The sequence below is a fragment of the Oncorhynchus kisutch genome, unplaced genomic scaffold (genome assembly GCF_002021735.2).
Source record: "Oncorhynchus kisutch isolate 150728-3 unplaced genomic scaffold, Okis_V2 Okis01b-Okis20b_hom, whole genome shotgun sequence".
Lineage (NCBI taxonomy): Eukaryota > Metazoa > Chordata > Actinopteri > Salmoniformes > Salmonidae > Oncorhynchus > Oncorhynchus kisutch.
This window is the reverse complement of record NW_022261978.1, coordinates 11,378,666-11,486,665: the sequence shown is the minus strand read 5'-3', so window position 1 is coordinate 11,486,665 and position 108,000 is coordinate 11,378,666. Positions and strand designations below refer to the sequence as shown.

The window sequence follows — 108,000 nt, the reverse complement described above, 5'->3', positions numbered from 1 at the left end:
CACATTGGCTAACCGTGCTATCTGCATTGTGTCCACCACCCGCCAACCCCTCTTTTTACGCTTCTGCTACTCTCTGTTCATCATATATGCATAGTCACTTTAACCATACCTACATGTACATACTACCTCAATCAGCCTGACTAACCGGTGTCTGTGTATAGCCTTGCTACTCTTATTTTCAAATATCTTTCTACTGTTGTTTTTATTTCTTTACTTACCTACACACACACACACACACACATTTATTTTTTCGCACTATTGGTTAGAGTCTGTAAGTAAGCATTTCACTGTAAGGTCTACTAAACCTGTTGTATTCAGCATTTCACTGTAAGGTCTACTACACCTGTTGTATTCGGCATTTCACTGTAAGGTCTACTACACCTGTTGTATTCAGCATTTCACTGTAAGGTCTACTACACCTGTTGTATTCAGCATTTCACTGTAAGGTCTACTACACCTGTTGTATTCATCATTTCACTGTAAGGTCTACTACACCTGTTGTATTCAGCATTTCACTGTAAGGTCTACTACACCTGTTGTATTCAGCATTTCACTGTAAGGTCTACTACACCTGTTGTATTCAGCATTTCACTGTAAGGTCTAATACACCTGTTGTATTCAGCATTTCACTGTAAGGTCTACTACACCTGTTGTATTCGGCATTTCACTGTAAGGTCTACTACACCTGTTGTATTCGGCATTTCACTGTAAGGTCTACTACACCTGTTGTATTCGGCATTTCACTGTAAGGTCTACTACACCTGTTGTATTCGGCATTTCACTGTAAGGTCTACTACACCTGTTGTATTCGGCATTTCACTGTAAGGTCTACTACACCTGTTGTATTCGGCATTTCACTGTAAGGTCTACTACACCTGTTGTATTCGGCATTTCACTGTAAGGTCTACTACACCTGTTGTATTCGGCATTTCACTGTAAGGTCTACTACACCTGTTGTATTCGGCATTTCACTGTAAGGTCTACTACACCTGTTGTATTCGGCATTTCACTGTAAGGTCTACTACACCTGTTGTATTCGGCATTTCACTGTAAGGTCTACTACACCTGTTGTATTCGGCATTTCACTGTAAGGTCTACTACACCTGTTGTATTCGGCATTTCACTGTAAGGTCTACTACACCTGTTGTATTCGGCATTTCACTGTAAGGTCTACTACACCTGTTGTATTCGGCATTTCACTGTAAGGTCTACTACACCTGTTGTATTCGGCATTTCACTGTAAGGTCCTACTATTCGGCATTTCACTGTTGTATCCTATTCGGCATTTCACTGTAAGGTCTACTACACCTGTTGTATTCGGCATTTCACTGTAAGGTCTACTACACCTGTTGTATTCGGCATTTCACTGTAAGGTCTACTACACCTGTTGTATTCGGCATTTCACTGTAAGGTCTACTACACCTGTTGTATTCGGCATTCACTGTAAGGTACTACACCTGTTGTATTCGGCATTTCACTGTAAGGTCTACTACACCTGTTGTATTCGGCATTTCACTGTAAGGTCTACTACACCTGTTGTATTCGGCATTTCACTGTAAGGTCTACTACACCTGTTGTATTCGGCATTTCACTGTAAGGTCTACTACACCTGTTGTATTCGGCATTTCACTGTAAGGTCTACTACACCTGTTGTATTCGGCATTTCACTGTAAGGTCTACTACACCTGTTGTATTCGGCATTTCACTGTAAGGTCTACTACACCTGTTGTATTCGGCATTTCACTGTAAGGTCTACTACACCTGTTGTATTCGGCATTTCACTGTAAGGTCTACTACACCTGTTGTATTCGGCATTTCACTGTAAGGTCTACTACACCTGTTGTATTCGGCATTTCACTGTAAGGTCTACTACACCTGTTGTATTCGGCATTTCACTGTAAGGTCTACTACACCTGTTGTATTCGGCATTTCACTGTAAGGTCTACTACACCTGTTGTATTCGGCATTTCATTTCACTGTAAGGTCTACTACACCTGTTGTATTCGGCATTTCACTGTAAGGTCTACTACACCTGTTGTATTCGGCATTTCACTGTAAGGTCTACTACACCTGTTGTATTCGGCATTTCACTGTAAGGTCTACTACACCTGTTGTATTCGGCATTTCACTGTAAGGTCTACTACACCTGTTGTATTCGGCATTTCACTGTAAGGTCTACTACACCTGTTGTATTCGGCATTTCACTGTAAGGTCTACTACACCTGTTGTATTCGGCATTTCACTGTAAGGTCTACTACACCTGTTGTATTCGGCATTTCACTAAGGTCTACTACACCTGTTGTATTCGGCATTTCACTGTAAGGTCTACTACACCTGTTGTATTCGGCATTTCACTGTGAGGTCTACTACACCTGTTGTATTCGGCATTTCACTGTGAGGTCTACTACACCTGTTGTATTCGGCATTTCACTGTGAGGTCTACTACACCTGTTGTATTCGGCATTTCACTGTAAGGTCTACTACACCTGTTGTATTCGGCATTTCACTGTAAGGTCTACTACACCTGTTGTATTCGGCATTTCACTGTAAGGTCTACTACACCTGTTGTATTCGGCATTTCACTGTAAGGTCTACTACACCTGTTGTATTCGGCATTTCACTGTAAGGTCTACTACACCTGTTGTATTCGGCATTTCACTGTAAGGTCTACTACACCTGTTGTATTCGGCATTTCACTGTAAGGTCTACTACACCTGTTGTATTCGGCATTTCACTGTAAGGTCTACTACACCTGTTGTATTCGGCATTTCACTGTAAGGTCTACTACACCTGTTGTATTCGGCATTTCACTGTAAGGTCTACTACACCTGTTGTATTCGGCATTTCACTGTAAGGTCTACAACACCTGTTGTATTCAGCATTTCACTGTAAGGTCTACTACACCTGTTGTATTCAGCATTTCACTGTAAGGTCTACTACACCTGTTGTAGTCAGCATTTCACTGTAAGGTCTACTACACCTGTTGTATTCAGCATTTCACTGTAAGGTCTACTACACCTGTTGTATTCAGCATTTCACTGTAAGGTTGGCACACGTGACAAATAAACTTTGATTTGATTTGAGTCATGTGAAATCCATAGATTTGGGCCTAATGCATTTATTTCTATTGACTGATTTCCTTGTATGAACTGAAACTCAGTAAAATCGTTGCATGTTGCATTTATATTTTAGTTCAATGTAGTATCAGGGTGACGGTCCGAGACACTCCATTTAGTATGATATGTTACGTTTAGTATGGTATATATTCATTTGTGGATGTCCATCATAACTAATATGTTACAAATTCCACATTTCTTGTGGCTAATGTTAGCTAGGTGGCAAAACGTTAGTTAGACGTTGGGGTTAAGGTTGGTTAGAAGTTAGGTCAGGGGAAAGGTTAGCTAACATGCTAAGTAGTTACAAAGTAGACAAACTGTAAGTAGCTGCAAAGTTTCTGATTAGCTAAAATGCTAACGTTGTCCAGGATGAGACTTGGACATGCAACCTCTGGGTGGCTAGATGTTCACAACCAACCTCCTTTCGTTTCTGCCTTAAGTAACCTTCTGTCTTATCTAACCATATCATACTTACCCTATCAATCTATCCTGGATTTACATTTACTATGTTACCATATCAATCTATCCTGGATTTACATTTACTATGTTCCCATATCATTCTATCCTGGATTTACGTTTACTATGTTACATCTAGTCTATGAGAACAGTCTGACAGTAACCATCACCCAGTACTTCTAATAAAACATAAACAATCCGTTTTATAACTGCACATTTATAATACTTTGTGTAAAACAGTGAAATAAGATGCACACTCATCCTCTGGCTTCAGAACAGAAGTCCAAACTCTCGCCGTATGGAAGCTCAATGCATGGAAGCTGCGTGGTAAGAAACGGAAGAAAAAAAACACAGCGCTCAATCAAAACCATGTAACCTATAGCAGAAAGCTCTCCTTTCCACACGCCCACCACTTTCCTTTCGACACACCCATTCGCCCACACTCCGGTCGCCATAAGGAGGGTATGACTAGATGGGATCCAGCTTTCGTCAAATTGGCCGGGGTAGGCCGTCATTGTAAATAAGAATTTGTTCTAAACGGACTTGCCTAGTTTAAATAAATGTTAAATAAAATATAATACATCAAATACCCATATTGAGCTGCAGCTACCTTCCCGGTTCTACAATCTATAGACTGCCGAGGTGATAGACGAGATCACAAGAAGTCTCGCGATTGTCTTTGCAGTGCTCGGTCCTCGGGTCCCGTCCCGTTGCTTTGTGTGCTCTACTATGTGCTGCTCTCTCTCGCTCATCTACAGACCAGACTTCACACCCTGTACCACGTCGAGGGGCCGGTGCGCGAACATGGAAGCGAACAAAGAGGTAAACGAAAAAACCGTTAGTTAAGAAAAATAAAAAATTAACATTTAAAACCGTCCGGATGTTATTGTGAATAGAACAGTTTGTACTTTCAGCGGAGGGGCTTCCTCTTTCTTCTTTCCGGTAACAAATCGACTAAAACAGCTGGTATGTTAGTTAACCGATGTCATTTTACTGTTATAGCCTGCTGTGTGGCCGTTATTTGAGATGAATCGGGATTTATCAAATGTGTCTGCGGAGATTGGGGAAATGGGGAATACACAGTGATCTCAACATAGACGTTAAGAGGAAGGGGAGAGAGAAAAGAGAATACGTGTACAGTTGGAAGCGGGAGTTACTGGCTATATCTTGGCAGGACAGGCCCTGGATGATTGCAGGAAACCGCAGTGGAAGGAAGGAGAGAGAGAGGGGTAGCCTAAAGAGAGGGGAAAGAGAGAGTGATTGTGTTTGAGAGAGAGAGAGAGAGAGACAGCCTAAAGAGAGCGGAAGAGAGAGTGATTGTGTTTGAGAGAGAGAGAGAGCCTAAAGAGAGGGGAAAGAGAGAGTGATTGTGTTTGAGAGAGAGAGAGACAGCCTAAAGAGAGGGGAAAGAGATAGTGATTGTGTTTGAGAGAGAGAGCATAAAGAGAGGGGAAAGAGAGAGTGATTGTGTTTGAGAGAGAGAGAGAGAGAGACAGCCTAAAGAGAGGGGAAGAGAGAGTGATTGTGTTTGAGAGAGAGAGAGAGAGAGAGACAGCCTAAAGAGAGGGGAAAGAGAGAGTGGTTGTGTTTGAGAGAGAGAGAGAGAGAGACAGCCTAAAGAGAGGGGAAGAGAGAGTGATTGTGTTTGAGAGAGAGAGAGAGAGAGAGAGAGAGAGAGAGCCAGCCTAAAGAGAGGGGAAGAGAGAGTGATTGTGTTTGAGAGAGAGAGAGAGAGAGAGAGAGAGAGAGAGAGCCAGCCTAAAGAGAGGGGAAAGAGAGAGTGGTTGTGTTTGAGAAAGAGAGAGAGAGAGAGCCAGCCTAAAGAGAGGGGAAAGAGAGAGTGGTTGTGTTTGAGAGAGAGAGAGAGCCAGCCTAAAGAGAGGGGAAAGAGAGAGTGATTGTGTTTGAGAGAGAGAGAGAGCCAGCCTAAAGAGAGGGGAAAGAGAGAGTGGTTGTGTTTGAGAGAGAGAGAGCCAGCTTAAAGAGAGGGGAAAGATAGAGTGATTGTGTTAGAGAGAGAGAGAGAGAGAGCCAGCCTAAAGAGAGGGGAAAGAGAGAGTGGTTGTGTTTGAGAAAGAGAGAGAGAGAGAGCCAGCCTAAAGAGAGGGGAAAGAGAGAGTGGTTGTGTTTGAGAGAGAGAGAGAGAGAGAGAGCCAGCCTAAAGAGAGGGGAAAGAGAGAGTGATTGTGTTTGAGAGAGAGAGAGAGCCAGCCTAAAGAGAGGGGAAAGAGAGAGTGGTTGTGTTTGAGAGAGAGAGAGCCAGCTTAAAGAGAGGGGAAAGATAGAGTGATTGTGTTTGAGAGAGAGAGAGAGAGAGAGAGCCAGCCTAAAGAGAGGGGAAAGAGAGAGTGATTGTGTTTGAGAGAGAGAGAGAGCCAGCCTAAAGAGAGGGGAAAGAGAGAGTGGTTGTGTTTGAGAGAGAGAGAGAGAGCCAGCTTAAAGAGAGGGGAAAGATAGAGTGATTGTGTTTGAGAGAGAGAGAGAGAGAGACAGCCTAAAGAGAGGGGAAAGAGAGAGTGATTGTGTTTGAGAGAGAGAGAGAGAGAGAGAGAGACAGCCTAAAGAGAGGGGAAAGAGAGAGTGATTGTGTTTGAGAGAGAGAGAGATCCACTGGGCTCACCACATCATTTCAAAGTGGACATGTGGGTAATATTTAGTTGAGACATCGATAATCATGGGACAGTTTAAACAACTGTTTCTTAAACACTGTGGATATAGTGGCTCCATGGAAAACCTTCAGAATTAAACAAAGAACTGAACATTGGATGAATCAGGAAATCCCTGAGGCCATTAAATCAGGACGATAACAGAACCAAAGAGGAAGATGCTTTCACTAGACACATCACCCTAAGGATGTACTGGAGGGGAGGGTCCTAGGTTATTACTCCAGATGGATGTACTGGAGGGGAGGGGAGGGTCCTAGGTTATTACTCCAGATGGATGTAGTGGAGGGGAGGGGAGGGTCCTAGGTTATTACTCCAAGATGGATGTACTGGAGGGGAGGGTCCTAGGTTATAACTCCAAGATGGATGTACTGGAGGGGAGGGTCCTAGGTTATTACTCCAGATGGATGTACTGGAGGGGAGGGTCCTAGGTTATAACTACAAGATGGAGGTACTGGAGGGGAGGGGAGGGTCCTAGGTTATAACTCCAGATGGATGTACTGGAGGGGAGGGTCCTAGGTTATAACTACAAGATGGAGGTACTGGAGGGGAGGGGAGGGTCCTAGGTTATAACTCCAGATGGATGTACTGGAGGGGAGGGGAGGGTCCTAGGTTATAACTCCAAGATGGATGTACTGGAGGGGAGGGTCCTAGGTTATTACTCCAGATGGATGTACTGGAGGGGAGGGTCCTAGGTTATTACTCCAAGATGGATGTACTGGAGGGGAGGGTCCTAGGTTATAACTCCAAGATGGATGTACTGGAGGGGAGGGGAGGGTCCTAGGTTATTACTCCAGATGGATGTACTGGAGGGGAGGGGAGGGTCCTAGGTTATAACTCCAGATGGATGTACTGGAGGGGAGGGGAGGGTCCTAGGTTATAACTCCAAGATGGAAGTATTGGAGGGGAGGGTCCTAGGTTATTACTCCAGATGGATGTACTGGAGGGGAGGGGAGGGTCCTAGGTTATTACTCCAAGATGGATGTACTGGAGGGGAGGGTCCTAGGTTATTACTCCAGATGGATGTACTGGAGGGGAGGGGAGGGTCCTAGGTTATTACTCCAAGATGGATGTACTGGAGGGGAGGGTCCTAGGTTATTACTCCAGATGGATGTACTGGAGGGGAGGGGAGGGTCCTAGGTTATTACTCCAGATGGATGTGCAAGCGGAAGCCTTTTCCTTTACAGCAGTGTCTCAGGCTGAAGGTGTCAAGAGACTGTCTGAACTAAACTGCTATAAGGCTATAGGCCTCAACATTATCCCTGCCAGGTTTTAAAGAAATTGTGCTGAACTTATTGTTCTCTATTTCACCCATTTAATCAACATCTCTGTTGAGCAGGGTAGAGTTTCCAGGGATACGAAACATGCTGAAGTGATCCCCTATCCACAAGAAGGGCAGGAAAAGTGCTGAGACTGGGTCTACTGTGGAGACTGGGTCTACTGTAGAGACTGGGTCTACTGTGGAGACTGGGTCTACTGTGGAGACTGGGTCTACTGTGGAGACTGGGCCTACTGTGGAGACTGGGTCTACTGTGGAGACTGGGACTACTGTGGAGACTGGGTCTACTGTGGAGACTGGGTCTACTGTGGAGACTGGGACTACTGTGGAGACTGGGTCTACTGTGGAGACTGGGTCTACTGTGGAGACTGGGTCTACTGTGGAGACTGGGACTACTGTGGAGACTGGGACTACTGTGGAGACTGGGTCTACTGTGGAGACTGGGTCTACTGTGGAGACTGGGTCTACTGTGGAGACTGGGACTACTGTGGAGACTGGGTCTACTGTAGAGACTGGGTCTACTGTGGAGACTGGGACTACTGTGGAGACTGGGTCTACTGTGGAGACTGGGTCTACTGTGGAGACTGGGTCTACTGTAGAGACTGGGGCTACTGTAGAGACTTGGGCTACTGTAGAGACTGGGTCTACTGTGGAGACTGGTGCTACTGTGGAGAATGGGTCTACTGTGGAGACTGGGACTATAGAGGCTGGGTCTACTGTGGAGACTGGGTCTACTGTGGAGACTGGGACTATAGAGACTGGGTCTACTGTGGAGACTGGGTCTATAGAGACTGGGACTATAGAGACTGGGTCTACTGTGGAGACTGGGACTATAGAGACTGGGACTATAGAGTCAGGGTCTATTGTGGAGGCAAGGTCTATTGTGGAGGCTGGGTCTACTGTGGAGACTGGGCCTATAGAGACTGGGACTATAGAGGCAGCGTCTACTGTGGAGGCTGGGTCTACTGTGGAGGCTGGGTCTACTGTGGAGACTGGGTCTACTGTGGAGACTGGGTCTATTGAGACTGGGACTATAGAGGCAGGGTCTACTGTGGAGGCTTGGTCTATTGAGACTGGGACTATAGAGTCAGGGTCTATTGTGGAGGCAGGGTCTATTGTGGAGGCTGGGTCTACTGTGGAGGCTGGGTCTACTGTGGAGGCTGGGTCTACGGTGGAGACTGGGACTATAGAGGCAGGGCCTACTGTGGAGGCTGGGATTATAGAGGGTTGGACTATAGAGTCAGGGTCTACTGTGGAGCCTGGGTCTACTGTGTTTAGGCTGGGACTAGAGAGTCAGGGTCTACTGTGGAGCCTGGGTCTACTGTGGAGGCTTGGACTATAGAGGTTGGGACTATAGAGTCAGGGTCTACTGTGGAGCCTGGGTCTACTGTGGAGGCTGGGACTAGAGAGTCAGGGTCTACTGTGGAGGCTTGGACTATAGAGGCTGGGACTATAGAGCCTGGGTCTACTGTGGAGGCTGGGACTAGAGAGTCAGGGTCTACTGTGGAACCTGGGTCTACTGTGGAGGCTTGGACTATAGAGGCTGGGACTATAGAGTCAGGGTCTACTGTGGAGGCTGGGACTATAGAGGCAGGGTCTATTGTGGAGGCTGGGACTATAGAGGCTGGGTCTATTGTGGAGACTGGGTCTACTGTGGAGGCTGGGACTATAGAGGCTGGGACTATAGAGGCTGGGTCTATTGTGGAGACTGGGTTTACTGTGGAGACTTATTACATATATTAGGATATGTTTTTTTTTACCTTGTCAGCTCGGGGATTCGATCTAGCAACCTTTTGGTTACTGGCCCAACGCTCTAATTAGGCTACCTGTGGTGGGACCTGCCGCCCCATGTATTAGGACATGTATTAGGACCTGTATTAGGACCTGTATTAGGACACGTATTAGGACCTGAATTAGGACCTGTATTAGGACATGTATGGGACCTGTGGTGGGACCTGTATTAGGACATGTATTGGGACCTATATTGGGACATGTATAGGGACATGTATTAGGACCTGTGGTGGGACCTGTTGTGGGACCTGTATTGGGACATGTATCGGGACATGTATTGGGACATGTATTGGGACCTGTGGGTGGACCTGTATTGGGACCTGTATTAGGACCTGTATTGGGACATGTATTGGGACATGTATTGGGACCTGTGGTTTGACATGTATTGGGACAAAGTTTTGTGACGTTTTGATCTTCGGGCAGGTTTTTTGGGGGGCTGTTCACGCACACAGAATGTTTTATTGAGGCAAGTTGAGGTTCGGTAGCCGAAGTCTATGTCCCTTCGTCCGTCATTGGTCAAGAGCACTACTCCTAGTAGGATTGGGAACTATGGACGTGATTCTTCAAGTAAGTGTTTGTTGTTATTCAACAAGAGACGACTAGTTTTCATGTTGTTATTCAACAAGAGACGACTAGTTTTCATGTTGTTATTCAACAAGAGACGACTAGTTTTCATGCAAGTTCACTTGAGAATTACTACCCCAATTGTAGATGTAAAAATGCCTTGCAAAAAAAACATCAAAATTATTTTCAGATTTCTTCATTTATCTTAGATGAATTCAGACTATTTTAAGAAAGTGTTACTGGCTATGTTGTCTCAAGAGGGACAAACAGTAATATTGATGCTTTTTTTGTTCTCGTTTATTTTAGCAAAGGTTCTTTTGAAGGAGTATGCAAGCACAGACATTCACTGAGCTGAGTTGAGTTCTACTAGGAGCAGTGAGAACCCAGTCTGAGTGTTCTGCTGCTGGGGGAGAGATGCTCTACTAGGAGCAGTGAGAACCCAGTCTGAGTGTTCTGCTGGGAGGGGGAGAGATGCTCTACTAGGAGCAGTGAGAACCCAGTCTGAGTGTTCTGCTGCTGGGGGGGGGGATGCTCTACTAGGAGCAGTGAGAACCCAGTCTGAGTGTTCTGCTGCTGGGGGAGAGATGCTCTACTAGGAGCAGTGAGAACCCAGTCTGAGTGTTCTGCTGCTGGGGGGGGGGGGGATGCTCTACTAGGAGCAGTGAGAACCCAGTCTGAGTGTTCTGCTGCTGGGGGAGAGATGCTCTACTAGGAGCAGTGAGAACCCAGTCTGAGTGTTCTGCTGCTGGGGGAGAGATGCTCTACTAGGAGCAGTGAGAACCCAGTCTGAGTGTTCTGCTGCTGGGGGGGGGGGGAGATGCTCTACTAGGAGCAGTGAGAACCCAGTCTGAGTGTTCTGCTGCTGGGGGGAGAGATGCTCTACTAGGAGCAGTGAGAACCCAGTCTGAGTGTTCTGCTGCTGGGGGGAGAGATGCTCTACTAGGAGCAGTGAGAACCCAGTCTGAGTGTTCTGCTGCTGGGGGGGGGGAGATGCTCTACTAGGAGCAGTGAGAACCCAGTCTGAGTGTTCTGCTGCTGGGGGAGAGATGCTCTACTAGGAGCAGTGAGAACCCAGTCTGAGTGTTCTGCTGCTGGGGGGAGGAGGGGGGGAGATGCTCTACTAGGGGCAGTGAGAACCCAGTCTGAGTGTTCTGCTGGGGGGAGAGATGCAAGCGGAAGCCTTTTCCTTTACAGCAGTGTCTCAGGCTGAAGGTGTCAAGAGACTGTCTGAACTAAACTGCTATAAGGCTATAGGCCTCAACATTATCCCTGCCAGGTTTTAAAGAAATTGTGCTGAACTTATTGTTCTCTATTTCACCCATTTAATCAACATCTCTGTTGAGCAGGGTAGAGTTTCCAGGGATACGAAACATGCTGAAGTGATCCCCTATCCACAAGAAGGGCAGGAAAAGTGCTGAGACTGGGTCTACTGTGGAGACTGGGTCTACTGTAGAGACTGGGTCTACTGTAGAGACTTGGTCTACTGTGGAGACTGGGTCTACTGTGGAGACTGGGTCTACTGTGGAGACTGTGTCTACTGTGGAGACTGGGTCTACTGTGGAGACTGGGTCTACTGTGGAGACTGGGTCTACTGTGGAGACTGGGTCTACTGTGGAGACTGGGACTACTGTGGAGACTGGGTCTACTGTAGAGACTGGGTCTACTGTGGAGACTGGGACTACTGTGGAGACTGGGCCTACTGTGGAGACTGGGTCTACTGTAGAGAATGGGTCTACTGTGGAGACTGGGACTACTGTGGAGACTGGGTCTACTGTGGAGACTGGGACTACTGTGGAGACTGGGTCTACTGTGGAGACTGGGTCTACTGTGGAGACTGGGTCTACTGTGGAGACTGGGTCTACTGTAGAGACTGGGTCTACTGTAGAGACTTGGGCTACTGTAGAGACTGGGTCTACTGTAGAGACTGGGTCTACTGTGGAGACTGGGTCTACTGTAGAGACTGGGGCTACTGTAGAGACTGGAGCTACTGTAGAGACTGGGTCTACTGTGGAGACCGGGTCTACTGTGGAGACCGGGTCTACTGTGGAGACCGGGTCTACTGTGGAGGCTGGGGCTACTGTGGAGAATGGGTCTACTGTGGAGACTGGGACTATAGAGGCTGGGTCTACTGTGGAGACTGGGTCTACTGTGGAGACTGGGACTATAGAGGCTGGGTCTACTGTGGAGACTGGGACTATAGAGACTGGGTCTACTGTGGAGACTGGGTCTACTGTAGAGACTGGGTCTACTGTGGAGACTGGGACTACTGTGGAGACTGGGTCTACTGTAGAGACTGGGTCTACTGTGGAGACTGGGACTACTGTGGAGACTGGGTCTACTGTGGAGACTGGGACTACTGTGGAGACTGGGTCTACTGTGGAGACTGGGTCTACGGTGGAGACTGGGTCTACTGTGGAGACTGGGTCTACTGTGGAGACTGGGACTACTGTGGAGGCTGGGACTATAGAGGCTGGGTCTATAGAGGCTGGGTCTATTGTGGAGACTGGGTCTACTGTGGAGGCTGGGACTATAGAGGCTGGGACTATAGAGGCTGGGTCTATTGTGGAGGCTGGGACTATAGAGGCTGGGACTATAGAGGCTGGGTCTATTGTGGAGACTGGGTTTACTGTGGAGACTGGGACTATAGAGGCTGGGTCTATTGTGGAGACTGGGTTTACTGTGGAGGCTGGGACTATAGAGGCAGGGTCTACTGTGGAGGCTGGGACTATAGAGGCTGGGTCTATTGTGGAGACTGGGTTTACTGTGGAGACTTATTACATATATTAGGATATGTTTTTTTTTACCTTGTCAGCTCGGGGATTCGATCTAGCAACCTTTTGGTTACTGGCCCAACGCTCTAATTAGGCTACCTGTGGTGGGACCTGCCGCATTTAATCAACATCTCTGTTGAGCAGGGTAGAGTTTCCAGGGATACAAAACATGCTGAAGTGATCCCCTATCCACAAGAAGGGCAGGAAAAGTGCTGAGACTGGGTCTACTGTGGAGACTGGGTCTACTGTGGAGACTGGGTCTACTGTAGAGACTGGGTCTACTGTGGAGACTGGGTCTACTGTGGAGACTGGGTCTACTGTGGAGACTGGGACTACTGTGGAGACTGGGTCTACTGTGGAGACTGGGACTACTGTGGAGACTGGGTCTACTGTGGAGACTGGGTCTACTGTGGAGACTGGGTCTACTGTGGAGACTGGGACTACTGTGGAGACTGGGTCTACTGTAGAGACTGGGTCTACTGTGGAGACTGGGACTACTGTGGAGACTGGGTCTACTGTGGAGACTGGGTCTACTGTAGAGACTGGGTCTACTGTGGAGACTGGGACTACTGTGGAGACTGGGTCTACGGTGGAGACTGGGTCTACGGTGGAGACTGGGTCTACTGTAGAGACTGGGGCTACTGTAGAGACTGGGGCTACTGTAGAGACTGGGTCTACTGTGGAGACTGGGGCTACTGTGGAGAATGGGTCTACTGTGGAGACTGGGACTATAGAGGCTGGGTCTACTGTGGAGACTGGGTCTACTGTGGAGACTGGGACTATAGAGACTGGGTCTACTGTGGAGACTGGGTCTATAGAGACTGGGACTATAGAGACTGGGTCTACTGTGGAGACTGGGACTATAGAGACTGGGACTATAGAGTCAGGGTCTATTGTGGAGGCAGGGTCTATTGTGGAGGCAGGGTCTATTGTGGAGGCAGGGTCTATTGTGGAGGCTGGGTCTACTGTGGAGACTGGGCCTATAGAGACTGGGACTATAGAGGCAGCGTCTACTGTGGAGGCTGGGTCTACTGTGGAGGCTGGGTCTACTGTGGAGACTGGGTCTACTGTGGAGACTGGGTCTATTGAGACTGGGACTATAGAGTCAGGGTCTATTGTGGAGGCAGGGTCTATTGTGGAGGCTGGGTCTACTGTGGAGGCTGGGTCTACTGTGGAGGCTGGGTCTACGGTGGAGACTGGGACTATAGAGGCAGGGTCTACTGTGGAGGCTGGGATTATAGAGACTGGGACTATAGAGTCAGGGTCTACTGTGGAGCCTGGGTCTACTGTGGAGGCTGGGACTAGAGAGTCAGGGTCTACTGTGGAGCCTGGGTCTACTGTGGAGGCTTGGACTATAGAGGCTGGGACTATAGAGTCAGGGTCTACTGTGGAGGCTGGGACTATAGAGGCTGGGTCTATTGTGGAGACTGGGTCTACTGTGGAGGCTGGGACTAGAGAGTCAGGGTCTACTGTGGAGCCTGGGTCTACTGTGGAGGCTTGGACTATAGAGGCTGGGACTATAGAGTCAGGGTCTACTGTGGAGGCTGGGACTATAGAGTCAGGGTCTACTTTGGAGCCTGGGTCTACTGTGGAGGCTGGGACTAGAGAGGCTGGGTCTACTGTGGAGTCAGGGTCTACTGTGGAGGCTGGGACTATAGAGTCAGGGTCTACTGTGGAGGCTGGGACTAGAGAGTCAGGGTCTACTGTGGAGGCTGGGACTATAGAGGCTGGGTCTATTGTGGAGCCTGGGACTAGAGAGTCAGGGTCTACTGTGGAGGCTGGGACTATAGAGGCTGGGTCTATTGTGGAGCCTGGGTCTACTGTGGAGGCTGGGACTAGAGAGGCTGGGTCTACTGTGGAGTCAGGGTCTACTGTGGAGGCTGGGACTATAGAGTCAGGGTCTACTGTGGAGGCTGGGACTATAGAGGCTGGGACTATAGAGTCAGGGTTTACTGTGGAGGCTGGGACTATAGAGGCTGGGTCTATTGTGGAGACTGGGTCTACTGTGGAGGCTTGGACTATAGAGGCTGGGACTATAGAGTCAGGGTCTACTGTGGAGGCTGGGACTATAGATGCTGGGTCTACTGTGGAGGCTGGGACTATAGAGGCTGGGTCTATTGTGGAGACTGGGTTTACTGTGGAGGCTGGGACTAGAGAGTCAGGGTCTACTGTGGAGCCTGGGTCTACTGTGGAGGCTGGGACTATAGAGGCTGGGTCTATTGTGGAGACTGGGTTTACTGTGGAGACTGGGACTATAGAGGCTGGGTCTATTGTGGAGACTGGGTCTACTGTGGAGGCTGGGACTATAGAGGCTGGGACTATAGAGGCTGGGTCTATTGTGGAGACTGGGTTTACTGTGGAGACTTATTACATATATTAGGATATGTTTTTTTTTACCTTGTCAGCTCGGGGATTCGATCTAGCAACCTTTTGGTTACTGGCCCAACGCTCTAATTAGGCTACCTGTGGTGGGACCTGCCGCCCCATGTATTAGGACATGTATTAGGACCTGTATTAGGACCTGTATTAGGACACATATTAGGACCTGAATTAGGACCTGTATTAGGACCTGTATTAGGACCTGTATTAGGACCTGAATTAGGACCTGTATTAGGACCTGTATTAGGACCTGAATTAGGACCTGTATTAGGACCTGTATTAGGACATGTATTAGGACCTGTGGTGGGACCTGTATTAGGACCTGTATTAGGACCTGTATTAGGACCTGTATGGGACCTGTATTAGGACCTGTATGGGACATGTATTAGGACCTGTATTAGGACCTGTATGGGACCTGTATTAGGACCTGTATTAGGACATGTATTAGGACCTGTATGGGACATGTATTAGGACCTGTATGGGACCTGTATTAGGACCTGTATGGGACCTGTATTAGGACCTGTATTAGGACATGTATTAGGACCTGTATTAGGACCTGTATGGGACCTGTATGGGACCTGTATTAGGACCTGTATTAGGACCTGTATTAGGACCTGTATGGGACCTGTATGAGACATGTATTAGGACCTGTATTAGGACCTGTATTAGGACCTGTATTAGGACCTGTATTAGGACACGTATTAGGACCTGAATTAGGACCTGTATTAGGACCTGTATTAGGACCTGTATTAGGACCTGTATTAGGACATGTATTAGGACCTGTATTAGGACCTGTATGGGACATGTATTAGGACCTTTATGGGACATGTATGGGGACATGTATTAGGACATGTATTGGGACCTGTATTGGGACATGTATGGGGACATGTATTAGGACCTGTGGTGGGACCTGTATTGGGACATGTATTGGGACATGTATTAGGACCTGTATTGGGACATGTATTGGGACATGTATTAGGACCTGTATTATGACATGTATTGGGACATGTATTGGGACATGTATTAGGACCTGTATTGGGACATGTATTAGGACATGTATTGGGACATGTATTGGGACCTGTGGTTTGACATGTATTGGGACAAAGTTTTGTGACATTTTTGATCTTCGGGCAGGTTTTTTGGGGGGCTGTTCACGCACACAGAATGTTTTATTGAGGCAAGTTGAGGTTCGGTAGCCGAAGTCTATGCCCCTTCGTCCGTCATTGGTCAAGAGCACTACTCCTAGTAGGATTGGGAACTATGGACGTGATTCTTCAAGTAAGTTTGTTGTTATTCAACAAGAGACGACTAGTTTTCATGTTGTTATTCAACAAGAGACGACTAGTTTTCATGTTGTTATTCAACAAGAGACGACTAGTTTTCATGTTGTTATTCAACAAGAGACAACTGGTTTTCATGTTGTTATTCAACAAGAGACAACTGGTTTTCATGTTGTTATTCAACAAGAGACAACTGGTTTTCATGTTGTTATTCAACAAGAGACGACTGGTTTTCATGTTGTTATTCAACAAGAGACGACTGGTTTTCATGTTGTTATTCAACATGAGACGACTAGTTTTCATGCAAGTTCACTTGAGAATTACTACCCCAATTGTAGATGTAAAAATGCGCGACTAAGACCTTGTAAAAAAAACATCAAAATTATTTTCAGATTTCTTGATTTATCTTAGATGAATTCAGACTATTTTAAGAAAGTGTTACTGGCTATGTTGTCTCAAGAGGGACAAACAGTAATATTGATGCTTTTTTTTGTTCTCATTTTTTTAGCAAAGGTTCTTTTGAAGGAGTATGCAAGCACAGACATTCACTTCCGCTTAGCTGAGTTCTACTAGGAGCAGTGAGATCCCAGTCTGAGTGTTCTGCTGCGGGGGGGAGATGCTCTACTAGGAGCAGTGAGAACCCAGTCTGAGTGTTCTGCTGCGGGGGGGAGATGCTCTACTAGGAGCAGTGAGAACCCAGTCTGAGTGTTCTGCTGCTGGGGGGGGGGATGCTCTACTAGGAGCAGTAAGAACCCAGTCTGAGTGTTCTGCTGCTGGGGGGAGAGATGCTCTACTAGGAGCAGTGAGAACCCAGTCTGAGTGTTCTGCTGCTGGGGGGAGAGATGCTCTACTAGGAGCAGTGAGAACCCAGTCTGAGTGTTCTGCTGCGGGGGGGAGATGCTCTACTAGGAGCAGTGAGAACCCAGTCTGAGTGTTCTGCTGCTGGGGGGGGAGGAGGGGGAGAGATGCTCTACTAGGAGCAGTAAGAACCCAGTCTGAGTGTTCTGCTGCTGGGGGGGGGGATGCTCTACTAGGAGCAGTAAGAACCCAGTCTGAGTGTTCTGCTGCTGGGGGGGGGGGGGGATGGGGGATGCTCTAGGGGAAACACTTCCTGGTTCCTGGTTCGTCCCCAATATTTGGAACCAAGTACTGATCACCACAACCCACAAAAGTGGAAACAGCAACCTTGGGGAAATCCTCTGCATTAACAGAAGACTTGCACATTTCCTCAGTCAAAACAATGTACTGAGCAAACGTCAAATTTCCCTTTTTACCAAATGACCGTACGACAGACCACGTATTCACCCTGCACACCCTAATTGTCAAACAAACAAAAACAAAAACAAAGTCTCATGTTTTGTTGTTTTCAAAAAAGCGTTTGACTCCATTTGTTATGAGGGTCTGCTATACAAATGGATGGACAGTGGTGTTGGGGGAAAACGTACGGCTTTATAAAATCCTCTGGGTAACAGCATAAAACATAGAATAATACAGAGCAGAAATAGACCGATACCCGCTAATGATCAAAATCCAGAAAAGAGTCATTCAATTCTACAACCACCTATAAAAGGAAGAGATTCCCAAACCTTCCATAACAAAGCTATCACCTACAGAGAGATGAACCTGGAGAAGAGTCCTTTGTCCTGGGGCCCTGTTCACAAACAGACCTCACAGAGCCCCAGGACAGCAACACAATTAGACCCAACCGAATCATGAGAAAACCAAAAGATAATTATTTGACAAATTGGAAAGAAAAATCAGAGCAAACTGGAATGTTATTTGGCCCTAAACAGAGAGTACACAGTGGCAGAATACCTGACCACTGTGACTTACCCAAACGTATGGAAAGCTCTGACTATGTACAGACTCAGTGAGCATAGCCTTGAGAGAGAGAGGGAGAGAGGGGTGGGTCAGTGAATGGTTACATTGTGTTCAACAGGAGCTGTATACTCTGTCTACTGTATAAATTAATGTTGTTTGTAGAGTGTGTGTGGTTGGGTGGGTGGGAGAGGTGGAGGAGTATTTCAGTAGTTGGTGGTGTTGGAGGTAAAACAGTCAGACATTATTCATCCTAGAGCACATAACCCAACATGTTCAGGTGGACTAGAACCCAACATGTTCAGGTGGACTAGAACCCAACATGTTCAGGTGGACTAGAACCCAACATGTTCAGATGGACTAGAACCCAACATGTTCAGGTGGACTAGAACCCAACATGTTCAGGTGGACTAGAACCCAACATGTTCAGGTGGACTAGAACCCAACATGTTCAGGTGGACTAGAACCCAACATGTTCAGGCAGACTAGAACCCAACATGTTCAGGTGGACTAGCCTGTCTGTCGGCTATGTCTGTATCTCACTGTCTGTCGATCTGTCGGTATGTCCGTCTGTCTTTCTGTCAGCTATGTCTGTCTGTCTGCCTACTTCAGATTGAGCTATGAGCTGAATTTTTACTAAATATTTTATATATGATGTTATTTATTCTTATGGTATTATACAATTTGTCTATCTAAATTATTTATTTCATAGCCGTATTAAAATATATTAAAACATGATTTCATATTATACGTCTGTTTTTAAATGACCTATAACGTGACAAAGCTTCTCCTTGCTGCCTGGTATTTTTGGCAGGCTGACTGGTGGTAGCTATTAAAGCACTGTATTTATATCCTGTGGGTTTGAAATAGCACATAGAGAGAGAGAGAACAGCTGAACAGCAGAACCCGAGACAGAGCTGCAATTCCTTTCAAAGTATATATATATATATATATTTTTTTTATAATCCCCTATTTTGAAACCCTTATTCAAGGTTTCAAAGACCTGCCTGATGAGAATAGGCTACTCGTCCTGTTGGGTGAGAACAGAGAGCTGTCTGCCATACATTGCTGCCTGCCATGAAATGAGGGACACTGTCTGACAGACCATGTCCTCTATGCCATTGTCATTGTCCATTGTATGGTTATTTTGACCCGTAAACAGGGCACATTTGAAAAAGAGACCATGGGCTCAGTATGTCTTCCCTGTTAAAATAAAAATAAAATTAGGCCCTGTGAGTGTTTAAAATAGAACTCTCCCCTGATGAGACACACAGAGAGAGAGAGACACAGAGAGAGACAGAGAGAGAGTCAGAGAGAGAGAGAGAGAGAGAGAGAGAGAGACAGAGAGAGAGAGCGACAGAGAGAGACAGAGAGAGAGAGAGAGAGAGAGAGACAGCTAGAGAGAGCGACAGAGAGAGACAGAGAGAGAGAGAGAGAGAGAGAGAGAGACAGAGAGACACAGAGAGAGAGAGAGAGAGAGAGAGAGACAGAGGGAGACACACAGAGAGAGAGAGAGACAGAGGGTTGGTTGAGTTCAGGTTTCTTCACAGCAGCCTGTGAGTTTAACACCCTGGTCCTATCCACTGCTGTTCCCACGGACCATTTCTGATATCTACATTAATCATCCAGAGTAGGGCTGCCTCTCTGGCCTTCTCTCTTCCTGTGTGTCCTGCAGAGCTACCCTCCTGTAGGTTGGAGCAGGGCTGCCCAACCCTGTTCCTGGAGAGCTACCCTCCTGTAGGTTTGAGACTTCAGGTAGGCCTCAGGTAGGCCTCAGATAGACTTCAGGTAGGCCTCAGGTAGACTTCAGGTAGACTTCAGGTAGACTTCAGGTAGGCCTCAGGTAGACTTCAGGTAGCCTCAGGTAGGCCTCAGGTAGGCCTCAGGTAGACAGGTAGGCCTCAGGTAGACCTCAGGTAGGCTTCAGGTAGGCCTCAGGTAGACCTCAGGTAGGCCTCAGGTAGGCCTCAGGTAGGCCTCAGGTAGACCTCAGGTAGACCTCAGGTAGGCCTCAGGTAGGCCTCAGGTAGACCTCAGGTAGGCCTCAGGTAGACCTCAGGTAGGCCTCAGGTAGACCTCAGGTAGACCTCAGGTAGGCTTCAGGTAGGCCTCAGGTAGACCTCAGGTAGGCCTCAGTTATGGTGGTACCATACGGTTTTTGAACTAAGAAATCTACTCGGCTGCTATACTGTATCATTTAAATCCCAGCAGTTTTGCTTTGACCATGGAGGGACTCTGTAGCCTATGAAATGACCTGTGTTTGAAAACGTGGAGCCTCTGAGAAATACGTTTTGGATTCCTTGTTTTATGGTTGCTTTGGCAACGCGTCTGATGGCGGCAGCACCTGTATACAGCCTCAAGGCAAGTTTTGGATTGGATTACCAATTAATATGTACAGGTATATATTTATACATGGGCTAGGAGTTTTTCCTGATCAGATCACTAACCACTAACTCTACCACGTGTTCGATCAGATCGCTAACCACTAACTCTACCACGTGTTTGATCAGATCACTAACCACTAACTCTACCACGTGTTCGATCAGATCACTAACCACTAACTCTACCACATGTTCGATCAGACCACTAACCACTAACTCTACCACGTGTTTGATCAGATCACTAACCACTAACTCAACCACGTGTTCGATCAGATCACTAACCACTAACTCTACCACGTGTTCGATCAGATCGCTAACCACTAACTCTACCACGTGTTCGATCAGATCACTAACCACTAACTCTACCAGGTGTTTAGACACAGTTTGTGTGTGTTTTGGTGTGACTCCTGGATTCTTTTCACCTTTTGTCTCTCAGGTGTTGTCGTCGGCAACCAGGAAGTGTTTCCCTTAGTGACCGTCGGGCCATGGAGCTGAGATAACTCCGCCCCCTCTGCTGTGGTAACCATGGGAACGTCCCGATGCTTCCGTCTGGCGTTCCTGCTGGGGTCTGTGTTAATGGTCCTGCTCATCATCCTCTATTGGGACGACGTGGGAGCGCTCAATCTCTACCCCCACGACCCTCATGACCTTTACCCCCATGACCCTCACCCCCACCCCACCTCACCCAGCTCCTCCACACCCACCAAACCCCCACCCAGGGACACAGAGGAGCAAGCGACCCACAAACCCCCCAGAACCACAGAGCCTGACCGGCCTGGAGAGGGGAGGAGGGCGACCCCCAAACCCCCAGGGGAGGAACACCCCCTCCCCCAAGTAACAGACTCCTCAGAGCTGGAGGGGAGGTGGAGAGGAGAGGAAGGGAAGCGAGAAGAGGAGAGAGTGAGGCAGGCGGAGGAAGAGAAAAGAGAGGAGGAGGGGAGGAGACAAGAGGAGAGGAGGAGGCGCATCAGTCATATGTGTTCTGGGAACGGAACATTAGAATTCCCAGGAAAATTCAGGGCGTTTGACCAGATTCCCAACCGGGAGTTAAACCACCTGATCGTAGACGACAGACATGAGATCATCTACTGCTATGTTCCCAAGGTAGGGAGGGGAAGAGGACTGTCCGCCCCTCAGAGCCGGGTTCCCCTCTAGGTTTCTTCCTAGGTTCCTGCCTTCTAGGGAGTTTTTCCTAGACACTGTGCTTCTGCCTCTGCATTGGTTGCTGTTTGGAGTGTGAGGCTGTCTGTCTGTAAAGCACTTTGTGACAACTGTTGATATAAAAAAAGATTTGATCCTCCAACCCTTCGCCTCCCATCCTCTTCCTCCTCCTACCCCTTCGCCTCCCATCCCCTTCCTTCTCTTCCTTCTCCTACCCCTTCGCCTCCCATCCTCTTCCTCCTCCAACCCCTTCGCCTCCCATCCTCTTCCTCCTCCAACCCCTTCGCCTCCCATCCTCTTCCTCCTCCTACCCCTTTGCCTCCCATCTTCTTCCTCCCAACCCTTCACCTCCCATCCTCCTCCTACTCCTTCACCTCCCATCCTCTTCCTCCTCTTCCTCCCAACCCTTCGCCTCCCATCCTCCTCCTACCTCTTCGCCTCCCATCCTCTTCTTCCTCCTACCCCCTCACCTCCCATCCTCTTCCTCCCAACCCTTCGCCTCCCATCCTCCTCCTACCCCTTCACCTCCCATCCTCCTCCTCCTACCCCTTCACCTCCCATCCTCCTCCTACCCCTTCACCTCCCATCCTCCTCCTCCTACCCCTTCGCCTCCCATCCTCCTCCTCCCAACCCTTCACCTCCCATCCTCCTCCTCCTACCCCTTCACCTCCCATCCTCTTCCTCCCAACCCTTCGCCTCCCATCCTCCTCCTACCTCTTCGCCTCCCATCCTCTTCTTCCTCCTACCCCCTCACCTCCCATCCTCTTCCTCCCAACCCTTCACCTCCCATCCTCCTCCTCCTCCTACCCCTTCGCCTCCCATCCTCCTCCTCCTACCCCTTCACCTCCCATCCTCCTCCTCCTCCTACCCCCTCACCTCCCATCCTCTTCCTCCTACCCCTTCACCTCCCATCCTCCTCCTCCTACCCCCTCACCTCCCATCCTCCTCCTCCTACCCCTTCACCTCCCATCCTCCTCCTCCCAACCCTTCACCTCCCATCCTCCTCCTCCTACCCCTTCGCCTCCCATCCTCCTCCTCCCAACCCTTCACCTCCCATCCTCCTCCTCCTACCCCTTCACCTCCCATCCTCTTCCTCCCAACCCTTCGCCTCCCATCCTCCTCCTACCTCTTCGCCTCCCATCCTCTTCTTCCTCCTACCCCCTCACCTCCCATCCTCTTCCTCCCAACCCTTCACCTCCCATCCTCCTCCTCCTACCCCTTCACCTCCCATCCTCCTCCTCCCAACCCTCCACCTCCCATCCTCCTCCTCCTACCCCTTCGCCTCCCATCCTCCTCCTCCCAACCCTTCACCTCCCATCCTCCTCCTCCCAACCCTCCACCTCCCATCCTCCTCCTCCTACCCCTTCACCTCCCATCCTCCTCCTCCTACCCCTTCACCTCCCATCCTCCTCCTCCTACCCCTTCGCCTCCCATCCTCCTCCTCCTACCCCTTCACCTCCCATCCTCCTCCTCCCAACCCTTCACCTCCCATCCTCCTCCTCCTACCCCTTCACCTCCCATCCTCCTCCTCCTACCCCTTCACCTCCCATCCTCCTCCTCCTACCCCTTCGCCTCCCATCCTCCTCCTCCTCCATCCCCTTCCTCCTCTCCTTCTCTCCTCCCTCCTCACCTACTTTCCTTCCCCCTCCTCTCCTCCACCTCCTCACCTCTCCTCCACCTCCTCTCTTCCTCTCCTCCACCCCCTCTACTCCTCCTCTCTCTAGGTAGCATGTACCAACTGGAAGCGTGTAATGGTGGTTCTCTCTGAGGGTCTGCTGGCTCCGGATGGACAACCTTACCGCGACCCCCAGGCCCTGCCCCCTGACCTCATACACAACTCCTCCCTGCACCTCACCTTCTCCAAGGTCTGTATACTGTCTATATACTGTCTGTATACTGTCTGTATACTGTATGAATACTGTCTGTGTACTGTGTGTATACTGTGTGTATACTGTCTATCTACTGTCTATATACTGTCTATCTACTGTCTATATACTGTCTATCTACTGTCTGTATACTGTGTGTATACTGTCTATATACTGTCTATCTACTGTCTGTATACTGTGTGAATACTGTGTGTATAATGTGTGTGTACTGTGTGTGTACTGTCTGTATACTGTGTGTGTACTGTCTGTATACTGTGTGTGTACTGTCTGTATACTGTGTGTGTACTGTCTGTATACTGTGTGTATACTGTGTGTATACTGTGTGTATACTGTCTGTATACTGTATGTATACTGTGTGTGTACTGTCTGTATACTGTGTGTGTGTACTGTCTGTATACTGTGTGTGTACTGTCTGTATACTGTCTGTATACTGTGTGTATGCTGTGTGTATACTGTGTGTATGCTGTGTGTATACTGTGTGTATACTGTGTGTGTACTGTGTGTGTGAAGAATAGTGATGCGTCATCCAACTTCTTTATCCCCTTCTCTTCACTCTATCCATCCTCATCCCCTCCCTCCTCCTCATCCTCCCCCTCATCCTCCTCCCCCTCCTCCTCCTCCTCCTCATCCCCTCCCTCCTCCCTCTCATCCCCTCCCTCCTCCTCCTCCCTCCTCCTCCTCCTCCTCCTCATCCCCTCCCCCTCCTCCCCCCCTCCCTCCCTCCTCCTCCTCCTCCTCCTCCTCCTCCTATAGTTCTGGCGTAGGTACGGCCGTCTCTCCCGTCACCTGATGAGGGTGAAACTGCAGAGTTACACCAAGTTCCTGTTTGTCCGCGACCCCTTCGTCCGACTCATCTCCGCCTTCCGGAACAAGTTCCAACAGCCCAATGAAGACTTCTACCGCCAGTTTGGCTCGGTCATGCTACGTCGTTATGGAAACGGGACCTCCAGGGTTCCGGAGTCAGCGGCAGAGGCGTTCGAGGCGGGGATCCAGCCGTCGTTCTCGGAGTTCGTCCGGTATCTCCTCGACCCCCAGACGGAGCAGGAGCAGCCGTTCAACGAACACTGGCGCCAGGTGGGCGTGTGTGTGTATGTGTCTGCGTGTGTGTGTATGTCTGCGTGCGTGTGTGCGTGTGTGTGTGTGCGTGTTTGTGTGTGTGTGTCTGCGTGTGTGTGTTTGCGTGTGTCTGCGTGGGTGTGTGTGTGTGTGTGTGCGTCTGTGCGTGTGTGTATGTGTCTGCATGTGTGTGTGTGCTCTCAACCCAACTGTACTTAATTAACTACTTCTTCTCCTCCTCCCCAGGTGTACCGGCTCTGTCACCCCTGTCAGATCCACTATGATTTCATCGGCACGCTGGAAAACCTGGAGGACGACTCGGATCAGCTGCTCCGGATCCTGGGCCTGGAAGACCAGATAAAGTTCCCGCCTAGCAACCGGAACCGCACGGCGGCCAGCTGGGAACGGGATTGGTTCGCTGAGGTTCCGGCCGAGTTGAGGAGGAAGCTGTACAGTTTGTATGAGCCAGACTTTGAGCTGTTTGGGTATCCTAAACCAGAGAGTCTGCTCCATCACTGATAGGCTGTTTGGGTATCCTAAACCAGAGAGTCTGCTCCATCACCGATAGGCTGTTTGGGTATCCTAAACCAGAGAGTCTGCTCCATCACTGATAGGCTGTTTGGGTATCCTAAACCAGAGAGTCTGCTCCATCCCTGACAGGCTGTTTGGGTATTCTAAACCAGAGAGTCTGCTCCATCACTGACAGGCTGTTTGGGTATCCTAAACCAGAGAGTCTGCTCCATCACTGACAGGCTGTTTGGGTATTCTAAACCAGAGAGTCTGCTCCATCACTGACAGGCTGTTTGGGTATTCTAAACCAGAGAGTCTGCTCCATCACTGATAGGCTGTTTGGGTATCCTAAACCAGAGAGTCTGCTCCATCACTGATAGGCTGTTTGGGTATTCTAAACCAGAGAGTCTGCTCCATCACTGACAGGCTGTTTGGGTATCCTAAACCAGAGAGTCTGCTCCATCACTGATAGGCTGTTTGGGTATCCTAAACCAGAGAGTCTGCTCCATCACTGATAGGCTGTTTGGGTATTCTAAACCAGAGAGTCTGCTCCATCACTGATAGGCTGTTTGGGTATTCTAAACCAGAGAGTCTGCTCCATCACTGATAGGCTGTTTGGGTATTCTAAACCAGAGAGTCTGCTCCATCACTGATAGGCTGTTTGGGTATCCTAAACCGGAGAGTCTGCTCCATCACTGATAGGCTGTTTGGGTATTCTAAACCAGAGAGCCTGCTCCATCACTTGATGCCTTACACATGTGGCTGAGAGCCATGGATTTGAACCCTGTATACATGCAAGTCTGCCGCAAGGCTGTGCTGTTAGCCCACTGAGCTAAAGCCTAGGCATTAACTTGGGGAGCTTTTTTCCTAAAGGGAATAGTGCTGTAAAAAAAAAGTTTTTGAATAAAACATTTTTTGGGGAAATAAATTGCTTAGTCATTTGTGTTTTGTCCCACTTTCACACAGAGAGTTCAATTGTATATCATTATTATTTCTTAATGAAGGTCATATTTTCTATTTAACGAGGCAAGTCAGTTCAGAACAAATTCTTATTTGCAGTGACGGCCTACCCCGGGCCAAACCCGGACGGCGCTGGGCCAATTGTGCGCCGCCCTGTGGGACTTCCAATCACGGCCGGATGTGATACAGCTTGGATTCGAACCAGGGACTGTAGTGACGCCTCTTGCACTGAGATGCAGGGCCTTAGACCGCTGTGCCGCTCAGGAGCCAGATACACTGGACCAAATGTTTAATAATGTATCACTGCATGTCTGCCTCTCTCTCCTACGTCTCCCTCTATTAGGCAAACACCATGTCTGCCTCTTTAAAATGAATGGATTTATTAGACAAACACCATGTCTGCCTCTTTAAAATGAATGGATTTATCAGACAAACACCATGTCTGCCTCTTTAAAATGAATGGATTTATTAGGCAAACACCATGTCTGCCTCTTTAAAATGAATGGATTTATTAGACAAAAACCATGTCTGTCTCACTCTGTAAAATGAATGGATTTATTAGTTAAAATTGAATACATTTTTTGACGTGTTTGGACTGCATATTTGCTTATTTTTTTAAATAGGTTAAACCAATGTATTATTTGTGTGTGTGTGTATTTTCGGTCGGTGCTGCTGTGGGACATGCAGTATAAAAACCATTGGACAGTACCAAAGATTGTCTATTACATTGACAAGATATTCGAGTGACCGATCTAACAATGGAAATATATGTCCTCCAAAATGGAGGAGGGAGATTCTTAGATGTGAGAAGTGTGCAGGAGTGTGTTCTGTCCTCAGACCACTGGTATGGAGAAGGATAAGACAGGGTTAAATAGTGGAATGGGGTGGTAGTGTTCTGGTCTGGAGTAGGATTAGACAGGGTTAAATAGTGGAATGGGGTGGTAGTGTTCTGGTCTGGAGCAGGATTAGACAGGGTTAAATAGTGGAATGGGGTGGTAGTGTTCTGGTCTGGAGTAGGATTAGACAGGGTTAAATAGTGGAATGGGGTGGTAGTGTTCTGGTCTGGAGCAGGATTAGACAGGGTTAAATAGTGGAATGGGGTGGTAGTGTTCTGGACTAGGATTAGACAGGGTTAAATAGTGGAATGGGATGGTAGTGGTCTGGACTAGGATTAGACAGGGTTAAATAGTGGAATGGGGTGGTAGTGGTCTGGACTAGGATTAGACAGGGTTAAATAGTGGAATGGGGTGGTAGTGTTCTGGTCTGGAGTAGGATTAGACAGGGTTAAATAGTGGAATGGGGTGGTAGTGTTCTGGAGTAGGATTAGACACTTAAATAGTGGAATGGGGTGGTAGTGTTCTGGACTAGGATTAGACAGGGTTAAATAGTGGAATGGGGTGGTAGTGTTCTGGTCTGGAGTAGGATTAGACAGGGTTAAATAGTGGAATGGGGTGGTAGTGGTCTGGACTAGGATTGGACAGGGTTAAATAGTGGAATGGGTGGTAAATCAAATCAAATCAAATTTATTTATATAGCCCTTCGTACATCAGCTGATATCTCAAAGTGCTGTACAGAAACCCAGCCTAAAACCCCAAACAGCAAGCAATGCAGGTGGAGAAGCACAGTGGCTAGGAAAAACTCCCTAGAAAGGCCAATACCTAGGAAGAAACCTAGAGAGGAACCAGGCTATGTGGGGTGGCCAGTCCTCTTCTGGCTGTGCCGGGTGGAGATTATAACAGAACATGGTCAAGATGTTCAATGTTCATAAATGACCAGCATGGTCGAATAATAATAAGGCAGAACAGTTGAAACTAGAGCAGCAGCACAGTCAGGTGGAAGTTGAAACTGGAGCAGCAGCATGGCCAGGTAGACTGGGGACAGCAAGGAGTCATCATGTCAGGTAGTCCTGGGGCATGGTCCTAGGGCTCAGGTCAGTTGAAACTGGAACAGCAGCATGGCCAGGTGGACTGGGGACAGCAAGGAGTCATCATGTCAGGTAGTCCTGGGGCATGGTCCTAGGGCTCAGGTCCTCCGAGAGAGAGAAAGAAAGAGAGAAGGAGAGAATTAGAGAACGCACACTTAGATTCACACAGGACACCGAATAGGACAGGAGAAGTACTCCAGATATAACAAACTGACCCCAGCCCCCCGACACATAAACTACTGCAGCATAAATACTGGAGGCTGAGACAGGAGGGGTCAGGAGACTGGAGTGTTCTGGACTAGGATTAGACAGGGTTAAATAGTGGAATGGGGTGGTAGTGGTCTGGACTAGGATTAGACAGGGTTAAATAGTGGAATGGGGTGGTAGCGGTCTGGACTAGGATTAGACAGGGTTAAATAGTGGAATGGGGTGGTAGTGTTCTGGAGTAGGATTAGACAGGGTTAAATAGTGGAATGGGGTGGTAGTGTTCTGGACTAGGATTAGACACTGTTAAATAGTGGAATGGGGTGGTAGTGTTCTGGACTAGGATTAGACAGGGTTAAATAGTGGAATGGGGTGGTAGTGGTCTGGACTAGGATTAGACACTTAAATAGTGGAATGGGGTGGTAGTGTTCTGGACTAGGATTAGACAGGGTTAAATAGTGGAATGGGGTGGTGAGTTTTTAAAGAGGGTTAATAGTTGTCATGGTAATTGTCCTTGTTCCCGTCTTACCGGAAGTAAATGCAGGTCGGTTGTGACTGGCCTCCCACTCCAGTACAGTAGGCGGCGGTGTAATGCAGACAAATCCGCCAAAACAAATCATAAAGAAGAAGAAGAAGCGACTCATCAGTAGCAGCTTGCTAAACCAAACAAAGAAAGAGTTAAGTGTCCAGACACGTCCTGTGGATGTTAGGCAATGTGTTTTAAATACACTTATGTTTACACCTTAGTACCGTTAATCGAGTTTTTTAAATTTCACATCCAGTTAGGGACGTCGTTGTTTGTCTGTTGCTAATGTTATAGATAGATGGCTACGGCCGTTTCGACGGCACCAGTAGCTGAAGCTAATTAACTTTTCACCAACACGTTTTCCAGAAATAAACAAACGGCTTGTAACAATTTATATATTAAGTTAAAGGATTCATTTTTTACTTCGGCGAGTAAAGAACCGTCGGTGTCCCCATCTTTCGTCAAACCAGCTGGCTACTATAGGTATCTTCTTGTTGGTATATTGACCTAAGCTAGTTGACTAACATTCCCGACAATGAGCTCACTAAGTTACTCCCCCCTTGTTAAAGAAGAGGCGGTCTGCTGGACGGAGAAAGAGGGTATGTTGGTGAACAGTGTCGAGGAAGAGGACGTTATTACAGTGAAGGAGGAGGATGAAGAAGAGGATGCCGTTTTTGGAGTGGGGAAGGAGGAGGAGGAGGCTGCCACAGTGAAAGAAGAAGAGGAGGATGTTACAGTGAAAGAGAAGGAAGAACCTTTTGGAGAGGAAGAGCAGGATATCTCAAAAGAGGAAGATGAAGTCGTTTTGGGAGTGAAAGAGGTGACTGAAGATTTGATTAACACCAGTGAGTATCTTAAACACAGGCACAAACTCTACTGTCTTAAACACAGGCACAAACTATCTGCAGTTGTTGAACCACAGTGTGGTTTTTAAGGGGGTCATTCTACTGAAGCTCTACACTTGTTCTGTACTGTAGGATTTGGGTCGTTCCATGTGATTTCAATCACTTTCTGACTGCACCCCCTTTTGACTCTAACGAAACCCGACATGTTTACACATGATATCAAACTCAACCTTGTATCTATTTCAATGATGAAGACATGGATGTCTCACAATAAGGTGGGGTTGGGTTTTCAAAATGGGTCAGCTTTGAGAATCTCTATCTCCTGAGGATGTTTTGGCATTCAGCTCCAAAAAGTCACTTTCTGAACACTTCTACCTTGGGAAAACATGTTTGGAAGGTTTTCGTTCAAATCGAAGGGGGTGCAGTCAGGAAGGGATTGAATTAATATGGAATTACCCATTGTTTAGTAGGCTAACAAATATGTTTACTTAAAATGTTGCCCGTACTGACTTGGCTACCCGTAAAACTTCAGTTAAACAGTCTCAAATAACTGTCCCTTTTCATTAACCACAACGGCACACATTTCAGAAAATTAACGCCCGTTTCAAATTAACGCCTGTTTCAAATGAATGCAGAGTCCAAATTATTTGTTTGAGGTTACCATCAATTACCATGACTTGTTTACGAGATTTAATGTTTGATTTGTTACATTGACATAATGAATGAATAACTCTGGCGAAACATGATGGTAGTCAGCCCTAGTTACCACAGTCAGAAAGCCCGCCTCCTCCACCAATCAGATGAGGGAGTGTGATGACTCGTAAATGCCGACCTGTTTGCACGGGCCAGATGAGAAACATGCATTTATTGAGTCTATTGAGTCATTAATGATTTGGTTGTTTATTAAATGTAGTATAACCAGCCGTTTTTAAAATGCTACGTGTTAAACGGATGCCTTATTCAAACTCAGTTTACTTATCATGATGTTTGCCCTTTTACTCATAGTTACCGCGTTGTTTTGAAAATGGCCTGTAGACTAACAAATTGACACACCTTGTTTTTAGATTAAAATCTATTATTATAAAACAGCTAAACAGAAATGTTCACTGAATTTTTGTTATTGAAATTGTCCGATTTTTTTTTTTGTATTTTGTACCAGTTTCTGTCTCTGTACAAAGGCATCGTCTTCAAGCTATGGAAGATGACAAAATATGTAATAATAATTGATTATACTCTCATGGCACTTTTCTAGTCCCCAGTGTATAGGGGGAAACTCCCCTCCCTAATTCCACTTACATACTCTTTATTTACATATATTTACATATATTGAATTGGCTCCACCCCCCTCTTCTGAGGACAGAAGGAAGTTTTGTTTTGTTACAGATTTGGTTACATTATTCATGATACTTAATTAATTATTCATACATGGTACCCAATTAATTATTCATACATGGTACTTAATAAATTATTCATACATGGTGCTTAATTAATTATTCATACATGGTACTTAATAAATTATTCATACATGGTGCTTAATTCATTATTCATACATGGTACTCAATTAATTATTCATACATGGTACTTAATACATTATTCATACATGGTACTTAATTAATTATTCATACATGGCACTTAATTAATTATTCATACATGGTACTTAATTAATTATTCATACATGGTACTTAATACATTATTCATACATGGTACTTAATACATCATTCATACATGGTACTTAATACATCATTCATACATGGTACTTAATACATTATTCATACATGGTACTTAATACATCATTCATACATGGTACTTTCATACACAGGATTACAGCCTTCGGAAAGTATTCACATCCCATGACTGTTTCCACATTTTGATGATGTCACAGACTGAATTTAAAATGGATGAAATGTATAAAATAAATTCCCACTGGCCTGCCAACAATACCCCATAATGTCAAAGTGGTATTATGTTTAATTGGTTGTTCATTGCTAGACAGCCATTTAAGTCTGTTTCAGCAGAACAATAAGCTAAAGCACAAATCCAAATATACGCTGGTGTTGCTTACCAAGGCGACATTGAATTTCCTGAGTGGCCTAGTTACAGTTTGACTTAAATCGTCTCGAAAAATCTATTGTCAGACTTAAATGGCTGTCTAGCAATGAACAACCAACTTGACAGAGCTTGAAGAATAAAAAAAAAAATAATTAGCTAATATTGTAGTCCAGGTGCATAAACTCTTAGACGTAGAAAGGCAGAAAGAAGCTGTAGTCGCTGCCTGGGGATTCTAACATGTATTGATGTGTATATTTATGTCAATGGGATATGAGTGGGTCTGAAAAAAAATCTATCTAAATCTATTTAATCTGTTTTGATTTCAGTCTGTAATGTGGATGAAGTCAAGGGGTATGAATACTTTCTGAAGGCACTGATAGGAATACAGTTTGATATACAGTCAGACCAATCAGATGACCGGCTTCATCAGTGCCATGGGATCTTTAGAGACCACAGAGTCAGAAAGCCCGCCTCCTCGACCAATCAATCAGATGACCGGCTTCATCAGCGCCATGGGATCTTTAGTGACCACAGAGTTGGGACACTCGTTTTAAAAGTCCCCATCTTCTTCCATTTTGTTGAGGAACATTCCATTGTTAGTTAGTAATTCAACATTATTCTAATAAAATGAATTTTGTAAAAGTGTAAGGTGTAAATGCTTGTAGGGAAACTAACAGCGTTTCTCTATCAAACAGATGAACTCCTCTGTTTCACTGATAGGAATACAGTTTGATATACACAAGCAGTGAAAACAGGACAACCCACCCCTGCCTCGACCAATCAGATGACCAGCTTCATCAGTGCCACGGGATCTTTAGAGACCACAGAGTCAGAAGGCCCGCCTCCTCGACCAATCAGATGACCAGCTTCATCAGTGCCACGGGATCTTTAGAGACCACAGAGTCAGAAGGCCCGCCTCCTCGACCAATCAGATGACCGGCTCCTCTGTTCTCGGAACGGAAACACTTATACTAGATGAGAGTAGCAACAGTTAGCTACTTGGCATCTAAAAGAGAGTCCACAACTTTACCCATTTGCGAAAATGTTTGTCCTTTCTCAATGTTGTGAATTTTTTGTGACGTTGCCAACGCTTGTTCCTTAATGTATTTAGTTATTTGGTCCTCAAACTTGAACTCGAGGTATGCAATTTTGGATAATGAGGTGTGTCTCCTACGAACCAGAATACGCGCCATCACATTCCTCATCTGATTGGTTGAGTAGGGCGGCCTTCTGACTTTGTGGCTGTGGTAACTAGTGACCATCATTTTTATAGCCATTGTCTGGTAACAGCTGAGAACTGCTAGCTAACACAAAACCATTAAACTGCGGGAGAAATCGGTTGATCGCCCTCTTGTGGGGAAAGTAAGAACTGCCAAAAATGCACAGTCAGAGTATACTAAGACAAAATAAATAAAATTAAGAAATGCATTAAAATGCTGAAATTAAACAATTAACTATGCAAATTAGCAAAAGTTGTGTGCATTAAGGAAATGGACACCTGTCTCCAATAAGAGCCTGTCTCCAATAAGAGCCTGTCTCCTATAAGAGCCTGTCTCCTATAAGAGCCTGTCTCCTATAAGAGCCTGTCTCCTATAAGAGCCTGTTGTGTTCAGTGATTTAAGCATATAAAAGCCTGGCTGTTTATCTAAGTTTACGGTTTATTCACTATTAGGTTTATTAAATGCAGAACTGACAAGTTCGATAGTGATTTTATTGGTCTACAAAGCACTACAGCCACTTTGATGACACGCTATTTTATTAGGGGAACTAGTCTAGATTAAACCTTGTAGGAATCCAGTCTGGAGTAAACCTCCTAGGAAGACAGTCCCATGGCACTTATCGCAAGAGTTGGGATGTTAATGCTGGTGTCCTGGCAAAATGTCCATTCATCCCCCTTAACTATTCCCCAGGTTGTTTCTGTAAATGAGAATATGTTCTCAGTCAACTTACCTGGTAAAATAAATAGTTTTTTAAATTCAGATTTCTCTGTTTAACCAATACTGTTTTTGTTTATCTTTGACAGGAGAGAGACCAGACTCTCACTCTGACAGCGGGAAGAGTCCTTCAGAGGATCCAGATCCAGAGGCATCCAAACCAGCAAGACAACACCACTACTGCCATTGTGGAAAGAGTTTTTGGTGGTTAGGGCACTTTAGAGACCATAAGAGAATGCACATAGGGGAGAAGCCTTACCAATGCTCCCAGTGTGAAAAAAGTTTTAGCCACTTATGGAGCCTGAAATCACATAATAGAATACACACAGGAGAGAAGCCTTTCCACTGCTCCCTGTGTGGAAACAGTTTTACCCACTTAAGGGCCCTGAAAAGACATGAAAGGACACACACAGAAGATAAGGCTCATCACTGCTCCCAGTGCGGAAAGAGTTTTACCCTGTTAGGGAGCCTGAAAAGACACGAGAGAATACACTCTGGAGAAAAGCCTCACCACTGCTCTCAGTGTGGAAAGAGTTTCAGCTGGTTAACAAGCCTGAAAATACATGAGAGAACACATACAGGGGAGAAGCCTTTCCACTGCTCTCAGTGTGGGAAAAGATTTTCCCAGTTAGGGGATCTAAAAGAACATAAGAGAACGCACACTGGAGAAAAGCCTTACCACTGTTCCCAGTGTGGGAAGAGATTCACCCGGTCAGGAAACCTGAAAAATCATGAGCTAACACACTCTGTATATAAGCCTTATCACTGCTCCCAGTGTGAAAAAACATTTTTTTCATCAAATGCCCTGAAACAACATGAGTTAACACATGCTGAAGAGAAACCTTTCCACTGTTCCCAGTGTGGAAAGAGATTTTTCTTATCAGGGCACCTGAAAAGACATGAGCTAATACACTCTGCGGAGAAGCCTTTCCACTGTTCTTATTGTGAAAAGAGTTTTAAGAGTTTATGGAACATGAAAGTGCATCAGAAAACACACACAAAGGAGAAGCCTTCCACTGCTCCCACTGTGGGATGAAATGTACACGGTTTCAACTATTCAGAGAGCATGAAAGAATCAACAGCGGAGAGAAGTTATTAGTGGTCCCAGTGTGGGAAGGGATATAGAACAACACATGGGATTAGAGCCATTTGTGAAAGAAAATCTATTTAAGATAGTTTGGTTTATTTATTTATTGTGTATAAAAATGTTGTGAAAGGTATTATTCACGTGGAATATCCCTTTACCATGTTCTAGAATCCTAGAATTGTAGTTAAAGGGTTTCATCTAAGATGACTTGAGGGAACATTTATTTCAACAGTTTTTTTGGGGGGGGTATCTGTACTTTACTTTTTTTGGTCCAAAATGGTCCAATTCACACACTTATCAAGAGAACATCCCTACTGCCTCTGATGTGGCGGACTCACTAAACACAAACGCTTCATTGGTAACTGAGTCAGGGGCTCCAACCCTCAGACATATCTGTGAATTAAAATAAATATATAATTGTGCTGTCTGGTTTGCCTAGTATAAGGAATTTGAAATGATTTATACTTTTAACTTTTAAAATCAAATGCTTTTAGACTTTTACTCTAGTATTTTACTGGGTGACTTTCACTTTTAGTTGAGTCATTTTCTGTTGAGGCATCTTTACTTTTACTCAAGTATGATGTATCAAGTATGATTGGGTCCCACCACTGTTCATCAACAAACTGTGTGACAAACCTGAACTTTCTTTTTGTGAGTAGCCTACAAAAAATAAATACAATTTTGAGGACAATGTTGGGCCATTACACATGTCTACTAGGGTACACATGTCCACTAGGGTACGCATGTCCACTAGGATACACATGTCCACTAGGGTACACATGTCCACTAGGGCACACATGTTCACTAGGGTACACATGTCCACTAGGGTACACATGTCCACTAGGGTACACATGTCCACTAGGGTACACATGACCGCTAGGGTACACATGGCCACTAGGGTACACATGACCACTAGGGCACACATGTTCACTAGGGTACACATGTCCACTAGGGTACACATGTCCACTAGGGTACACATGACCACTAGGGTACACATGGCCACTAGGGTACACATGGCCACTAGGGTACACATGGCCACTAGGGAACACATGGCCACAAGGGTACACATGGCCACTAGGGAACACATGGCCACTAGGATACACATGGCCACTAGGGAACACATGGCCACTAGGGTACACATGGCCACTAGGGAACACATGGCCATTAGGGAACACATGGCCACTAGGGTACACATGGCCACTAGGGAACACATGGCCACATGGCCACTAGGGTACACATGGCCACTAGGGAACACATGGCTACTAGGGTACACATGGCCACTAGGGAACACATGGCCACATGGCCACTAGGGTACACATGGCCACTAGGGAACACATGGCTACTAGGGTACACATGGCCACTAGGGAACACATGGCCACTAGGGAACACATGGCCACTAGGGTGCATATGGCCACTAGGGCCATATGGGTGGGGTTATATCCTTCCTGTTTGGCCCTGTCCGGGGGTGTCCTCGGATGGGGCCACAGTGTCTCCTGACCCCTCCTGTCTCAGCCTCCAGTATTTATGCTGCAGTAGTTTATGTGTCGGGGGGCTGGGGTCAGTTTGTTATATCTGGAGTACTTCTCCTGTCCTATTCGGTGTCCTGTGTGAATCTAAGTGTGCGTTCTCTAATTCTCTCCTTCTCTCTTTCTTTCTCTCTCTCGGAGGACCTGAGCCCTAGGACCATGCCCCAGGACTACCTGACATGATGACTCCTTGCTGTCCCCAGTCCACCTGGCCATGCTGCTGTTCCAGTTTCAACTGACCTGAGCCCTAGGACCATGCCCCAGGACTACCTGACATGATGACTCCTTGCTGTCCCCAGTCTACCTGGCCATGCTGCTGCTCCAGTTTCAACTTCCACCTGACTGTGCTGCTGCTCTAGTTTCAACTGTTCTGCCTTATTATTATTCGACCATGCTGGTCATTTATGAACATTGAACATCTTGACCATGTTCTGTTATAATCTCCACCCGGCACAGCCAGAAGAGGACTGGCCACCCCACATAGCCTGGTTCCTCTCTAGGTTTCTTCCTAGGTATTGGCCTTTCTAGGGAGTTTTTCCTAGCCACCGTGCTTCTCCACCTGCATTGCTTGCTGTTTGGGGTTTTAGGCTGGGTTTCTGTACAGCACTTTGAGATATCAGCTGATGTACGAAGGGCTATATAAATAAATTTGATTTGATTTGATTTAGGGGACACATGGCCACTAGGGAACACATGGCCACTAGGGAACACATGGCCACTAGGGAACACATGGCCACATGGCCACTAGGGTGCATATGGCCACTAGGGAACACATGGCCACTAGGGAACACATGGCCACTAGGGTACACATGGCCACTAGGGAACACATGGCCACTAGGGTACACATGGCCACTAGGGTACACATGGCCACTAGGGAACACATGGCCACTAGGGTACACATGGCCACTAGGGGACACATGGCCACTAGGGAACACATGGCCACTAGGGTACACATGGCCACTAGGGAACACATGGCCACTAGGGTACACATGGCCACTAGGGAACACATGGCCACTAGGGAACACATGGCCACTAGGGTACACATGGCCACTAGGGAACACATGGCCACTAGAGTACACATGGCCACTAGGGAACACATGGCCACTAGGGAACACATGGCCACTAGGGTACACATGGCCACTAGGGTACACATGGCCACTAGGGTACACATGGCCACTAGGGTACACATGGCCACTAGGGGACACATGGCCACTAGGGTACACATGGCCACTAGGGAACACATGGCCACTAGGGTACACATGGCCACTAGGGAACACATGGCCACTAGGGAACACATGGCCACTAGGGTACACATGGCCACTAGGGAACACATGGCCACTAGAGTACACATGGCCACTAGGGAACACATGGCCACTAGGGAACACATGGCCACTAGGGAACACATGGCCACTAGGGTACACATGGCCACTAGGGAACACATGGCCACTAGGGAACACATGGCCACAAGGGTACACATGGCCACTAGGGAACACATGGCCACTAGGGTACACATGGCCACTAGGGAACACATGGCCACTAGGGTACACATGGCCACTAGGGAACACATGGCCATTAGGGAACACATGGCCACTAGGGTACACATGGCCACTAGGGAACACATGGCCACATGGCCACTAGGGTACACATGGCCACTAGGGAACACATGGCTACTAGGGTACACATGGCCACTAGGGAACACATGGCCACTAGGGTACACATGGCCACTAGGGTACACATGGCTACTAGGGTACACATGGCCACTAGGGAACACATGGCCACTAGGGTGCATATGGCCACTAGGGGACACATGGCCACTAGGGAACACATGGCCACTAGGGAACACATGGCCACTAGGGAACACATGGCCACATGGCCACTAGGGTGCATATGGCCACTAGGGGACACATGGCCACTAGGGAACACATGGCCACTAGGGAACACATGGCCACTAGGGTACACATGGCCACTAGGGAACACATGGCCACTAGGGTACACATGGCCACTAGGGTACACATGGCCACTAGGGAACACATGGCCACTAGGGAACACATGGCCACTAGGGGACACATGGCCACTAGGGGACACATGGCCACTAGGGAACACATGGCCACTAGGGTACACATGGCCACTAGGGAACACATGGCCACTAGGGTACACATGGCCACTAGGGAACACATGGCCACTAGGGTACACATGGCCACTAGGGAACACATGGCCACTAGAGTACACATGGCCACTAGGGAACACATGGCCACTAGGGAACACATGGCCACTAGGGAACACATGGCCACTAGGGTACACATGGCCACTAGGGTACACATGGCCACTAGGGGACACATGGCCACTAGGGAACACATGGCCACTAGGGAACACATGGCCACTAGGGTACACATGGCCACTAGGGAACACATGGCCACTAGGGAACACATGGCCACTAGGGTACACATGGCCACTAGGGAACACATGGCCACTAGAGTACACATGGCCACTAGGGAACACATGGCCACTAGGGAACACATGGCCACTAGGGAACACATGGCCACTAGGGAACACATGGCCACTAGGGTACACATGGCCACTAGGGAACACATGGCCACTAGGGAACACATGGCCACTAGGGAACACATGGCCACTAGGGAACACATGGCCACTAGGGAACACATGGCCATTAGGGAACACATGGCCACTAGGGAACACATGGCCACTAGGGTACACATGGCCACTAGGGAACACATGGCCACTAGGGAACACATGGCCACTAGGGTACACATGGCCACTAGGGAACACATGGCCACTAGGGAACACATGGCCACTAGGGTACACATGGCCACTAGGGAACACATGGCCACTAGGGAACACATGGCCACTAGGGAACACATGGCCACTAGGGAACACATGGCCACTAGGGAACACATGGCCACTAGGGAACACATGGCCACTAGGGAACACATGGCCACTAGGGAACACATGGCCACATGGCCACTAGGGTACACATGGCCACTAGGGTGCATATGGCCACTAGGGGACACATGGCCACTAGGGAACACATAGCCACTAGGGAACACATGGCCACTAGGGAACACATGGCCACTAGGGAACACATGGCCACTAGGGAACACATGGCCACTAGGGTACATATGGCCACTAGGGAACACATGGCCACTAGGGAACACATGGTCACTAGGGAACACATGGTCACTAGGGAACACATGGCCACTAGGGAACACATGGTCACTAGGGAACACATGGTCACTAGGGAACACATGGTCACTAGGGAACACATGGTCACTAGGGAACACATGGCCACATGGCCACTAGGGAACACATGGCCACTAGGGAACACATGGCCACTAGGGAACACGTGGACTTAAAGTTCATGCAGTTCAAGAACACACACACAGTGTTCCCATTGTCTGATATTTTTGACTGAGAACGTGTTTTTGTTTTTGACTTTCCTGACTAGATAGACTGCATGCACAGAGACTGTCCTGACTCGATAGACTGCATGCATAGAGACTGTCCTGACTAGATAGACTGCATGCACAGAGACTGTCCTGACTCGATAGACTGCATGCACAGAGACTGCCCTGACTCGATAGACTGCATGCACAGAGACTGCCCTGACTCGATAGACTGCATGCACAGAGACTGCCCTGACTCGATAGACTGCATGCACAGAGACTGTCCTGACTCGATAGACTGCATGCACAGAGACTGTCCTGACTCGATAGACTGCATGCACAGAGACTGTCCTGACTCGATAGACTGCATGCATAGAGACTGTCCTGACTCGATAGACTGCATGCACAGAGACTGTCCTGACTCGATAGACTGCATGCATAGAGACTGTCCTGACTCGATAGACTGCATGCACAGAGACTGTCCTGACTCGATAGACTGCATGCACAGAGACTGCCCTGACTCGATAGACTGCATGCAGAGACTGCCCTGACTCGATAGACTGCATGCACAGAGACTGCCCTGACTCGATAGACTGCATGCACAGAGACTGCCCTGACTCGATAGACTGCATGCACAGAGACTGCCCTGACTCGATAGACTGCATGCACAGAGACTGCCCTGACTCGATAGACTGCATGCACAGAGACTGCCCTGACTCGATAGACTCGTTTTTCATGCACCTTGTTGTTGTTGAAATACGGCATTTAAAGACATTAGCGAGATGTAAAATTGCGCAACTAAAATCTTCTCTGCAAAAAACGTCTAAATTATTTACAGATTTCTTGATTGAACTAATTCATTATTTTGGAAGTATGGTTACATATAAGATTGTGAGGGAACTTTGATTTGAACAGGTGTACAGTGCATTTACAGTGCATTTGCTAAAAGACTCTGAGACCATGAGAAACAAGATTCTCTAGTCTGATGAAACCAAGATTGAACTCTTTGGCCTGAATGTCAAGCGTCACGTCTGGAGGAAACCTGGCACCATCCCTTCGGTGAAGCATGGTGGTGGCAGCATCATGCTGTGGGGATGTTTTTCAGCAGCAGGGACTAGGAGACTTGTCAGGATCAAGGGAAGTACAGAAAGAGCATTGATGAAAACCTGCTCCAAAGCGCTCAGGACCTCAGACTGGGGTGAAGATTCACCTTCCAACAGGACCACAAGCCTAAGCACACAGCCAAGAAAACGCAGGAGAGGCTTCGGGACAAGGTCTCTGAATGTCCTTGATTAGCTCAACCAGAGACCGGACTTGAACCCGATCTAACATCTCTGGAGAGACCTGAGAATAGCTGTGCAGCAACGGTACACCTGACAAAGCTTGAGGGGATGTGCCAAGCTCGTAGCGTCATTACCCGAGAAGACTCGAGGCTGTAATCGCTGCCAGAGGTGCTTCAACAAAGTACTGAGTAAAGTGTCTGAATTACTTGTGTAAATGTGGTATTTCCATTTTTAATTTAAATTTGATCAATTTGATAACAAATTCCCCAAAACCTGTTTTTGCTTTGTCATTATGGGGTATTGTGATGTCATAATGGGATATTTGTGTGAGTAGATTGATGACAAAAAAAAACGATGTAATCCATTTTAGAATAAGGCTGTAACGTAAACTTTTCCCGAATGCGCTGTATGTAGCCTGCTAGATAGATGTCGAGTTAATAAATGCTTGTACTTTCTTCTTTTTTTACCCATCCATACCAACTGGAACCTGTCTTTACCATCCATACCAACTGGAACCTGTCTTTACCATCCATACCAACTGGAACCTGTCTTTACCATCCATACCAACTGGAACCTGTCTTTACCATCCATACCAACTGGAACCATCCATACCAACTGGAACCTGTCTTTACCATCCATACCAACTGGAACCTGTCTTTACCATCCATACCAACTGGAACCTGTCTTTACCATCCATACCAACTGGAACCTGTCTTTACCATCCATACCAACTGGAACCTGTCTTTACCATCCATATCAACTGGAACCTGTCTTTACCATCCATATCAACTGGAACCTGTCTTTACCATCCATATCAACTGGAACCTGTCTTTACCATCCATATCAACTGGAACCTGTCTTTACCATCCATACCAACTGGAACCTGTCTATACCATCCATACCAATTAGAACCTGTCTTTACCACCCATACCAACTGGAACCTGTCTTTACCATCCATATCAACTGGAACCTGTCTTTACCATCCATATCAACTGTCTTTACCATCCATACCAACTGTCTTTACCATCCATACCAACTGGAACCTGTCTTTACCATCCATACCAACTGGAACCTGTCTTTACCATCCATACCAACTGGAACCTGTCTTTACCATCCATACCAACTGGAACCTGTCTATACCATCCATACCAACTGGAACCTGTCTTTACCATCCATACCAACTGGAACCTGTCTTTACCATCCATACCAACTAGAACCTGTCTGTACCATCCATACCAACTGGAACCTGTCTTTACCATCCATATCAACTGGAACCTGTCTTTACCATCCATATCAACTGGAACCTGTCTTTACCATCCATATCAACTGGAACCTGTCTTTACCATCCATATCAACTGGAACCATCCATACCAACTGGAACCTGTCTTTACCATCCATATCAACTGGAACCTGTCTTTACCATCCATATCAACTGGAACCATCCATACCAACTGGAACCTGTCTTTACCATCCATATCAACTGGAACCTGTCTTTACCATCCATACCAACTGGAACCTGTCTATACCATCCATACCAATTAGAACCTGTCTTTACCACCCATACCAACTGGAACCTGTCTTTACCATCCATATCAACTGGAACCTGTCTTTACCATCCATATCAACTGTCTTTACCATCCATACCAACTGTCTTTACCATCCATACCAACTGGAACCTGTCTTTACCATCCATACCAACTGGAACCTGTCTTTACCATCCATACCAACTGGAACCTGTCTTTACCATCCATACCAACTGGAACCTGTCTATACCATCCATACCAACTGGAACCTGTCTTTACCATCCATACCAACTGGAACCTGTCTTTACCATCCATACCAACTAGAACCTGTCTGTACCATCCATACCAACTGGAACCTGTCTTTACCATCCATATCAACTGGAACCTGTCTTTACCATCCATATCAACTGGAACCTGTCTTTACCATCCATATCAACTGGAACCTGTCTTTACCATCCATATCAACTGGAACCATCCATACCAACTGGAACCTGTCTTTACCATCCATATCAACTGGAACCTGTCTTTACCATCCATATCAACTGGAACCATCCATACCAACTGGAACCTGTCTGTACCATCCATATCAACTGGAACCTGTCTTTACCATCCATACCAACTGGAACCATCCATACCAGCTGGAACCTGTCTTTACCATCCATATCAACTGGAACCTGTCTTTGCCATCCATATCAACTGGAACCTGTCTTTGCCATCCATTACAACTGGAACCTGTCTTTACCATCCATATCAACTGGAACCTGTCTTTGCCATCCATATCAACTGGAACCTGTCTTTGCCATCCATATCAACTGGAACCTGTCTTTGCCATCCATATCAACTGGAACCTGTCTTTACCATCCATATCAACTGGAACCTGTCTTTGCCATCCATATCAACTGGAACCTGTCTTTGCCATCCATATCAACTGGAACCTGTCTTTGCCATCCATACCAACTGGAACCTGTCTTTGCATACTGGGAACCACTATCTGGACATTCTTTTAAAGAAGTGGTCATTTTTAGAATGTTGGGACGTTGTTTACTTCCTCTTTCTATTCCACATCAAGTAATTCATGATAGCAGTAAGATTTAATACATACACCTTATGGAACAGCGGGGACTGTGAAGCAACACAAACACAGACACATCCATACGAACACACGATAACATACGCACTATACACACACACGTACACATGGATCTTGTGTAATAGATATGTGGTAGCGGAGTAGAGTCCTGAGGGCGCACACTTAATATGTTGTGAAATCTGTTATACATTTTTAAAACATTACAATATATTCATAACTGCCTTAATTTTACTGGACCCCAGGAAGAGTAGCTGCTACCTTGGTAGCAGCTAATGGGGATCAATATTAAATACAAATACAAATGTGGGGTCCCCTGAGAGGATCTTTAATCCTATCAAACACATGAATAACTTGTTTCTCTTCAAATGGGTATAGAATACAACCATTTTACACTGTCAGAATTCACTTTCATGTCATTATGTGTTGGCACAGCCTGTGGGACCTCACATTTAGTGACGTAGAAAGACACGTTTATATTATTATCATAAAACACACCGATCAAAAATATAATAAAAACAACTTTAAACCTTCGACTGAGTTACAGTTGATATGAGGAACTCCGTCAACATCACCAGTCCTGACTCACCACTCTATGTTAGTGAATCAGTAGCACTGAGTAGATCTCAGTCAACATCACCAGTCCTGACTCACCACTCTATGTTAGTGAATCAGTAGCACTGAGTAGATCTCAGTCAACATCACCAGTCCTGACTCACCACTATGTTAGTGAATCAGTAGCACTGAGTAGATCTCAGTCAACATCACCAGTCCTGACTCACCACTCTATGTTAGTGAATCAGTAGCACGGAGTAGATCTCAGTCAACATCACCAGTCCTGACTCACCACTCTATGTTAGTGAATCAGTAGCACTGAGTAGATCTCAGTCAACATCACCAGTCCTGACTCACCACTCTATGTTAGTGAATCAGTAGCACTGAGTAGATCTCAGTCAACATCACCAGTCCTGACTCACCACTCTATGTTAGTGAATCAGTAGCACTGAGTAGATCTCAGTCAACATCACCAGTCCTGACTCACCACTCTATTTTAGTGAATCAGTAGCACTGAGTAGATCTCAGTCAACATCACCAGTCCTGACTCACCACTCTATGTTAGTGAATCAGTAGCACTGAGTAGATCTCAGTCAACATCACCAGTCCTGACTCACCACTATGTTAGTGAATCAGTAGCACTGAGTAGATCTCAGTCAACATCACCAGTCCTGACTCACCAATCTATGTTAGTGAATCAGTAGCACTGAGTAGATCTCAGTCAACATCACCAGTCCTGACTCACCACTATGTTAGTGAATCAGTAGCACTGAGTAGATCTCAGTCAACATCACCAGTCCTGACTCACCACTCTATGTTAGTGAATCAGTAGCACTGAGTAGATCTCAGTCAACATCACCAGTCCTGACTCACCACTCTATGTTAGTGAATCAGTAGCACTGAGTAGATCTCAGTCAACATCACCAGTCCTGACTCACCACTCTATGTTAGTGAATCAGTAGCACTGAGTAGATCTCAGTCAACATCACCAGTCCTGACTCACCAATCTATGTTAGTGAATCAGTAGCACTGAGTAGATCTCAGTCAACATCACCAGTCCTGACTCACCACTATGTTAGTGAATCAGTAGCACTGAGTAGATCTCAGTCAACATCACCAGTCCTGACTCACCACTCTATGTTAGTGAATCAGTAGCACTGAGTAGATCTCAGTCAACATCACCAGTCCTGACTCACCACTCTATGTTAGTGAATCAGTAGCACTGAGTAGATCTCCACAAACCATTTCGGACCTGGCTTTGTGCACAGGGGGCGTTGTCATGATGAAACAGGAAAGAGCTTTTCTCCAAAACTGTTGCCACAAAGTTTGAATCACAGAATCGTCTAGTGTCATTGTACGCGGATGGGGTTAAGATTTCCCTTCAATGGAACTAAGGGACCTAGACTTGACCATGGGAGAAAACAGCCCCAGACCATTATTCCTCCTGCACCACATTGACCATGGGAGAAAACAGCCCCAGACCATTATTCCTCCTGCACCACATTGACCATGGGAGAAAACAGCCCCAGACCAGTATTCCTCCTGCACCACATTGACCATGGGAGAAAACAGCCCCAGACCATTATTCCACCTGCACCACATTGACCATGGGAGAAAACAGCCCCAGACCAGTATTCCTCCTGCACCACATTGTAGCCACTGCAGTCTGGCAGGTAGAATTCTCTTGGCATCCCGCCAAAGCCAGATTCAAGCGTTCCCACTGCTCCAGAGTCCATTGGCGGTGAGCTCTACACCACTCCAGCTGACGCTTGCTATTGCACATGGGGACTTTAGGCCACGGAAACCCATTTCATGAGGTGTACGACAGCGTGTTCCAGTTCCCGCCAATATCCAGCAACTTCGCACAGCCGTTGAAGAGGAGTGGGGCAACATTTTCACAGGCCACAATGAACAGCCTGATCAACTCTATGAGTAGGTGATTCTCTTGGCATCCCGCCAAAGCCAGATTCAAGCGTTCCCACTGCTCCAGAGTCCATTGGCGGTGAGCTCTACACCACTCCAGCTGACGCTTGCTATTGCACATGGGGACTTTAGGCCACGGAAACCCATTTCATGACGTGTACGACAGCGTGTTCCAGTTCCCGCCAATATCCAGCAACTTCGCACAGCCGTTGAAGAGGAGTGGGGCAACATTTTCACAGGCCACAATGAACAGCCTGATCAACTCTATGAGTAGGTGATTCTCTTGGCATCCCGCCAAAGCCAGATTCAAGCGTTCCCACTGCTCCAGAGTCCATTGGCGGTGAGCTTTACACCACTCCAGCTGACGCTTGCTATTGCACATGGGGACTTTAGGCCACGGAAACCCATTTCATGAGGTGTACGACAGCGTGTTCCAGTTCCCGCCAATATCCAGCAACTTCGCATCAGCCGTTGAAGAGGAGTGGGGCAACATTTTCACAGGCCACAATGAACAGCCGGATCAACTCTATGAGTAGGTGATTCTCTTGGCATCCCGCCAAAGCCAGATTCAAGCGTTCCCACTGCTCCAGAGTCCATTGGCGGTGAGCTTTATACCACTCCAGCTGACGCTTGCTATTGCACATGGGGACTTTAGGCCACGGAAACCCATTTCATGAGGTGTACGTCAACGTGTTCCAGTTCCCGCCAATATCCAGCAACTTCGCACAGCCGTTGAAGAGGAGTGGGGCAACATTTTCACAGGCCACAATGAACAGCCTGATCAACTCTATGAGTAGGTGATTCTCTTGGCATCCCGCCAAAGCCAGATTCAAGCGTTCCCACTGCTCCAGAGTCCATTGGCGGTGAGCTTTACACCACTCCAGCTGACGCTTGCTATTGCACATGGGGACTTTAGGCCACGGAAACCCATTTCATGACGTGTACGACAGCGTGTTCCAGTTCCCGCCAATATCCAGCAACTTCGCATCAGCCGTTGAAGAGGAGTGGGGCAACATTTTCACAGGCCACAATGAACAGCCTGATCAACTCTATGAGTAGGTGATGTGTCAATATCCAGCAACTTCGCACAGCCGTTGAAGAGGAGTGGGGCAACATTTTCACAGGCCACAATGAACAGCCGGATCAACTCTATGAGTAGGTGATGTGTCGCGCTGCGCGAGGCAAATGGTCGCACCAGATAAGGACGTTTTCTGATCCACTTTAATCTGTTTATTTTATGTATCTGTATTCCCAGTCATGTGAAATCCACAGATTAGCAATTTATTTCAATTGACTGATGTCCTTTATATGAACTGTACCTCTGTAAAATCCTTGAAATTGTTGTTGCGTTGCGTCTATATTTTTGTTCAGTGTATATAGCATTTGTTAACACTGTTAGTCTACACCTGTTGTTTACAAAGCATGTGACAATTACAATTTGGTTTGATTTCGCCCGACCAAAAAGCATGATTACTTGCCTCTGAAATGAAACCATCAAGTGATGGTTATATTAAACAAATGCAAGTCTGTCATTGAACAACCCCTCGATTAGATAGTAAAAAAACAACCGATTTTTCATACATTTATTTAAACAACAAAAAGAAGTGGTCGCTGATTGGTTGAATTTCTGAAAATTGATATACGGCGTTTTGGAAAGAATCCCTTCACCTGGAGGAGGAAAAGAAGCGGTCGCTGATTGGTTGAATACCAGGGGCGTAAGATGGAGTTGTCAACAAATCACATGACAGAAATATGATGCCAAGTTTTTGAAGCTATATAAAGTGATCTGTGCACTTGAACAACAGCATAAATACACCTATTTCACAATGTCCATGCCAACAACCGAATGACAACTGCTGCACATGTAACAGTATAACTTTAGACCGTACCCTCGCGCGAACCAGGGGCCCTCTGCACACATCAACAACTGACACCCACGAAGCATCGTAACCCATCGCTCCACAAAAGCCGCGGCCCTTGCAGAGCAAAGGGGAACCACTACATCAAGGTGTCAGAGCAAGTGACGTCACCGATTGCACCGCTAACTAAGCTAGCCGTTTCACATCCGTCACACACATGCTGCCACTGTTTTGAACAAAATAGATAATACTATTCAGAACGAACAGCCAGGTCGCGAATGAACGAGTGTCACCAGGCAGAACACAACAAACAATGCACGTGAAAACACATGATCTAACTGGGGCTAGCTAGCTTACATAATGTCACAGGGCATGATGCGCTAACCGGTTATTAATGTTCATTCTGAAATAACGTTATATTTCCCGAGTTAGCTATGAGTTTAGAAAGACATGGTGGATAATTTGATTAAAAAAATAATCGACCAAACTATTTCTCGATGTTTCTCAAAATTACTGTAGCTGGGTAAATCATTTCATTATGCTTTGTCATAGACCCGGTTTTATGCTGTTTTTGTCCACAAAATATGTCGCCCTGTCAACATCTGATCCTGGCCTGTATCACAACCGGCGGTGATCGGGAGTCCCATTGGGCGCGGCACAGCGTCGTCCGGGTTAGGGGAGGGTTTGGCTGGGGTAGGCCGTTATTATAAATAATAATGAGTTCATAACTGACAAAAAAATAAAAACACGTCGCCCTGTCACCTATAGTTGAACCTGACAAACAACGCCAGGGGGTAACAATAAAATTGGCCATGCTTTTTTGTCCTACCAGATCCGTGATGAGATGGCTCTTGCTATTGTAACCATCTGTCCTTTTTTGGATGTAGTTGTCAGGTTTCTCAGGTCCCAGGCTCCTATAATGAGGTACTAGATTTTAAAAACCAGACATTCGCCATTAGCCTATTTAAAGGTTGACAACAATGTACATTCCTCTCTGATTACTACGAAGGATCGTTCACGAGCAAATGTTTTTGTTAGGGACCGGACATATGAAGTCAAGTGTTGATTTGATAGAAATAAACGAATCATAAACAATTGCATTTAAATATCTTGTCTATAGCTACTTTCACAACCTTTGACTTGCATAAAACAACGTGTTCATTTAATTGAAATAATCAAATCATATAAAAATGCATTTCAATCTGTTGTTCGCAGTAACGTTTTAAATTTGTTGTCATAGAAACATCAAAACAAGTGCAAAATATTCTAAAAACATCTGGGAAAGATACTCAAAGAAGAAACAACTACTTTAGTTGGAGAAACAGAACGGAAACAGGAAGGAAGAAAACAGGGCGGCTTGACATCAAGAAGAGGACAACAGAATGCAGACAATATTTCAACATTTCATGATTAAATCCTGTCGTCAAGGCTTCACCCTTTATTATATAGAACCCCCCCCCCCCCCTGTCTCCTTCCTAGAAAACGTCAACCTTCTCAGCTGTAAACCATTTGTCAACAGTATCTATTGACTCATAATTGCTCAAACAGGACGCCGCATTAGGCTATAAACTCCACAGCACATTTTCAAAGCTTTGTGTAAAAAGGAATTTAACCCCAGTGTGACGTTTGCCAATGCGCGTCACAGTTCACCACATTAATGAATGTTGAATGTCAACACTTTATTTTTATAATCCACTGACAGGGCAGTTTCTGAAACATTTCAACATTTATTTTTCAATAGTTTCAATAATGAATGACTTGAATAAACAATGTCATTAATATTTTTCCAATCTGCGTTACCCACTCCAGTCAGCAGATGGCGATATGATTCTTTCAGGTGATGCTTATTTGCGTGACGTATAATTTAGTGGACAGAACTGGAGGCTTCAACTGCGACAACAGAATTGGATTCAACCACTTCGGTAGCAAACATAAAACCGAAACATTGAAGCGATTTAGACCAATCTTGTGTATATTAATCTGTGTTTTTAACATTCTGTTTACGTATTTAATAGTCAACAAACGTAATTAGCTTGTTATATGACATTTGTTAATTTGTTACATTGATACTGAGTCTATCAATATTCAAGTCGCTAACTAGCTAACATCCCCGACCATGAGCTCACTAAATTACTCGCCCCTTGCTAAAGAAGAGGGGGTCTCCTGGACGGAGAAAGACTCTCTGGGGCTGAACATTATCGTGAAAGAAGAAGAAGATGAGATTCCAGTGGATGGAGAAGAAGAACCTTTTGGAGTGAAAGAGGAAGAGGGGGAGGTAGAACCGTTTAGAAATATTAAGGAGGAAGATGAGGCTATTGCATTGAATGAAAAGGAGGATGATATAGTGAAAGAGGAGGAAGAACCTTTTGGAGTGAAAGAGGAAGAGGAGGCTATCTCAATAAAAGAGGAGGAAGAGGTTTTGGGAGTGAAAGAGGAGGAGAATGAAGATGAGGAGACTGAAGATGAGACTGACGACGAGGAGACTGAATATGAGAAGACTGAAGATCTGAATAACACCAGTGAGTATTATCTTTAAGAAACAGGGGCGTAGACTCTGGACTTGTTGAACTAATGTGTTTTTAAGGGGTTTTCTACTGTAGTTCTACACAGGAATATGTTCAGTACTGTAGGAATGGTTGAATAAGTAATATGGGATTGTTATATGCAGGGTGGGTATAATTTGTGGAACGTTCCAACAGGAATCTGTTCCAAAAACGTCATGCACAAGGATGCCAACAAACAAAGTAGCATGATCAAATCACCTAGCTAACTAGCTGCTGAATAGGCATCAACTCATATTCTTAATGTTTGTCTATAGGCTAGCAGAGTGGATTAACTTAGTGAGGGAAAAAACTTTATGAAATAATCCACTCTCTACCCGGTATCTTATTCTGCCTCTATACAACTTTGTATGCACTGTTTGTTACAGATTCCTGTTTTTGTTACAGATTCCTGTTGGAACGTTCCACAAATTATACCCACCTGTATATGCATAAATAAAAAAAACGTTTTAAATTAGTGATATATAGGCCTGGTTTAGCCCGTTCATAAACGTTAACTAGCCATACATTTGGTGCCCTCGGCAAAACAGTATCTGGTTTACGAAGGGAGTTTTGTTACGAGCAACTATGCTCGGGCTGAACGTTAACACCGATCGCTTGCTGTACGGTCCTGGAAACATAAGCAGCGTATCTTTTACACCAGCAAAAAAATACTTGAAAAAAACGAAATAAGTGTTCTCAAGAGTTTAACCTTTAACCTTAGACCCCTTTTCTTGAATTACTTCATTTATTAATAAGACGGGTCTAATGACATTCTACAACGATTCGCATTCGAGGTAACTCACGTTTAAAATCTGTATCTGTGTAGCCACACTCGTCCCACTTTAGAATTAGTATCCATCGTCAGTTCAGTTCTACTTAAACGTTTGTCAGTTACGTCACTGAGCGCTGCCCAGGAAATAATTAAATCCTATTGTTAGATGCTAGATTTGCAAGGTATTTTATTGATGTGGCTGACTCGCCCAAGGATAAAAAATAAATGTTTGGGTGGGTGGGGTAGATCAGCTTTAATATTCTAGATTGTGGCTTCTATCAATGTAATCACCTGCTTCATTTCCAATCCCCCATCTATTTTCTTGTAAATGTATATAATATATACACACACCCAGTACCAGTCAAAAGTTTGGACACAACTACTCATTCAAGGGTTTTGATTTGTACTATTTTCTACATTGTAGAATAATAGTGAGGACATCAAAACGATCAAATAACACACATGGAATCATGTAGTAACCAAAAAAAGTGTTAAACAAATAAAAAAAATTTTTTTTAGCCACATGATGACTGCTTTGCACACTCTTGCGCATTCTCTCAACCAGCTTCACCTGGAATACTTTTTCAACAGTCTTGAAGGAGTTCTCACATATGCTGAGCACTTGTTGGCTGCTTTTCCTTCACTCTGTGGTCCAATTCATCCCAAATCATCTCAATTAGGTTGAGGTCAGGTGATTGTGGGGGCCAGGTCATCTGATGCAGCACTCTATCACTCTCCTTCTTGGTCAAATAACCCTTACACAGCCTGGAGGTGTGTTGGGCTGTTGTCCTGTTGAAAAATAAATGATAGACCCACTAAGTGCAAATCAAATGGGATGGTGTATCGCTGCAGAATGCTGTGGAAGCCATTCTGGTTAAGTGTGCCTTGAATTCTAAATGCTTCATGGTGGGAACCACACATGCGGAGATCATCCGTTCACCTACTCTGCGTCTCACAAAGACACGGCCTCTGGAACCAAAAATCTCAAATCAGACCAAAGGACAGATGTCCACCAGTCTAATGTCCATGGCTCATGTTTCTTGGCCCAAGCAAGTTTATTCTTCTCATTTGGTGTCCTTTAGAAGTGGTTTCTTTGCAGCAATTCGACCACAAAGGCCTGATTCATGCAGTCTCCTCTGGGTCTTCCTTTCCTGTGGAGGTCCTCATGAGAGCAAGTTTCATCGTAGCTTTTGATGTTCTTTGCGACTGTACTTAAAGAAAGTTTCAATGTTCTTGAAATATTCGGTATTGACTGACCATGTCTTCAAGTAATGATGGACCCCAGTCTACCTGGCCATGCTGCTGCTCCAGTTTCAACTTCCACCTGACTGTGCTGCTGCTCTAGTTTCAACTGTTCTGCCTTATTATTATTCGACCATGCTGGTCATTTATGAACATTGAACATCTTGACCATGTTCTGTTATAATCTCCACCCGGCACAGCCAGAAGAGGACTGGCCACCCCACATAGCCTGGTTCCTCTCTAGGTTTCTTCCTAGGTATTGGCCTTTCTAGGGAGTTTTTCCTAGCCACTGTGCTTCTCCACCTGCATTGCTTGCTGTTTGGGGTTTTAGGCTGGGTTTCTGTACAGCACTTTGAGATATCAGCTGATGTACGAAGGGCTATATAAATAAATTTGATTTGATTTGATTTGACTGTTGTTTCTCTTTGCTTATTTGAGCCATTTGGACTTGGTCTTTTACCAAATAGGGCTGTCTTCTGTATACCCCTTTAACTTGTCACAAGACAACTGATTGGCTCAAACGCACTAAGAAGGAAAGAAATTCCACAAATGAACTTTGATCAAGGCACACCTCTTAATTGAAATGCATTCCAGGTGACTACATCATGAAGCTGGCAACTTTGAAGAATCTAAAATATATTTTGATTTGTTTAACACTTATTCTTTTGGTTACATGATTCCATGTGTTATTTTATAGTTTTGATGTCGTCACTATTATTCTTCAATGTAGAAAATAGTAAAAAATAGAAAAACCCTAGAATGAGTAGGTGTGTCCAAACTTTTCACTGATTTAAAAATATGTTCCTTCTTTATTAGCCCCCCCTAACCCCCCCACTCCTCCATTCATTGAAGTAAACTAATGTACAACAATACTTAGGCTTCTACATTTTACTGACACAGTATATTTTACTTTGGTTATCTTTTTTGTTTGTTTGTTATCCCCCATTGTTGTTTCCCCACCGGAATCCCCCCTCTGGCTAGATATGAGGTCGTCAAGGTTCTCTTTAACAGCTTTGAGAAAATCCTTGTAGATTATGCTCTCATCCGGGGGGCTTTGAATTTTATAGGACCAACCCTGCCAGGAAGGCTCCGACTATTGAGTGGGTGGTGCTGCTTCAGTGGGTCTCTGACAGCGTTCACCTGTTTTGTCTTGGCTACGTAGACTACTTGCATTAGGCCTGTAAAACGGATAAGGACTTCTCCTTGGTGGGTGGGTCGCTCAGGTGGGTGTCTAGGATATAGGGTTGGCAGCGTTCCTTCATAACAGGACAAAAAAAATGAAAAATCCATCTCTGTGCGAAAGTGAAGACTCTCGCTCTGTCATTACTTCTGCTCACAGACACACATGGGTTTTGGCAATTGCAGCCATTTTCCTTACTCACTCATCACACCTTTCCAATCACACAAACACACGGACCTTCCACACACCCGCACTCACCGCACACAGTATTTTCTGAAAGAATTCAAACCCCTTGACTTTTTCCACATTTTGTTATGTTACAGCCTTATTCTAAAATGTATTACATTGTTTTCCCCCTCATCAATCTAAACACAATAGCCCATAATGACATCACAATAGCCCATAATTACATCACAATAGCCCATAATGACATCACAATAGCCCATAATGGGAAAAAAAATTAAATATATCGTTTACATTAGTATTCAGACCCTTTACTCAGTACTTTGTTGAAGCATCTTTGGCAGCGATTACAGACTCGAGTCTTCTTGGGTATGACGCTACAAGCCAGGACTGGGCAATATGGCAATATGCCAAACGTCAGCCTCGAAACCTTAATGACTTGGAGAAGAGGAGTGGGACAAAATCCCTCCTGAGATGTGGCCAACTACAAATACTTATTTCCCTCATTAAAATGCAAATCAATTCATAACATTTTTGACATGTGTTTTTCTAGATTTTTTGTTGTTGTTATTCTGTCTCTCGCTGTTCAAATAAACCTACCATTAAAATTATAGACTGATCATTTCTTTGTCAGTGGGCGAACGTACAAAATCAGCAGGGGATCAAATACTTTTTTCCATCACTGTAAATAAAATAAATAAATAAAATAAATATATATATTGATATATATTTTCATTCGATAATTATCCCGATATTAATTTTGAAAAATGTTTAAACGGTGCATATCTGCTTCACACTCAAGAATGCCTGAACAAACCGAAGGCTTTAATGTTTCTAATTTATTGTCAGAAGTAGAACTCACCAATAACATTTAAACTTTTTTGTTTAGAGCTGTAAACCCTTACAAATCATGAGCAAGAAATTAAATAAAATAGTTAAAGTCAATATGCATCATAACTGTTAGCCTAATGGTACATCACAGTCGGGGTAGTTGTTTATAACTATTAGCCTAATGGTACGTCACAGTCGGGGTAGTTGTTTATAACTGTTAGCCTAATGGTACATCACAGTCGGGGTAGTTGTTTATAACTATTAGCCTAATGGTACGTCACAGTCGGGGTAGTTGTTTATAACTGTTAGCCTAATAGTACATCACAGTTGAAGTTGGGGTAGTTGTTTATAACTGTTAGCCTAATGGTACGTCACAGTCGGGGTAGTTGTTTATAACTGTTAGCCTAATGGTACGTCACAGTTGGGGTAGTTGTTTATAACTATTAGCCTAATGGTACGTCACAGTTGGGGTAGTTGTTTATAACTATTAGCCTAATGGGACGTCACAGTTGGGGTAGTTGTTTATAACTGTTAACCTAATGGTACGTCACAGTTGAAGTTGGGGTAGTTGTTTATAACTGTTAGCCTAATGGTACATCACAGTTGAAGTTGGGGTAGTTGTTTATACCTGTTAACCTAATGGTACATCACAGTTGAAGTTGGGGTAGTTGTTTATACCTGTTAACCTAATGGTACATCACAGTTGAAGTTGGGGTAGTTGTTTATAACTGTTAACCTAATGGTACATCACAGTTGAAGTTGGGGTAGTTGTTTATAACTGTTAACCTAATAGTACATCACAGTTGAAGTTGGGTTAGTTGTTCTCTTACAAGTTACAAGCAAGAAAGACAAGTCTGTCCAAGGCCTCTGGCTTTAAAGCTGCCCTGTGGCAGGTCACTACGCTGCTACCTGTGCTAAGAACACGCTCTGAGGGGGAGCTGGTCGCAGGAATGCACAGGTAGTGCTTTGCCAGTTGGATGACTTGGGAAATTATTTTTGATTTTTTTGTGTGTGTGTGTGTGTGGTTCTTCCAGTGGATTTGGTTTCTCTGTCAGCATCATGAGACTGAAGGTAGCAGCTGAGTTCCTTGTCTACCAGCTGGATTTCAGTAAGACCTGTGGTGGTGGAGCATGGCTTTATGAAAAAACTGCCCAGTGACTTTACTCTTTGTAGCTGTCAGTTGTGTTGAAGCAGCAGCAACATCTCCCTGTGGGTTTTCATGTACCTCACTTTACCATCTCTGAGACAGCTCTTATGTGGCCCACCAACGAGGCCTTGTCCAGGAGGTCATGTGTGACTAGGTCATCATATGTCTTATTCAGATAGTCCAGGCTGATCGTTTTGGCGTCTTAAATGTATTACTTAACCTTTATTTAACTAGTCAGTTAAGAACAAATTCTTATTTTCAATGACGGCCTGGGAACAGTGGGGTTAACTGCCTGTTCAGGGGTAGAACGACAGATTTGTACCTTGTCAGCTCGGGGGTTTGAACTCGCAACCTTCCGGTTACTCTAATCACTAGGCTACCCTGCCTCCCCTACACTCTAACCACTAGGCTACCTTGCCTCCCCTACACTCTAACCACTAGGCTACCTTGCCTCCTCTACACTCTAACCACTAGGCTACCTTGCCTCCTCTACACTCTAACCACTAGGCTACCCTGCCTCCTCTACACTCTAACCACTAGGCTACCCCGCCTCCTCTACACTCTAACCACTAGGCTACCCTGCCTCCTCTACACTCTAACCACTAGGCTACCCTGCCTCCTCTACACTCTAGCCACTAGGCTACCCTGCCTCCTCTACACTCTAACCACTAGGCTACCTTGCCTCCTCTACACTCTAACCACTAGGCTACCATGCCTCCTCTACACTCTAACCACTAGGCTACCCTGCCGCCCCTACACTCTAACCACTAGGCTACCCTGCCGCCCCTACACTCTAACCACTAGGCTACCATGCCTCCTCTACACTCTAACCACTAGGCTACCTGCCGCCCCTACACTCTAACCACTAGGCTGCCCTGCCTCCTCTACACTCTAACCACTAGGCTACCCTGCCGAGGCGAGAGCGTCAGGAGAGATTCCGCTCTGTCAGTATAGTGGGTAGATTCCAGTCTTTGTCAGTATAGTGGGTAGATTCCAGTCTTTGTCAGTATAGTGGGTAGATTCCGCTCTTTGTCAGTATAGTGGGTAGATTCCAGTCTTTGTCAGTATAGTGGGTAGATTCCAGTCTTTGTCAGTATAGTAGGTAGATTCCGCTCTTTGTCAGTATAGTGGGTAGATTCCAGTCTTTGTCAGTATAGTGGGTAGATTCCAGTCTTTGTCAGTATAGTGGGTAGATTCCAGTCTTTGTCAGTATAGTGGGTAGATTCCAGTCTTTGTCAGTATAGTGGGTAGATTCCAGTCTTTGTCAATATAGTGGATAGATTCCAGTCTTTGTCAGTATAGTGGGTAGATTCCAGTCTTTGTCAGTATTTTTTAATTTTACCTTTATTTTACCTTTATTTTACTAGGCAAGTCAGTTAAGAACAAATTCTTATTTTCAATGACGGCCTAGGAACAGTGGGTTAACTGCCTGTTCAGGGGCAGAACGACAGATTTGTACCTTGTCAGCTCGGGGGTTTGAACTTGCAACCTTCCGGTTACTAGTCCAACGCTCTAACCACTAGGCTACGCTGCCGCCCCGGCAGGGTAGATTCCAGTCTTTGTCAGTATAGTGGGTAGATTCCAGTCTTTGTCAGTATAGCGGGTAGATTCCGCTCTGTCAGTATAGTGGATAGATTCCAGTCTTTGTCAGTATAGTGGGTAGATTCCAGTCTTTGTCAGTATAGTGGGTAGATTCCAGTCTTTGTCAGTATAGTGGGTAGATTCCAGTCTTTGTCAGTATAGTGGGTAGATTCCAGTCTTTGTCAGTATAGTGGGTAGATTCCAGTCTTTGTCAGTATAGTGGGTAGATTCCAGTCTTTGTCAGTATAGTGGGTAGATTCCAGTCTTTGTCAGTATAGTGGGTAGATTCCAGTCTTTGTCAGTATAGTGGGTAGATTCCAGTCTTTGTCAGTATAGTGGGTAGATTCCAGTCTTTGTCAGTATAGTGGGTAGATTCCAGTCTTTGTCAGTATAGTGGGTAGATTCCAGTCTTTGTCAGTATAGTGGGTAGATTCCAGTCTTTGTCAGTATAGTGGGTAGATTCCAGTCTTTGTCAGTATAGTGGGTAGATTCCAGTCTTTGTCAGTATAGTGGGTAGATTCCAGTCTTTGTCAGTATAGTGGGTAGATTCCAGTCTTTGTCAGTATAGTGGGTAGATTCCAGTCTTTGTCAGTATAGTGGGTAGATTCCGCTCTTTGTCAGTATAGTGGGTAGATTCCAGTCTTTGTCAGTATAGTGGGTAGATTCCAGTCTTTGTCAGTATAGTGGGTAGATTCCAGTCTTTGTCAGTATAGTGGGAAGATTCCAGTCTGTCGGTATAGTGGGTAGATTCCAGTCTTTGTCGGTATAGTGGGTAGATTCCGCTCTGTCAGTATAGTGGATAGATTCCGCTCTTTGTCAGTATAGTGGGTAGATTCCAGTCTTTGTCAGTATAGTGGGTAGATTCCAGTCTTTGTCAGTATAGTGGGTAGATTCCGCTCTTTGTCAGTATAGTGGGTAGATTCCAGTCTTTGTCAGTATAGTGGGAAGATTCCAGTCTTTGTCAGTATAGTGGGTAGATTCCAGTCTTTGTCAGTATAGTGGGTAGATTCCGCTCTTTGTCAGTATAGTGGGTAGATTCCAGTCTTTGTCAGTATAGTGGGTAGATTCCAGTCTGTCGGTATAGTGGGTAGATTCCAGTCTTTGTCGGTATAGTGGGTAGATTCCGCTCTGTCAGTATAGTGGATAGATTCCGCTCTGTCAGTATAGTGGATAGATTCCGCTCTTTGTCGGTATAGTGGGTAGATTCCAGTCTTTGTCGGTATAGTGGGTAGATTCCAGTCTTTGTCAGTATAGTGGGTAGATTCCAGTCTTTGTCAGTATAGTGGATAGATTCCAGTCTTTGTCAGTATAGTGGGTAGATTCCAGTCTTTGTCAGTATAGTGGGTAGATTCCGCTCTTTGTTAGTATAGTGGGTAGATTCCGCTCTGTCAGTATAGTGGATAGATTCCGCTCTGTCGGTATAGTGGATAGATTCCGCTCTTTGTCGGTATAGTGGGTAGATTCCAGTCTTTGTCGGTATAGTGGGTAGATTCCAGTCTTTGTCAGTATAGTGGGTAGATTCCAGTCTTTGTCAGTTTGTGGGTAGATTCCAGTCTTTGTCAGTATAGTGGGTAGTGAGGCTAATATAAGACTCTGGCGTGCAACTAGACCACAGATCGGTATTAGTAACAAAAATATGTCAAATCTGTCTTGAGCAGTTCCTCAACATTTTCCCTACACTCGGCGTAGTGTTTAGAAATGTTTTGCAGCCAGGGGAGCACGTACCTGGGGTCAATTCAATTGGTAAGCGTCTTGAAACCTCCCTTTTCGACTGTGCTAATTGGTAGCATGTCTTTAGCAATGTAATGCACAATAGCATGTGTGATGTCTTTTGTGTCTTTTCGATGTTTGCTCGCAGGGCATAAACGCTGTCAGTGTTGACTGCTTCGGGCGAACGTCCCTAGATTGTCTGGTGCTTGAGGGGCGTTTATCAATACCGTGGTGCAAACTCAAACATCCCTAGATTGGCTGGTCATTGAGGGGCGTTTATCAACACCGTGGAGCAAACTCAAACATCCCTAGATTGGCTGGTCATTGAGGGGCGTTTATCAACACCGTGGTGCAAACTCAAACATCCCTAGATTGGCTGGTCGTTGAGGGGCGTTTATCAACACCGTGGTGCAAACTCAAACATCCCTAGATTGGCTGGTCGTTGAGGGGCGTTTATCAACACCGTGGTGCAAACTCAAACATCCCTAGATTGGCTGGTCGTTGAGGGGCGTTTATCAACACCGTGGTGCAAACTCAAACATCCCGCATGTTCCAAAGAGTGATTTTGTTTCAGATGTTGAAAAAGGTTTGTCGTATTACCAGACTTCGTAGCCACCTGTCTACCGAACATTGCTCTGCTCTTTGTCGGACTTCAAAAAGCCAAACCACTTCCAAATAATTGAAACAGTTTAATTAATTTTTTTTTTTTTTTTAAATCAATAATTTCTTCGTTTGAAGCTGCTCCTTCTCCACTGCCACCATTTTCATCTACATCACAAATTATTTGTGGTTAGTGGCTCCTCCTCCACTCGGTGCTAAGTGTTATTTTAGTGGGCGTATACTTCTCCATGGCTCCTCCTCCACTCAGTGCTAAGTGTTTTTTTAGTGGGCGTATACTTCTCCATGGCTCCTCCTCCACTCAGTGCTAAGTGTTTTTTTAGTGGGCGTATACTTCTCCATGGCTCCTCCTCCACTCAGTGCTAAGTGTTTTTTTAGTGGGCGTATACTTCTCCATGGCTCCTCCTCCACTCAGTGCTAAGTGTCTTTTTAGTGGGCATATACTTCTCTATGTGCATATTGTCACTTCTCCGCACGTTTCTGCTGCGTCACAGAGGTGAAATGACCTGCTGTACCTACATTTTCCCATAATGTGGATATATAATAATTATCTAAATGTTTTTATATCGTTATTGAGGGAAGTAATTACATGTTATTGATATTGATTTATCGCCCAGCCCTGCTACAAGTTTATAACCTTAAGGAATAAGGTTTTGAAGTGTCCAAACTTTTGACTGGTATTACACATATATATATATTTATACCTAAAGGGGTCCTAGAATAAAAAATCAAACATCTAAATAATCCACAGTATGGCCATCTTAAAACAATTCCAACCAATAAAATACAGCTACAATTTGGAGAGGACAGCATTCAGACGCCCCGACTTTTTCCAAATTTTGTTACGTTACAGCCTTATTCTAAAATTGATTAAATTATGTTTTTCCTTCATCACAATATCCCATAATGACAAAGCAAAAATAGGTTATTGGGAATTTGAACTGAAATACTATATTTACAAGTATTCATACCCTTTACTCAGTACTTTGTTGAAGCACCTTTGGCAGTGATTACAGCCTCAAGCCTTCTTGGGTATGACAACACAAGCTTGGCACACCTGTATTTGGGTAGCTTCTCCCATTCTTCTCTGCAGATCCTCTCAAACTCTGTCAGGTTGGATTGGGATCAGGTCTCTCCAGAGATGTTCAATCAGGTTCAAGTCCGGGCTCTTGAAGGGCCAATCAAGGACATTCAAAGACTTGTCCTGAAGCCACTCCTTCATTGTCTTGGCTGTGTGCTTAGGGTCGTTGTCCTGTTGAAAGGTGTCTGAGATCCTGAGCGGTCTGGAGCAGGTTTTCATCAAGGATCTCTCTGCACTTTGCTCCGTTCATCTTTCCCTCAATCCTGACTAGTCTCTCAGTCCCTGCAACTGAAAAACTTCCCCACAGCATGATGCTGCCACCACCATGCTTCACCGTAGGGATGGAGCCACCATGCTTCACTGTAGGGATGGAGCCACCATGCTTCACCGTAGGGATGGAGCCACCATGCTTCACCGTAGGGATGGAGCCACCATGCTTCACCGTAGGGATGGAGCCATCATGCTTCACCGTAGGGATGGAGCCACCATGCTTCACCGTAGGGATGGAGCCACCATGCTTCACCGTAGGGATGGAGCCACCATGCTTCACCGTAGGGATGGAGCCACCATGCTTCACCGTAGGGATGGAGCCAGGTTTACTCCAGACATGATGCTTGGCATTCAGGCCAAAGATTTCAACCTTGGTTTCATCAGACCAGAGAATCTTGTTTCTCATGGTCTGAGAGTCCTTTAGGTGCCTTTTGGCAAACTCCAAGCAGACTATCATGTGCCTTTTACTGACGAGTGGCATCCGTCTGGCCACTCTACCATAAAGGCCTGATTGGTGGAGTGCTGCAGAGATGGTTGTCTTTCTGGAAGGTTCTCCCATCTACACAGAGGATCTCCATCAGTGACCATTGGCTTCTTGGTCATGTCCCTGACTAAGGCCCTTCTCCCCCGATTGCTCAGTTTGCCCAGGCAGCCAGCTCTAGGAAGATCAATCAATCAAATGTATATATAAGCCCTTTTTTACATCAGCAGATGTAAAATAACTGCCTTAATTTTGCTGAACCCCAGGAAGAGTAGTTGCAACCTTGGCAGCTAATGGGCACCATAATAAATTCAAAATACAAAGTGCTGAACCGAAACCCAGCATAAAACCCCAAACACCAAGCAAAGGAGATGTAGAAGCATGTTGGCTAGGAAAAACTCCATAAAACGGCAGAAATCTAGAGAGGAATCTAGAGAGGAATCTAGAGAGGAATCAGGCTCTAAGGGGTGGCCAGTTCTCTTCTGGCGGGTGGTGATTATAAGAGTACACGGCCATTTTAAGGCCAGGTTGTTCTTCAAGATGTTCATAGATGGACCATCAGGGTCAAATAATAATCACAGTAGTTGTCGAGGGTGCAACAGGTCAGTACCTCAGGAGTAAATGTCAGTTGAGCATTCAGAGGTTGAGACAGCAGGTGCGGTAGAGCAAGAGAGTCGAAAACAGCTGGTCCGGGACTAAGTAGCACGTCCAGTGAACAGGTCAGGGTTCCCTAGCCACAGGCAGAATAGTTGAAACTGGAGCAGCATCACGACCAGGTGGACTGGGGACAGCCAGGAGTCATCAGGCCATGTAGTCCTGAGGCATGGTCCCAGGGCTCAGGTTCTCCATGAGGGGAGGGAGAGAGAATTTGAGGGAGCATACTTAAATTGACACAGGATAAAAGACAAGACAGGAGAATTACACCAGATATAACAGACTGACCCTGGCACATAGGCAGCTGTGGCCCCGACCTCAACATCCTGGATAATAATAATATGTAGTATCCACAACCTCAACATCCTGGATAATAATAATAATATGTAGTATCCACACCACCACAACCTCAACATCCTGGATAATAATAATATGTAGTATCCACACCACCACAACCTCAACATCCTGGATGATAATAATATGTAGTATCCACACCACCACAACCTCAACATCCTGGATAATAATAATATGTAGTATCCACAACCTCAACATCCTGGATCATAATAATATGTAGTATCCACACCACCACAACCTCAACATCCTGGATCATAATAATATGTAGTATCCACACCACCACAACCTCAACATCCTGGATCATAATAATATGTAGTATCCACACCACCACAACCTCAACATCCTGGATAATAATAATATGTAGTATCCACACCACCACAACCTCAACATCCTGGATGATAATAGTATGTAGTATCCACACCACCACAACCTCAACATCCTGGATAATAATAATATGTAGTATCCACACCACCACAACCTCAACATCCTGGATAATAATAACATGTAGTATCCACACCACCACAACCTCAACATCCTGGATAATAATAATATGTAGTATCCACACCACCACAACCTCAACATCCTGGATAATAATAATATGTAGTATCCACACCACCACAACCTCAACATCCTGGATAATAACATGTAGTATCCACACCACCACAACCTCAACATCCTGGATAATAACATGTAGTATCCACACCACCACAACCTCAACATCCTGGCTAATAATAATAATATGTAGTATCCACACCACCACAACCTCAACATCCTGGATAATAATAATATGTAGTATCCACACCACCACAACCTCAACATCCTGGATAATAATAATATGTAGTATCCACACCACCACAACCTCAACATCCTGGATGATAATAATATGTAGTATCCACACCACCACAACCTCAACATCCTGGATGATAATAATATGTAGTATCCACACCACCACAACCTCAACATCCTGGATAATAATAATATGTAGTATCCACACCACCACAACCTCAACATCCTGGATAATAATAATAATAATATGTAGTATCCACACCACCACAACCTCAACATCCTGGATGATAATAATAATAATATGTAGTATCCACACCACCACAACCTCAACATCCTGGATAATAATTCTGCCAGAAACACTGTACCCTTTTTTACAACCAACAACTAAAGTCAAAATATTCCACAATAAACACATGCTGGAGAAACTCTGGCCAATCAGAAGCCAACCAGTCACTGACTGTATCTGGACATGCCCCCAAAAATCGACCTTCTTGGGCAGCCATCAACTCGGAACTCAAAAACATTTTTTGAAAAAGTGGACATCCTAAATAACAATTTATCCTGGAATTACTCCAGAAACACTCAACAACACAGACAAACTGCTGTGTAATATCCTTCTAGCCTCAAGAATGAAAACAATAACGAGACACTGACGATCACCTCCAATACCTCCTGGACTGGACCAACAACTCCAACAACATCCTTCACCTCCAATACCTCCTGGACTGGACCAACATCACCAACAACATCCAATACCTCCTGGACTGGACCAACAACATCTTTCTCCAATACCTCCTGGACTGGACCAACAACATCCATCACCTCCAATACCTCCTGGACTGGACCAACAACATCCATCACCTCCAATACCTCCTGGACTGGACCAACAACATCTTTCTCCAATACTTCCTGGGCTGAACCAACAACACCAACAACATCCAATACCTCCTGGACTGAACCAACAACACCAACAACAACCAATACCTCCTGGTATTCATCACCTCCAATACCTCCTGGACTGGACCAACAACACCAACAACATTCATCACCTCCTGGACTGGACCAACAACACAAACAACATTCATCACCTCCTGGACTGGACCAACAACGCCAACAACATTCATCACCTCCACTACCTCCTGGACTGGACCAACATCACCAACATCATCCATCACCTCCAATACCTCCTGGACTGGACCAACAACATCCATCACCTCCAATACTTCCTGGACTGGACCAACAACATCCATCACCTCCAATACCTCCTGGACTGGACCAACAACATCCATCACCTCCAATACCTCCTGGACTGGATCAACATCACCAACAACATCCACGACATGGAAAAAAATAAGTGTCAATTTGCCTGAAACTGGACCCTTTTGTAAATAGCTTGACAAAATGAACATCATATATTAACCAAAAGTCAACGGAACCTGTCCAAGCAACAGACCAGATTACAGACCAATGAAACACTCTTAAAGGATGCACATGCAACAGACCAGATTACAGACCAATGAAACACTCTTAAAGCATGCACATGCAACAGACCAGATTACAGACCAATGAAACACTCTTAAAGGATGCAGGGAAGAGGGATAACACACCAGGGTGAAGATGGAGGTGAAGATGGAGGACCTCTCCCCAGATGGAGGTGAAGATGGAGGACCTCTCCCATCATCCTAGACAAATGTACATGTTTAAAAAATAAATCAGAATTGTATTTTATTTTATTAAATAATACAGGTAAAATGATTTAATCTTATACTATTGCCTAGAAAAAAACGGTGGTTATTCTTTAATGCCCAATAGAAATGATTGGTAAATCGTTTATTTTGCTGGTGTGGAAGTTTCATTCAGGGTCATATTTGTTAGTCCACACAGTTGCAGAAGGTTTTGCAACAGAAGACAACAACCCTCCCCATTTTGTCCCTCCCAGTTGCTTCAGTTTAATTTATATTGAACATGACCCTGATCTCTTTGTTATACTAAATAATTTGTTTTTGACAGGAGAGAGGCCAGACACAGAGGAACCAGAGCCAGAGACGTCCAAACCAGCAAGACCACACCACTGCTCCCTCTGTGGAAAGAGTTTTAGCCAGTTAATGAATCTGAAAAGACACGAGAGAACACACATAGGAGATAAGCCTCATCACTGCTCCCATTGTGGGAAGAGTTTTACCCGATTAGAACACCAGAAAAAACACGAGAGAACACACACAGGAGAGAAACCTTTCCACTGCTCCCAGTGCGGAAATAATTTTACCCGGTTAGGGAGCCTGAATGAGCATAAGAGAATTCACACAGGAGAGAAACCTTTCCACTGTTCCCTGTGTGGAAAGAATTTTACCTGGTTAGCAAGCCTGAATGAACATAAGAAAATTCACACAGGAGAGAAACCTTTCCACTGCTCCCAGTGTGGAAAGAATTTTGCCCGGTTATGGAACCTAAAGGAGCATGAAAGAATACACACCGGAGAGAAGATATACAAATGTTCTCAATGTGGAAAGAGTTTTACCTGGTTAGGTGATCTGAAAAGACATAAGAAGACACACACATGAGAGAAGCCTTAGCAATGCTCCCACTGTGGAAAGAGATTCACCCAGGCATGAGGGAACACGCAGACAAGAAAGCCTTACCACTGTACCCCAGGTGGAGAGAGATTTATCCAGTTAGGGAAAGACCATGAGGGAACACACAGACAAAAAGCCTTACCGCTGCTCCCAGGGTGTAGAGCGATATCAAATCACATGGACCTGACGTTCACAGGAGCACACACACTGCTCTGACGTTTGTATTCTATATATTAAATGTGGTTTTTGTTATATGCCACATTAACTCAATTATACAGAATGTAATAAAACAAACATTTTTTTATACACATGAATTGAATATCTTGTCTGTTTTAAATGTAGAATAAACCGTCAGTTTGAATGAATCTCAAACTCTGTCTCTCTGGGTGTGTTTCATCTGTATGTGGAGCAGGAGTATTAACACCTGACTATGAGCTACAGCGGGGGGGGGGGGGATACACAGAGCTGATCCATAAGAAAGGACAGCAGAGGTTCTACTGTTTTTTTTCCTCCAGAAAATAATCTGATAGGATCATTGTGATCCAGATGCCACAATATCACAGAATCACAGAGGCTGTCACAGTGGTAGAGGAGGAGAAAGAATCATTCAGAATGAAAAAAGGGAGGAAGAGGAGGCTGTTATAGTGAAAGAAGAATCTTTTAGAGAGGAAGAGGAGGCTGTTATAGTGAAAGAAGAACCATTTAGAGAGGAAGAGGAGGCTGTTATAGTGAAAGAACAACCTTTTAGAGAGGAAGAGGAGGCTGTCACATTGAAAGAAGAAGATGAGGATTTCATAGTGAAAGAAGAGGAAAGGTCCTTTTGGAGTGAAAGACGAAGAGGAGACTGGAGATCTGATTAACACTAGTGAGTACTATCTCAAAAACAGGAGCACCAACTCTGCAGTTGTTCAACTAATGTATGATTCTTAATAAGAGGCGTTCTACTGACGTTTTACACTTGAGTATGTTATTCAGGGGTGCGTTCAGTACGAGAGAACAGTGTTCAGTGTTTAATTAAACTGTGTGATTGGTGTCCCAGAGATTGTGCTTTCAGATGGTCACATCCATTTTAAAGGAGAAATGTGCCTTTTATTTTTTTAATTTTTTTATATACAACAAAATGTATATTTTTGATGTAAATGGCATGTTATAGAAAGGTCCAGACACTTGTTCTTGATTAATTACCCCAACCATTGATTAATTACCCCAACCATTGATTAATTACCCCAACCATTGATTAATTACCCCAACCATTGATTAATTACCCCAACCATTGATTAATTACCCCAACCATTGATTAATTACCCCAACCATTGATTAATTACCCCAACCATTGATTAATTACCCCAACCATTGATGAATTACCCCAACCATTGATTAATTACCCCAACCATTGATTAATTACCCCAACCATTGATGAATTACCCCGACCATTGATTAATTACCCCAACCATTGATGAATTACCCCGACCATTGATTAATTACCCCAACCATTGATTAATTACCCCAACCATTGATTAATTACCCCAACCATTGATTAATTACCCCAACCATTGATTAATTACCCCAACCATTGATTAATTACCCCAACCATTGATTAATTACCCCGACCATTGATTCATTACCCCAACCATTGATTAATTACCCCAACCATTGATTAATTACCCCAACCATTGATTGGTTGAGTAGGGATGGACACAGTTATTTTAATATTCTTTACATTAAATAACCTTACACCCTCTGTGACATTTCTCCATGCAAGGATACCAGTATAGACCACGACAGTTTCATGAGTGCACCCTGTAAAATATACACACCGGTAGCCGACACACTTTTCATACGTGTAGCTTCTTCTTGTCAGCCAATCAAAGCAGCTCTACAGTCAGAGACTCCATGTGAATTACAATTACGGAATGGAGTTGGTTAAATGACCGAGAGTCGGCTACAATTATCAACCAACAGGTAGGCTGTTGTTTAATCTGAATGGAGTTGGTTAAATGACAGAGAGTCGGCTACAATTATCAACCAACAGGTAGGCTGTTGTTTAATCTGAATGGAGTTGGTTAAATGACAGAGAGTCGGCTACAATTATCAACCAACAGGTAGGCTGTTGTTTAATCTGAATGGAGTTGGTTAAATGACCAAGAGTCGGCTACAATTATCAACCAACAGGTAGGCTGTTGTTTAATCTGAATGGAGTTGGTTAAATGACAGAGAGTCAGCTACAATTATCAACCAACAGGTAGGCTGCTGTTTAATCTGAATGGAGTTGGTTAAATGACAGAGAGTCGGCTACAATTATCAACCAACAGGTAGGCTGCTGTTTAATCTGAATGGAGTTGGTTAAATGACAGAGAGTCGGCTACAATTATCAACCAACAGGTAGGCTGTTGTTTAATCTGAATGGAGTTGGTTAAATGACAGAGAGTCGGCTACAATTATCAACCAACAGGTAGGCTGCTGTTTAATCTGAATGGAGTTGGTTAAATGACAGAGAGTCGGCTACAATTATCAACCAACAGGTAGGCTGCTGTTTAATCTGAATGGAGTTGGTTAAATGACAGAGAGTCGGCTACAATTATCAACCAACAGGTAGGCTGCTGTTTAATCTGAATGGAGTTGGTTAAATGACAGAGAGTCGGCTACAATTATCAACCAACAGGTAGGCTGTTGTTTAATCTGAATGGAGTTGGTTAAATGACAGAGAGTCGGCTACAATTATCAACCAACAGGTAGGCTGTTGTTTAATCTGAATGGAGTTGGTTAAATGACAGAGAGCCGGCTACAATTATCAACCAACAGGTAGGCTGCTGTTTAATCTGAATGGAGTTGGTTAAATGACAGAGAGTCGGCTACAATTATCAACCAACAGGTAGGCTGTTGTTTAATCTGAATGGAGTTGGTTAAATGACAGAGAGTCGGCTACAATTATCAACCAACAGGTAGGCTGCTGTTTAATCTGAATGGAGTTGGTTAAATGACAGAGAGTCGGCTACAATTATCAACCAACAGGTAGGCTGTTGTTTAATCTGAATGGAGTTGGTTAAATGACAGAGAGTCGGCTACAATTATCAACCAACAGGTAGGCTGTTGTTTAATCTGAATGGAGTTGGTTAAATGACAGAGAGTCGGCTACAATTATCAACCAACAGGTAGGCTGTTGTTTAATCTGAATGGAGTTGGTTAAATGACAGAGAGTCGGCTACAATTATCAACCAACAGGTAGGCTGCTGTTTAATCTGAATGAAGTTGGTTAAATGACAGAGAGTCGGCTACAATTATCAACCAACAGGTAGGCTGTTGTTTAATCTGAATGAAGTTGGTTAAATGACCAAGAGTCGGCTACAATTATCAACCAACAGGTAGGCTGCTGTTTAATCTGAATGGAGTTGGTTAAATGACAGAGAGTCGGCTACAATTATCAACCAACAGGTAGGCTGTTGTTTAATCTGAATGGAGTTGGTTAAATGACAGAGAGTCGGCTACAATTATCAACCAACAGGTAGGCTGTTGTTTAATCTGAATGGAGTTGGTTAAATGACAGAGAGTCGGCTACAATTATCAACCAACAGGTAGGCTGTTGTTTAATCTGAATGGAGTTGGTTAAATGACAGAGAGTCGGCTACAATTATCAACCAACAGGTAGGCTGCTGTTTAATCTGAATGGAGTTGGTTAAATGACAGAGAGTCGGCTACAATTATCAACCAACAGGTAGGCTGCTGTTTAATCTGAATGGAGTTGGTTAAATGACAGAGAGTCGGCTACAATTATCAACCAACAGGTAGGCTGTTGTTTAATCTGAATGGAGTTGGTTAAATGACAGAGAGTCGGCTACAATTATCAACCAACAGGTAGGCTGCTGTTTAATCTGAATGAAGTTGGTTAAATGACAGAGAGTCGGCTACAATTATCAACCAACAGGTAGGCTGCTGTTTAATCTGAATGGAGTTGGTTAAATGACAGAGAGTCGGCTACAATTATCAACCAACAGGTAGGCTGTTGTTTAATCTGAATGAAGTTGGTTAAATGACAGAGAGTCGGCTACAATTATCAACCAACAGGTAGGCTGTTGTTTAATCTGAATGAAGTTGGTTAAATGACAGAGAGTCGGCTACAATTATCAACCAACAGGTAGGCTGTTGTTTAATCTGAATGGAGTTGGTTAAATGACCAAGAGTCGGCTACAATTATCAACCAACAGGTAGGCTGCTGTTTAATCTGAATGAAGTTGGTTAAATGACAGAGAGTCGGCTACAATTATCAACCAACAGGTAGGCTGCTGTTTAATCTGAATGGAGTTGGTTAAATGACAGAGAGCCGGCTACAATTATCAACCAACAGGTAGGCTGCTGTTTAATCTGAATGGAGTTGGTTAAATGACAGAGAGCCGGCTACAATTATCAACCAACAGGTAGGCTGTTGTTTAATCTGAATGGAGTTGGTTAAATGACAGAGAGTCAGCTACAATTATCAACCAACAGGTAGGCTGTTGTTTAATCTGAATGGAGTTGGTTAAATGACAGAGAGTCGGCTACAATTATCAACCAACAGGTAGGCTGTTGTTTAATCTGAATGAAGTTGGTTAAATGACAGAGAGTCAGCTACAATTATCAACCAACAGGTAGGCTGTTGTTTAATCTGAATGGAGTTGTTGTAGACATGGACAGGTTAGGCAGCAAAATAGCCTCATTTAGCCTCGCTAGCTTCTTCACACTGCAGCTTTAAAGTCAGAGGCTCCATGTGAAAAAAATCTGGATATTAGTCCAATAGTGAAATAATTTAAAATGCCCTCCTCTACCAACCATTCATTTCCTCCTCCTTGTTGTGCAGTAGAGGGGTTCTGAACAAACATGGACAACGGCTCCAAAAACACCCAAATACGTCTTTTTATAAAAAATAACAACTAAATAATGACTAGATTATGTCTGTATCATGTAGGGGTCAGAGGTCATGGGGTCTGAAAGTATAATGACTAGATGATGTCTGTATCATGTAGGGTTCATGGGGTCTGACAGTATAATGACTAGATGATGTCTGTATCATGTAGGGGTCATGGGGTCTGACAGTATAATGACTAGATGATGTCTGTATCATGTAGGGGTCAGAGGTCATGGGGTCTGACAGTATAATGACTAGATGATGTCTGTATCATGTAGGGGTCAGAGGTCATGGGGTCTGACAGTATAACGACTAGATGTCTGTATCATGTAGGGGTCAGAGGTCATGGGGTCTGACAGTATAATGACTAGATGATGTCTGTATCATGTAGGGTTCTTGGGGTCTGACAGTATAATGACTAGATGTCTGTATCATGTAGGGGTCAAAGGTCATGGGGTCTGACAGTATAACGACTAGATGATGTCTGTATCATGTAGGGTTCTTGGGGTCTGACAGTATAACGACTAGATGATGTCTGTATCATGTAGGGTTCTTGGAGTCTGTCAGTATAATGACTAGATGATGTCTGTATCATGTAGGGGTCAGAGGTCATGGGGTCTGACAGTATAATGACTAGATGATGTATGTATCATGTAGGGTTCATGGGGTCTGACAGTATAATGACTAGATGATGTCTGTATCATGTAGGGGTCAGAGGTCATGGGGTCTGACAGTATAATGACTAGATGATGTATGTATCATGTAGGGTTCTTGGGGTCTGACAGTATAATGACTAGATGATGTCTGTATCATGTAGGGTTCAAAGGTCATGGGGTCTGACAGTATAATGACTAGATGATGTCTGTATCATGTAGGGTTCTTGGGGTCTGACAGTATAATGACTAGATGATGTCTGTATCATGTAGGGTTCAGAGGTCATGGGGTCTGACAGTATAATGACTAGATGATGTCTGTATCATGTAGGGGTCAAAGGTCATGGGGTCTGACAGTATAATGACTAGATGATGTCTGTATCATGTAGGGGTCATGGGGTCTGACAGTATAATGACTAGATGATATCTGTATCATGTAGGGGTCATGGGGTCTGACAGTATAATGACTAGATGATGTCTGTATCATGTAGGGGTCATGGGGTCTGACAGTATAACGACTAGATGATGTCTGTATCATGTAGGGGTCAGAGGTCATGGGGTCTGACAGTATAACGACTAGATGATGTCTGTATCATGTAGGGGTCAGAGGTCATGGGGTCTGACAGTATAACGACTAGATGATGTCTGTATCATGTAGGGTTCTTGGGGTCTGACAGTATAACGACTAGATGATGTCTGTATCATGTAGGGGTCAGAGGTCATGGGGTCTGACAGTATAATGACTAGATGATGTCTGTATCATGTAGGGGTCAGAGGTCATGGGGTCTGACAGTATAACGACTAGATGTCTGTATCATGTAGGGGTCAGAGGTCATGGGGTCTGACAGTATAATGACTAGATGATGTCTGTATCATGTAGGGTTCTTGGGGTCTGACAGTATAATGACTAGATGTCTGTATCATGTAGGGGTCAAAAGTCATGGGGTCTGACAGTATAACGACTAGATGATGTCTGTATCATGTAGGGTTCTTGGGGTCTGACAGTATAACGACTAGATGATGTCTGTATCATGTAGGGTTCTTGGAGTCTGACAGTATAATGACTAGATGATGTCTGTATCATGTAGGGGTCAGAGGTCATGGGGTCTGACAGTATAACGACTAGATGATGTCTGTATCATGTAGGGTTCTTGGGGTCTGACAGTATAACGACTAGATGATGTCTGTATCATGTAGGGTTCAAAGGTCATGGGGTCTGACAGTATAATGACTAGATGATGTATGTATCATGTAGGGTTCTTGGGGTCTGACAGTATAATGACTAGATGATGTCTGTATCATGTAGGGTTCAGAGGTCATGGGGTCTGACAGTATAATGACTAGATGATGTCTGTATCATGTAGGGTTCTTGGGGTCTGACAGTATAACGACTAGATGTCTGTATCATGTAGGGGTCAAAGGTCATGGGGTCTGACAGTATAATGACTAGATGATGTCTGTATCATGTAGGGTTCAAAGGTCATGGGGTCTGAGAGTATAATGACTAGATGATGTCTGTATCATGTAGGGTTCTTGGGGTCTGACAGTATAATGACTAGATGATGTCTGTATCATGTAGGGTTCTTGGGGTCTGACAGTATAATGACTAGATGATGTCTGTATCATGTAGGGGTCAGAGGTCATGGGGTCTGACAGTATAATGACTAGATGATGTCTGTATCATGTAGGGGTCATGGGGTCTGACAGTATAATGACTAGATGATGTCTGTATCATGTAGGGTTCAGATGTCATGGGGTCTGACAGTATAACGACTAGATGATGTCTGTATCACGTAGGGGTCAAAGGTCATGGGGTCTGACAGTATAATGACTAGATGATGTATGTATCATGTAGGGGTCAGATGTCATGGGGTCTGACAGTATAATGACTAGATGATGTATGTATCATGTAGGGTTCTTGGGGTCTGACAGTATAATGACTAGATGATGTATGTATCATGTAGGGTTCTTGGGGTCTGACAGTATAATGACTAGATGATGTATGTATCATGTAGGGTTCATGGGGTCTGACAGTATAATGACTAGATGATGTCTGTATCATGTAGGGTTCAGAGGTCATGGGGTCTGACAGTATAATGACTAGATGATGTATGTATCATGTAGGGTTCAGAGGTCATGGGGTCTGACAGTATAACGACTAGATGTCTGTATCATGTAGGGGTCAAAGGTCATGGGGTCTGACAGTATAATGACTAGATGATGTCTGTATCATGTAGGGTTCAAAGGTCATGGGGTCTGACAGTATAATGACTAGATGATGTCTGTATCATGTAGGGTTCTTGGGGTCTGACAGTATAAGGACTAGATGATGTCTGTATCATGTAGGGTTCAGAGGTCATGGGGTCTGACAGTATAATGACTAGATGATGTCTGTATCATGTAGGGTTCTTGGGGTCTGACAGTATAACGACTAGATGATGTCTGTATCATGTAGGGTTCAGATGTCATGGGGTCTGACAGTATAATGACTAGATGATGTCTGTATCATGTAGGGTTCTTGGGGTCTGACAGTATAACGACTAGATGTCTGTATCATGTAGGGGTCAAAGGTCATGGGGTCTGACAGTATAATGACTAGATGATGTCTGTATCATGTAGGGTTCAAAGGTCATGGGGTCTGACAGTATAATGACTAGATGATGTCTGTATCATGTAGGGTTCTTGGGGTCTGACAGTATAATGACTAGATGATGTCTGTATCATGTAGGGTTCAGAGGTCATGGGGTCTGACAGTATAATGACTAGATGATGTCTGTATCATGTAGGGTTCTTGGGGTCTGACAGTATAATGACTAGATGATGTCTGTATCATGTAGGGTTCAGATGTCATGGGGTCTGACAGTATAATGACTAGATTATGTCTGTATCATGTAGGGTTCTTGGGGTCTGACAGTATAATGACTAGATGATGTCTGTATCATGTAGGGGTCATGGGGTCTGACAGTATAATGACTAGATGATGTCTGTATCATGTAGGGTTCAGATGTCATGGGGTCTGACAGTATAATGACTAGATGTGGGGTGTACCAGGGGTGTATCACCGCCTGGTATGGCAACTGCACCGCCCTCAACCGTAAGGCTATCCAGAGGGTAGTGAGGTCTGCACAACGCATCACCGGGGGCAAACTACCTGCCCTCCAGGACACCTACACCACCCGATGCTACAGGAAGGCCATAAAGATCATCAAGGACATCAACCACCCGAGCCACTGCCTGTTCACCCCGCTGTCATCCAGAAGGCGAGGTCAGTACAGGTGCATCAAAGCTGGGACCGAGAGACTGAAAAACAGCTTCTATCTCAAGGCCATCAGACTGTTAAACAGCCACCACTAACATTGAGTGGCTGCTGCCAACACACTGTCAATGACACTGACTCAACTCCAGCCACTTTAATAATGGGAATTGATGGGAAATTATGTAAATATATCACTAGCCACTTTAAACAATGCTACCTTATATAATGTTACTTACCCTACATTATTCATCTCATATGCATATGTATATACTGTACTCTATATCATCGACTGCATCCTTATGTAATACATGTATCACTAGCCACTTTAACTATGCCACTTTGTTTACATACTCATCTCATATGTTATACTGTACTCGATATCATCTACTGTATCTTGCCTATGCTGCTTTGTACCATCACTCATTCATATATCCTTATGTACATATTCCTTATCCCCTTACACTGTGTATAAGACAGTAGTTTTTTTGGAATTGTTAGTTAGATTACTTGTTCGTTATTACTGCATTGTCGGAACTAGAAGCACAAGCATTTCGCTACACTCGCATTAACATCTGCTAACCATGTGTATGTGACAAATTAAATTTGATTTGATTTGATGTCTGTATCATGTAGGGTTCAGAGGTCATGGAGTCTGACAGTATAATGACTAGATGATGTCTGTATCATGTAGGGTTCAGATGTCATGGGGTCTGACAGTATAATGACTAGATGATGTCTGTATCATGTAGGGGTCAGAGGTCATGGGGTCTGACAGTATAATGACTAGATGATGTCTGTATCATGTAGGGGTCAGATGTCATGGGGTCTGACAGTATAATGACTAGATGATGTCTGTATCATGTAGGGTTCTTGGGGTCTGACAGTATAATGACTAGATGATGTCTGTATCATGTAGGGTTCAGAGGTCATGGGGTCTGACAGTATAATGACTAGATGATGTCTGTATCATGTAGGGTTCAGATGTCATGGGGTCTGACAGTATAATGACTAGATGATGTCTGTATCATGTAGGGTTCTTGGGGTTTGACAGTATAATGACTAGATGATGTCTGTATCATGTAGGGGTCATGGGGTCTGACAGTATAATGACTAGATGATGTCTGTATCATGTAGGGTTCAAAGGTCATGGGGTCTGACAGTATAATGACTAGATGATGTCTGTATCATGTAGGGTTCTTGGGGTCTGACAGTATAATGACTAGATGATGTCTGTATCATGTAGGGTTCAGAGGTCATGGGGTCTGACAGTATAATGACTAGGTGATGTCTGTATCATGTAGGGTTCTTGGGGTCTGACAGTATAATGACTAGATGATGTCTGTATCATGTAGGGTTCTTGGGGTCTGACAGTATAACGACTAGATGATGTCTGTATCATGTAGGGGTCATGGGGTCTGACAGTATAATGACTAGATGATGTCTGTATCATGTAGGGTTCAGAGGTCATGGGGTCTGACAGTATAATGACTAGATGATGTCTGTATCATGTAGGGGTCATGGGGTCTGACAGTATAATGACTAGATGATGTCTGTATCATGTAGGGGTCATGGGGTCTGACAGTATAATGACTAGATGATGTCTGTATCATGTAGGGTTCAAAGGTCATGGGGTCTGACAGTATAATGACTAGATGATGTCTGTATCATGTAGGGTTCTTGGGGTCTGACAGTATAATGACTAGATGATGTCTGTATCATGTAGGGTTCAGAGGTCATGGGGTCTGACAGTATAATGACTAGATGATGTCTGTATCATGTAGGGTTCTTGGGGTCTGACAGTATAATGACTAGATGATGTCTGTATCATGTAGGGTTCTTGGGGTCTGACAGTATAACGACTAGATGATGTCTGTATCATGTAGGGGTCATGGGGTCTGACAGTATAATGACTAGATGATGTCTGTATCATGTAGGGTTCAGAGGTCACGGAGTCTGACAGTATAATGACTAGATGATGTCTGTATCATGTAGGGTTCAGATGTCATGGGGTCTGACAGTATAATGACTAGATGATGTCTGTATCATGTAGGGTTCTTGGGGTCTGACAGTATAATGACTAGATGATGTCTGTATCATGTAGGGTTCTTGGGGTCTGACAGTATAATGACTAGATGATGTCTGTATCATGTAGGGTTCAGAGGTCATGGAGTCTGACAGTATAATGACTAGATGATGTCTGTATCATGTAGGGTTCTTGGGGTCTGACAGTATAATGACTAGATGATGTCTGTATCATGTAGGGTTCTTGGGGTCTGACAGTATAATGACTAGATGATGTCTGTATCATGTAGGGGGTCATGGGGTCTGACAGTATAATGACTAGATGATGTCTGTATCATGTAGGGGTCAGGGGTCTGACAGTATAATGACTAGATGATGTCTGTATCATGTAGGGGTCAGGGGTCATGGGGAAAAGAGGAAAATCATAATAATCATAATCATTCCTCCTTCTTTGAGGAAAAGATTATGATTATTAGAAAGCAAATTACGGACTCCTCTTTAAACCTGCGTATTCCTCCAAACCTCAGTTGTCCTGAGTCTGCACAACTCTGCCAGGACCTAGGATCAAGAGAGACGCTCAAGTGTTTTAGTACTATATCTCTTGACACAATGATGAAAATAATCATGGCCTCTAAACCTTCAAGCTGCATACTGGACCCTATTCCAACTAAACTACTGAAAGAGCTGCTTCCTGTGCTTGGCCCTCCTATGTTGAACATAATAAACGGCTCTCTATCCACTGGATGTGTACCAAACTCACTAAAAGTGGCAGTAATAAAGCCTCTCTTGAAAAAGCCAAACCTTGACCCAGAAAATATAAAAAACTATCGGCCTATATCGAATCTTCCATTCCTCTCAAAAATTTTAGAGAAGGCTGTTGCGCAGCAACTCACTGCCTTCCTGAAGACAAACAATGTATACGAAATGCTTCAGTCTGGTTTTAGACCCCATCATAGCACTGAGACGGCACTTGTGAAGGTGGTAAATGACATTTTAATGGCATCGGACCGAGGCTCTGCATCTGTCCTCGTGCTCCTAGACCTTAGTGCTGCTTTTGATACCATCGATCACCACATTCTTTTGGAGAGATTGGAAACCCAAATTGGTCTACACGGACAAGTTCTGGCCTGGTTTAGATCTTATCTGTCGGAAAGATATCAGTTTGTCTCTGTGAATGGTTTGTCCTCTGACAAATCAACTGTAAATTTCGGTGTTCCTCAAGGTTCTGTTTTAGGACCACTATTGTTTTCACTATATATTTTACCTCTTGGGGATGTTATTCGAAAACATAATGTTAACTTTCACTGCTATGACACACAGCTGTACATTTCAATGAAACATGGTGAAGACCCAAAATTGCCCTTGCTAGAAGCATGTGTTTCAGACATAAGGAAGTGGATGGCTGCAAACTTTCTACTTTTAAACTCGGACAAAACAGAGATGCTTGTTCTAGGTCCCAAGAAACAAAGAGATCTTCTGTTGAATCTGACAATTAATCTTAATGGTTGTACAGTCGTCTCAAATAAAACTGTGAAGGACCTCGGCATTACTCTGGACCCTGATCTCTCTTTTGAAGAACATATCAAGACCATTTCAAGGACAGCTTTTTTCCTCTACGTAACATTGCAAAAATCAGAAACTTTCTGTCCAAAAATGATGCAGAAAAATTAATCCATGCTTTTGTCACTTCTAGATTAGACTACTGCAATGCTCTACTTTCCGGCTACCCGGATAAAGCACTAAATAAACTTCAGTTGGTGCTAAATACGGCTGCTAGAATCCTGACTAGAACCCAAAAATGTGATCATATTACTCCAGTGCTAGCCTCTCTACACTGGCGTCCTGTCAAAGCAAGGGCTGATTTCAAGGTTTTACTGCTAACCTACAAAGCATTACATTGCTTGCTCCTACCTATCTCTCTGATTTGGTCCTGCCATACATACCTACACGTACGCTACAGTCACAAGACGCAGGCCTCCTAATTGTCCCTAGAATTTCTAAGCAAACAGCTGGAGGCAGGGCTTTCTCCTATAGAGCTCCATTTTTATGGAACGGTCTGCCTACCCATGTCAGAAACGCAAACTCGTTCTCAACCTTTAAGTCTTTACTGAAGACTCATCTCTTCAGTGGGTCATATGATTGAGTGTAGTCTGGCCCAGGAGTGGGAAGGTGAACGGAAAGGCTCTGGAGCAACGAACCGCCCTTGCTGTCTCTGCCTGGCCGGTTCCCCTCTTTCCACTGGGATTCTCTGCCTCTAACCCTATTACAGGGGCTGAGTCACTGGCTTACTGGGGCTCTCTCATGCCGTCCCTGGAAGGGGTGCGTCACCTGAGTTGGTTGATTCACTGATGTGGTCATCCTGTCTGGGTTGGCTCTCCCCCTTGGGTTGTGCTATGGCGGAGATCTTTGTGGGCTATACTCGGCCCTGTCTCAGGATGGTAAGTTGGTGGTTGAAGATATCCCTCTAGTGGTGTGGGGGCTGTGCTTTGGCAAAGTGGGTGGGGTTATATCCTTCCTGTTTGGCCCTGTCCGGGGGTGTCCTCGGATGGGGCCAGTGTCTCCTGACCCCTCCTGTCTCAGCCTCCAGTATTTATGCTGCAGTAGTTTATGTGTCGGGGGGCTGGGGTCAGTTTGTTATATCTGGAGTACTTCTCCTGTCCTATTCGGTGTCCTGTGTGAATCTAAGTGTGCGTTCTCTAATTCTCTCCTTCTCTCTTTCTTTCTCTCTCTCGGAGGACCTGAGCCCTAGGACCATGCCCCAGGACTACCTGACATGATGACTCCTTGCTGTCCCCAGTCCATCTGACCGTGCTGCTGCTCCAGTTTCAACTGTTCTGCCTTATTATTATACGACCATGCTGGTCATTTATGAACATTTGAACATCTTGGCCATGTTCTGTTATAATCTCCACCCGGCACAGCCAGAAGAGGACTGGCCACCCCACATAGCCTGGTTCCTCTCTAGGTTTCTTCCTAGGTTTTGGCCTTTCTAGGGAGTTTTTCCTAGCCACCGTGCTTCTACACCTGCATTGCTTGCTGTTTGGGGTTTTAGGCTGGGTTTCTGTACAGCACTTTGAGATATCAGCTGATGTACGAAGGGCTATATAAATACATTTGATTTGATTTTGATTTGATTTGGTCATGGGGTCTGACAGTATAATGACTAGATGATGTCTGTATCATGTAGGGGTCATGGGGGCTGACAGTATAATGACTAGTTGATGTCTGTATCATGTAGGGTTCAGAGGTCATGGAGTCTGACAATATAATGACTAGATGATGTCTGTATCATGTAGGGGTCAAAGGTCATGGGGTCTGACAGGAGGCAGGTAGAGGTCTGAAAAGGGCCTAAAATGGCCACTTTCATCCTGATTGTCTCAGAAAGAGAATATGAGATAACAAAAATATTATCTTGGGGTGGAATCTGCCTCTTATCGTGTGGAAGTTTCATTCTGGGTCATATTCATTAGTCCACACTGTAGCAAAAGGTGTTGCAAACAGAAGACAAAAACCCTCCCTGTTTCGTCCCTCCCCATTTCAGACCACTTGCTTCTGTTTAATTTCTATTGAATAGACACTGATCTCACTGTTAAACTAAATAATCTGTCTTTGGCAGGAGAGAGACCCGACTCAGAGGAACCAGAGCCAGAGACATCCAAACCAGCAAGACGACTCCACTGTTCGCTGTGTGGAAATAGTTTCACCCGGTTAGACAGCCTGAAACGACATGAAAAAACACACACAGGAGAGAAGCCTCATCACTGCTCCCACTGTGGAAAGCGATTTAGCCAGTTAGTGAACCTGAAAGAACATAATAAATTGCACACAGAGGAGAAGCCTTACCATTGCTCCCTGTGCGAACAGAGTTTTAAAAGGTTAGGGCACCTGAAAAGACATGAGAGAACACACATAGGAGATAAGCCTCATCACTGCTCCCAGTGTGGGAAGACTTTTACTCGATTAGAACACCAGAAAGAACATGAGAGAACACACACAGAAGAGAAACCTTTTCAATGCTCCCAATGTGGAAAGAATTTCACCCGTTCAGAACACAAGACAGAACATGAGAGAACACACACAGGAGAGAAACCTTTCCACTGCTCACAGTGTGGGAAGAATTTTGCCCGTTTAGGGAGCCTGAATGAACATAAAAAAATTCACACAGGCGAGAAACCTTTCCACTGCTCCCAGTGTGGAAAGAATTTTGCCCGGTTATGGAACCTGAAAACGCATAAGAGAATGCACACAGGGGAGAAGGCTTACCACTGCACCCAGTGTGGAAAGAGTTTTAGGTGGTTATGGAACCTAAAGGAGCATGAAAGAATACACACCGGAGAGAAGATATACCAATGTTCTCAATGTGGAAAGAGTTTTACCTGGTTAGGTGATCTGAAAAGACACGAGAGGACACACACAGGAGATAAGCCTCATCAATGCTTCCATTGTGGAAAGAGTTTTACAGAGTTAGGTAGCCTGGAAAAACACAGGGGACTGCACACCGGAGAGAAGCCCTACCACGGCTCCCAATGTGAAAATGTTTTTGCCCAGGTAAGACATCTGAAAAGACATGAGAGGACACACACAGGAGAGAGGCCTTTCCACTGCTCTCTGTGCAGAAAGAGTTTTTCAGAGTTAGGGAATCTGAAAAGACATGAGAGGACACACACAGGAGAGAAGCCTTAGCAATGCTTTCAATGTGGAAAGAGATTTATCCTGGTTGGGAGCATGAAAATACATAAGAAACTACATTCTGGAGAGAAGCCTCATCAATGCTCTTTGTGTGGAAAGATATTTACCTGGTTAAGGCGACTGAGAGAACATGAAAGAATCCAAACCTGATCAAATGTTCTCAATGCTCCCAGTGTGGAAAGATATTTACCCAGTTAGGGAAAGACCATGAGAGAACACACAGACAAGAAGCCTTACCACTGCTCCCAGGGTGGAAAGAGATTTCAAATCATGTTGACCTAAAGTTCAGCACACACACTGCTCCGACATTTGACTTCTATTTTTTTTTAAATGTGTGTTTTTTATGCCACATTAACTACATTATTTTAAAACCATGAATTGAATATTTAGTATGTCTGTTTAAAATGTAGAGTACGTCAGTCTGAATGAACACACTCTCAAACTCTGTCTCTGTGTGTTTACTCTGTGTGTGTTTCATCTGTGTGTCTTTCCTCCAGCACTACAGATAATCAAGTGATGCATTTGTTCCATTGTTAACATCTGTATCCTACAGAGCCTTTAAAGGGAATAGTCTGTTCACATCTAGACAAGACATACAGGTAGTGGTGGAGTATTAATACCTGGATGTTGTTCAGGGACATAGAGGTAGTAGAGGAGTATTAATACCTGGGTGTTGTTCAGGGACATACAGGTAGTAGAGGAGTATTAATACCTGGGTGTTGTTCAGGGACATAGAGGTAGTAGAGGAGTACTAATACCTGGGTGTTGTTCAGGGACATACAGGTAGTAGAGGAGTATTAATACCTGGGTGTTGTTCAGGGACATACAGGCAGTAGAGGAGTATTAATACCTGGGTGTTGTTCAGGGACATAGAGGTAGTAGAGGAGTACTAATACCTGGGTGTTGTTCAGGGACATAGATGTAGTAGAGGAGTACTAATACCTGGGTGTTGTTCAGGGACATACAGGTAGTAGAGGAGTATTAATACCTGGGTGTTGTTCAGGGACATAGAGGTAGTAGAGGAGTATTAATACCTGGGTGTTGTTCAGGGACATAGATGTAGTAGAGGAGTACTAATACCTGGGTGTTGTTCAGGGACATACAGGTTGTAGAGGAGTATTAATACCTGGGTGTTGTTCAGGGACATAGAGGTAGTAGAGGAGTATTAATACCTGGGTGTTGTTCAGGGACATAGAGGTAGTAGAGGAGTATTAATACCTGGGTGTTGTTCAGGGACATAGAGGTAGTAGAGGAGTATTAATACCTGGGTGTTGTTCAGGGACATACAGGTAGTAGAGGAGTACTAATACCTGGGTGTTGTTCAGGGACATACAGGTAGTAGAGGAGTACTAATACCTGGGTGTTGTTCAGGGACATACAGGTAGTAGAGGAGTATTAATACCTGGGTGTTGTTCAGGGACATAGAGGTAGTAGAGGAGTACTAATACCTGGGTGTTGAACTTGACCTCAAGCTACAGTGGGGAGAAATACACAGAGCACATAGATAAGAAAGGACAGCAGAGACTGTTTTTTTCTCCAGCAAATAATCTGATAGGATGATTCTGATTCTGATACCACAATATCATGATCACAGATTCTGTATTTTCAGAGCTGTGGCCTCAACTTCTCCATCTACTGGACAGGTTGTGTTACTACTTCTACACTGGAAACAGACGAGTCAACAACTCCGAGTGTACAAAACACGGTCTTTCCATAACATAGACTATCCAGGTGATTTCAACAAATCCACTTCAATCAGTGTAGGTCAAGGAAACTGGTAAAATAAGGATTGTTATGCCTTGAGACAAATGAGACATGGATTGTGGATGTGTGCCATTCAGAGGGTGAATGGTCAGGACAAAATATTTAAGTGCCTATGAACACGGTATGGTAGTAGGTGCCAGGCGCACTGGTCTGAGCGTGTCAAGAACTGCAATGCTGCTGTGTTTTTTCACGCTCAACAGTTTCCTGTGTGTATCAAGAATGGTCCACCACCCAAAGGACATCCAGCCAACTGGACACAACTGTGGGAAGGATTGGAGTCAACATGAGTTGAGTCTGTTCTGAGGGCAAAGTGGGATGCAACTCAATATTAGGAAGGTGTTCTTAATGTTTTGTTCACTCGGTGTGCATGAATGAAGATTGATTATATATAATAGAGCCTACATATATCTATACATACCTGACCATATATCTATACATACCTGACCATATATCTATACATACCTGACCATATATCTAAACATACCTGACCATATATCTAAACATACCTGACCATATATCTAAACATACCTGACCATATATCTAAACATACCTGACCATATATCTATACATACCTGACCATATATCTAAACATACCTGACCATATATCTATACATACCTGACCATATATCTATACATACCTGACCATATATCTATACATACCTGACCATATATCTAAACATACCTGACCATATATCTAAACATACCTGACCATATATCTAAACATACCTGACCATATATCTAAACATACCTGACCATATATCTATACATACCTGACCATATATCTATACATACCTGACCATATATCTATACATACCTGACCATATATCAATACATACCTGACCATATATCTATACATACCTGACCATATATCTATATCTATACATACCTGACCATATATCTAAACATACCTGACCATATATCTAAAAATACCTGACCATATATCTATACATACCTGACCATATATCTAAACATACCTGACCATATATCTATACATACCTGACCATATATCTATACATACCTGACCATATATCTATACATACCTGACCATATATCTATACATACCTGACCATATATCTATACATACCTGACCATATATCTATACATACCTGACCATATATCTATACATACCTGACCATATATCTAAACATACCTGACCATATATCTAAACATACTGGAGTCAAATTAACACAATGAACCTTTGGTTTTCAGATTTAAGAATGTTTTCTAAACCTCCTCACCTTAGCTCCATAGAAATGTATTGGTATCTGACTGTCCGACTGGTCCCATCTGGTTGGCTGGCCGACTGGACCCATCTGACCCGCTGACTGGACCCATCTGGTTGGCTGTCCGACTGGACCCATCTGGTTGGCTGGCCGACTGGACCCATCTGGTTGGCTGGCCGACTGGACCCATCTGGTTGGCTGGCCGACTGGACCCATCTGGTTCCTGATTAAAGGTGAGATTGGATTATCAAATCCTTATCCCTATACAGAGGATCAGAATCTCAGGTTTCAGTTTTAAAACATTTAATCCGATAGGGGAAATCCTAGCAGATAAATTGGGGAAGGATATAACTGGAACACAACCAAACAATCCCTTATCACAGTAAGGCTGAATGATAATCACTAGTGACTCCAGCAGCACAATGAGGCTGAATGATACTCACTAGTGAGTTCAGCAGCACAATAAGGCTGAATGATAATCACTAGTGAGTCCAGCTGCACAATGAGGCTGAATGATAATCACTAGTGGGTCCAGTGTCAATAAGGCTGAATGATAATCACTAGTGAGTCCAGCAGCACAATAAGGCTGAATGATAATCACTAGTGAGTCCAGCAGCACAATAAGGCTGAATGATAATCACTAGTGAGTCCAGGGGTACAATAAGGCTGAATGATAATCACTAGTGAGTCCAGCAGCACAATGAGGCTAAATGATAATCACTAGTGAGTTCAGCAGCACAATAAGGCTGAATGATAATCACTAGTGAGTCCAGCAGCACAATAAGGCTGAATGATAATCACTAGTGGGTCCAGTGTCAATAAGGCTGAATGATAATCACTAGTGAGTCCAGCAGCACAATAAGGCTGAATGATAATCACTAGTCAAATCAAATCAAATTTATTTATATAGCCCTTCGTACATCAGCTGATATCTCAAAGTGCTGTACAGAAACCCAGCCTAAAACCCCAAACAGCAAGCAATGCAGGTGTAGAAGCACGGTGGCTAGGAAAAACTCCCTAGAAAGGCCAATACCTAGGAAGAAACCTAGAGAGGAACCAGGCTATGTGGGGTGGCCAGTCCTCTTCTGGCTGTGCCGGGTGGAGATTATAACAGAACATGGCCAAGATGTTCAAATGTTCATAAATGACCAGCATGGTCGAATAATAATAAGGCAGAACAGTTGAAACTGGAGCAGCAGCACAGTCAGGTGGAAGTTGAAACTGGAGCAGCAGCATGGCCAGGTGGACTGGGGACAGCAAGGAGTCATCATGTCAGGTAGTCCTGGGGCATGGTCCTAGGGCTCAGGTCAGTTGAAACTGGAACAGCAGCATGGCCAGGTGGACTGGGGACAGCAAGGAGTCATCATGTCAGGTAGTCCTGGGGCATGGTCCTAGGGCTCAGGTCCTCCGAGAGAGAGAAAGAAAGAGAGAAGGAGAGAATTAGAGAACGCACACTTAGATTCACACAGGACACCGAATAGGACAGGAGAAGTACTCCAGATATAACAAACTGACCCCAGCCCCCCGACACATAAACTACTGCAGCATAAATACTGGAGGCTGAGACAGGAGGGGTCAGGAGACACTGTGGCCCCATCCGAGGACACCCCCGGACAGGGCCAAACAGGAAGGATATAACCCCACCCACTTTGCCAAAGCACAGCCCCCACACCACTAGAGGGATATCTTCAACCACCAACTTACCATCCTGAGACAAGGCTGAGTATAGCCCACAAAGATCTCCGCCACGGCACAACCCAAGGGGGGGGGGCGCCAACCCAGACAGGATGACCACAACAGTGAATCAACCCACTCAGGTGACGCACCCCCTCCAGGGACGGCATGAGAGAGCCCCAGCAAGCCAGTGACTCAGCCCCTGTAATAGGGTTAGAGGCAGAGAATCCCAGTGGAAAGAGGGGAACCGGCCAGGCAGAGACAGCAAGGGCGGTTCGTTGCTCCAGAGCCTTTCCGTTCACCTTCCCACTCCTGGGCCAGACTACACTCAATCATATGACCCACTGAAGAGATGAGTCTTCAGTAAAGACTTAAAGGTTGAGACCGAGTTTGCGTCTCTGACATGGGTAGGCAGACCGTTCCATAAAAATGGAGCTCTATAGGAGAAAGCCCTGCCTCCAGCTGTTTGCTTAGAAATTCTAGGGACAATTAGGAGGCCTGCGTCTTGTGACCGTAGCGTACGTGTAGGTATGTACGGCAGGACCAAATCAGAGAGATAGGTAGGAGCAAGCCCATGTAATGCTTTGTAGGTTAGCAGTAAAACCTTGAAATCAGCCCTTGCTTTGACAGGAAGCCAGTGTAGAGAGGCTAGCACTGGAGTAATATGATCAAATTTTTTGGTTCTAGTCAGGATTCTAGCAGCCGTATTTAGCACTAACTGAAGTTTATTTAGTGCTTTATCCGGGTAGCCGGAAAATAGAGCATTGCAGTAGTCTAACCTAGAAGTGACAAAAGCATGGATAAATTTTTCTGCATCATTTTTGGACAGAAAGTTTCTGATTTTTGCAATGTTACGTAGATGGAAAAAAGCTGTCCTCGAAATGGTCTTGATATGTTCTTCAAAAGAGAGATCAGGGTCCAACGCCGAGGTCCTTCACAGTTTTATTTGAGACGACTGTACAACCATTAAGATTAATTGTCAGATTCAACAGAAGATCTCTTTGTTTCTTGGGACCTAGAACAAGCATCTCTGTTTTGTCCGAGTTTAATAGTAGAAAGTTTGCAGCCATCCACTTCCTTATGTCTGAAACACATGCTTCTAGCGAGGGCAATTTTGGGGCTTCACCATGTTTCATTGAAATGTACAGCTGTGTGTCATCCGCATAGCAGTGAAAGTTTACATTATGTTTTCGAATAACATCCCCAAGAGGTAAAATATATAGTGAAAACAATAGTGGTCCTAAAACGGAACCTTGAGGAACACCGAAATTTACAGTTGATTTGTCAGAGGACAAACCATTCACAGAGACAAACTGGTTGGGGTCTAAGCAGATTATTTGTTGCAATTGCAAACGTAATAAAATGGTGGTCCGATAGTCCAGGATTATGAGGAAAAACATTAAGATCCACCACATTTATTCCATGGGACAAAACTAGGTCCAGCGTATGACTGTGACAGTGAGTGGGTCCAGAGACATGTTGGACAAAACGCACTGAGTCGATGATGGCTCCGAAAGCCTTTTGGAGTGGGTCTGTGGACTTTTCCATGTGAATATTAAAGTCACCAAAGATTAGAATATTATCTGCTATGACTACAAGGTCCGATAGGAATTCAGGGAACTCAGTGAGAAACGCTGTATATGGCCCAGGAGGCCTGTAAACAGTAGCTATAAAAAGTGATTGAGTAGGCTGCATAGATTTCATGACTAGAAGCTCAAAAGACGAAAATGTCATTTTTTTTTTGTAAATTGAAATTTGCTATCGTAAATGTTAGCAACACCTCCGCCTTTGCGGGATGCACGGGGGATATGGTCACTAGTGTAGCCAGGAGGTGAGGCCTCATTTAAAACAGTAAATTCATCAGGCTTAAACCATGTTTCAGTCAGGCCAATCACATCAAGATTATGATCAGTGATTAGTTCATTGACTATAATTGCCTTTGAAGTAAGGGATCTAACATTAAGTAGCCCTATTTTGAGATGTGAGGTATCATGATCTCTTTCAGTAATGACAGGAATGGAGGTGGTCTTTATCCTAGTGAGATTGCTAAGGCGAACACCGCCATGTTTAGTTTTGCCCAACCTAGGTCGAGGCACAGACACGGTCTCAATGGTGATAGCTGAGCTGACTACACTGACTGTGCTAATGGCAGACTCCACTATGCTGGCAGGCTGGCTAACAGCCTGCTGCCTGGCCTGCACCCTATTTCATTGTGGAGCTAGAGGAGTTAGAGCCCTGTCTATGTTGGTAGATAAGATGAGAGCACCCCTCCAGCTAGGATGGAGTCCATCACTCCTCAGCAGGTCAGGCTTGGTCCTGTTTGTGGGTGAGTCCCAGAAAGAGGGCCAATTATCTACAAATTCTAACTTTTGGGAGGGGCAGAAAACAGTTTTCAACCAGCGATTGAGTTGTGAGACTCTGCTGTAGAGCTCATCACTCCCCCTAACTGGGAGGGGGCCAGAGACAATTACTCGATGCCGACACATCTTTCTAGCTGATATGCACGCAGAAGCTATGTTGCGCTTGGTGATTTCTGACTGTTTCATCCTAACATCGTTGGTGCCGACGTGGATAACAATATCTCTATACTCGCCAGTTTTAGCTTTAGCCAGCACCATCTTCAGATTAGCCTTAACGTCGGTAGCCCTGCCCCCGGGTAAACAGTGTATGATCGCTGGATGATTCGCTTTAAGTCTAATAGTGCGGGTAATGGAGTCGCCAATGACTAGAGTTTTCAATTTGTCAGAGCTAATGGTGGGAAGCTTCGGCGTCTCAGACCCCGTAACGGGAGGAGTAGAGACCAGAGAAGAATCGGCCTCTGACTCCGACCCGCTGTTTAATGGGGAAAACCGGTTGAAAGTTTCTGTCGGCTGAATGAGCGACACCGGTTGAGCGTTCCTACAGCATTTCCTTCCAGAAACCGTGAGAAAGTTGTCCGGCTGCGGGGACTGTGCCAGGGGATTTACACTACTATCTGTACTTACTGGTGCCACAGACGCTATTTCATCCTTTCCTACACTGAAATTACCCTTGCCTAACGATTGCGTCTGAAGCTGGGCTTGCAGCACAGCTATCCTCGCCGTAAGGAGAGTACAGCGGCTGCAATTAGAAGGCATCATGTTAATGTTACTACTTAGCTTCGGCTGTTGGAGGTCCTGACGAATCGTGTCCAGATAAAGCGTCCGGAGTGAAAAAGTTGAGGAAAAAATAAATAAATATATGAACGGTAATTAAAAAGTGAAAACCGTAAAGTTGTCAGGTAGCAAAACAGGTTAGCAACAAAACGCACAGCAACTCGAAAACAAGCCTGCAAGTTGTGACCGGAAATGACGTCAGACGTTCACACACGTGAAAGTCAAAGGGCTGTTTGGCTCTGTGTATTGGATAGTCAGGCTGCCTGGACTAGTGAGTCCAGGGGTCCAATAAGGCTGAATGATAATCACTAGTGAGTCCAGCAGCACAATAAGGCTGAATGATAATCACTAGTGACTCCAGCAGCACAATGAGGCTGAATGATAATCACTAGTGAGTTCAGCAGCACAATAAGGCTGAATGATAATCACTAGTGAGTCCAGGGGTACAATAAGGCTGAATGATAATCACTAGTGAGTCCAGCAGCACAATAAGGCTGAATGATAATCACTAGTGACTCCAGCAGCACAATGAGGCTGAATGATAATCACTAGTGAGTTCAGCAGCACAATAAGGCTGAATGATAATCACTAGTGAGTCCAGGGGTACAATAAGGCTGAACAATAAGGCTGCTGAGTCCAGCAGGCCTGTCTACACTGGACAATGTGGTTGACAATGTACCGATGTGTAAATATTCTCATTTTCATTGTCTGCAGTTGTATTGATGTCATTTACATGCTTGTTATGTGTTTTATGTACATAGATCCGCGTACAGAATTTCCCAGTGAGATAAAGTCATGATCTTATCTTGTGTAGAGGAAAGTCTTGGCTGTAAGAGGTAAGAGAAAACGTATTAGTTCATTTTTCAAATGATTTGTTATGGTTTTCTTTTTTTAGTGAATGACTGCTTTGCCAACTCCAGTCAGCAGATGGCGACTTAAGTCTTTCAGGTGATGCTCCTTGTGTGACGTATAATCTCGTGGACGGAACGCTTCTTCAACAACAACTCGGCTACTGATGCAGACAGTTCCGAATCTTGCTCGTCAACGTAAAACCCACAAATTCAAATTCTTTGTCCGTATTTGTGTATATTAATCTGTGTTTTTAACGCAATTTTGTTTGCATATCTCCTAGTTAAATTGTAAAATAGCTTGTTAGATTGACTAATTCGTTAAGATTGATGCTTAGCCTAGTACTAGGCTCGTCGCTAATTCTAGCTAGCTTTCATCCCCGACCTAGGAGTGAAGTTGAGTCCGCTATCCTCGCTCGACCATGAGCTCACTAAGCTACTCCCTCCCTGCTAAAGAAGAAGAGGTCGGATGGACGGAGAAAGAAGATCTGAACATTGTCGTGAAAGATGACGAGGAAGTGAAAGACGAGAAAGAGCCGTTTGGAGTGAAAGAGGAAGAGGGGATAGAGGCTGTCACAGTGGAAGAGGAGGAGGTAGAAGCTTTCAGAATCAAAAAGGAGGAAGAGGAGGCTATCACATTGAAAGAAGAGGAGGATGTTACCGTGAAATACGAGAAAGAGCCTTTAGGAGTGAAACACGAAGAAGGAATAGAGGCTGTCACAGTGGAAGAGGAGGAGGTAGAAGCTTTCAGAATGAAAAAGGAAGAAATCACATTGAAAGAAGAAGATGAGTATTTTGTAGTGAAAGAAGAGAAAGGCCCTTTTGGAGTGAAAGACGAAGAGGAGACTAGAGATCTGATTAACACTAGTGAGTACTATCTTAAAAACAGGAGCACCAACTCTGCAGTTGTTCAACTAATGTATGATATTTAATAAGAGGCATTCTACTGACAGTGTTCAGTGTTTAATTAAACTGTGTGATTGGTGTCCCAGAGATTGTGCTTTCAAATGGTCACATCCATATTAAAGGAGAAATGTGAAATACCTCAATTTGTGGGTCACGAAGCAACAAAAAAAAAGAGTTTATTTAAGCATTAACCAACACACTCTGTGTGACAGACAGACACTTTGGCTGGATCAGAATACCCCAAAGGAAGGTTCCTTAGTGGCTAGATTATTAGAACCATAATCTACAGGTAAAGTAAGGAGAAATGCTGCATCTTTTTGACTATTCGGATTCAGCCACTCACCATAAAGCCCAGGAAGGTTAGCCTAGTGGTTAGAACGTTGGACTCGTAACCGGAAGGTTGCAAATTCAAATCCCTGAGCTGACAAGGTACAAATCTGTCGTTCTGCCCCTGCTAACCCACTGTTCCTAGGCCGTCATTGAAAATAAGAATTTGTTATTTAACTGACTTGCCTAGTAAAATAAAAAAATCCCACAAGTTCATTGATGAATTCGCATGCAAAATTGGCATATATTCTCAGTCCCCCCCAGGTGGATCATTCCATCAAACCTCATATATTCTCACTCCTAAAATCCCCCCCAGATGGATCATTCCATCAGACCTCATATATTCTCACTCCTAAAATCCCCCCCCCAGGTGGATCATTCCATCAGACCTCATATATTCTCACTCCTAAAATCTCCCCAGGTGGGCCATTCTATCAAACCTCATTGTACATATTTGTTAATATGGTCCTCCTGACTACCAAATAAGATTGAGGTCAGAGAAGAGTTGATATCGCAAAAGTTTTTCAATCCAATGAAACTTGATTTTCCCCAAATCAGTTTTTTAAAAGGTTTGTCGGTGCGCTCACTAGGAATTTATGCTGTTTATATGTTCAGATATACAATGGGGTCCGAAATGATTGACTCTTGATAAAGATGAGTAAAAAAAGATTGTTAAATAAATACAGATATTCAGCTATATTGTGTGCTAAATAAAATGGGAAATGATATGTCTCATATAATTGTTCGGAGAAAGATAAATGATTGAATCCCATGTTTTCAGCACCTTTCAATACCTCACCTTATGAGGAAAACAGCGCTGAGACTTTTTTCTAAAATGTTTTATGTGATCGTCAAAGATCCTTTCCAAATGTGTTCAACAGTCTTTCCAGCTTCAGTTTGAAGGGATTGTTACCAATGTTATCCGTGTTGGCCGTGTTGGCTAGCTCCTCCGAACAGTGTCCTGACGAGAGAGCACATGTTCCAGGGCAAAATCACGCATCATTAGCTTATTGTTATGGATGTATCCAAATAAATGTCACAAGAAAACATCTTAAACAAATGCAAACGCAGCTACTTTGTTGTCATTCTGTTTGACGTGGCCGTGTTAGCCATAGTTGGCTCGCAAGCAAGGGATAAGAACGTTGCCAGCCGGCAATGGAAACATTACAAATGAACGACCGCGTTGCATCCATAGATGGACAACTAAAAGAAGTGGGTCGCGTCTCCGGCAACTTAACCGATAGAATGAATGACCATCGGCTTGTCTAGCAGCCATAGATTTGTGTCGGGATTATATCTCATGGAAGGATTAAACAGATAATAACAGATTAAACAGATAATCTCTTGCATCCATCATAGCCTGAAGGAAGGGAGGAAGAGTTCCTCCTGCTGTTCCGAAAACCAAGCACCAGGGTCTTAAAGATGATGCATTTTATTGAGGGATCTTGTCTGGATTAAACCTTGTAGAAAGTGTTTTATCATGTAGAAGTTTCATTCAGGTCTTTCTGTTTAAGCAAATACTCTGTCTTTTTAGCAGGAGAGAGACCAGACTCTCACCCTGACCGTGGGAAGTGTCCAGACCCAGAGACGACCAAACCAGCAAGACCATACCACTGTTCCCAGTGTGGAAAGAGATTTATTCAGTCATCGCATTTGAAAGAACATGAGAGAATACACACAGGAGAACAGCCATTTCAATGTTCCCAGTGTGGAAAGAGTTTTGCAAATGTAGGGAACCTGAAAACGCATGAGATGACACACACGGGAGAGAAGCCTTTCCACTGCTCCCAGTGTGGAAAGAGTTTTACCCAGTTAGGGAATTTGAAAACACATGAGATGACACACACAGGCGAGAAGCCTTATCACTGCTCCCATTGTGGAAAGAGTTTTAGACACTCAGGGCATCTAAAAGTGCATGAAAGAACACACACGGGAGAGAAGCCATATCAATGCTCCCAGTGTGGAAAGGGTTTTGGACACTCATGGCATCTTAAAGTGCATGAAAGAACACACACTGGAGAGAAGCCGTATCAATGCTCCCAGTGTGGAAAGGGTTTTGGACACTCAGGGCATCTAAAAGTGCATGAAAGAACACACACTGGAGAGAAGCCATATCAATGCTCTCACTGTGGAAAGAGATTTATCCAGTCATTGCACCTGAAAGAGCACAAGAGAAAACACACAGGAGAGAAGCCTTTCCAATGTTCTCAATGTGGAAAGAGTTTTATCCAGTCATCACATCTGAAAGAGCACAAGAGGATACACACAGGAGAGAAGCCATTCCAATGCTCTGAGTGTGGAAAGACTTTTAGCCAGATAGGGCAGCTGAAATATCATGAAAGAAAACATACAGGGGAGAAGCCTCATCACTGTTCCCAGTGTGGAAAGGGTTTCAGATACTCAGGGCATCTAAAAGTGCATGAAAGAACACACACTGGAGAGAAGCCGTATCAATGCTCCCAGTGTGGAAAGGATTTTAGACACTCAGGGCATCTTAAAGATCATGAAAAAATACACACAGGAGAACAACCATTCCAATGCTCTCTGTGTGGAAAGAGTTTTACCCATTTAGGGAACCTGAAAATGCATGAGATGACACACACAGGAGAGAAGCCTTTTCACTGCTCCCACTGTGTAAAAAGTTTTACCCAGTTAGGGAACTTGAAAACGCATGAGATGACACACACAGGAGAGAAGCCTTTCCACTGCTCCAAGTGTGAAAAGGGTTTTAGAACCTCTGGGAACCTGAAAACGCATGAAATGTCACACACAGGAGAGAAGCCTTTCCAATGCTCCCAATGTGGAAAGAGTTTTACCCAGTTAGCAAGCCTGAAAAGGCATGAAGGAACACACACAGGATAGAATCCTTTCCAGTGTTCTCAGTGTGGAAAGACATTTTCCCAGTCAGAAAGACCTGAAAATCATACGAGAGAAGAGAGACACTGTTGTGGGTGGCAGAATTTGGGGTGAGCTGTTGTAACTTCTCCAGGTTGATGCTCTGTTCTGTGATGAACTGCATTTCATAAACTACTACGCCTATTACCTGTCTGCACCCTAACACATGGTTGCCATTGTCGTCTGTAACTGTTGCATTAAGTACTATTATCACCTTCCTCTATATGAGGGGACATGCAACTATCTGCATTTTTTTTTTGAGTTCTTCCCTGACTGATCAGCGAGACAGATCTCACTTGACTATGATCAGCGAGACAGATCTCACTTGACTATGATCAGTGAGACAGATCTCACTTGACTATGATCAGCGAGACAGATCTCACTTGACTATGATCAGCGAGACAGATCTCACTTGACTATGATCAGCGAGACAGATCTCACTTGACTATGATCAGCGAGACAGATCTCACTTGACTATGATCAGCGAGACAGATCTCAATTGACTATGATCAGCGAGACAGATCTCACTTGACTATGATCAACGAGACAGATCTCACTTGACTATGATCAGCGAGACAGATCTCACTTGACTATGATCAGCGAGACAGATCTCACTTGACTATGATCAGCGAGACAGATCTCACTTGACTATGATCAGCGAGACAGATCTCACTTGCTTGTATTTAAGATGTACTATTATCACACCTTAAATAGTCTCTGATCTTTGGGATTGAGTGTGTTCTGACTTTAAAAAAAATTGCAATGGGTTTCTTTGGTTTATGGCCACATGAAATCAAATTGTATGAAAGCTTACTCAAAAAAACAGGCCTACTTTGTTAGCCGGACCTTTACGTCTCCAAGCAACAAAAAAATAAAAACAGAACATATTTCAAATGTATTTGACTTTGATTCATTTAGTCACTGTATCTTATTTAGTTAATTTGTGTAGAAGTTATCAAGCTAAACATGTATGAAAATGTGACGACGTTGTTATGACAACAGTTGTTGACTGGGAAACCCAGACGCGAGCTGCCCAGTGACGCGAGCTTACCAGACAGGCTAAATGCCTTTTTATGCTCGCTTCGAGGCAAGCAACACTGAAGCATGCACGAGAGCACCAGCTGTTCTGGATGACTGAGTGATAACCCTCTCGGTAGCCGATGTGAGCAAGACCTGTAAACAGGTCAACATTCACAAAGCCACGGGGCCAGACGAATTACAAGGACGTGTACTCAAAGCATATGCGGACCAACTTGCAAGTGTCTTCACTGACATTTTCAACCTCTTCCTGACCCGAGTCTGTAATACCTACATGCTTCAAGCAGACCACCATAGTCCCTGTGCCCAAGGAAGCGAAGGTAACCTTCCTAAATTATTACCACCCGTAGCACTCACGTTGGTAACCATGAAGTGCTTTGAAAGGCTGGCCATGGCTCACATCAACAGCATCCTCCCAGATACCCTAGACCCACTCCAATTCGCATATCGCCCAAACAGATACATAGATAATGCAATCTCAATCGCCCTCCACACTGCGCTTTCCCACCTGGACAAAAGGAACACCTATGTGAGAATGCTGTTCATTGACTATAGCTCAGCATTCAACACCATAGTGCCCACAAAGCTCATCACTAAGCTAAGGACCCTGGGATTAAATACCTCCCTCTGCAACTGGATCCTTGACTTCCTGACGGGCCGCCCCCTTGTGGTAAGGGCAGGCAACAACACGTCTGCCATGCTGATCCTTAACTCTTAGTCCCCCCCCGTACTCCCTGTTCACCCACAACTGCATGGCCAAACACGACTCCAACACCATCATTAAGTTTGCTGATGACACAACAGTGGTAGGCCTGATCACAGACAACGATGAGACAGCCCATAGGGAGGAAGTCAGAGACCTGGCAGTGTGGTGCCAGGACAACAACCTCTCCCTCAACTGCGACCTGGCCAAGATAAAAGCGCAATAAGGTAAGGCACTAAGGTAAGGCACTAAGGTAAGGCACTAAGGTAAGGCACTAAGGTAAGGCACTAAGGTAAGGCACTAAGGTAAGGCACTAAGGTAAGGCAATAAGGTAAGGCACTAAGGTAAGGCAATAAGGTAAGGCACTAAGGTAAGACACTAAGGTAAGGCAATAAGGTAAGGCACTAAATAGGTTGTGGGTAAAATGGCATCAGTAGTACTACTACTATCACTACTCCGGTGAGTGAAGCCTGATAGGAATTGGAAGATGCCAAGTAGAGCTACAGTTTAGTACCGTTTTCATTTGGATTTAAGTTACCTGCTACTTCATCATTTTTGTACCTTTTTAAAGGTGACCATTTTTCACATCAGTTGGAATCTGTTATACCTCACCTGGATTACAGTTCTTTCTTTCACCACCATCCAGGAATCTGTTATACCTCACCTGGATTACAGTTCTTTCTTTTACCACCATCCAGGAATCTGTTATACCTCACCTGGATTACAGTTCTTTCTTTCACCACCATCCAGGAATCTGTTATACCTCACCTGGATTACAGTTCTTTCTTTTACCACCATCCAGGAATCTGTTATACCTCACCTGGATTACAGTTCTTTCTTTTACCACCATCCAGGAATCTGTTATACCTCACCTGGATTACAGTTCCTTCTTTTACCACCATCCAGGAATCTGTTATACCTCACCTGGATTACAGTCCTTTCTTTTACCACTTACCATCCAGGAATCTGTTATACCTCACCTGGATTACAGTTCTTTCTTTTACCACTTACGATCCAGGAATCTGTTATACCTCACCTGGATTACAGTTCTTTCTTTTACCACCATCCAGGAATCTGTTATACCTCACCTGGATTACAGTTCTTTCTTTTACCACCATCCAGGAATCTGTTATACCTCACCTGGATTACAGTTCTTTCTTTCACCACCATCCAGGAATCTGTGTGACAAACAATGGACATTCAATTCCAAATGTGATTTTCCTGTGTTTTATGTATACTTCCACACTGAGGTTGGAATAATACTGTGAAATTGTGAAAAAAAATATGATAATATCCTTTTTAGTGTAAAAGTTTTTTTTGAAAAGATGGCCTGAAATTTCAGCTTGTTTTGGTTGGGTTGGTGTTTTGGACTGACTGGTGACATCACCAAGATGTAAAATGAGTTAATAGACCAATAAGAAAGAATAAGAATAAGAAATCTCTCTGCCAATAACAGCTAGTTTTCAGTTTTCCCCTCCCCGCTCAGACCACTCCCAGACAGTCCTAGCAAAAATTCTTGCTTGAGAAATTGCTCTTTTGCTAAGAAGATATTTTTGTTTATTTTTTTACCATTTTAATTGAAAACAATCCCAGTAAGGTACTTAATCGTTACTCAGAAAGAATTTGATATTGAGACAATGACTGTGTTGGACCTTTTAACCAAAACAGTGGCAGGGTGCCTGCTTTGTTGTTGTTTGAAACGCAGATTGCCCTTTTAAGTAGCCTATCAAATAACAATAACGCACAATTAAAGTATAGCCTACGAAGCACTACAGCCACTCTGCGATGACGTGCTCTGCTCTTTTATTGAAAAGATCTTGTGGGTGGAGCAAGGATGGAAAATATTTTTGGTATCTCAGATTGTTCTGGCAATTCTCACATAGAAACTTAATTGGGAGGAAGGATGCTTGACATGCTTTTTACATTTGTATCCCAATTATTTGGGGTGAGAATCATGGTGGAATTGGAAGGTCATTTTTAGGCAGCGACTTCAGAAAGTATTCATACCCCTTGACTTATCCAGTTTTTTACATTACAGCCGGAATTCAAAATGGAGTTAAAAAACAGAATTCTCACCCAATTACAATTTTTTTGACAATTTATTGAAAATGAAATACAAAAATATCAACACAGCAACCAGGGACATTTCGTAAGGAAGCTCTACTCAATTGATAGTTGTCGTAGTAATCAGCATTCTTGAAAGAATGCCTTATCACAGTTTTTGATTTCGGTTTCAATTTCATGAAATTAAGAAATATGACCTTAATGTATTTTCTAGCTTTTTAATAAAAATTCCAAAAGCCAAATATTTAGAATGTTCAATTGCCAAAACATTAAAGACATTCCTTTGTCTCCAACAAACCCGAATAAAACATTAATTAGAATGTTCAATTGCCAAAACATTAAAAACATTAAAAACATTCCTTTGTCTCCAACAAACCCGAATAAAACAATAACAAAACCCGTGATGTTTGTGACTTCTGTCGAAAGTTCTGTCGAAAGTTTTTGTTACGAACTTTCTGTCGAAAGTTCGTAACAAAAAGGGAGACAAAGTGGTGATATAACAAAGTTTATGCAAACTAAATACAATTAACAATGGTGTGTGTAGTCAATCAGAGAGTAAGTAAGAGTATGAGGGTGTTTGCGTGCATAAATGTGATAATAAGGGGTGTTGAAAAATTCCAAAGCAAACTCTATCAGTGTGTCTACATGGAGAGGGTCTCCTCAATGAATGGGGAAGAGGTGTATTTATCCCGGGACACACCCGGGCCCAGGTGTATCCAATGTCGCTGTCGACCCTCCCGGCTCCGCCCACCAACATCCTAATAAGGAAAACAAGAGCAAAGAGAAAGAATACGGCAGACAGAGCGGGAGGTTCGTCACACTTCCCAATTTTGCTCTGACTGGGAAAATGCGTTTTGAACGGTCAACTAACTCAGAATTCCAAGTCGGGAACTCCGGCCTCTTTCTAGAGCTGAGGATCACTAACGTCATAATTACACCTTGTCCCCCCTCCTCAAGGACCGCCTCAACACCTTCCTGTTCAAGTGAACACAACAACTGTCCAAAAAAGTATTGTTTTAGATGTATAAATGTATTGCTGCTGCATACATGGTGTAATATGCCAGGGAGAAATGTATACTGTAGCTAAGAAAAGTAATACTTAGGTGTATGTTGTGTAGTAAGCTGTTAGTAGCCTCACTCTAATAATTTGGTCCCTTTCCCATTCATAACTTAGGCTAGCGTTCTGACTTGGTGGTGCACATGTAGCCGATAGCCTGTTTTAGATAAATGTAATCACTGAATATTGTAAGAGCTTTCATATGTATTTATCTTATGGTTCTGACTTGTTGTACAGGGCGAATAATGTAAGAACGGCCCATGTTCTGAATTCTGTCGCTGAACATTTCAAAAGTGCTGAACAAATAGTTATGTTGAACTCGTCCTAGCTCACTCATTAATGTCTTAATCGAAATTACGGATTGCCTGTTATCTGCACCTCATTCCTTTATGCTACATCTCAATTGTCAGTAGAAACCACATTTGTCAGCCACATCAGCTATGTTTTTTTTAAGGCAGGAAATGAGGCTGAATTAACTGTTTAGCTGCCAGACAAGGCTCCGTTGATAACCAGGTGTAGCGGTGGTAAGGATTCACTCCATGGTGCTGAAAATAAATCTCTGCTGTTGGGACAGCTTTATGTAGACCCTAACAGAGTGTCACTGTTATAGTGCAATTCATGTATTGTTTAGTGCTGTGTTGTGTAGTGGCTTTGCTGGCATGTATGTAAAAAAACAATTACTCGAGTCACATGACTTAGGCATTCTGATCGGTTTTATGTAATAATTCTAGAGGTGTGGACTCGAGTCACATGACTTAGGCATTCTGATCGGTTTTATGCAATAATTCCAGAGGAGTGGACTCGAGTCACATGACTTAGGCATTCTGATCGGTTTTATGCAATAATTCTAGAGATGTGGACTCGAGTCACATGACTTAGGCATTCTGATCGGTTTTATGTAATAATTCCAGAGGTGTGGACTCGAGTCACATGACTTAGGCATTCTGATCGGTTTTATGCAATAATTCTAGAGATGTGGACTCGAGTCACATGACTTAGGCATTCTGATCGGTTTTATTTAATAATTCCAGGGGAGTGGACTCGAGTCACATGACTTGGTCCCATCATTCTGTAATGATGGGCTGTCGTTTCTCTTTGCTTATTTGAGCTGTTCTTGCCATAACATGGACGTGGTCTTTTACCACATAGGGCTATCTTCTGTATTACTCTGACTTGTGTGATAAGTTTGTCTCTCCTCATTTGATAATACAAACATAACCACCACACGTTACCCACTCCAGTCAGCAGATGGCGATGTGAGTTTTTCCAGGTGATGCTTCTTGCGTGACGTATAATCTAGTGGACGGAACTGGAGGCTTCTTCAACAGCGACAAAAGCCTACTGATTCAAACCACGCAGTGGTTTGCTAGCGAACACAAAACCGAAACATTAAAGATCTTTAGACCAATCTTGTTTATATTCATCTTAGTGTTTAGAACGCAATTATATCTACGTATCTACTAGTTTATTTAAACGTAATTTGCTTGTTAAATTAGCAAATGTGTTAAATTGATACTGCAATAGGCTAATCGCCCGGAGCGTGAGCTCGACGGAGAAAGGACCTCTGGTGAAAGGAGAGGAAGAAGCTTTCAGAATGAAAAATTATGAAGATGAGGCTATCATATTGAAAAAAGAGAATGGATTGAAAGAAGAGCCCTTTGTAGTGAAAGAGGAAGAGGAGGCTATCTCTATAAAGGAGGAGGAAGAAGACGTTTTGGGAGTGAAAGAGGAGACTGAAGATCCGATTACCACCAGTGAGTACTGACTTAAAAACAGGGGCACAAACTATGCAGTTGTTTTTAAAGGGGCATTATACTGAAGTTCTACACTTGAATATGTTGTTCAGTACTGTAGGAATGGTTGAAGGGGCGATCTGCCATTGGTACATATATTTTAGGGACTTTTCAATTAGATGTATTGAATTCTCCATGTGGTCTATATTAAAGTTCCCCTCATCTAATATAACAGGCTTTTAAAATTCTATATTGGTACATATTTTCTACTTAAAATAACAAAGGGACGCAAAAGCCACCCATTTCGTGGAACGACCCTTTTACATTTGCATCACAAACACTATTTTAGGAAATCATGATGAAAGTGGCCATTTTAGACATGCATGCCTCTTGTAAGACTCTATGATTGTAATGGAAGATCATATGTTTACCATCTGTTTGATGTTCTCATTCACACAGGAGAGAGACATGACTATAGTGGATCCTCTGGGGAGCCTCAACAACATCCTGATGCTGACGAGGCAGAGAAGAGTCTCTCCGGATCAGAACACCAGATGGTACAGCTTGGTCTGGTCTAGCATACAGCTTTCTCTATCGGGCCCTGGGCTGGGTTTCTGTAGAGCACTTTTTGTCAACAGTGGCATCAGCATCCATAATGATGTGCGTCTGTGTCCCCTCTTTATGGTTACCAGGACAATGCTAGCCCCTCCTCCCTCCCGGAGTCCCTGTATCGTGCCTCTCCTGGTAGCACCTTACTGCTGGGTATGAAGAGGTTGTCTGTGCTGCTGGTGGACTGCAGGAAAACAACAGGGCTGAGTGGAACTGTGAGAGGAGGAGAAGAGAAGAAAGGATCAGATTTGACTCATCAAAGTAAGTGCTGTAGTTTAGTTTGAACAAATACAATAGATCTGCCCACTGGTATCTGTTACCAGGACAACCAGCAGAGTTCTGTTAGTTGACAGGAAGATGGACTGGTATCTGTTACCATGACAACCAGCACAGTTCTGTTAGTTGACAGGAAGATAGACTGGTGGATATGGATGTTATGAATATCATAACACTGAAAAAGGATTCTGCCAATGAAAAGAGAGAAACCAATAGACCATATAAAACCTTGATGAAAGTCAGCTTTAGAGAGAAAGTTTCAAGATGATCTGATGTAAGATGCTTGTTTTACAAAACCTTTTCCATAAAACATTATGGATGTTACATTGCCTGTCCCAGTCAACCCCCCTATCTTTACAGGACTCTAGAATAGGCTAATTAAACTCCAGACACTTCAACCGATTGAAGTTATACAAAAGGTACCAGTTGGACCGCTCCATCTGTGACGTTTCAAGCTGTGGAGTGAGTTTACGGCACGTTCTTACCTCGGTTACACATGTTCAGGTTGACTTTGCCACAGAATCGACCATACAGTGGGGGAAACACGTATTTCGTCAGCCACCAATTGTGCAAGTTCTCCCACTTAAAAAGGAGAGAGGCCTGTAATTTTCATCATAGGTACACTTCAACTATAACAGAAAATGAGAAAAAAAATCCAGAAAATCACATAGTAGGATTTTTAATGAATTTATTTGCAAATTATGGTGGAAAATAAGTATTTGGTCAATAACAAAAGTTTATCTCAATACTTTGTTATATACCCTTTGTTGGCAATGACAGAGGTCAAACGTTTTCTGTAAGTCTTCACAAGGTTTTCACACACTGTTGCTGGTATTTTGGCCCATTCCTCCATGCAGATCTCCTCTAGAGCAGTGATGTTTTGGGGCTGTTGCTGGGCAACACGGACTTTCAACTCCCTCCAAAGATTTTCTATGGGGTTGAGTTCTGGAGACTGGCTAAACCACTCCAGGACCTTGAAATGCTTCTTACGAAGCCACTCCTTCGTTGCCCGGGCGGTGTGTTTGGGATCATTGTCATGCTGAAAGACCCAGCCACGGTTCATCTTCAATGCCTTTGCTGATGGAAGGAGGTTTTCACTCGAAATCTCACGATACATGGCCCCATTCTTTCCTTTACACGGATCAGTCGTCCTGGTCCCTTTGCACAGCCCCAAAGCATGATGTTTCCACCCCCATGCTTCACAGTAGGTATGGTTTTCTTTGGATGCAACTCAGCATTCTTTGTCCTCCAAACACGACGATTTGAGTTTTTACCAAAATGTTATATTTTGGTTTCATCCATTTGACCATAGCCTGCAAAATAATGTCATACTTTCCAGGACCATACACAAACAGTTCGAACTACTAATTTGAAAAATTACTCTCTCCAGAAATAAGTCTCTCACTGTGGCTGCCTGCTACCGAACCCCCTCAAATCCCAGCTGTGCCCTGGACACCATTTGTGAATTGATCGCCCCACCTTCTAGCTTCAGAATTTGTTCTGTTAGGTAACCTAAACTGGGATATGCTTAACACCCCGGCAGTCCTACAATCTAAGCTAGATGCCCTCAATCTCACACAAATCATCAAGGAACCCACCAGGTACAACCTTAAATCTGTAAATAAGGGCACCCTCATAGACGTCATCCTGACCAACTGGCCCTCTAAATACACCTCCGCAGTCTTCAACCAGGATCTCAGCGATCACTGCCTCATTGCCTGTATCCGCTACGGATCCGCAGTCAAACGACCACCCCTCATCACTGTCAAATGCTCCCTAAAACACTTCTGCGAACAGGCCTTTCTAATCGACCTGGCCCGGGTATCCTGGAAGGATATTGGCCTCATCCCATCAGTTGAGGATGCCTGGTCATTCTTTAAAAGTAACTTCCTCACCATTTTAGATAAGCATGCTCCGTTCAAAAAATGCAGAACTAAGAACAGATATAGCACTTGGTTCACTCCAGACCTGACTGCCCTCGACCAGCACAAAAACATCCTGTGGCGGGCTGCAATAGCATCGAATAGTCCCCGCGATATGCAACTGTTCAGGGAAGTCAGGAACCAATACACGCAGTCAGTCAAGCCAAGGCCATTTTCTTCATGCAGAAATTTGCATCCTGTAGCTCTAACTCCAAAAAGTTCTGGGACACTGTAAAGAGCACCTCCTCCCAGCTGCCCACTGCACTAAGGCTAGGTAACACGGTCACCACCGATAAATCCATGATTATCGAAAACGTCAACAAGCATTTCTCAACGGCTGGCCATGCCTTCCTCCTGGCTACTCCAACCTCGGCCAACAGCTCCGCCCCCCCCCCCCCCTCAGCTAGTCGCCCAAGCCTCTCCAGGTTCTCCTTTACCCAAATCCAGATAGCAGATGTTCTGAAAGAGCTGCAAAACCTGGACCTGTACAAATCAGCTGGGCTTGACAATCTGGACCCTCTATTTCTGAAACTATCCACCGCCATTGTCGCAACCCCTATTGCCAGCCTGTTCAACCTCTCTTTCATATCGTCTGAGAACCCCAAGGATTATTAACTATTACAAACTGTTACAGACCTATATCCATCCTGCCCTGCCTATCTAAGGTCTTCGAAAGCCAAGTCAACAACAGGTCACTGACCATCTCGAATCCCACCGTACATTCTCCGCTGTGCAATCTGGTTTCCGAGCCAGTCATGGGTGCACCTCAGCCACGCTCAAGGTACTAAACGATATCATAACCGCCATCGATAAAAGACAGTACTGTGCAGCCGTCTTCATCGACCTGGCCAAGGCTTTCGACTCGGTCAATCACCATATTCTTATCGGCAGACTCAGTAGCCTCGGTTTTTCTAATGACTGCCTTGCCTGGTTCCCCAACTACTTTGCAGACAGCGTTCAGTGTGTCAAATCGGAGGGCATGTTGTCCGGTCCTCTGGCAGTCTCTATGGGGGTGCCACAGGGTTCAATTCTCGGGCCGACTCTTTTCTCTGTATATATCAATGATGTTGCTCTTGCTGCGGGCAATTCCCTGATCCACCTCTACGCAGACGACACCATTCTGTATACTTCCGGCCCTTCCTTGAACACTGTGCTATCTAACCTCCAAACGAGCTTCAACACCATACAACACTCCTTCCGTGGCCTCCAAGTGCTCTTAAACGCTAGTAAAACCAAATGCATGATTTTCAACCATTCGCTGCCTGCACCCGCACGCCCGACTAGCATCACCACCCTGGATGGTTCCGACCTAGAATATGTGGACATCTATAAGTACCTAGGTGTCTGGCTAGACTGTAAACTCTCCTTCAGACTCATATCAAACATCTCCAATCTAAAATCAAATCTAGAGTCGGCTTTCTATTCCGCAACAAAGCCTCCTTCACTCACGCCGCCAAACTTACCCTAGTAAAACTGACTATCCTACCAATCCTCGACTTCGGCGATGTCATCTACAAAATAGCTTCCAATACTCTACTCAGCAAACTGGATGCAGTTTATCACAGTGCCATCCGTTTTGTTACTAAAGCACCTTATACCACCCACCACTGCGACCTGTATGCTCTAGTCGGCTGGCCCTCGCTACATATTCGTCGCCAGACCCACTGGCTCCAGGTCATTTACAAGTCCATGCTAGGTAAAGCTCCTCCTTTTCTCAGTTCACTGGTCACGATGGCAACACCCATCCGTAGCACGCACTCCAGCAGGTGTATCTCACTGATCATCCCTAAAGCCAACATCGAATTTGGCCGACTTTCGTTCCAGTTCTCTGCTCCCTGTGACTGGAACGAATTGCAAAAATCGCTGAAGCTGGAGACTTATCTCCATCACCAACTTCAAACATCTGCTTTTCTTGAGCACCTAACCGATCGCTGCAGTTGTACATAGTCTATCGGTAAATAGCCCACCCAATTTACCTACCTCATCCCCATACTGTTTATTTATTTTATTTTCTGCTCTTTTGCGCACCAGTATCTCTACCTGTACATGACCATCTGATCATTCATCACTCCAGTGTTAATTAGCAAAATTTTAATTATTCGCCTACCTCCTCATGCCTTTTGCACACAATGTATATAGACTCCCTTTTTTTTCTACTGTGTTATTGACTTGTTAATTGTTTACTCCATGTGTAACTCTGTGTTGTCTGTTCACACTGCTATGCTTTATCTTGGCCAGGTCGCAGTTGTAAATGAGAACTTGTTCTCAACTAGCCTACCTGGTTAAATAAAGGTGAGAAAAAAAATACATTCTCCCAATCTTCTTCTGGATCATCCAAATGCTCTCTAGCAAACTTCAGACGGAGCTGGACATGTACTGGCTTAAGCAGGGGGACACGTCTGGCACTGCAGGATTTGAGTCCCTGGCGGTGTAGTGTGTTACTGATGGTAGGCTTTGTTACTTTGGTCCCAGCTCTCTGCAGGTCATTCACTAGGTCCCCCCGTGTGGGGTGAGATCTTGCGTGGATTCCCAGATCGAGGGAGATTATCAGTGGTCTTGTATGTCTTCCATTTCCTAATAATTGCTTCCACAGTTGATTTCTTCAAACCAAGCTGCTTACCTATTGCAGATTCAGTCTTTCCAGCCTGGTGCAGGTCTACAATTTTGTTTCAGGTGTCCTTTGACAGCTCTTTGGTCTTGGCCATAGTGGAGTTTGGAGTGTGTCTGTTTGAGGTTGTGGACACGTGTCTTTTATACTGATAACAAGTTCAAACAGGTGCCATTAATACAGGTAACGAGTGGAGGACAGAGGAGCCTCTTAAAGAAGAAGTTACAGGTCTGTGAGAGCCAGAAATCTTGCTTGTTTGTAACCAAATACTTATTTTCCACCATAATTTGCAAATAAATTCATAAAAAATCCTACAATGTGATTTTCTGTATTTTTTCCCCAAATATTGTCTGTCATATTTGAAGTGTACCTATGATGAAAATTACAGGCCTCTCTCGTCTTTTTAAGTGGGAGAACTTGCACAATTGGTGGCTGACTAAATACTTTTTTGCCCCACTGTATGTATAAAATATACATATATATGTAGAATATTTGAACGTCACAAAAAAACGATCCCTTTCGACAACGGGGAGATGTTACTGATGTGCTTTTGTGTCTGCCTTTGACGTAAAAACAAGTTTTGGACTTATTTTAAGTTTAAGGACGTGTGTAGGTCACATTCTGTATCATACAGCGATGAAGGTTATATATTTACAACCACCTGCTCGATAGGAATCCAGTGATGTCTGTGTCTTCAGTGTCATAGAACTGTGTAGTTTTTTGTGTTCTGACTTATAAAACAGGATTACGATTGGCTCAGATTAACCCTAACCAATCTAGTTAAAACTGGCCTCAGATTATTGAACATAATGAATAAAATAGGTAATGTAAACATATCAGTAATTACCACTAAGCCTTACAACATCATTTGTTTTAAAATCACACCAAGCTTGTTAAAACTGGTAACAGGTTATTGAGGGATCTGATTTAACCTCCTAGCAAGAGTTGTGGAGGTTTCATTCAGGTCTGTATTTAAATAAACCCTCTGTCTTTGGCAGGAGAAAGACCAGATTCGGAGAAACCAGAGACGTCCAAACCGGCAAAACAACACGACTGTTCCCGCTGTGGAAAGAGTTTTACAGAGTTAGGCAACATGAAAAGGCATGAAAGGACACACACAGGTGAGAAGCCTCATCAATGCTCTCACTGTGGAAAGACTTTTACTGAGTTATGGAGCCTGAAAACACATGAGAGATTACACACAGGGGAAAAGCCTTACCACTGCTCCCAGTGTGGAAAGAATTTTACCCGGTCAGGGCACATGAAAGAACATAAGAGAATGCACACATTGGAGAAGCCTTACCTCTGTTCCCAGTGTGGAAAGAGTTTTACCCACTTATGTAACCTGAAAACACATGAGAGGTTACACACCGGGGAGAAGGATTATGAATGCTCTCCGTGTGGGTTGAGGTTTACCACTTTAGGGTACCTGAAATCACATGAGCGAACACACACAAGAGAGAAGCCTTTCCACTGCTCACAGTGCAGAGAAATTTTCACCCAGTTAGGGAGCCTGAAAAGGCATGAAAGGACACACACAGTTGAGAAGCCTCATCATTGCACTCACTGTGGGAAGACTTTTACCCAGTTAGGGAGCCTGAAAAGACATGAGAGAATACACACAGGAGAAAAGCCTCATCATTGCACTGACTGTGGGAAGACGTTTACCCAGTTAGGGGGCCTGAAAATGCATGAGAGAATACACACAGGGGAGAAGCCTTACTGCTGCCCCCAGTGTGGAAAGAGTTTTACCCGGTCAGAGCACATGAAAGAACATAAGAGAACACACACAGGGGAGAAGCCTTATTGCTGCTTCCAGTGTGGAAAGAGTTTTACCTACTTATGTAACCTGAAAACACACGAGAGAATACACACAGGGGAGAAGCCTTACCGCTGCTCCCAGTGTGGAAAGGGTTT

At 44.4% G+C, this 108,000-nt stretch overlaps 5 protein-coding genes, 1 long non-coding RNA gene and 1 pseudogene across 7 annotated transcripts in view; all 7 read left to right on the top strand.

The window, feature by feature from the left end:
* The first annotated feature begins 4,095 nt into the window (after nt 1-4,095).
* On the top strand, nt 4,096-26,039 carry LOC109881042 (carbohydrate sulfotransferase 12). Of its 2 annotated transcripts, none has more exons than XM_031811408.1 (6): nt 4,096-4,394; nt 20,935-21,602; nt 23,384-23,524; nt 24,299-24,619; nt 24,848-25,077; nt 25,170-26,039. In XM_031811408.1, exons 2-6 carry the CDS (start codon nt 21,024-21,026, stop codon nt 25,210-25,212), a joined length of 1,314 nt encoding a protein of 437 aa, XP_031667268.1. In that variant the 5' UTR covers nt 4,096-4,394; nt 20,935-21,023; the 3' UTR covers nt 25,213-26,039. The 2 variants fall into 2 exon arrangements, with proteins under 2 accessions (XP_031667268.1, XP_031667267.1); XM_031811407.1 differs by having other exon boundaries at nt 4,097-4,394; nt 24,848-25,123.
* A 2,563-nt stretch (nt 26,040-28,602) lies between these two features.
* On the top strand, nt 28,603-35,408 carry LOC116358937 (zinc finger protein 79-like). The gene is made up of 2 exons (XM_031811379.1): nt 28,603-29,570; nt 33,643-35,408. The coding sequence occupies exons 1-2, from the start codon at nt 29,261-29,263 to the stop codon at nt 34,587-34,589; spliced, it is 1,257 nt and encodes a 418-aa protein (XP_031667239.1). The 5' UTR covers nt 28,603-29,260; the 3' UTR covers nt 34,590-35,408.
* Nucleotides 35,409-46,364: 10,956 nt separating this feature from the next.
* Nucleotides 46,365-47,280, top strand: LOC116358952 (uncharacterized). Its single transcript, XR_004206536.1, has 2 exons — nt 46,365-46,474; nt 46,998-47,280. It is a non-coding gene; the product is annotated as an uncharacterized LOC116358952 (long non-coding RNA).
* A 2,390-nt stretch (nt 47,281-49,670) lies between these two features.
* Nucleotides 49,671-66,175, top strand: LOC109881038 (gastrula zinc finger protein XlCGF17.1-like). Its single transcript, XM_020473210.2, has 2 exons — nt 49,671-50,316; nt 65,241-66,175. Exons 1-2 carry the CDS (start codon nt 49,914-49,916, stop codon nt 65,789-65,791), a joined length of 954 nt encoding a protein of 317 aa, XP_020328799.2. The 5' UTR covers nt 49,671-49,913; the 3' UTR covers nt 65,792-66,175.
* Nucleotides 66,176-79,805: 13,630 nt separating this feature from the next.
* Nucleotides 79,806-81,729, top strand: LOC116358845 (zinc finger protein 135-like; annotated as a pseudogene).
* Nucleotides 81,730-90,090: 8,361 nt separating this feature from the next.
* On the top strand, nt 90,091-95,048 carry LOC116358928 (gastrula zinc finger protein XlCGF57.1-like). Its single transcript, XM_031811360.1, has 2 exons — nt 90,091-90,812; nt 92,713-95,048. Exons 1-2 carry the CDS (start codon nt 90,368-90,370, stop codon nt 94,038-94,040), a joined length of 1,773 nt encoding a protein of 590 aa, XP_031667220.1. The 5' UTR covers nt 90,091-90,367; the 3' UTR covers nt 94,041-95,048.
* Nucleotides 95,049-101,494: 6,446 nt separating this feature from the next.
* The window catches only part of LOC116358946 (zinc finger protein 135-like), a 7,743-nt gene continuing 1,237 nt past the window's right edge, over nt 101,495-108,000 (top strand). The window contains exons 1-2 of the mRNA XM_031811396.1: nt 101,495-101,538; nt 107,082-108,000. The exon at nt 107,082-108,000 is cut by the window's right edge and continues 1,237 nt beyond it. Of these exons, the coding sequence (XP_031667256.1) occupies nt 107,177-108,000 (824 nt within the window). The 5' untranslated portion in view covers nt 101,495-101,538; nt 107,082-107,176. The remainder of the gene's footprint in view (nt 101,539-107,081) is intronic.

What these genes read in the sequence shown, in the direction of transcription:
- LOC109881038 (XM_020473210.2), top strand. Translation starts at nt 49,914, where the DNA reads ATGAGCTCACTAAATTACTCGCCCCTTGCTAAAGAAGAGGGGGTCTCC. An exon ending in TGAAGATCTGAATAACACCA is followed by an intron (nt 50,317 to 65,240) that starts GTGAGTATTATC and finishes TGTTTTTGACAG; the next exon opens with GAGAGAGGCCAGACACAGAG.
- LOC109881042 (XM_031811408.1), top strand. Translation starts at nt 21,024, where the DNA reads ATGGGAACGTCCCGATGCTTCCGTCTGGCGTTCCTGCTGGGGTCTGTG. An exon ending in TGCACCTCACCTTCTCCAAG is followed by an intron (nt 23,525 to 24,298) that starts GTCTGTATACTG and finishes CTCCTCCTATAG; the next exon opens with TTCTGGCGTAGGTACGGCCG. An exon ending in TTGTATGAGCCAGACTTTGA is followed by an intron (nt 25,078 to 25,169) that starts GCTGTTTGGGTA and finishes CATCACCGATAG; the next exon opens with GCTGTTTGGGTATCCTAAAC.
- LOC116358928 (XM_031811360.1), top strand. Translation starts at nt 90,368, where the DNA reads ATGAGCTCACTAAGCTACTCCCTCCCTGCTAAAGAAGAAGAGGTCGGA. An exon ending in TAGAGATCTGATTAACACTA is followed by an intron (nt 90,813 to 92,712) that starts GTGAGTACTATC and finishes CTGTCTTTTTAG; the next exon opens with CAGGAGAGAGACCAGACTCT.
- LOC116358937 (XM_031811379.1), top strand. Translation starts at nt 29,261, where the DNA reads ATGAGCTCACTAAGTTACTCCCCCCTTGTTAAAGAAGAGGCGGTCTGC. An exon ending in TGAAGATTTGATTAACACCA is followed by an intron (nt 29,571 to 33,642) that starts GTGAGTATCTTA and finishes TATCTTTGACAG; the next exon opens with GAGAGAGACCAGACTCTCAC.